This window comes from Eschscholzia californica, unplaced genomic scaffold, assembly GCF_041429995.1.
Source record: "Eschscholzia californica isolate CP2 unplaced genomic scaffold, dmEscCali1.0.p SCAF_3, whole genome shotgun sequence".
Taxonomy (NCBI): Eukaryota; Viridiplantae; Streptophyta; class Magnoliopsida; order Ranunculales; family Papaveraceae; genus Eschscholzia; species Eschscholzia californica.
In genome coordinates, this window is record NW_028238420.1 from 12,290,328 (window position 1) to 12,434,506 (window position 144,179).

General features: G+C 36.3%; 8 protein-coding genes across 32 annotated transcripts in view; 4 read left to right on the plus strand and 4 right to left on the minus strand.

Annotated features, from left to right (window-relative positions):
* The first annotated feature begins 12,352 nt into the window (after positions 1-12,352).
* On the plus strand, positions 12,353-15,968 carry LOC147548475 (uncharacterized). The gene is made up of 14 exons (XM_086666113.1): positions 12,353-12,721; positions 12,820-12,865; positions 12,945-13,078; positions 13,186-13,287; positions 13,374-13,481; positions 13,571-13,696; positions 14,027-14,080; positions 14,164-14,252; positions 14,339-14,456; positions 14,664-14,770; positions 14,864-14,933; positions 15,008-15,099; positions 15,232-15,521; positions 15,645-15,968. Exons 1-14 carry the CDS (start codon positions 12,692-12,694, stop codon positions 15,668-15,670), a joined length of 1,392 nt encoding a protein of 463 aa, XP_086522239.1. The 5' UTR covers positions 12,353-12,691; the 3' UTR covers positions 15,671-15,968.
* A 7,029-nt stretch (positions 15,969-22,997) lies between these two features.
* LOC147548476 (uncharacterized) lies at positions 22,998-31,066 on the minus strand. Of its 3 annotated transcripts, none has more exons than XM_086671710.1 (7): positions 30,652-31,066; positions 28,905-29,030; positions 28,737-28,780; positions 25,206-27,635; positions 24,458-24,562; positions 24,197-24,365; positions 22,998-23,641 (listed from the first exon to the last, which is right to left on the minus strand). In XM_086671710.1, exons 2-7 carry the CDS (start codon positions 29,016-29,018, stop codon positions 23,432-23,434), a joined length of 3,072 nt encoding a protein of 1,023 aa, XP_086527836.1. In that variant the 5' UTR covers positions 29,019-29,030; positions 30,652-31,066; the 3' UTR covers positions 22,998-23,431. The 3 variants fall into 3 exon arrangements, with proteins under 3 accessions (XP_086527836.1, XP_086527837.1, XP_086527838.1); XM_086671711.1 differs by having other exon boundaries at positions 30,634-31,032; XM_086671712.1 differs by having other exon boundaries at positions 28,905-30,285; positions 30,387-30,945.
* Positions 31,067-41,992: 10,926 nt separating this feature from the next.
* Positions 41,993-46,234, plus strand: LOC147548477 (bystin-like). Its single transcript, XM_086667746.1, has 11 exons — positions 41,993-42,296; positions 42,387-42,593; positions 42,676-42,802; positions 42,927-42,978; positions 43,077-43,404; positions 43,476-43,555; positions 43,651-43,698; positions 44,597-44,743; positions 45,360-45,432; positions 45,537-45,609; positions 45,763-46,234. Exons 1-11 carry the CDS (start codon positions 42,180-42,182, stop codon positions 45,837-45,839), a joined length of 1,329 nt encoding a protein of 442 aa, XP_086523872.1. The 5' UTR covers positions 41,993-42,179; the 3' UTR covers positions 45,840-46,234.
* Positions 46,235-53,684: 7,450 nt separating this feature from the next.
* On the plus strand, positions 53,685-60,193 carry LOC147548478 (putative metal-nicotianamine transporter YSL7). Its single transcript, XM_086668944.1, has 7 exons — positions 53,685-54,305; positions 56,018-56,181; positions 56,441-56,538; positions 56,714-56,848; positions 57,642-57,831; positions 58,360-58,904; positions 59,532-60,193. The coding sequence occupies exons 1-7, from the start codon at positions 53,843-53,845 to the stop codon at positions 60,085-60,087; spliced, it is 2,151 nt and encodes a 716-aa protein (XP_086525070.1). The 5' UTR covers positions 53,685-53,842; the 3' UTR covers positions 60,088-60,193.
* Positions 60,194-61,885: 1,692 nt separating this feature from the next.
* LOC147548479 (MAP3K epsilon protein kinase 1-like) lies at positions 61,886-84,108 on the minus strand. 4 transcript variants are annotated; one of them, XM_086668941.1, is made up of 24 exons: positions 83,748-84,108; positions 83,483-83,617; positions 82,764-82,784; positions 79,724-79,797; positions 79,526-79,616; positions 79,326-79,409; positions 78,910-79,011; positions 76,196-76,327; positions 75,703-75,774; positions 74,415-74,521; positions 72,423-72,525; positions 71,887-72,282; positions 70,280-70,609; positions 70,148-70,192; positions 69,157-69,336; positions 68,958-69,041; positions 68,689-68,780; positions 68,511-68,594; positions 67,003-67,886; positions 66,224-66,612; positions 66,013-66,147; positions 64,313-64,719; positions 63,661-63,775; positions 61,886-62,360 (listed from the first exon to the last, which is right to left on the minus strand). In XM_086668941.1, exons 1-24 carry the CDS (start codon positions 83,805-83,807, stop codon positions 62,184-62,186), a joined length of 4,299 nt encoding a protein of 1,432 aa, XP_086525067.1. In that variant the 5' UTR covers positions 83,808-84,108; the 3' UTR covers positions 61,886-62,183. The 4 variants fall into 4 exon arrangements, with proteins under 4 accessions (XP_086525067.1, XP_086525066.1, XP_086525068.1 ...); XM_086668940.1 differs by having other exon boundaries at positions 71,887-72,288; XM_086668942.1 differs by lacking the exons at positions 79,724-79,797; positions 82,764-82,784; positions 83,483-83,617; positions 83,748-84,108 and adding an exon at positions 73,669-73,958 and having other exon boundaries at positions 71,887-72,288.
* A 5,420-nt stretch (positions 84,109-89,528) lies between these two features.
* Positions 89,529-95,687, minus strand: LOC147548480 (DHHC-type zinc finger family protein). 2 transcript variants are annotated; one of them, XM_086670439.1, is made up of 5 exons: positions 95,522-95,675; positions 94,532-94,633; positions 93,306-93,531; positions 91,180-91,478; positions 89,529-90,256 (listed from the first exon to the last, which is right to left on the minus strand). In XM_086670439.1, the coding sequence occupies exons 2-5, from the start codon at positions 94,547-94,549 to the stop codon at positions 89,774-89,776; spliced, it is 1,026 nt and encodes a 341-aa protein (XP_086526565.1). In that variant the 5' UTR covers positions 94,550-94,633; positions 95,522-95,675; the 3' UTR covers positions 89,529-89,773. The 2 variants fall into 2 exon arrangements, with proteins under 2 accessions (XP_086526565.1, XP_086526564.1); XM_086670438.1 differs by lacking the exon at positions 94,532-94,633 and having other exon boundaries at positions 95,522-95,687.
* A 23,979-nt stretch (positions 95,688-119,666) lies between these two features.
* Positions 119,667-127,734, minus strand: LOC147548481 (ERAD-associated E3 ubiquitin-protein ligase component HRD3-like). Of its 18 annotated transcripts, none has more exons than XM_086668958.1 (14): positions 127,601-127,664; positions 127,269-127,332; positions 126,886-126,961; positions 126,471-126,586; positions 126,056-126,130; positions 125,843-125,918; positions 124,873-125,741; positions 124,090-124,161; positions 123,729-123,932; positions 123,382-123,597; positions 122,731-123,054; positions 122,342-122,563; positions 121,425-121,491; positions 119,667-120,226 (listed from the first exon to the last, which is right to left on the minus strand). In XM_086668958.1, exons 10-11 carry the CDS (start codon positions 123,490-123,492, stop codon positions 122,782-122,784), a joined length of 384 nt encoding a protein of 127 aa, XP_086525084.1. In that variant the 5' UTR covers positions 123,493-123,597; positions 123,729-123,932; positions 124,090-124,161; positions 124,873-125,741; positions 125,843-125,918; positions 126,056-126,130; positions 126,471-126,586; positions 126,886-126,961; positions 127,269-127,332; positions 127,601-127,664; the 3' UTR covers positions 119,667-120,226; positions 121,425-121,491; positions 122,342-122,563; positions 122,731-122,781. The 18 variants fall into 18 exon arrangements, 17 of the variants coding, with proteins under 17 accessions (XP_086525084.1, XP_086525078.1, XP_086525080.1 ...); XM_086668952.1 differs by adding an exon at positions 121,564-121,585 and having other exon boundaries at positions 124,090-125,741; positions 126,056-126,150; XM_086668954.1 differs by having other exon boundaries at positions 122,328-122,563; positions 124,090-125,741; positions 126,056-126,150; positions 126,471-126,581; positions 127,601-127,734.
* Positions 127,735-130,703: 2,969 nt separating this feature from the next.
* The window catches only part of PRP40C (pre-mRNA-processing protein 40C), a 21,867-nt gene continuing 8,391 nt past the window's right edge, over positions 130,704-144,179 (plus strand). Inside the window, exons 1-12 of one of the 2 annotated variants that reach the window (XM_086668962.1) lie at positions 130,704-130,993; positions 132,082-132,415; positions 132,522-132,671; positions 134,261-134,891; positions 134,973-135,127; positions 135,992-136,029; positions 137,114-137,192; positions 138,791-139,255; positions 140,381-140,464; positions 141,324-141,464; positions 141,588-141,694; positions 142,837-142,960. In XM_086668962.1, the coding sequence (XP_086525088.1) occupies positions 132,098-132,415; positions 132,522-132,671; positions 134,261-134,891; positions 134,973-135,127; positions 135,992-136,029; positions 137,114-137,192; positions 138,791-139,255; positions 140,381-140,464; positions 141,324-141,464; positions 141,588-141,694; positions 142,837-142,960 (2,292 nt within the window). In that variant the 5' untranslated portion in view covers positions 130,704-130,993; positions 132,082-132,097. The remainder of the gene's footprint in view (positions 130,994-132,081; positions 132,416-132,521; positions 132,672-134,260; positions 134,892-134,972; positions 135,128-135,991; positions 136,030-137,113; positions 137,193-138,790; positions 139,256-140,380; positions 140,465-141,323; positions 141,465-141,587; positions 141,695-142,836; positions 142,961-144,179) is intronic. The other variant, XR_015237554.1, reaches the window with a different exon arrangement.

The window sequence follows — 144,179 nt, forward strand, 5'->3', positions numbered from 1 at the left end:
CTCTCTTAAAAATAGGGTGTTAATGGAGGCTTCTAGGGCAAAATTTGATCTTCATCTTAGATTGTTGCAGCTGTTATTATTTTGTTACTTGTCATGGTTTCTTATCAATCTAGCTTCCATGATAGTTGGTTTAATTGATGAAGAAATACAATTAAACCATCTCTATGGTTGGTTTAATTCCATGATAGGTATGGTAGTTGGTCTTTCATACCTAGTATTCTCTATGGTTGGTTTAATACAATTAAAACATAATGATTAATCTTGATTGTCAATGGCATTGAGGTCATCTCTATGCCCGACTTATTCGAACCTGCAGCTATGGTTGGATTTTTGGATCATTTGATCGATCCCCAAAATACCAATTTTCAGACTATGTATAGATTGAATGTTGGTGGACAGTATATACCACCAACTAATGATTCTGGACTTACTCATACTTGGTACGATGATTCTCCTTACTTAGATGGAGCTGCATTTGGTGTTACTAGTGATGATTCTAATAAAGTAAACGTTGGGTTCGCAGTGGATATGCCTAAGTATGTAGCTCCTTATGATGTTTATAGTACGGCGAGATCTATGGGTCCAGATTCTAAACTCAACCAGAACTTCAACCTAACTTGGGTTTTCCATGAAGAAATACTAGGTCTTTATTTTGTATACTAGTAATTAGATCCTGAGTTCCTAATTAAGATGATTGTGTATATTTATGTTGTGATAAAATTATTACTTGGGAATGAATATTTATGTGTTTATAGAGGTGTATATTAATGTACATATTAGAAATTTAAGCATGTTTAATATTGATTTGGGATTTATTGGCTAGTTTTGTGACTTAATCATTTGAGAAGCTAGAAAAGTCATCAAGGAAGGGAATTCAGTTCAGTTAGATAGTGAAAAGGAAGAAGAGTTAGAGAAGAAGAAGGATAGTTAAGTTGAAATGCTAACCCAAGGTAGAGTAGAATGAATGAATGAGAAACATGAGTGCCTAAAGTGTTGGTCGAATGAAGAGAAAAAGTGTGTATTTATTATGTTAATCTAATTAAGAAGATAAACTGAAAAATGTATAATATTACTTATGATATTATATGAAGTATGGGTTAAAAAGAAAAAGTGCAATCATATCGAATTCATGTTATGTGTTTTCAATTTACATGTTAAATTCATGTCATGTTTGTATGTATTTTAGAAGTTGGTATTAATTTTACTACGTATACATAATGAACTTATCTTTGTTTTGTAGGGTAATTCGTAATGGAATCCGTGAGCATTTGGTTATTTCATGGTGGTAAATTAGAAAATGTGAATAACGAAATAAAGTATATTGGTGGTAAACAAGCCGGAATAGTTGTATCAGGCGGAACTACACTTAGAGAATTTCGTGAAGTTGTTAAAGAAATAGTATGTGAAGATAGCACGACAAGTTTGCCAAAATTGAGTTTTATGGTTCCGGGGACGATTCAGAGTCCTTCACCTATGGAAATTCAGGTTAAGCGTGACTTCACATTTTTCTGGACACTTGTCAAAGGTAATTTCCCGAAGTGTATTCCATTGTATGTTACTATGGAAGGTGGTTCACACTCTAAAAACGTAGAAAAGGAATACCTAATACCAGAGGAAGTTCCTCAAAGAGAACAAGTGTGCTCGATAGATTTGAACATTCCATTCACTAACTATCCGACCACCTCACCAAACAGAACAGTTACAGAAGAACCTATGATCAGAAAAAGTGTTGAGGTAGGTGGAGAAGAAGAACCCGGAGATTTTAGACATGACCATTATTCTCTCGATGAAGAAGATTATGTGGTAGATTTGAGTTCTTCGGGTGTAAAGGAAGAACTCGCAGAAGAGTTAAAACCAGACATTTGTTCTAGAGAACAAGAAGACTATTTGTTTGATTTGAGTTGTTCTGAGATTTGGGAATATTCCGATGAAGTTAATTTTGATGTAGGGGGTGGATCATCTGATGATGTTGAAGTACTTAGTGAAAATCCATTTGGTAGAAGTGGTTGCGAGCAGGAAAAAGTTAAAGGTAAGGAGCCTTTAGAAGACTTAGGTACGGAAGATGTTGATGTGCCTATAATTGTTCCTTCTTTACATGATCTACCACCACTTCCGAGTAGTTTTGAATCTATGTGTAACATTTATGAAGATGAAGACGAAGGGTCAGGTTCAGGAAAGAAAGACTTGGGTGTGAAAGTGTATGAGGTATTTAAATGCAAGAGTGCATTAAAAGATAAGATGAGTTTATGGGCTCTCAGTGAAAAATTTGAGTTTCGAGTAAAGAAATCAACAAAGAGTTTATGGTCAATAGCTTGTGCAGTTGAAGGTTGCAGGTGGAGTTTACGAGCAATTAAAATCGGCGAATCTAATTTCTTTAGGGTGTCTAAGTTTGAAGACACTCATACTTGCAGCAAGATTGGCAACCTCCACCGTGTGCATAGACAAGCTACTTCTAGAGTTATTGGAGAGTTAATAAGGCACAAGTTTGTAGGAGTGAAACGAAAACACAAACCGCATGACATAATCCAGGACATACAAAACGATATTGGTATCACTATTAGTTACGATGTTGCTTGGCGGTCAAAAGAACGTGCGATTGATTTGGTGAGGGGGTCTCCTGATGAAGCGTATGCTGTATTGAGTAACTACTCAAATGAGTTGTGTCGGAGTAATCCAGGTACCATATGCCACATTGAAAAAGGTAACTCAAATCACTTCAAATTTTATTTTATGGCACTTGGTTGTTGCATACGTGGGTTTAAGGAATGCATTCGACCAGTTATTGTGATTGATGGGACCTTTTTGAAAGCTAAGTATCTTGGTACTCTATTTGTTGCTGCTGGTCTTGATGGAAACAATAACATATACCCAATTGCATTCGGCATTGGTGATTCGGAAAATGATGAGTCTTGGCCTTGGTTTCTATCTCATATACGTCGAGTTATTGGCGATGTTAACGACTTAGTCATTGTTTCAGATCGACATAGGAGTATTTTGAAAGGAGTTCGAAATGTATTTCCTAATGCAATGCACGGTACATGCATTTACCACCTTAGTAATAATTTGAAGGCAAAGTTTAAAAAAGATGATTTCCTTTCGTTATTTTTTAGAGCAAGCAAGAGTTACAAACTTTCACAGTTTGAACGGATATTCCTTGAGTTGGATCTTGCTTTTCCAAACGTTGGTCGTTATTTGCGTGATGTTGGAGTTGAGAGATGGGCTCGTGCTTATGGGAGTAAGAGGCGGTATGATATCATGACATCAAACATAGCTGAAAGTTTTAATGGTTTGATGCGTGAAGCAAGGGAACTTCCTATCACACATGTCGTTGAATACATTAGAGCAACCATACAACAATGGTTTTTTGAACGTCGGCAACAATCTAGTACGAGGGAAACAATTCTAACCCAATGGGCAGCAGACAAGGTAACTTCACGGATGGAACAGGCAGCCCCATATTTCGTTATACCAATCAGTTCAACCGAGTTCCAGGTAAACTATGATCGTACAAGTGAAACAGTTGACATGCTTAATAAAACTTGCAGTTGTAGGGTGTTTGATCTAGAGCAACTACCATGTATACATGCTATCGCGGTTATTAAACGCGAGGACTTACACATTTACGACTATTGCAACAAATATTACTATCTTGAAACAGTGCGCAAAGCTTATGCCGAATCTGTGTTCCCCGTCACATCTCAATCGGGTTGGTCATGTCCAGACCTTCGTGATGATTCATTTATTAGACCTCCAACTACCAGACGTCGAGGAGGTAGACCAAAGATAGCAAGAAGAGAATCGCGCGGGGAGTCTTTACCAAGACAAAAGAAGACATGCAGTCGATGTCATCAATTGGGACATAATCGGAAGACTTGCCGTTCGAATGAAGCAGTTCCATCTTTTTGTCAGACCCTTCCTCTTTGATGCAATTGTAAAAACAAAATATCTTTGCTTATTAAGTTTTTTACTACCTTAGTTGTGTATTTGTAGGTGTATAACACGAGTTATTTGAACAAAAGTATGCAGGTTCAACACTTAAAGGAACTTTGGTTAAATATTTTGGAGTGATTGTAGTACAATTTTGATGTATGCCACGATGAATGAATATGTATTTTTGATTTGCAATTATTATATAATTTGACTAGTTAAAATTTGTATACGAAAAGAGTCCACGAGAAAACGTGAATCACAGACTGAGTCTAGACTCCTGCAGTCTGAGTCTAGACTCCTGCAGTCTGAGTCTAGACTCCTGCAGTCTGAGTCTAGACTCCTGCAGTCTGAGTCTAGACTCCTGCAGTCTGAGTCTAGACTCCTGCAATCGTCTTGTCATCATTGTTATCGTCTAAGTTACTTACAACCATGGAAAAACATTAATTTACGCCTTGGAATACCCACATACATATCAGTATTCAAAAGTGCAACAAGTAAAAATCACATACACACAACGAGAATTCAAAGATTATTTTTCTTCATCGACACAACAATTTTTGTCACAGTAGTTGTGATCTCTAAATCTTTTTTCTCAGCAATTTGAGCTAAATTTTCAAACATATTCTCCAGCTGGGCAATTTCGTCGTCCTTCAATTTCCCGTTAATTGAGATATTTTCATTAGTCTCAATTGTTCGTGATGTCTCGCCCTCATCCCACTTAAAATATTTGCAACGTGACGAGCAATTGAAAAAATACCTACCATGATTTTCATTGTTTTTGTTGACCCTTAACCATTGCATTACACCCTCTCCACACCTCGGACACATTTTTCTTGTAGGGCATTCAACTAATTTATGCCCAGCATCTCGACAACTGAAGCAAATGCCGTCGTTAAATCCTCCCATGACTAAGTAGAAGAAGATGATAAAGAAGTAGAATAAGAAGATTGATAGACTAGTAGTAATAACAACTTTGTAATAGATGCTATCACCCATTATTATAGTCAATTGGAAACTGAGATTTATGGATTCTCCAAGCTGCCATGTGAGTAAATAGTTGTTTGATTGACGTGTAAAAAGTTGATTGATTGAAAGGCTTTAGTTGTCTTATTACTTTAACATTTAGTGTATGAATCAGTCTAGACTCGTTCAGATGCAGTCTAGACTGAGTCATATAATAGATTTTTTTCAAAATCTCCATAATTTTTATTCCTGAGATTCATTTTAGAGTTCTATATATGTTGTAATTTCATTACCCAATTCCACACTTCATCTACTTAAGTACACACTAAAACAATTTAAGGAACCTAACAATTCAAATCCATAATGAATACAGGTAATAACAACTTAAACGATTCTACCGTGTTGAATAGACGAAGATTCCAATTACGACAAATGGCTCGAAGATTGCAAGAAGAAGAAGAATTTTTTCGGAATGGTAACGGACGAAGAAATAGATTGACGGTGTTAGATTTAGAGATTCGAACCAGGATTCAGCTACATGAGCAATGCATTAATTTAGGAGTTAGGGTTCCAATTTTCCGTGAAGCTGTCCATCTTCGAGACAACGCTAGAGACTATAACCGGGCTTTACTATATGTAAGAGAAGACAATGATCGAATGAGACTAAGGCTACTTCGTCATAGTCATTTGCGTAATGGTTTAGATGTCGAGCATTTGTGTTCTTCGTACTCGATGCGCAACGAGACAGACAATTATTCGGATTATGTTCGAACTATGTTGGGAACCAATATGGATATTTATACCGTTGGTTCCGACAATGAAGACGATCCTAATCTCATCGAAAATTCGTCTGATAGTGATGCTTTCTAAACCCCTATGTACTAGTTAAATAATTGTTTCTCTGTTTGGAAAAGTGTTTGGTTCATTAGTACGATTAGTAGTAATAGCGATAGGCATATGTGCCAATATGTATCTTTGCTTATGTGATCAAATGAACTTTTATTTTCAATCTACTCCAGACAAAACGTTGTGAATAAATTGTACGTATATAAAATGCAACATCAAAACGGAATAAATTCCTACAAGAACACTAAGCAACATCCTTGCCCTTGCATATCTCATCGCACGTGCATTCCCATGAAGCTAATCCCGACGGACAACTGTGTAGATTATGGCCGAACTCATAACATAAACAACATATTTCATCCTACATATCATAACATGTGAAAAATTAGTAATCTTGTAAGAATATAAATTCATGAATGAAATTAAACCAACTTACTGTTGTTTCTTTCAGCGTCGCATCACATAACCATTCGAAAGTCTTACACTCATTATTTCCGCATAATAGAAAGTAACCCTTTCCTCTAACGTCAGGAGTAAACATTAATAACATGAATCCGTTGCAACCGTATTGACATACAGAATAGTTCCATCGACAATCGGTCAATAAATGTCCTTCCATTTTACAAGCTGGACATATATCTACACTTGAATTAGCCATGAAATAATTGTTGAGTAGTTGTGTTATTAGTTCATACTATTATAGAAATAAGTTCCATTCACACCACACATATTTATATAGGTATATTCTTAACTTTTTAAATAACAAATCGGGTTTTGTTTTTATGTACTGCCACAATATATTTTAGTGTTTTCTATAAAAAGTTTTTCATTATAAAAGGGGTACAGGACTACTTTAATTTTACAAACCTTTTATATTTCTATCAAGCTTTACTTTGTCTCAAATTGTACAAAGTATGAGTAGTTCAAGTTCGATGGAGGTTTGCCAACTATGCGAAGAAACCACACACACTGCAACAAAATGCCCATGGATGTATTCAAGGTGTTCTGTTAGTACATGTATCGGCATTCAAAAGTTACATGTACTCGAAGGGCATCCGTGTCCTGGAAGAAGATATTTAGCATGTCAATTTAGTTGGTGTGAAACATTCAAGTGGCTTGATCATGCCATACACGAGTCAAAAACAACGAGTGTTAAACAAATCATTCCAAAGACTTGTTACTACTGCGACGAGGATAACCACGACATAAAAGATTGTCCATGGGATGGTTATCCATGCACAAAGCCTAACTGCGGAGGTTGGATGCGTGTTCACTCATCAGAGGATCGTGGTAGTCGTGGTCGGAAATTCGTTAGGTGTTTCAAATGCAACCAATTCGAATGGACCGAAGATGCATTGGCAAAACATGATGCTATCATGAAGAAACGCGGAATTCTCAAAGACACCAAAAAATAGGTTTGAGTACAACTTTTAGGTTTCATAAAAGTTATATTTTCTTTAAAAAAAAAATATAACAATTGTACACAAAAAAAATTAAATGATTTAGATTGTGAGAAGAAAATATATTCTCTTCTATATATACCACAACAACTCCCTCTTTGTTGACACAAGATAGTTACCACAAAATCTTAGACTAGTTACCATGTCCATTACTACTCATTGTCAAATATGTAAGAGTTTAGACCATTCCGTTAACGAATGTGGTTGGAACTTTTGCTATTGTGAAATGGGTTGTTTCAGTTATATGTCGTTGATGTATGCTACTGATGCTAATAATAATGGGATAGGTTATTTCCTTCTCTGTAAGAACAAGAATTGCAATAGGTTTGAGTGGGTTTCTGACGCTAGAGAACGTTACAGAGTAGTAAGTATATTTCTGTGTTTTGTTACCAGTTACTAGTTTAGTTTACAACATTCTAAAATGTGCATTTCGATTATCTTTTGAATCACACAGGAAGCTCAACATAAACCATGTCCTGCTTGGGACGGTGATTCACACGACAGTACAATATGTCCAGCTGTATTGAATGCAGACCCAACCTCACATGTTCGACAACTATTTTAGTGCATTATGAAGTTTGCAATTAGTATTACAATAATACTATTCAAGCGCTTTAAGAGTTCTGTTAGTAAGTAATGTAATAGTTATGAAGTATAATAAATGTAATTCGGTTTGTTTTAACGTAATAGGCAACATCGATACAAAGTGGACATGTCTAAACGTAGTCTCCATTAGTCTAGACAGAGTCTAGACAGAGTCTAGACAGAGTCTAGACAGAGTCTAGACAGAGTCCAGACTTAAACGATTCATGAAATATTTGAATGCAGGAAGAAAAACTAATTGGAATATATGATTCATAACATATAAAAGACAAGAACCGAAATACAGACTTTTCCACAACCAAAGACTTGTCCACAAAAAGCACAAGAAACGAAATTCAAACAAAAAGGCCAACTGTCTAGTAATAGACTTTTTTAGTCATCGATAGCATATTTGCCAAAATCAAAGATAAATATCAACAATATGTGATGAAGCTGACAAGGAGACAAAAGACCTCTCTATTCATGAGAGAAGGGAATCTTCTAGCGAAAACCCCCATCGAACGAATATGGCAGAAAACATATGCCAAAGGGTACGCGAAGTCCGATCAGTTGTAGTTACTCTTTGGTGTAGCAGAATTACACTTGCCTGACCGGGATATTGTGAGTAGACTGGAACCGCCAAATTGGTTGCTTCCCTCTCTGCACTAGAGCAACCTCTTCCCCTTTCTTTACCATCCCATGCTCCTGAACAAAAGACACCACATGTTTCAGACACACAAAATAATGAAATACTTCAACCTAAGAGATTTCACATTATATATGCAGAGAGAGAGAGAGAGATGCTACAAACTCTAATACTTCAAATTAAACTTCAACGATTTAAACATAAAAAACCAACTTGACCTTTGTTTGGATCGACTCAAGCACTCCAAAATGTAGCTCATCCACGTATCATTCAGGTGGATCGGCCAATCCCAACTCTTAGGACTTAGAGCTATAAGTAGAATAGGTGAAACTCAAAAAGATCCAGCAGGTCCGAAGCAAGGGAATTTATAGAGACAAAGTTATCGAGTTTCTCTTCTGTTTATCCCACAGCAGATTTATTAGTTCAATACTAGGAGTCGTAGTCCACTACACAACTCGGTCAACAGGGGAACTTGCTTAGATCTCAAGAAGGTCATGTAGAGGATTAGTGCACCAAATTAGGGCTCAAACTCCTTCACTCCTGAAACTACACATATAAGCAACACAAACTATACAACATTCATCAAGGAGCTCGGGATTCGACAAAAAAATTTAACCAACATCGAGCAGTGAGTTACGACAAAAAGAGATGCATGATTATCATGGTTATGTACCTAGTTTTAGTAATTCATTTTTTTCATGATAATGTACCTAGTTTCAGTAATATATGAAGTAATATGCTAACACACTAAGATTCCAACTCGTACCTTATCTGAGACTGTGGTAATTAAACAACTTTAAGCATAGGTTGCGTCGATATTCGGTTATATCATTCAATGACCAATCAGCTAATGGTTCTCCAGATGTTAGACAATCGAGTATCTTGAGTAAATAAAGTCCGCAGTCATCCCTGTGGTACAAATATGACAGTCCTAATTAGTAATAATACAGTTGTTAAGTGGCCTAATATAAGTTATAATAATATCAATTTGTGAGATAAACATTACGAGTTTTTTTGTTGCGGGACAAATTCAGCGTGTTCGACTGTCCATGGATTCTTCTTCACGGTTTTCTTTTCTTCTTCGTTGACCTCCAACATTTTCATTAAAAATGGCAACATAGACTTTAAAAAACTCATACCCCTGGTCTCCCGTCGTCCCTCTCCACGATTTGAGTCGTACATTAAGATCTTTCTTTCTTTAAGGTGAACAACACCTAGGACCCAATGATTACCTTTACAATTAACCAGGAAATATATTTGGTTCAGCATCTTCCATGATTTGCTTCCTAGTGGAAGTTCTCCATTCAAATATTTCTCTCTCAATGATACCTCGTCAAGATCTTCCTCCATGTCTTCTACAACCGTGTCTTCTTCATCTACTTTCTCATATTTCAACCCCATAATTTCAGAGAAGTCAACAACTGAAAACTTCAATTCCTTCTTACCCACGAAAAACTTCATCGAACCATCATCCATATCCGATGATTTAGTTTCACGCAGCAACATGTTATGCACAAGTACATAACAAAACTTCAGGTCATTTACATGTAAAAGATGTCCAAAACAACTTTCTTTGAACATTTGCATTTGTCTATCATTTGTCAAGTTATCTTTAACATATATCATATCCTCGATCCTTGAGATGCACGTCACTTTCGCACGAGGTGCTTCTTTAGTCTTTAACGGTAGGTTACGTGTCATCCTGCATAACAAATAAGAAATCATATTGTCAACCTCCAATTTTAGTACTAAATATAACTTACCCAAACAAAATTTAAACAAACACCATTTTACAATCACATATTGATGTGCATTCAAACACAATAGATTCCTATGAAGAAACATGTCTAAGTGAACAATATAATAAACATGTGAAGAAGCATATATAACACAATTTCATAATTCAGCAATCTCAATGGGAGTTATCCACACTTTTCTTAAGAACAACTATGAACATTATACACACTTTGCTTAAGATCAGACCATATAGCTTTATGTATTTATATGAGTTACTTAAGATAATACAATAACAACAATATATAATGAATGTTTGTATCCAGCTATCCAGATAAAGACGAGTCTGATTTGAAGAATGCAAGACAAACATACAACACCCAAGTCTCTTTCAGAATACCTCCCTTTTCTAAACCGAGTAAACCCCATAGCTAACAAGTGATTTTCAGTCTATTTCAGATCTATATGGAGATAAATTAATCCTTAGCCTATGATATTATGCACTTGCCCGAAATAGTCAATCAAGCACCCCAACTAAGAAAACAGGCAAACTATATCAACCCAAAGGGAGGTATAGTTTAAGAAATAAATAATCAGACCTATTTATACAGTGACAGGACGGACAGTATTTAGTGTAGAAACATACAAGAAATACAAGATAAACCTTGCATTTCAGCCGTCTCTAACTCTCTTTTTCTTTTTCATAATTCTGTTAATTAAAGTCAATGACAATGCAGAGTTTAGGCTAGTATCTACACTCTCTGTATGAAGTTAAAACTATTACGAAGGAAGTTTAGTTAGAGAACCTAATTTAGTTCTTGGGTAAATGTGTGAAATAGCGATACATTCAAACACCATAGTCGGACTCATAACCCTAACTAAAGAATCCCATCACAGTGATTTGTATATCCTCTAAGTCTAAACTATACTGATTCATGTGTTTATGGCTCGGACGTCTCATATTTCCCACTTCACTAAGACAATATCAGTTTACCTAACAAACACAATAACACCAAACATGAAAATTTCAGTTGAAAGGTAATGGAATCATACCCTTGTTTGTATAAATAAATGATGAATAACTATGCCAAAACATGAACAAGTGACCAATTTGTGGGCACATTAAAAGGCAAAATAGATATCAAACACTTGCCACGAAATCCTCAGAAATTTTCCTAGTTGTTCATTTCACTTTTCTTGAACTCCGTTCCTCAAAATTGCCAGCAAATAACATTTCTTTGTAAGCCAAAGGCAAAAGCAATCAAATTCATAGTGTTTATATGCATAATATACTTATGAGCTGAAGTATTCAAGTTCTCACAGACATTTCATCAAGCACAATGAGTGCACATTATCTAATCTTCTACCCTTATGATCTAAACCCTAACTGAATTACCTAAATGTGAAAGAACGAGTAGTTCAGATCAAAATAAAGGTTTTTCACATCAAAATCGACGGGAGAAAAAACCCTAAGTCCCCCATGTAATCATCAGAACGAGTGATACATACAAACAATTCAAATTTTGCCCTAGAAACCTCCATTAACACCCACAAACAACTTCTTCTATAGTAGAAAGCTTCACCCACAAACAACTTCTTCTATAGTAGAAAACTTCTTCAAAAAAAATCTAGGGTTTTAGGAAATAAAATTTGGGGGTTAGGGTTCCTATTTTTAAGAGAGATAGAGGAATACCTGAATGAAAGAGAGTGATCGATTGAGAGTGTTGCGTCAGAGAGAGAGTTCGATTCAAAGATATTGGCCGAGAATGAGAAAGATGAGAGAGCCTTGCCCCTTTACTTTTCCGGTCGACTAGAGAGAGAGAGAGAGAGTAAACTCTGATTTTTACAAAGATGAGAGATTGCCCGAGAATGAGAAAGATGAGAGAGAGAGAGAGTGATCGATTGAGAGAAAAAGATGAGAGATTGCCCGAGAATAATCGAACCAGAAGGAGAAAGATGATAGAGCCTTATCCCTTCACTTTTCCGTCGACTTGAGAGAGAGAGAGTAAACTCAGATTTTGGGGGAAATTAGATAGTCTAGATTATCTAGACAATCTTTTATATTGAGGGGCAAATACGGAAGAAACAGGCTAAAATAAGGTCATTTGACCAATACTTCAAAATGAGGGTCATTTTAACAAATTTGACCCAGTCAAAGGTCATTTGACCTAATTTCCCAAAGAGAAATAACAAACGTCAAAAGATGTCACTCCTCCCAGTTTGCCCTAAATGGGATTTTTTAAGGTCCATTAGATCCTTTGTGACGGCAAGAAGCGAAACTAAAGCGAAGTTGGCGCCGTTTCATAACATCACAACTAGTCCACACTACAGAGTACTAACTACCTCACCAAAAATATCTTCAACCCTAAAATCCCCTTTCTCACACATATAAAACTGAACTCGCAAAACACTTTCTAACTCTCTCTTTCTTAAACCCTAAAACTCTAGGGTTTTTGCAGCTCCCACCTTCTCCTTCATTTTCCTCTCTTTTTACCGTCTCATCTTCTCTATTCATCAACTAATCCGTAAGATGGGTGGTAAAGGCGGCAAGAAATCAGCTGTAAGTTCATCTCTTCACCATCTTCTTCTTCTTTGATTGTTCTCAGTTTTATGATACCTGTTTTCAGATTTTTGATGATATAATCTTTGTTGATGTAGGTTGCTGTTGTTTCACCTGCTCCTGCTTCTAAATCAGCAAAGAAAGGTATATTCATGTTCTGTTTGTTCCATTTGTTGATTATTTATCTTTTTTAGGGTTTTGATTAACATCTTTTCATATATAGGTAACAAGAGGGATCCTCAGGAAGTAACCGAGAAGAAGTTGAATGTGAAAAAGCAGAAGCTTGATGAAAAGATAGTTGCAGCTAAGAAGAAGAAGGAAGAAAGCAGTTCCGAAGATGATTCATCTTCTGATGAGGTAAGACTAACTTTTCCAGAGATTTGAATGGTTATTAATTAATGGGTTATGATTTGTTTGAACAAAAGATTGTCTTTTTTTAGAACCTGTATGTGTATTCAATGTAGGAACCCGCTGTTCCGGTAAAGAAACCAGCAGTAGCTCCAGCAAAGAAAGCAAAGGCAGAATCAGAGAGTTCCGATGAAGCATCCGAGAGCGATTCTGAAGAGGTGAGCTTTAGGTTTATAATAATCTATATTTTGTGATTTTTTTTCAATTTTTAGATGTATTATAGTAACATATTGTGTATATGTAGGATGCTAAACCTAAGGCTAAGGCACCAGCAACAAATGGTGCTGTAGCTAAGAAGAAAGAGGAGTCGAGTGATGGGTCTGATTCTGATGAAAGCTCCGAAGAGGAAGAAGTGAGTATTTATGTTTCTTTCATGGTCTACTTTATTAATATGTTAAGTGAGTTGTGCTAATTTTCTCAAATTATTGTTATACTATATAGGAGAAACCTGCTGCCAAAAACGTAAAGGCTGCTGCCAAAGCTGCTGAAAAGGAAAGCGGCAGTGAGGAGGAAGATGACTCCGATGACAGTTCTGATGATGAACCTTCAAAAACACCAGCAAAGAAGGTGAGGTTAACAGAAACCTATGAAGCTTGTGTATCTAACCTAAAAATCCAGTTATCTTTCCATAATGGAGTTAATTTTGGTAGTTGTTGAAATTGGTTTTGCAACTCAATGCTAATCAGCCTAATCTCATTATCATTTCCTCCCAATCTGCCCATCATTCAAAAGATGGTAGTAGTACTGGGAAAGAAGATTCTGGTAAGGAGAAAGCTGCCAAGACTCAGAAAGGAGTGATATGTAACCATGCCTGAAATATAGTTGAACCATTATTTCAGTGCCATCCGTAGTGTTATTGTTATCTGTTTTACTAATATAGATTGTTAAAATTTGCAGTCTGAAGAAGATTCTGATGAAGAAATGGAAGAGGCAAAATCTGAGAAGAAAGAGGTAATGGGTCTTGCAACGCATGTATATTCTACTTGTCATATGAATTTCACAGAACTATTACTCATATGTCAAATATTGTTCAGCCAAAAACTCCTGTTACTCCTCAAACTACTGGAGGATCCAAGACACTATTTGCCGGCAACCTATCATTTTCGATTGATGAACCTGATGTGTAAGTTATACTTCATAATTTGGGCATTTTTCTTAGGTGTTAGTGTTAATTCCTTGTATGACATGTATGATTCTTTGGTGCTATAGGATGGAATTCTTTAAAGAAGCTGGTGAAGTTGTAGCTGTTCGTTTCTCATCAGATGAGGATGGGAGGTTCAGGGGATTTGGCCACGTGGAGTTCGCTACAGTAGAAGATGCGAAAAAGGTAAATCAACCATTTTTTTCTCTATATATCTTCTTAAGTTTATAAGTTTGTTAACCCATTTGTCAGTATGTGATTAAGACCATAAGAATCACCCAACTGTTCTATATGCTCGACTATGCTAACAAAATAAGTATGGCATTGTTATTAATAGTTAAGATGAGTACTATTCTTTTATCTCCCTTGTGCTCATCATGTTCCGTCTTTCAGGCAATGGAATTGAATGGAGGCGATTTATTAGGCCGGCCTGTGAAGCTTGACTTCGCCCGTGAAAGAGGTGAAAGACCTGAAAGAGCTGCATTTACTCCACAAAGCGGGTAAGGGAAGCTGTTTTTAGTCAATATTCTCTGAGAACTGTTCTTTCTTACTAAGAGGCTAATTGACTTAACTAAATTACTAAAATGATGCAGCAACCAAAAAAGTGGCCAAGGACAGACCATTTACGTCCGAGGTTTTGACAAATCTGGTGAACTGGACCAGGTGAGACGAGTTGCTCTGATTTGCCTTAATGTTTGTTGAATGCGCGAAGTTCTAATTCTCTGTTTAAACTACAGATTCAAAGCTCTCTTGAAGAGCACTTCTCTTCTTGTGGAGAGATTGCAAGGGTGTCTGTGCCGAAGGATTTTGACACCGGTGCTGCCAAGGGGTCAGTTTAGTTCTTTCTTATGGTTTTTCAGCTTCTGGTGCTACATGTTTAGTACCATTACTGAACTCTTAAAACCTAGTGCTACATTTTGCTGCTGTACTGATAACATGTATCTTTGAAATTGGCTCACAGAATTGCTTACATTGAGTTCTCGGATAGCAAAAGTATGTCGAAGGCCCTGGAGCTAAATGGATCTGAATTTGGTGACTCTTCATTGACTATTGAAGAAGCAAGGCCCCGTGATGGTGGTGGCAGAGGAGGAGGAGGTCGAAGTGGAGGAAGAAGTGGTGGTGGCCGCTTTGGAAGTGGTGGTGGTGGCAGAGGAGGACGTGGAGGTGGTGGCCGCTTTGGAAGTGGTGGCGGTGGCAGAGGAGGACGTGGTGGTGGTAGAGGAGGTCGTGGTGGTGGTGGTTCTTTCGGAGGTTAGTTGCTAATATCTAGTATTCTTAGATCTTGTATTCTCTTATAGACATCTTCTGATATTTTAGATATAATACTTGTATACTAATCCAAAGCAAACCTAATTATGCAAATATGAATTGCAGGAAAGAGGACAAGATTTGATGATTAGAGAGTGCAAACAGTGGAGTTGGAAGGTGTTTTTTACATCTGTTGGTTACAACACATCTTTTTTGTTTGAATTTTCTTTATATTAAAAGTCTAGTACTAAGTTTTGTAGCGGAATTTATGGGTGACGGTTTTGAACTTATTTATGCGGTAGAACAAGTAGTATTCAATGTTATTTAGTTTTACTTAGGATGGAACTTACTTGTACCAGTAAGAAGATCACTTGAAATATCAATGTGATATGTAATCTATTTTAAGCACAAGTTGTTTTCATATAAGATTCAGACATTCTCTTTCTATTATCAACCTTCTATTACTGCTCTCTAGTTCTGTATGTTCTAGGGTTTTTATTGTCCTATTGTTGATGGTACTGATAGTAGAAGGTGAATTGATGATGTTTTTTATGCCAATGGGAATGGTGTAGTTCTTTGTAATACACTAGATGTTTGATCAGAGCATCGAATGTCGTTTACTGGTTAGAGGAGAGCTACAAGAATAGGCCTTGTAAGGGAAGAGGGAGAGCACAGATTTTTTTCGCCGTCATTAAGTTTGCCCTTGTTGACTGTCCCAGTTCTGATGAAACTAGTAGCTAGTCAGTTATTAACATGAACATTTTATAAAGCACAAGGGTATGAATTGAGGGAAGGTCATACAAAACACATCCTTAATTCCAAAACCCAAGCCGGTTTGTGTGAGGGAAATTTTATATACCATTTTTATCTGCCACTTACATTTGGATTGACTGTTTCAAATTGTTTTAGTAGAGTTAAACAGGAGATTTGCTGTTTGGACTCATTCTCGTATAATTGATCTAGCTAATTTGTCATAAATAAAAGAATAAATAACCTTGTATTGAAAATGAAAGGAGAAATCATTTCTAACTGTTGCAAGATAAATGGCATACCTTGAACAGAGATTTCACTGTTCTCTGAACAAAGATTTCACTGTTCTCAGAATTGATCCTACTCTAACATCCACTTCCGCTTTTGGATTTACTTCTTTCTATACAGTAACCCATTGAGTCCAGATTAGAAATCGAAAAGGGGATCTCACGTCAACCCTATCACTGGGCTTCCCAGCATCAACAAATTTGTCATGCATAGGTGAGCTGACTTTGTGCAGCTTACTGATGATATCGTCCATCGAAGGTTATGCAATCTATTCATCGAAGACTAATAATCATTTAGAGAGAAAGAGATGATGCTTGATCATCATTCAAGATATAAACAAACAAGTCACTTTGAACTATAAGAACCAGTCAAACTTTAATAAAATGGATTTCTCTTAATGGATTTCGCTTATAACTTGATCTCAAAAGGGAAGACGAAGGTTGGGGAGTCCAAACTCCAAACTGCAATATTGATTATTTAAGGGTAAAGTGAGTATTTTTGTAAGTATAACTTTAGAGACGGAATATTTCTGGGTGATTCCGTCAAAAGGAAGTCCAAAATGCAACACTGAAAAGAGGGAGTCCAAACAGCAAGTCAATTATATGAAAAGGGGTCCAAACAGCAAATCTCCCGAATTAAATTTCACTTGCTACTAGTTAGCTGTATACATATTAGCTAGATAACAGTCATATATTAGCTGTCTGATTGTTTCCTACTTATATAGATACCTAAGATATGTTTCCTAAGAGAGATAATCCTAGCTGTATATATATATGTGTATATTGCTTGATAATGAATATAAGATGAAATGCAGAAATATTCTTTACATGGTATCAGAGCATTGAGTTTTTCTTCTGTTTTTTTCTTTCATTTTTTTTTTCAGAACATCAAGTTGATTTTTCAGAGCATTAGGGTTTACAAATATTTCATCAAGTAATTTCAGAGTAAGGGTCTTCTTTCAGAACATTAGAGTATACATTGCTGCTACTGGTTGTTTTTCACTGCTGCCCTATCGTTGATATTTCATTTGCTGCCTTGTTGAGGTTTTGTTCGTATCATTCTTCTTTCATTCCCTATTTTGTTGGTTTCCCTCTCACTTTATTTAACTGGTATGGATAAGTGCTCTACTGTAACGGACGTAGTGCCGGTGCTTTCTAAAATCACAGACCACAAGCTAAATGGATCCAACTATATGGATTGGAGTAAAACTGTTCGTCTTTATCTCCGTAGTATAGACAAAGATAATCATTTGATTGATGATCCTCCAAGAGAGGATTCGATGGAGAAAGGGAGTTCAGGACAAACATGGCTCCGAGAGGATGCTCGTTTGTTCCTTCAAATTCGGAATTTCATTGATAGTGAGGTAATTGGCCTAATCAATCATTGTGAATTTGTTAAAGAACTTATGAACTATTTGGAGTTTCTGTACTCCGGCAAAGGGAATCTCTCCCGTACATATGAGGTATGTAAAGCCTTTTACCGTGCAGAGAAGCAAGATCAGTCCCTTACAAACTATTTTATGGCATTCAAGAAGACATACGAGGAACTTAACGTGTTGTTGCCTTTTAGCACTGATGTGAAGGTTCAACAAAGACAACGTGAGAAGATGGCTATCATGAGTTTTCTTGCTGGTCTCTCTTCTGATTTTGAGTCAGCTAAGTCACATATTCTTTCTGGTTCTGAGATGACATCTTTACAGGATGTTTTTAGTCGTGTTCTTCGCACGGAAAGTACTCCACCTGCTCCGCTCAGTGGAGCTTTGGTAAGTACAAACAGTAACTATGCACCTGTGAGATCAAATAATTATAATGAAACCAAAGGAGGAAGCTCACAAGGATCTGGAAACATCGTTTGCAACTATTGTCGCAAACCAGGTCATACTAAATTTGAATGTCGAAAGCTTCAGTACAAAAATCAGCAAAAACAGGTGGCTAACGTTGCATTCACCAATGATAACTCTGACAAATCTATTCTTGTCTCAAGCGATGAATTTGCCAGGTTCATGGAATATCAAGAGTCACTTAAGTCTTCATCTCCTTCCGTCACTGCTATTGCTGATTCAGGTAAACCCAACACGTGTCTTCTTTCTTCATCCTCCAAATGGGTCATTGATTCTGGTGCCACAGATCATATGACAGGTAATTCTAAACTCTTTTCTACTTTTCAACTACAAGCTTCCGCTTCAACGGTTACTTTAGCTGATGGGTCATTATCTTGTGTTCGTGGGTCTGGCACCATCAATCCTACCCCTTTGCTTCCCTTATCGTCTGTCTTACATCTACCACATTTATCCTTTAATTTCCTATCAGTCAGTCAACTTACTCGTAAACTCAATTGTTTTATCTCATTTTATCCTGATCATTGTTTGTTTCAGGATCTTATGACGAAGAAGATTATTGGTAAAGGACATGAATCTGGCGGTCTCTACATTCTCGGTACATCGCTACCAAAATCTGTTGCTTGCTCAAGTATAACTTCTCCGTTTGAGGCTCATTGTCGGTTGGGTCATCCTTCTCTTCCTTTACTCAAGAAACTTTTTCCGCAATACAGTAAGGTGTCTTCATTAGATTGTGAGTCGTGTCAGTTTGCAAAACATCATCGTCTTAGTTCGTATCCTAGAGTCAATAAACGAGTAACAACTCCGTTTGAGTTAGTTCATTCTGATATTTGGGGTCCTTCTCCTATTTTGTCAAAACCTGGATTTCGTTATTTTGTTACCTTTGTGGATGATTATTCCCGTGTAACTTGGTTATATTTAATGAAAAATCGTTCAGAATTATTTTCTGTGTTTTGTGCATTTTGTGCTGAAATTAAAAATCAATTTAATGTTTCCCTTCGTACTTTGCGGAGTGATAATGCAAAAGAATATACATCAACTTTGTTTAACACTTACATGGTTCAAAATGGAATTCTTCATGAAACTTCTTGTGTTGATACTCCATCCCAGAATGGCGTAGCAGAGCGTAAAAATAGACATCTTCTAAAAACTGCTCGAGCTCTTCTATTTCAAAAGAACGTTCCTAAACCATTTTGGGCTGATGCTGTTTCTGCGGCATGTTTTCTTATCAATCGCATACCATCTTCTGTTCTTAATGGTGAGATCCCTTATAAGACTCTTTTCCCTGATAAACCATTGTTTCCTGTTGATCCACGCATATTTGGCAGCACTTGTTATGTTAGGGATGTTCGTCCATCCGTCACTAAATTAGACCCAAAATCATTAAAGTGTGTCTTTCTTGGTTATTCCCGTCTTCAGAAAGGTTATCGTTGTTATTGTCCTAGCCTTAACAAGTATCTTGTTTCAATTGATGTTACATTTAAGGAAGACACACCTTACTTCCCGTCTTCACCTACTCCCATTCGTCAGGAGGAGGATGATGATTTGTTAGTCTATTCCATTAAGTCCTCTACATCTGTTCAAGAAAAATTGCGAGCTAAGCCTCCTATTATACATGTTTACTCCAGACGAAAACCTTCTGATTTATGTCCAGCACCTGCTCCTTCGTCAACAGATCCCGTTGTAAGTGATGATCTCCCTATAGCCCTGCGTAAAGGTAAACGCCAATGTACCTATCCTATTTCTTCTTTTGTTTCATATAATAATTTGTCATCTTCCTCGTGTTCTTTCATTGCCTCCCTTGATTCTATTACCGTTCCTAAAACTGTTAAAGAAGCCATATCTCATCCTGGTTGGCATAATGCAATGATGGAGGAAATGACTGCTTTAAATGACAATGGTACTTGGGACTTGGTAGATTTACCATTAGGGAAACGACCTATCGGTTGCAAATGGGTCTTCGCGATCAAGGTCAATCCTGATGGGTCAATTGCACGATTAAAAGCTCGTCTTGTGGCAAAGGGTTATGCCCAAACCTATGGAGTGGACTACTCAGAAACCTTCTCTCCTGTTGAGAAATTGAGATATGTTCGTTTGTTTATTTCGATGGCAGCTACGTATAATTGGTCTTTGCATCAACTGGATATCAAGAATGCATTCCTTCATGGCGATCTTCAAGAGGAAGTGTATATGGAGCAACCACCTGGTTTTGTTGCTCAGGGGGAGTATGGACGAGTTTGTCGTCTTTGAAAATCTCTTTACGGTTTGAAACAGAGTCCTCGTGCGTGGTTTGGAAAATTTAGTTCTGATGTTGAGACTTTTGGTTTAAAGAAATGCATGTCTCATCATTCGGTATTTTATAAACAATCTAAAGTTGGTATCATTTTGTTAGTTGTATGTGTTGATGACATTGTTATAACCGGAAGTGATATAATAGGAATATCATCTCTCAAGTCTTTTCTTCATACACAGTTTCACCCGAAGGACTTGGGGATGCTAAAATATTTCTTGGGTGTTGAAGTTACAAGGAGTAAAAAATGTATATTTCTATCTCAAAGAAAATATGTCCTTGACTTATCAACAGAGACAGGAAAATTAGGAGCAAAACCTAGTTGCACTCCAATGACTCCGACTGTGCACCTGACGAGAGATGGAGAACCGTTCGAAGATCCCGAGAGATATCGAAGGTTGGTTGGAAAGCTGAATTATCTTACAGTAACTCGTCCAGATATTGCATATTCAGTCAGTATTGTTAGTCAGTTTATATCATCTCCAACAATTCATCATTGGGCAGCACTAGAACAAATTCTATGTTACTTGAAAGGGGCTCCCGGATGTGGAATCGTGTATGCAAATCATGGGCACTCTCATATTGAATGTTTTACAGATGCTGATTGGGCAGGTTCTAAAATAGATAGGAGATCAACTTCAGGTTATTGTATTTTTGTTGGAGGAAACTTGGTCGCATGGAAGAGCAAGAAGCAAAATGTTGTGTCACGATCTAATGCAGAATCGGAGTATAGGGCTATGGCACAATCAGTTTGTGAGATAATGTGGATATATCAGCTTCTGACTGAAGTAGGTCTTAAAATTTCTGTACCAGCAAAATTATGGTGTGACAATCAAGCTGCTCTTCATATTTCCTCTAATCCGGTGTTTCATGAGCGAACTAAACACATTGAAGTGGACTGTCATTTTGTGCGTGAGAAAATTGAACAAGGCTTGATTTCTACAGGATATGTAAACACTGGAGAACAACTAGGCGATATCTTTACGAAAGCCTTAAACGGAGTTCGAGTCGATTATCTTTGTAACAAGTTGGGCATGATTAATATATATGCTCCAACTTGAGGGGGAGTGTTAGCTGTATACATATTAGCTAGATAACAGTCATATATTAGCTGTCTGATTGTTTCCTACTTATATAGATACCTAAGATATATTCCTAGATATGTTTCCTAAGAGAGATAATCCTAGTTGTATATATATGTGTGTATATTGCTTGATAATGAATATAAGATGAAATGCAGAAATATTCTTTACACTACTAAATCAATACTGGTTAAACTGGTTAAAATATCTTAAGATCTTCCACCACTCCTAAAATTTAAGGATTTTTCCATTAACTGCCATTACTTGAAGTTCTTTTATGTCGGTGAAAACATTCTGAATCAAACAATAATCTCCCAATAACATTAAATTTAAATTATTAAAGTTTTTTTTTATAATCACTCACTAAAAATGCCTAGAAACATCCCATAAATTTTCGTTTTAAAATTTTCTCTAAGGAAAATGTGGTTGTTATTGAAAACCAAAAAAGTAAATCACAAAGATGACGTATTAGAGGTACCAATCCAACAGTACAGGTCGAAACGAAGCTACCGATGCTTATGTTACATTCCACTTTTTTCGACAGTGCGATTACAACACCTATTTCAATTTACCAACGGAAAACTTGTCAAAATTCTCTTCAAACGAGGATCTCTGTTGTCTGTCGGCGAAACTTGTCAAAATTCTTTTCAAATGATGCTCTCTGTTTTATCTGTCGGTAAGACTCCATTAACTTCTTATGTTGCACGTCAAATATCAAAATTCTCTCAAATGCTGCTGATGAGGAGAGTTTAATAGATGAAAATGAACTTGAGAACGAGAGAGAAGAAACCGAAAACAAGAAGAAAAGAGAGGGAAAGATTGGGTAGGAGAAGCTTTTGGGGGAGAATAGAGACTTGGGCCAAGGTAACTTTTTTTTTTTGAGAAACAAGGAAAGAAAACCGAACTAGCTAAAACAAGTAGAAACCTCCTCCAGGAGCGCCTTTTTTGGGCCAAGGTAACTTGATCTAACTAATCTCAACAGAAAGATAGTTTCTATTGAAGTATTTTTTTTCCTACGGTATCAAATCTTATCCCTTGCTATTTTTCTTTTTTTCATCTGCTGGCTGAGTAGCAACCATTGTACCAAGTTAATCTGCTGGTTCTGTAGAACCCATTGGACCAAGTTAAGAGGGATCGGTGGTTAGGGTTCGGAGAAGTCAAGTTTCCCTTCTATTTTCCTTAAACAGAAGAACCGACTACGAGAACTATATTCTTAATGACAACACAAGTAATTACATGTAAAACATAAATGCTTCCGAATTATGCTGATCAAAGTCATAAATATATAATCGACAGACACTAAGGGTGCCAAATTAAAACTGCAGCACCCCCATCAAGAAAACCAAATGTAGTTAATAACTACAAATTCTACCAAATGCCTTTTATATTCACACAACAAAAAGTAAGGTTTCCAACACCCCGATAATATTATTAAATTATACTTGAGGATTGAGATAATTCTAAAACCAATCGGATCTGGGTCGAGATCCTATTGTTCCTGCTCTCTATAAGGCTACTAGATGCTCTGGTTGGGTGGTAATGTTACTAACTAGTTTGACTATAAATCTCCATGAAATTGGAGTAAAAAAGGGTGTTCTGGGCAGAACCAATTGGAGCTAAATTGGTTTGAGTAAATGCAGAAGAAACTTAAAAAGCTGCCTGGAACTTACAACCTTTTTCGGGCGAGAAAGAATTCATAATCATTTTGCAGGTTTCTCTCTTTTGCTTTTCCATTAAAAACCACTGCTCTTGCCATCACAGAAGCTGTGTTTTCGAGTGATTTCAGGCGGTCTTTCAGGATTTCCGCACGGTTGTACTTCAAGGTTTCTTCTTTAAGTGTATCCGGAGAAGGCTTTAATTGGAACCAGCACTCCGCCTGCAAATATTAAATCAACCACGTTAGAGTTAGACATTTGAAGTTGTTAATGAGAGAAAAAAAAATCAATTATGGTTCCTAAGTGTCATATCTGTTAAATTATAGTGTAACAAAAGCACAAAACTGTAATACTAGAAGACCTCAAAAACGTCCAAGGCGCATCTGGTAATCATAGATTTCTCCAGTTAAGTGATGACATATACGGGTGTTTCAATAACAAAGCAGAAGTTTTGACTCTTTTGACCTAATTATAACATGGGTGAATGAAAGGTCACCATCTTATCGGTGGGTACTCTATTAGATGGGATCGTAAGTTCGTGATCCTCCTCTAGGATGGTAGTTCAGCCACTTCTGAACTAAATCAATACAACTGAGCGATACAACCTAGGCTATGTGAGCTGTAATACGATATAGCTCTATATAGTTGATTATTATCACAAAGAACGACTTGTTTCCAATGAGGATTGAGCATTAGAAGGAACTAGGGCATTTTAGGTGTACTTTAAACAGTTCAAAATAAAAAGCGCCATCGACCAAGATAAATCACTGATATACCTCTGCATTATAGCTCTGGAGGCCAACTACTGGAGACACTATATCTCCACCTGGAGAAGCAGATAAGGCTTGTCTAACCGTGAAATGGCCAAGTGAGTGATATGTTAGGAAGGCTGCTCGAAGGTTACCTTCTGGTATCCTATAAATAGGATACCATGCAACGGAGTACCTGAAACAAAACAAACAGAAAGATGTTTCTTAGCAAGTGTGTTATAACATTTATTGCAGATATAAACACACAGTTTGATCTATTTAACTTACCATGATCCTGGGTGAAGATCCCGTAGGTTCATGGATTCTAGCAGCTTTGGATTTCCATATGTCTTGCAATTATGAAACCCGTTACCTTGAGCTAGTTCCTTTATCCTGATATTATTTAGAAGCCCATCCAGATACAATTAATTAAATATGAAGAGAATATGACCTTAAACATGACTAAGAAAATTAATTAAACAAACTCATGAGCATGTAGAAGATTTTGCGGTTCCAAAGTTTTTGTGAAATCGGATAATAAGAACTGAGTATTTCAATATGATTCTCCAATTGATTAATCATGACCAAACATCTTACTATTGGCAGAGAGCAATCAATCATCAAATATCAAACAAGAAGTCATCTAAATTGATAATATGTTGATTGAGCAAGAGCCGAGTCTCAATGCACGCGAGGTCTACTCAAGGGGACATTTGGTACATGCAGCAGTGTCTGAGTCTCTCATCCAGAGCCAGAGGTCCTCGATAATAATGTTAGTAACAAGCTATCTGACTTAACAACGTATATGGAAACGTCTCTATACGCACATGAACAATCATTGGTTTCTACTTTCTATGAAATGTCTTTGAGTTGCTATTCGTTATAATGTTGAAGTTCGTATCTAGCCAACTAGTCATAGTCCTGAACTCCTGATTACATGCTTCATTCTATAGGTTACTGATGTACCTTACACCATTACCTACATTTGAGATTGGTCAGAGAAAACAAATAATAACAGAAGGTGAATTCAACTTACTTGTCAAACAAAGGCGGTCTTTGGAAGGGCTGTTCAAATTCAAAATATTCAAAAAGGAGATCGGGATCATCAATCGGGGCTGTCCTAAGTGAGAAATCTTCTTCTCCAAATGCTGTTGTTTTACTTCTAGGCTGAGGATTTCCAAACAACTGAATCGCCGACAAGTAGGGAACGTAATAGGCAGAGACACATTCAACACCACTTCTGCTTGCCATCAGTTGATCCTCGACCTTAACTTTCAACCCACAGGTCCCAATTTCGTCATACCATATCCAAAAATTTGTGAGAGTAATATCTGGTATCTCATTTCTGGCCAGAGGAGAATCAATGAAGTGACTCCTCAAGCAAGATCTGCCATCTTGAATATTGCCACCAAGAGCAGGAGAGGAAGAATAAAGAAGCGTCTCAAACTGTGCAAGAGGACTCCCAGTAGCCTGCTCGACGCTTCTTGAGACCATATCCGTTCTGTAAGATTCAGTTACAGCTTCTTTTATCTTGTTTAAACTAATCTGAAATTCAGAGCTGTTTCCACACTTGCCAGTCACTCTCTGCTCCCTCGTGCACGTGTAACAACTCAAATTGGCCACCTGGGTCTCATCTCTTGGAGGTGAACTGTTTAGATTTGCAGAGTCCAACCCAAGATCGGTCACGACATCATATTTTAACGGAATATAACTGGGAGAGTTGGGATTCAACGGCTTTTTATCAATGTCCTTCAGACGTATCCCTTTAGAAACTGATCCATCAAGATCATGCCTTTCATGTATAGGTGGATTTAGAACTGTAGACTTCAATCCAATGTTTTCCACTAAGGCATCTTTTAATTGAAACAGACTGTGAGATTTGGCACCCGATTGGTCTTTGTCAATCTCTTTTAGAGCCAATTCTTTAGAAGCTGGAAAGTCAAAAAATGATGACGATAAATTTGACTTGCTCGTGTCTATTTCACTAGAAACATCTTTCCTCGCAACAGGTATCCACTTCTGCAAGACAGATCCAGAACTACGGTCTTGATTTACATATCCTACAGCAGAATCTTCCATATCTAGTTTGGTAGTTTCACCACAGCTTGGAGTTGGTTCGGGAGGACAGCAAATAATCATGCTAGTTTGACTTACCCCAGTGGATATTCCAGTTTGGTTATTCAACCGCGTCGATTCCAGGGTCACTTCCACCATTGTCTTTGCAGCTCTAGCTAAGGTTTCTTTATTGTGAAGGGTTCCATTTCTCAATTGATTGTTATACTCTTGTTTTCTTCTTCCTGTACTTTGTTGTGTTTTCCTATTTTCAGGAACATTAAGTTTTGGCCTGCCGTCATACTTTGTCTTTACTAAATCATTTGAAGCTAAAACATCTGAAACCCTTTTAGAAAATGGAGCTTCTACGGAAGCAGAACTAAGTTCCGATCTCATGGGAGCAGCAGTAGAATCAGAAATACACCCACCTCCGTCATTATTCTGGACCTTCTGCCGGACGGAAAAATTGTTCTCCTCTCCAGTATAAGAGCGAACTTTTCCACCTCTACTGAACCTGTCCAGACCATATGTACTAGACAAATTTCTATCTTGTCTACCCACTTCACTAGGTAGAGTTGAACCAAAGTCGTGGTCGCTGTTATTTTCCAAATGTATCAAGGTAGAGAAGCAGTTATTTCCAGGACCATCCAATAAAAAGTCATAATTAGTGAACTCGGATGTATCCGAGAGAGAACTTACATAGTCTTCTTTGAAAAACGATTGTGCTTCAACATCATCACTTGCACTCGTACTATAAATACTGTTCCATTCATCAGAAATAGAATCTGTAACTGGAGTATTATGCGCATCTGAGAAGGCTTCAGAAGAAATTTCATTATTTGAACTGATATTTTCCACTTTCTCGTTAAAACTTGACAGTACATGCTCTTTGGTTTCACTCCCATTTGTAGAACTAACAATAGAATCATCTGAACTAAATTCATCACTTACCGATGTTACTCTCTCTGATGCGACCCCCTCACCGTATGATATGACCGTCTTTGGCGTCGTGGGATCTTTAGCACTAAAACCTCCATGGACTCCTCCACAGGAAACTTCCAACTGAAAAGGCTTAGCATTCGATGAAGATTTCTTGTTTTTGTTTTTCTTCTTCTTCTTCTTTTTGTTCTTCTTTTTCTTATTTCGTTTAACAAGCTCACTACTTTTATGCATATTCCTTCCTTGATCATCTGAGCTAGTATAAGGAACCAAACTAGAGGAATTGCTTGAGGTAGAAGAATTCCCCTGATCCGTCTGTAAATTAGCTAGGAAAGAAATAGCTGCTGCCCCATGCGTACTATCGGTACCTTCAGAATCCGTTTTTCTCTCGGAGGAACCTTGCGGCAGAAGAATAGGAACTAAATGTACCAATCGAGTGCCATTTTCAAGTGTAAGAACGGTGAATATAACAAACCTGAAAAATGAATAAGAGCAGCGAAAAGCTGAAGTCATTTAAATTGCTCACTGGAAGAAAATGGAAGGAAAAGATGATATGAAAGCAGTCAAAGCACTGAAAGAAATCAGAAACCATCAAAACTAATATTTTCAGTAGCCACCCCAAGAACAGGCATGACTGAAATTTACTAGCTAAAACTAAACAACGTCCTAACACATCATGTGAATCAGAATTTTCCACGTAAGGAGCTCAAGGCTGCAAAATTGGAACTACGATATACTTTTAGTTAGAACTACGATATACTCAAGCAACCAAACCTACAATTAGTTAGAACTACGATATATTCACTCTTTGCACCCTTAAAATATTTATTGTGGGCGTTACTGACGGGTAGAGTCACACCACTGCAACCATGTAAATGTGTGCGAATGTGGTATCTCTTCTCTCTCATATACACACAAAAGCACATATAAACAGATAAACGCAGACACAGTTACAAACACAATAAAAATGTTACATTCAGAGGATCATCTCTCTCACAAGAAAAAACACTCCTCTGATGCAATTCTTCTTCTCACATGAAGATTCCATGCCAGCTGTGGAGGTCATGTAACCATTGGGTTGACAAGAAAAAGATTTGTGATTCTCATCAATAATTATCTGAGAGCTAAAAATGCGTATGTAACATGACTCTTTCGACCCAAAACAAGACAACTGACATTGCGGTGGTTATATATATAGTAGATATGGTTCAAGACATTGCACAAATGGGAGACCCCTGCATGGGTCACACCATGTGTGATTATTAACACAACTTGGATGATGCGGAAAAGATCCTACTTGATGAAAGGGCCCATATTCCCTGCTAATCACCAAGCAATTTGTTACCTACAAAAACTATACATGTCAACACATCTCAATACTGCTTTTGAGCAGACCATATCTTGAGGACCAAATGACCAATATGACCTCACGGAGGTGGATTTGGGTATAATATATTTGCGATTGAGTAGTTTATGACTTTCAGAAACATTGAACTTTCAACTTGTAGAAACAGATTAAAAGTATGAAACAGAGGAAGACTAAAAGACACAACTCAAGTCAACTAAGATATGCTACCTCTGCTCCGAACTCATCCATAAGAGGGAATTTACATGATGGTCCTGCAGGAAGAAAAGGCACCCATCATTAACAAATGTCAGAGTCTATGATTCACAAAACAATTAAACCTAACAGAAAAGGTTAAAAATTAATGAGGTATATTGCTATAAACAGATGTATTACTACCTCGGCAGAATCTCTCCGGTTTCGCTGTTCTAAAGCATTCCTTGCCCTAAAACGACTTCTGCCATTTAGTATCCTCTGGATATTGTTGTTAGATTGCCGAAGGTTACCCGGCATTTTTTATTGTGCCTGTCCAGATCAGCATATTAGAAAAGAAGAATTTGCACAGCATATAAAAGGTTATTACAGAAAGCAAAATAAACTTTTAATTTTCGAATGCATACACACTACTGACTTTGTCATCATCTTCTAATAAGGATGAAAAAAATCCAGAAAGGATTTTATTAGTCATTACACAATATTAAGGTCATTTAATTGTGAAATTAATTTCCTTGAGTCACCAATGTAAGTTTTTTCGGCACGAAAGTAGGTTGATTATGTTTCTTAACCCAAATTAACCATAGGTTATACAAAGAGGAAACATGTGAATGTCATATAATTGACTTCAGTAGAGCAATAGACGTTATTTGGAAGTGACAACCATGCATCAGAAAACGAAACACACACAGAATTCTGGCGAATCAAGTCTTACCCATTTCTATCTCTATACTGTTCGCTTTGGATCCATATGTTCCGGAAAATTTCAGAAAATATGATGTGTCATAGTGTCTATGTTACTGCAGTTACCAAAATATTTGATACACTAATATCTAAACCTTAGGCAATATGGGCTACAAGCTTCATATATGTACTGTACTTTCCAATGTTCTAGTATAGGTCAACATCCTCAACTCTATAGTCTCTATACACAAACACATGAGCTCATTTCTAAGTCATGAACTTCAACATTCAGCTGTATAAGCAATAGCTTGTACATTATTGTATCTATCATACATCTAGTGATTTAACACATAAAAATAGTAAAATACTCCATCTCGCTCCCCTATTCAAAATCTTGAAGATACACTACTGGAAAAACCCAACAATTCAAAATTATTTCCTCTTCTTTTCAATCCATTCCGTGCATTTCTTATGATCATTACCTCTATATACTATTTCTTATGTATCATTTACTTCTTCCCTCCTATGTAGCTTATGATTTAACCTTTTGTTTATCAGTCAAGTCATTAAATCCCTGCTTTGCCCTCCTTCTCTGTCAGATGATTGGGTGCTTCCGAAGCCAAACAAATATAGAAGAAAAGCAAGGGACAATCAACATGCAGACTTATAATGCCAAGAATTTCATTTTACATAAGTTGAGCAAATTAACTTTCATACGAGTCAAAATTTCAGAAAGTCAATTACTCCATTTTTTTAAGTCACATCGAAATCATGCTCGAAGTTAAACTTGATAGCCAAGAAACATCATTGGAATCTTCTGAGTTCAGAGAAATATGAACAGGAAAGTTCTATAAACTACTCCATAAGATCCCAAAAAGAACCCCTTTTTTTTTTTTTTTTTACACAGTTCCAATAAAATCGAACTCAAGAATATCAAATTAAGGTATTCTACTTAATTTAAGTAAAAAAGCCTAAAACATCTGCCTCTCAATTCAAAGAAATCAAAATTATTAAGTTGATTTAATAAATATGAATTCCTCTCCAAGTCAAAATGTATATTAACTAAAATTGAGTACAAAAATTAGTACCAGTAAAAATTGAAAAAAATAATAATAATAATATTTGATTCAATTAAACCGATAGTACTTTACTGAAAATTCTCATCAAATGAAATGAATGTCTAATAAACCCTTCGGCAAAAAAAAAAAAAAAAGAGAAACAAATTGAATACCGGAAATAAAAGAAAAACCTTGATTGTTAGATAGCTCCGTTGATCGAATACTCCTAATCGTCTTGATTTCTCCCTCCGATCAATAATCCCGGTATTTCAAAAGTCTAGAGAGAGAGAGACAAACTAAAAAGAAAAAGGTCTAGAGAGAGAGAGAAAGAGAGAGATGAGAATCGTTTGTTTGTTGTTGTTGGGAAAAGAAGAGAGAGAGACGGGTGAGTGGTCTGAAATCGGGAGTGTTAAAACGTTTCTCTCTCTCTCTCTCTCTCTAGTTTGATGAAAACAAGAAGCCAAAACGGAAGAAACCCCCACAATATTATACCCACACGGCCATACCACAAAGACAGAGAGAGGAGATAAGGGTAGTTTCGTCATTAACGAAAGTATCCTACCAACCTTCCCGATTTACACTTCCACCACGTGGGTTATGCGTGACTTGGATTTAATCGTGACCGTTCATTTTATGTAGTAGAATTTTCTGTAGAAATTAGTTGCGGTTTTGGTTTTTTAACACATATAATATTTTTTTGTTGTTGAAATTAATATGACCCCCTATTAACATCATATTTTTCCATTCACCTAACACTCTAAGGTAAGCAGTGACGATGAATACACGAGGGGAGGGGTTTTTGTTTGTGGTGTGACCAAAACCAACGTTTCCAAATTGCTTGTTTGTTTGTTTGTGGTGTCACTCGGATACTACTTTTGTTTTAGTGTTATTTTATTTACTTTCTTTTTTTTACGGAGTTTCAAAATATTTGTCTGCTATTCTCGTATAATTCCTTTAGTTATTAATATGATAACGTTTCTATAATTACTTTATATATTTAATATAATAAAAGTTTTATTTATTCCGACATTTCTACTACTACTGTTATTTTCAAGTAATACTATATATTGTTTCAACAAAAAAAAAAAGTAATACTATATATTAAGTATGGATAGTTTGATAATATAATTTTAAATGTAAACAGTAAATAAATTATCTTTAAGGGTCCGTTTGATTGGCTTGTAAAGTGGGTAAGAAAATCGATTTTCTTTACCGTTTGATAGAGCCTAAATAGTGTGAAAATGGATTTCTTGTCAGAAAAAAACGTTGGCAAATAGGCTAAAAAATTTTCCTATCAAAAACATGAGAAAAGACTTTTCTTACTCAATCCATTTCACGCTCTCTCTCCTCCCGTAAAAAACAGCTCAATCTATATCCCGTTATATATTTTCTACTCCCGCCTAAATTACTTGTTCTTCCTAAATCTTCAGATTTTTCCAAGAATTTGAGTCTCCCTTATCACTTTCTCTCCCTCTCAATCCATAAACTTAATCCATAAACCAAGGATTCAAGAGAAGGAAGATAAAATCAAGTAAGCTATACCCATCTTTAAACCTTTTCTCTAGGTTTTCTTGACATAAATAATCAAAATTGATTCAGCAGTACACCCATTTTGATCAATTTGTTGGTACTTTTCTGAGATTTTGATTTGTTATGATCGTATAAACTCCTGAAGTTAGTAATTATTTAACCTAATTTGTGATCTGTTATGCTAGTTTTTGTCAGATTTACTTCATGAATTCATAAGAAATTTGTGGTTTTGGTTGCTTATCAGGTGTTTGTTAGATTTACTCGATTATTAGATATTTGTTAAATTTGTAAGAGTTGTTGAATTTACTCAATGAATCTCTGGACCAAAATTTGCAGGATCATGCGTCCTTAAAGTGCTTATGAGATGTTTGTTAAATTTACTCAATGAATTTCTATACCAAATTTTTAGATTAAAGAGTTGTTGTAGGTATTTTTTATCTATAGCCAAATCTGCGTAGTAATTATAAATTTGTGTCTGATTGACCTCATGTAGCCTACATTATATGGAACTCAACCATATAATCTTTTTTCTCCATGTATGATAGTTGTGATCGACGAATATGGACCAAACAAGCCATCAACCCTTGGTGGACAACGGAAAAGGGATACAACAAGTGCGATGGACTAATGAAATGGATAGGCTCATGATTGATGTTCTAACTGAGCAACTTGCCCGTGGGAACAAAGGAAACAATGGATGGAAATCAGTTGCATAGCTAGCAGTGCGTGTTAAGATAAAAGAGTCAGTCGACATGAACATTACAGTAGGTAATATACGAAGCCGACTTAAGACATGGTGAGCACATCATTTAGCTGTAAAAGTATTGATCGATCTTAGCGGATTCGGAATTTGTCCAGTAACTCATACACTAAAAGTCGACGATTCCGTGTGGTCTGACTATCTCAAGGTATGTTTCATATATAATCTGAATTAAATAACTTTGTTGCTTGATACCTAGTATGACGTCATCTAAGTGTACAACAAGGCTGACCAATCCATAATATATTGTCAAAGAAATATGTTTGAAATATACATAGATGTTGATGTTATATTTTTTTTATAGGAAGATATTATATATTAGAACTTAGAAAAACATACTAAGTATATTTATGAGAAATCTGGCAAAAATATCCTCAACATAAGAGACCATTCTGTCTGACTCACTCAGATTCTCCTACTTTCCAAGTTCAAGTCGGGGAAAACAGAAAAAGAAACATAAGAGACAATGCTGAAAAAGAATCATTGATGATCGAATTGACAACTTTTAAGACCATTTCTAAACATATAGCTCAAAGGTATAAGAAGCCTGGCCCCCAAGAATTATTGACGTCTCTACGCAAGCTTTCACATATCAATGCTATCTTACGTGTGAAACTAGTTGAAGCTCTTGGGCAAAATGACACAATGACAAAAATATTTTTCACGATGGACGAGGTAGAACAACTTGAATGGTGTAAGATACGTTTTGGGTCGTAATACTTTCTGAGTATTTAGGAGTACCCATGTATGAGATGCTTTTTGTGCCAGTTTGTGGTGGAAATACAAAATATATTTTGTAGCTTTTTGTGCATAGGCATATGGTCAAATACGTGTTGTTAAAGTATCAAATATTAAGCGCTTATGTAGCTTCTTGTGCACAGGACAATGTCATATGATAGGTGTGCTATTTTGATAACATTAACTTAAAAAACTACTTGAATATGAATATAAGTATTTGATCTAAATTCTATTTTTTGTTATAAGCAGTTCTAATGTGCAAAACTTGTTTAAGATCGTCGTTTATGTGGGATTAATCATCCTAATTCGCTTGGGACTGTGCTTGAGTCCGATTGGATTTCTTCATATGTAGTTGAAAGAATCTTTCATTGGACTCAGTCTACCACATACATTCACAAAAACAATGAGTTATTGAGGTAGTCTACTAATAATTAAGTGATAGTCAGAAGTCAATAACAATTAATTAGAGCAATTTCTTTTGGAACCGATCATACATCTATGTAAGCTAGTTCAACAAAAAAAAAAGATCATACATCTAAGTGTTGGAATCACACCAAACAAAAGATTTTTGGTTCAATTTAAGCTGGTGGTGAGTGAGAAGTAAAGTTAAGAAAATGTGTTCAAATTTCTTACTCCTACCAAACGCTCAAATTTGCATTTCTCGAGAAAATTTTGAAGTCATACCAAACGCTTAAATTTGATCCTAGAGTAAGAAACCCATTTTCTCTTTAGTGAGTAAGAGATCGGTTTTCTTACCCAAATATTTTCACGCCAATCAAACGGACCCTAAGCCAATTTCACAAAAAGGTCAAACAAAAATTGGAGGTACCCACTAACATTTTTGATGCTGAATAGTTTTTAGAGAACTGGAATATGCTATTAGATACCGGGCATGTGTAAGTTGGTAGGAGGATGTGTAAAGAGTTAGTGGGGTTGTTGTGTTAAGAAGTGTAGGTGGGTAAAGGAGAGACAATTTGGTGATTAGTATCATTTATCAATGGGGATTGGGAAAGGGGAATGAGTTGGGAATTATGCTAAAATGCTCCCATCTTTTTTTTGCAAAAATGTCTCTTTTCAATTTTATTCAAATTTTTGTTTCCCAATTTACCCTCCCATATATAACATATATAGAATTTCTAGATATCTCAAATTTATCCCCAAATTAGAGAGCTTAATCGAGTGTTTCATCTCCCTCTCTTGAATCTGAATCCAAGCTCGATTTCACTCAACCTAACGTCCAAATTTGTCGCTCGAATCAATATATCACTCGAAGTAAGTCCGTTGATCTCATTTTCATCTCTTCAAGATACCTCACGTTCGATCCATAAGCTTGAGAAACTTCCACTCTCTCTCTAGCCCGAAATCTATAAAGACTCATCTCCATCAATTTGAAACAGGTATTTCATCTCTAAATCTACACAATGTATATGTTTAAGTTTGATTTTGTGTTGTGTCAATGGATTGAAGACTAGGGTTTGATTATTTTACCAAAATCTAAGGTTTATACTATAAAAAAATTTAGGGCTTTTGATTGTGTGTTTTATTATGTGTTTGATTGTGTGTTTGATTGATGGGCCTAAAAGGTTACCCTAAATAGGTCACCACCCGCAAGTATACGGGCGTCAAGTAATAGTTCCGGTAAGACCGGTTCGTTCCTCAGAGACTAAGTGAAACCTATTCTAAGACTTGGAAGTATCACGGTTTTTCTTTTTAAAATTGAGTTTTGTGGTTTTGGTGATAAAATAATAAAGAACAAATTAATAAAACAAATTATGATACAACGAACTTAAATGGGGGAGAGGACCTAGGATTTTAGAAATTCACCATATATCTCACTTTCAAACACACAAAGTTAACTGACTAACTCTCTCTTTTTGTAACTCAGAATTTTGGATAATGAACTATCCTGATTCCGGGAGATGTTTTCGATAAAATCGGTTTTTTAACTCATGAAATTGTAATTGTCTTATTTAAAAAATAAATTTCTAAACTACTATCTATCAATCAATAAGTATGTACCGTCAAAGGACTTAACCTAAGCACGATACATCAAACCTAATAGATAGTGAAAAGATAATCGACTTGACAAATTAAAACAATTTAAACATTAAATCACATTAAAAGAATTAACCAAATAATTTGTGTTTCTAAAAGCTCGAATATGGTTTCATCATCAACCCTAGATTAAGAGTCTTAGCTAATCATGATCGAAGATTAAAATCAATATGAAGTATAAGAGAAAATGGAAGGAAAACAGAACTTTTCTCACTGATTTTCCCACGGTAGCCAAACGCTCCTCTGGAGAAAATTATTTTCCAGCGTCAATGGAAAATTATTTTCCAAGTAGCAACTACGAACCAAACGCGGTCTTCTTCTCCAACTAAATTCTCCTCTTTCTACTGTTTCTCTTTTCTTTTTCTTTTCTTTTCTCACCAAATGAACAAATAACAATTGATTCACTGTTTTTTTAATACTAATGAGATAACAGATAGAATGAATATAAACCAATCTTGATGTTGATAATAAGCAAAATAAATTTCTCAAAACTCTCTGATTTCTCTCTTTCTCTCACTACAAACCATGCACTCTTTCTGTTTCTCTTTCACTCTTTACAAATACCCTCTTCTCTCTCTCACAAAGATAAAAAGATAAATGAAGAACAAGTTGAAGAATGATGATGACTCTGTTTTGTTCTAATGCTCTGTTTTTCTCTATCCTCTCTATAAAATACTCTTGAAGCTCTTGAGGAGTAGAAGAAGAACAAACTCGAATTTCCCTTCCCACTGAACTCCCCAAAGAGAAGATAATCCTGGTTATGCCTTTTCTCTGAATTTATAGAGAGGAAAAATCCAGTCGAGCAGCTCCTCCATTTTCTCTGATCTCATTCTCCAGAATACCCACGAAATCCTCATCAATCTCTCTCAAATCATCCAGTTGTGATTTACTCTCTGTCCTTCAAATCTCTTTCTCTATTGTGAGAATATCTTCAATCTTCTTCCTGACTTCTAAATATCTAATTACCTTCTTGAGGAAAATAAAATCTCCAGCCAAAGTATGTTCAATCTCTCTGAGAATCGAATCAAAGATAATCAGTCTTTCTTGGTTTGATCTCTTTCTTTCTCTAGAATATATTTTCTATTTCAGTCTCAAGAGAAATCTTTCCATCAATTAAATCTTCTTTCTAAAATCATCTTGATCTCCAGCTATCTTACTCTGTCTGAGAATCAATGAGACGAAATCTTTTCTTCTTTAATCAATTTTTCTTTAATCAATCGGATGAAATCTCTAACTTTTCTCTGTTTCTCTCTGTACCTTATAAGAAGAAAATAGGTTGAGATGAGAAATAAATGGAAAGAATAAAAACCTTCCCAACAATCTGATCCCATCACGTGTTAGTTAAAGGCAGCATGAAATGATTATGTGTAGTGTAGGCAGCCCACTTAACGTGCATCACAATGAAGGACCGTGGGATTAAAGGGACACGGGATTTGGATGCTAGGTGGCAAACGGGGAACACCGAAGTTTGGGCGCGCGAAAGTATTGGATCATTCTTCAGCCCTATCCCGAATCTGTCCAAGATGTACTGAATATTTCAGATTGACGTTCTAGATTCGTGCCACGTGTTCCGAAAGGTTTTATTTTGACCGAAATTTCGACTTGCGATATATTTAGCACCCGGACTCCGATTTGCCTTCCGTTTTCGCCGTTGGGTTCGTCTTGGACTCTACTTTCCATCGAACCATCAATATTAGCCAAAATTACCAGAATACACAAATGACCAAAATGCCCCGAATGTGTCTTTTGCCAACTTTTATCAATTTTTCGCACTGAACTCCGTAAAGGCACCTGAGAAAGGAAATCAAACAAATCATCAGAGTAACCGCTCGAACTAGACTAACTAACCCGAGTTAAGAGATTCAGATGGGACATTTTTATGTCTCATCATTGATATTGAATGAAAGCATGAATGATATTTGATTTTGGTTTGCATTAGGGTTTTCAACTAAGGATATGATTAAAATCGGTTGTACCAGTTCGAATCGATCAAAACAAACTCGACATGAGGCAACTGATTTCAACTCCAGTAGTTACTGTTGTTAGTTCGGTTGTGTCGCGTTGATATGTGTTGAATAAGCTCGACACTTATCGATCGATAATAACAGTCAAATCTTCATGGTAATTGTCAATCAATCAAATCTCGAAAATATGACTTCATTTATTTTTCAATAGTTCCAAAGTAGACTTTTCATCCCTCTCTTCTCGATTCCCTACCTTTTTCTCCTATAAATGTTGTTTTCATGTCTTCTTCATCATCATCTTGTTCATCATCAATGGTTTCTTCATCGTCTTCTTTTTCGTCATTCGTTGGTTCGAACAAGCCGAACCCAGTTGATAAGCTGGTACTAGGAGGATCTTCTTTCGTGAAATGTCAAGTATGCGAGGAAAGAGGACATTCTTCTCCTGCTTGTCCATGGATTTATAGTCCGTGCAAAGTTGAGAGATGTACTGGCCTCATGATTTTGTCTTCTGCCACCAAGGATGGTGAAACAAGGAAGTACCTTGCTTGTCAGTTTCCCAAGTGTTTTGGTTTTCAGTGGTTCGATGAAGCAAATGGTGGGTTGCAAGACCCTACTGGTACAAGTAAAGGGAAGAAGGTTGAAGAACCAACTGAAGGGAGGAAAGCTTTTTATGAATTTATTCGTAAATATGGCAAAAAATATTAATGTTGTGTTTTGAGATGAAAATTCTATATAAAAAGTTGTGGTTTGGATAATTTTTTGTGTTAAGATTATTTTATTAATGTTGTGTCATGCTTTCTATTATCATTATTTTTTATCGTGTGTTAAAATATTGTGTACTAAAAATATTGATTAACTCGTGTCGATGTGCTTTGCATTATTTCGACATAACACAATCGATTTTAACTCCAAAAGATTACCCAATGTACTGGTGAACAAATCGATTGACTCGTGTCGGTGTGTTATGCATTATTTCGACATAACACAATCAATTTTAACTCCAGTAGGTTACCCAGGGTACTGGAGTTAGAATCGATTGACTCGTGTCGATTTTCTTTACATTATTTCGACATACATAAATCGATTTTAACTCCAGTAGGCTACCCAAGGTAGGGAGTTAGAATCGACTGACCCATGTCGGAGTTACTTAGTTTTTTTTTGTTCATCCTTGTCGATTGTTTTTGTTAAATTTCGACATTGCCTTGCCTTTCCACACATGTTTGAAGCATTTATGTTTATGTTGTAGGATGACAAACGAGCCACAACTTGAAACCACCATGGATCGCAAAGTAGGTATTACATGTTTGTCTATGATTGAAGTGATTTTATTTATAAAAAGGAAATTGAACGAGAGGCAGCAAGGTATGTTTCAGAAGACATGTTTTGGTCATTTTCTTCAAGTGACCGACCTAACATGGTGTGGTGTGACTGTCCACAACATCTTGCTGCGGGAGTGTTATCCGCAATCATTCGCGAACGACGGGGAGTCAATGACATTTTACGTTGGTGGTAAAGAGTTGAATTTTTCTATAACGGAATTCGCCATCATTTCAGGGCTTAACAACTTCCAGCGTCTCCAGAACGGAGAGTTGGCACCCGAGATTAGGGCTGGGAAAAAAATCCGTTGACCCTGAACCGTCTGGTGTCCGCCCGAGTCCGGAGACACCCGAGACCGCCCAAAACCCGATGGAGCCATACCCGGACTGCCCGATTAGAGTTGTCGGTCCAGTCTCGATTTTGAAGCTCTGACCGACTGTCATATTACCAAGCCCGGACCGGCCGGACCGATTTTCCTATCAACCGTTCGATTAAGAGATTAGTCACATTATCAACCCTTAGATTAAGGGTTTTTATATTTGGTATAAATAGATTTCTATTGAAGACACCCTCATTAACCTAGATCCTTCTCTCTCATCTCTCAAAATCATCTACTGGATTCCTCTATCTCTCGTCTCAACTCTCAATTCTCATGGACTCCTCTCTCTGTCTCAACTCTCTCTCTATCGTCTCAACTCTCATGGACTCCTCTCTGTCTCATCTCGTCTCTGGCAAAAGAAGGAACCTAGATCTTCTTTTGCCATGGTTTGATCCAGAAAACCCTAATTTATCTAGTCTAAGAAAGCATCAACCCATGTAGAGAAATCCTTCGTTTACGAGGTGGAGATACAGTTGACCTGTATTAACCTCATAGGAGTCGAACTGAACGATGGCCATAACAGCTTCTGCAACAAACCCTAATATTTCTAGGTAGAGTTAATTGAAACTCATATAAACCCATGTCCGCCTAAAAAAGTCTTGGAAGAACGAATACATAACAAAGAAGAATAATAACAAATAGATGATGAAGATATCTATTATTTTTCTTAAGATTTATTTCATGTTGTTTCTTCTTAAATTTGTTTCATGTTGTTTTCATTCTTAAGTCTGTTTCATCTAATTTTAGCCCAATTTTGTCTTGATTATGCCCTAATTTTGTCCCCAACTTTGCCCTAATTTTTTACCCAATTTTGCCCTAAAACTATTAGTAATTTGGGTTTACCCGAATCTGATCGGCCGATACCCGGATACCCGAAGAAAAAATCGGGCTTTGGGCAGGGGACTTTAAGATTTTGACGGGACCAGATTTGCAATCGGGCATAGTGTGTTTGGGCGCGGACCGCCCGAGCCCGATTGATAGTGTACCGCGGAGTAAGCCTGACCGGACCGATCCCCAACCCTACCCGAGATGGAAAATGAGATTTCTTTGCGCGATGTATACTTTACAGAAGATAAAAAAATCACCAAGGATATGTTGGAAAAGTGTATTGGTACATGCGAAAATGATCTTCATAAGATCAAACTTTGCTTACTTCTATGTTTAGAGTTCTTTTTGTTGGGGGAAGGACAAGACGAAGTCATTTCTTGACCCGGATCATTTAGACATGGTGGAAGACCTGAGTGTTTTCAACAAGTATGCGTGGGGGTGCTAAAGTATTCAAGAGAACTATATACAACCTTCAGAAATGTATAGGTCGCGGTATAAAAAACAAAAAAAAAGGTAGTCAGTTGACATACCATCTCAATGGTTTTCCATTTGCATTCCAAGTATTCTGATATTTCCCATTTAAGTTTAATACATATATTTTGTGATTTACCTTACATGTACTATGCATGATTGTTTTCTTTTTGTTATATTTAATTGGAGGTATGGGTATATGAATGCGTCTCTTCTATTGCGATGGAATATGCCGAAAGAAAATCTACTGTCTTGTACCCTCGTATTTTACGATGGAAGAGTAAAAGAAAAATTGAGTATGAAAAGATGCGCGAAAAATTTGTTGCAACTAATGTAAGTTTGTAACAATATAATTTCATTAATTAATGTGTTATATTGTTTCATCTGAATTTCCAGATGAAGGGTTATGGCGAAGGGGCAACTTAGAGAGTTTTTTGAAGAGAAAGGCAAAGAGTTGGACGGAGAGTGAAAGAAGAGAGAAAAAGTTGAGGTGAGAAGAGATAGAAGATAAAAGAATTTCGGCAAGGATCGTTGGCTTTAGGTCCTTGTTTAAGTGGACTTTTCGAAGTCACTTTCTAAAAAAATCCACAACTTAGACATCTTAACAAAAACTATTTACTTTAGTGAATCTATGTTGTACTGAAAGGAGTAAAAAACTATCAAAACCATGTAATGTGTTGGATTATGAATGAAATTCTGGTTTATCTTGAAAAAAAACAAAAAAAAAAACAGGACTTGACCCTTGTTTAATCTGGACCGTTCAAAAGAATGATCCAGATTAGGGGTGGGAATTGGGCGGGTACGGACGTCCATGGGCACTTGAAGCATCGGGGCGGGCTGATTGGGCACAAAACTTCAATGGTTATTAGGGTAAGCGGGTTAATCGAGCGGACAATTTTGAAATTCACCTTGCCCATTACCCGCCCAAGCCCATTAAGAAGCTCGGGTGATTCGAGTATGGGCGGCGGGTAGCGGGTAATCTCATGACTTGAAAAAAAATCACTTTTTCCTCTTCTTTTATAAAATCTCCAAACACCTTTCCTGGTTCTAAAAACACAATGTGAGATTAAAATTAGACGTTATTTGTGTTGTTCCTTTTAGGAATTTAATCTTAAAAACTAATGAAGAATTCTCATGAGATATAATATAAACTTATCTCACTCTTTGTTTTCTCAAAGTCAAAGTCTACTTCAGTATTCTACTAAGAATTCTCTTGGGCCATTGCAAACTAATGCATTAGGTTCGTGTGCTTGCCCTTAAACATATTGTTTACCATCTCAACTAAGCCTAGCAACATGGACTGTTGGGCTTCATCAACCCATAAAATTGATTTAATTTAGTTGGTTATCATTGCGTGAGGTTAAGTGGGTGCGGGCATGGGCGGGTGCATGTGTAGAGGTTTGAACCCGTGCCCTCCCAGCAAAATTTGTCGGGTTGTGCCCGAGACGGGCGCGGGCATCCATGGTCCTCATTGACCTCGGGTGCCCGTGGGCGGGTTCAGGCTCATGGGCAAAATTCCCAACCTCCCCTTGATTTCGTCTAGAAGACAGTAAATCGTTTCTTGTCTTCCCCTCCCAGGCTAAAAGTCTAAAACCCTAGCAGCTGATTTTTTTTGGAAGAAAACCCCTTGAAAACTTCAAGCAAGCCAGTTTCAGTTGTCACTTTGAAGCTTCATCAATGGCGAAGAGAAACAGAGCCCAGCAGCAACAGCAGCGACAACCTTTCCTTACAGATGAACCCGCCGTATCAAAAAAACGTTCCCGAGCTCCTAAACAACATCAGGATGAAGAGAAGGTACTCTCTATCTCCCTCTCTCTCTAAAAAATCAACTCTCTTTCTCTCTCTAAAATCAGACACCCTTCATTAGATTGTTTGTTCCATCAGCTTATCTCAACAGGTATGAGCTCAAAAATATTGAAAGAAGCTTTACTTCAACAAAAAGAAATACAAGATGAATCCAAAAAGGAGGATCCTTTTTCTACAATCATTGAAGACCCAAATGTCATTTCTGATGACAGTGATGATAATGAAGACCTAGATGGAGCTGATGTTTACTCAGAAACTCAAAGCCAATACAATGAATGTGATGTGGTTAGTTTCTTTTCTAGTTATATTTTTTGATGGTTTTTTTTTTTTCTGGTTTTAGGGCTTGAATTTTCTTTTCCAATTGTAGGAGAAAGTGGATGAGGAAGAATTAAGAATATTGGAGTCTTTCATGTCAAAAGATGCTGGTCCTCAACGCACTTTGGCTGATGTAATTATAAGTAAAATCAGAGAGAAAGATGAACAAGTTTCTACAGGTATAAAAGTTTGCCCTTTTCTTTATTACTTAATTTTAGGTTTCTTCATATTGTATTAGATTTTGAACTTGTATGCTTGAAAATTTTATCAAGTACTTATCTTTTTGATTGATCACTGGTGTAGAAGCGAGACCCGAACCCAAATTGGACAATGCCATCATTGAGTTATATAAAGGGTACTTGACCAACTTCTCTTTCATGATCATCATTTTTTGTAATAGAGATTATTAGATATCTTGTTGGTCTTTACTAACTCGTATAATGTAATTCTCAGGGTTGGAAAATATTTTAGTAAATACACTACTGGTAAAATTCCGAAACCGTTCAAACACATACCGGCAATGCAGCTTTGGGAGGATGTGCTTTATTTGACTGAACCCGAGAAATGGTCTGCCAATGCAATGTACCAAGCAACAAGAATTTTTGCGTCGAATTTGGGTACTAAAAAGGCACAGAGATTCTTCAACCTAGTCTTGCTTCCTCGGGTTAGAGACGACATCCGAAAGAATAAGAAGCTCCATTTTGCTCTCTTTCAGTCTTTGAAGAAGTCTCTTTATAAACCAGCAGCCTTCAATAAAGGAATTTTATTCCCGCTTTGTGAGGTATGAAGCCTTTAATATCCTTGAATTTCCAATTTATTGTTCCAAGCTAAGAATTTGTTATTGGTTCACAGTCAGGGACTTGCAATCTCAGAGAAGCTGTCATTGTAGGAAGCGTTATTCAGAAAGTCTCTATTCCAACACTTCATTCAAGGTAACGTAACTACCCGTTATTAAAATTGATGTGTCGAAGCTCAAACTAAAATTGCATCATTAGTTGTCTCACATAAATTTATGATGGTCATGTAGTGTTGCACTTTTAAAGCTCGCAGAGATGGAGTACTGCGGCACGACAAGGTAATCTCAACAAAAATCAATCTATTAAGTTTTATCTGTGCAAGATTCTTTTTTATATATGAACTATGACAGTGAATTGCTATGTGTCCTGTATGTACATGGGATTAGCAAATCCTCCCCGAGTAATTTGTGGATCTGATCAGATCATTAAACCAGGATTCGGGTAGACTGAGCGGATCTCATGCCACTCCACGAGTCAAGGAATATCCACTTAAGAAAGACACAGCGGTTTTTCACTCGTTCTTGTTGATGAGAATGAAAGATAAGGAACAGCTGCTATAAAGCAGCAACACAGAAGTTTGTTTTACAATAGTTGCTGTAAATGCAGCAATTTACTGCTGCTGTACAACAGCTAATAATTTTTAGAGCTACTTTCCACCTATTGTTTGTATATGATGTATACTTAAATATGTCTATAAAATATAAAGTATTCCCCTCGAAATCGGAATTGTTTCGTACACTCTCCTGAGTCGATCCCTGACCCAACCACTCAATTGTACTCAGTAATCCCACATATTTATACGAGCTCATAAAGAAAACTATTCTACCAACTTTAGTTTGAGCTTTTAAATATCTAACCCCCTGAACATAGGATTATTAAGAAAACACACCCTGAACATAGGATTATTAAAAAAACACACCCTGAACATAGGGAATTACTTTTTTATGACCTGGCCCATCAATTGGACTTCAGTCGTTACTCGTATCCTAAATTTTTTGTATTCTACCAGTTCTATATTTATAATTGGAACCTTATCAGAGAGCAGAAGTTATTAATTTGTTATTTTTGATTTACTCCATTATCTTTTCACTATGGAGTTTATTTAATCTAGTTAAATGATTCTAATACTATTTACTATGAGCTTCTTTGACATTCTTTAGCTGTTGAATCCTGCAGTTACTTCATAAAGCTTCTTCTTGACAAGAAGTATGCGCTTCCATACCGTGTTATTGATGCTGTTGTTGCTCACTTTATGAGATTTCATGATGATACAAGGGTCATGCCTGTAATATGGCACCAGTCACTTCTTTCATTCGTACAGAGGTTTGGATTTCACTTTTTTCATTACCATGAATTGAATTTAGATGTATTTCCATTGGCAATGCTATTACTGATAACATGTGAACGGCGAGGTGTATCTCATTTTTCTTTCGATCATTAAGAATGCCTACGTGCTCCTCATTTTCCTATGGGTGTAAAGGATAACCTTTTCCAACTCAAACCTGAACATTGTTCTTTAATTTCATCTGGTTATAAAGTTGGTATATGGTCATTCTCATTGCATGAATAATGAATTATACACATCTCCTATATCCTGAAGATATTTCTTAGTGTTTGAGCAAAAAAAAACTTAGAACAAAAACTGAAATGCAATTAGAATGACCATATAGCTTAGATGAATTAGCCAAGTTTCGTTAGTGGTGGCTGCTCAGACGTTGACTCTGGGGTTTTTTACATTCATGCCATCTTTAACACATTTCTTGTAGCATTATTACTTCTTTCGTATTTGTTTTCTCACTTTTCTTGTCATTTCAAAATGATGATTAACACGACGTGCATGACATTCTTGCATTTAGTTCGTTCTTGTGGTTGTGTATTAGCTTATCATTGTTCTTCTATTTATGGTTGCAATAATTTTCAATAAACGATTTCCATACAGGTATAAAAATGAACTAACGAGAGAACAAAAGGATAATCTGGAGTATCTAATTCAGTACCAGAAGCATTATATGGTAAAAACAACAATCCCTTGAGAATCACTACAACAATTTTTATAGTTTGTTAATATGACAGTATGACTTTATGCTGATATGAGATGCATCTTCCGTTACTTCAGGTTTCCCCTGAAATCAAGAGGGAACTAAAGAATAGCCGTAATCGTGGTGAAAAAGAAGATCCTATGACTATCTGTATCCTTTGTTTTAATAAAGTATAGCTTTAATTTCATAGTACTTTTGTTAGTATATTTGATTTATGCACGATATTGATTATCTGCTATTGCATCTTATTATATGCTACTGGAACATCATTCTCTTGTTTTTCTTAACGTTTTTTCTTATCAGCTCATACTTCTGTAGTTAATAAACCGATTGAAGAAGACAGATTTGATTTTCCAGATGTTCCCATGGAAGAGGATTGATGAAAATATCAACTGCTTTTGGTATATCTTACATAGCAAATCTGAATGTATTCGTTCAATGACAATGCTAGTGGTTGAAATCAATACTTCTGAAGGTCTGAGTCTTCAATGGTCTATCGATTTCTCATCTGTTGTTGCTGAAATTCTTCTTCTTACATAAATTAATGTTTTCCAGTTGAATTTTATGAAACTAGGTCAGAAGAACTTCTCAGTTCCTCTATGCCTGAGATGTTAAGTAGTATCTTTAGTTTTTTTGCTGGTTAAGAATTGAAAGGGATTCTAGAAAGAGTTGAATTTATTTATTTTTTGTTATCAGATTTCGAAACATCAATGTTTTTGAATACTTATTAAGTCTCTCGGAAAGCAAAAGGATATTGGGATTTGGTTTTGGTTAATGGTTGGTTATTCGGCTATTGTGCTGTATCGGTCAGAATAACCTAATGCTTCTTCTTAGGATATTTTCATCTCATATTGACTAGACTGTCATTAATTTTCTTAAAAATATCAGAGATTGATAAAAAATCAACCAGACTAATTTGATTTCTGTTTTTTTACGTTGCTACCAACCGTCTTATTTCTGTCAACGGATCATCGGATATTAGTTAGGTGCACAAAATCCACTTTGAGCCCACGTCTTCTTCCCTAGCTCGTTCCCACTTGCCACTGTAAAGATTGAGTAACTACATGGGTCTTTATCTGCTTATAATGCTGCATAAAAGGTAGAGCCATGACCGATGACCACTTTACTAGAGCCAAGGTATAATGGAGTAGTGATGAGAATAATGACCAGAGGTAGCGATGGGCGTAATTCTGAAGCGCCACTATCAGCATACTGTGATGGCCATCGATTGGATTAGTGATGGTAAACAAACTTGGCAGCAGCCGCAGCATCAACTACAGTAGTCTTGGTAGTGTGAGCATCAAGATTTGGCGATAACTGAGTGTCAAGGATGAACTCGGTCATTCCTTATTGGTGAGGTAGACCGTCAGCAACGAGGAGATCCATCGCTGTCTCAGTAGCGACGATGTTGTGAGTCCCGATCGAAGAGGGCAGCTTTGCTCGTGATGGTCGTTTGGGTAAGGGAAAGCAATGATCCGTCGTGTGGTTGGATTGCTTTTACCACTGACAAATTCAAAACTCACCAGAAGGTCGCGAAGAACGCCGATGATTACGAGAAGCAGACTGAGAGTTGCTGTATTCTTTAGTGGACACGTAAGCTCTATCACAAATAGGAGACACTCTATTACACCTTCCTGAGCCTTAAACAAGGAAGAATATGGCGAAACATCGGCAATGGTGGTTAGGAGAAAATGGAGCCTGCCAAAGTTTGATCGCTAGGACAGTAGGACCAAGTCCATCAAGTTGTTTTCCTATGGTAGCTAGAGTTTCAAGCAAAACCCTATATTCACGAGCCTAATCGGCAATGGAAGAGTTACCTCGTCAAATAGTCTGAATCTGCTCCTCTAATTGAAGCGAGCGAGTAATACATGGACTCGCATAAGTCTGACTCAATTATGCCCAAACCTCTGACACATGAGTGAAACCCATAATCTCTGTCATAGCTTCTTTAGGGAGAGAGAGTTGTAAAGGACAGGGAACAGTAAACGATCTGTTGCCAACCATGACTCATAGATTGTATTGATAGCCAAAGAGCTGTTGGTTGTTAGAAGCATTGGTTCACGTGGAGTGACGGAACAACCAACATGATGCATAAGTCGTCGACTTTCGATCAATGCCAAGACTTCCGGCTTCCAAAGAAGAAAGTTGTCCAAAGCAGTGGTAGAGGCGTAGAGCTAAGTTGAGGGAAGGAGGTCATGGTTGGCATTGGAGAAGAAAAAGTAACTCTAGAAATCGAAGAGCCAATTGGAGAACCTGATACCCAGATATAAAGGTTCGGTGTGTAGTAACCGAGAAGAAAAAAACCACAGCAAGAACAAAACACAATATAGCCGAAAAAGAAGACAAGAATAGGTAATCAGAACAAAACAGTCGTGGTTGGGGATAAAAAAACTCAATGAGTTTACGGCTCGGGATACCATAAACAAATTTCGTTTTGCTTGAGGAAAACTTATAGTACCTCCTTTGTATCTGAAGAGTTCACATTACTGTAAATACAAGAAAATAGAAAGAATATGTACCCAAATCAGTCGAAAATATATACACAACTAAGTAGAGCTAAACAATCACAAAGGACGGAAGGGGAGCCAATTGAGAACCGGTGACCGGTCATGCATATGCACGGTTGACCGGGTCAACTGTTCAACCCGCATGTGCAACACACGGAAATATGCAAGGATCAAGTCAACTGTATATTAAACTGGTCGTATAATTTTTACCCAACGCATAGATGTTGATCCAATAATTCTCACTATGGCAGAACATTTTGACGAAAGTATTTTGTTAATAAATTCTCAGAGCTCGTTAGCCACAAATCTACAATCGCCCGTCAGTAACCAAGAATATTCAAGAAAATTTGCAGAAGCGCCTGCTTAATATAATGTAGCATTATACATCTCTGAGAACCTCGGACAACTGAAAGCGACACTTCTCGCTACCACATCCCCACGAGGCACGTACCAAGTTACAAATGTAACGGGATCAAATTCTGAATCAATCTCTACGACTCCGAAAAAAACTACTCTCTAAGCCTCCGCATTCCGTCGACTTAGATAGTGGGGGACAAATTGTATGGGCCAAATCACGTCACCAGGGCCCCCCTTGAAATCCATGACTGATGGGCTTACGCGGTGACCATGCCCATGAATTACTGACCAGTGAGACCGGCCCGTTTATCTTCAGGCATCCCGAAGTAACGTTAAAGTACGGAAGTACATCCAACTATGAATAAAAAGGGTTCGTCCTCACTCCCTCAGCATACCAAAATAAGGAAGTACATCCAGCTCTGGATAGAAGAGGGTTGCCCTCTCCTCCTCAGCTGACCTCTCTTTGTATATCCGTTGGGAAGGCGTTACTGTCATTCAAAATGACAATATCCCCAATATATCCGTTGGATGGCAGTTATGATATCCCCGTTCGTGGTAATAACTCTGTGCGTTACCATACTCAAGGCAACAGCGCACCACCAGGTGACGGTTGACCAAAACGGACAGTTGACCAGAAAACTCCATATGAGGGTCAGCTGGTAATCGACTAAATGATGGAACGACAGATAACAACACCCGACATCCAAATTTACTCGCAATCAGTTAATCACTTATTTCCTCTCTCACATCAATCATCCAAACCTTTGGCAGGCAATCAACGACTGCTAATACCATCGTCTCTTCCCCTGTTCAAGGAAGACAGGTGGTCATTCTCTCTCCTGACGATCACTTGCTTAAGAAAGACGAGTGATCCTTCTCTCTCCTAAACGACCACCTGCTCAAGTAATACGGGTGATCTTTCTCTGTTCTAACGACCTGACAACCAAGGAAGGACGACCAGACGACCGTTCATTTCTCTTTCCACACGACTAAGGGGTGCAAGTACTTTATTTCACTCGACGACCAGAGAACTAGACAGACATACACTTGGTTGTATCACCTTTTCTCCCAACGACCGACTCGCTCAAGCAACATATCTAACTCCATAGCTCAAACTCTGGTTTACAGTTCCTATTTACTCTTTGCCAAGTTTATTGACTTGACCGTCGGAGCCCCCTTAGGCCGCCACCATCCCGTTGTCCCTTAAGATCTCATGGTCACGTGTGTTGTTGTCTCTTTTGTCACAGGTTAAGTCCAAAGACGTCGTCGGTGCCCGCAAAATTATTAACAGATGGAGGTTCGAATTCCGGTCAACGACCCGGTCCAGCTGACTTCTTGACCCGCGATTTCTTACCCTCACAGTTATTCAATCAAGATTTTCAGGTTAAAGAGAAACAAATTTTACATATTACTAGGAAATTGGTATCTAAGGTTTCAAATCTCGTCCTCACCTGACTTTCTGATGTAGAAATTTGGGGAAAAATAGTTGACTCAATCGTTACCTAAATCGTGTAATCCAAATCCCAAATCGTTGATTGAAGATTGTTGCCTCTTGTTTGAAGATTGTTGCTGTTTGAAGATTGGGGTTCTATTTCGTTTTTTAAAAACCTATATATGATGGGGTTAAAGAGAGAAAGAGGGAGTCGTTGTTGGTTAGAGAGTGAGAAAAGGTTATATAATGATATTATGAAAAGAATGAGTTTTTTTTAATTTTCTCTAACCAATAAGGTTATATTCGTCGTTTCCTTATATTTGATATTTACAAAAAAATCCCAGGGAGCTGAAGCCTATAAAAAGTTGATGAATCTTTTTTAACCAAAGCTCTAATTTTTCAGGGAGTTTTGGTTAAATTTCCCTAAATCTGAAGATAATTGTAGTGAGGACGAATTCAACCGAAATTTTCATTTCAGGAGTAAAATTGTACTTTCATGAAATAATTTTTTTTTTAAAATATTGTTTAAGAATGGGATATTTGATTTCTTATTACCCCCAAATTATGAGCTTTTAAATTGAGGGCCCTTGATAATAGGTGTTTGTGTTTGTAATACACAATATTTGGCTCTTTATTGTTGACAACCCTAAATTGGTCTTCTATGTATATCCATAAATTACACTATTCATAATGAATTAATGGTCAGAGATTCCTTGTTTGCGTCTTCCCCACAAACTTTCTAATTTTGTGTGAAAGCATTTTGAGGCCAAGCTTTATTCCTTGTGAACCCATCCAACCCTACCACCTTGAATTAATGAATTTGTCCATGAAAAACGTTCAAACAGAATTATCATACAGTCAACTCCTTCAGATTCATTGGCTTGATTGTCCCTATAATTATAATTGTAGTAGAAGATATGGTTTCCTTGAAAACAAATTTATGACTCTTTTTATACTATATGCTTATAACTAAAAAGATATGGAGTATTAGTTATATCTAACGATCTTTTTATCGAGTTACTGCCTCGATGTCGAGAAAAGAAATGTAAATATCGCGGTATATGATTATTACCTAGCTAGTTAGTATTCAGGCTCGAATAGGACATAATATTCAGACAAACAAATTTAAATATCTATCCAATATTTGATTAAGAGAACACAACATATAGGGGTGTGGTTTTACTATTCTCATTTCTAATGGGATTGTCAATTGAATAGTGTGAAGACATTAAATGTATACCTATCTTCTTGACAAAATCAAACAGTATACTTAGTAAAATACAATAACAATGAATCACATTACCAAATTTTGAATATTTATTTTACATATCAAGAAGTTTCAATTGTCATAGGTATAATTTTTTCTTTCCAAATATGATGATTGTAACACAAATTGAATTATCTCTTTTAACAATCACCTAAATTTAGCCGTAAATTAAATTATTTCTAGATAAAAGTTTTAAACACAACAAATTTCATACTTAAATTGAAAAGATTCTTCTGATATGTACCTTTTAAGTCATAAATTTGTTTTCAATTTTACCATGTTAGGGTTCAACTCCTTCTTTTATTGGTACGATATTCAAATATATCCAAGTCAAAATTAGAAAGAGTTTAAGTGGATATAAAATCAAACTTTATTTTCAAAAAGTAGAAAAAAAATATTTGAAATCTTAGATAAATGATAATCCAATTTTCCATTATTTGAAATCCTCAAATTAAAGGAAATTCTTTTACCACATGGTAAGAAATTTGAACCTAGATCAATCACTTGAGCGGTCGTCGGGCATTAAGCGTGCACCGTAGTTCGCTCTCCGGCTTCACCTCTTTAGCGAATATAGGTTTTTGTGACTAACTCCCTTCCTTCTTGTCTGTCTCCGGACGGAATTGACAGAGCCCCACCAACACAGGGAATTGATGCGTTGTTTGAGTTTTTTGTCTAATTGTTTCGGTTTGGATCATCTAAGTCAAATGAACCAAAACTAACACAAGTAGATCATCAAGACAAATTAGACACCACAAGTTAGACAAATCTAAAATGTGACTCGAGTGAATTGGATCCCGAGTCAGGTTTTAGACTTGATATTGGTGTTTTTTTATCTAAACTTGAAATTTGGAATATATACTTTGTGTAATCTACTTGTAGTGTGAGTATTTGTTCAAGTTTACATCTCTAACAAATTAAAAAAAAAGTTCTCAAATTTATATTTATATTTATATTTTATATTGAAAATACATGAATTGAATATAAAGATTTGTTTCAAGATTTTAAGCTAAAATGTAAGAATAAGTAAAATTACACAAAATTATTTTTATATTTCAGATAAAACTCACATATGTAAAGAAAACAAACACCACACAGAAAATGGTTAACCCCTCACATGTGAAGGAGAGCCCAACTAAGAGTGACTTCCAAAGATAACCCAAATAAGGAATTAATCTCATTTAAACTAAAAAAAAATGATTGAAGATAAGAAAAGACAAACAAATAAAAAGGAAAACATAAGAAACCACGACAAACAACCATAGTGGATACGGTTAATCCCAATTTGGCTCTCAATTTTCGACTAATTAAAAATTGTGACCTCTATATTCTTCCAATATTTCATCCCTCTAAGTCATGATTTGGTTAGTCAAACTAATGTTTTCTTTGTACTTTTACCATTGCGTTCAAATTGTTTCTCTCTATGTCCTCTCTTTCCTCTCGTTAGAAAAGATGGTCGGCAGAAGGAAAATCGACCATCTCCCAAATCTGAACCTTCTTCTTTCTTTCTCCTTCACTACCACTACCACTTGCCACTAGGGGTGGGAATTCTACCCGAAAGCCCAATACCCGTCACGTTTACCCGTGTCCGACAATGTCCATGGACGCCCGCGCCCGAAGATGGGTACTACCCGCCCATCCCGATGATTTTTCATGGGCGGGCTCGGGTGAAAAGCTCTGCCCGCCACCCCGCCCATACCCGAGCCCGATATGGTCACCCGACGGGTGTCTATAGATGCCAATCATTTTGAGTGTCGATTATACTTCACTTTAAAGCCCAAGGTAGATTTAGGGTTTCTCCCAAGATATATAAACTACACATTGAAGCAACCCTAATAGTTTACCACATTGAATCTGAAAAATTCGATAGCATAGAGAGAGAAAAAAGCATCTAAGCTGTCTCTGTAGCCGTTTCTCTCTTATTTACTAGACCTTATGCCAACCTTCTTCTCTATTAAATAAGTTATTGGGATCATCTTCCATCTCTATGTAGTGGTCAAATTTTAAGATTATTTCGATGTGAAGGAATAACAAAGAAGAACTAATGGAACATACAAAGACAAGCAAAAAAGTGGAAGACAACCAAGTCTCATGTTTGCATATATAGATCTATATCAGTTGTTGATTTCTTATGTTACGGAATCTGAGTATTTCTTTCATTCTCGATTTATAAATTTTGTAAAGATTTAGTATCAATTTGTTTAGAGAAGCTTATTTGAAATATCAAATTTCTAGAGTTTCTTGATCTGGTAGAAAAATATCAGATAAAGAAACCCGATGGTCGATTTGCCCGAAGCCCGACTTGCCCGATGCTTTAGTGGGCTTGGACGGGCTTTGATCATATGAGATTTCATAAAAGCCTGCCCGAATCCGCCCGAGAACCCGAGTGGGCAGAGGAAAAACTTACCCGACCCGCCCGAGCCCGACTCAGAATTACCCGTGGGTGCCCATACCCGCCCGATTCCCACCCCTACTTGCCACTCACTCTGTTTGTCATGTTGGTTCTTTTTACTCATCTTTCACCCTACGCTTTCCCTCTCTCTAGAAGCCCCATATAGATAGATATCTCTATCTAGAAACCCCAAATATGTAACTACAAAGAAATCTTAATTGTGGGTCCAAATTAGAATGTTAGCACAAGTTGGGGACCAAATTGGAATTAAACAGTACGCGGTGTACCAAATAATGAGAGACCAATCAAATCAGAATATTCATTCATTCACTCTTCACACTCTGAATCCAAAATTCCTTTAAATACCCCACTTAGAGAGAGAGAGAGGATGAGAAATTCATTTCCTTGTCTATTGGAGTAAAAAGAAAAAAATGGAGAGGCATGCCGGAAGAAACAGAGATGATAACGGCGGTGTAATCTCCGATGAAACAAACGGAGGTACACTAGAAATTGAAACCGATAAAGAATTGACAAACAGAAATCATCATCATCATCATCATCAAACAAGAAGAAACGGAGAAGAAGAAGTTGAATCGATTGAAAGAATATTTGATAGTAAAGAAGTTCCATCATGGAGAGATCAATTAACAATAAGAGCATTTGTAGTTAGTTTGATTCTTGGAGTTTTATTTAGTTTCATTGTTATGAAATTAAATCTAACTACTGGAATTATACCTTCATTGAATGTTTCTGCTGGATTATTAGGGTTTTTCTTTGTTAAAACTTGGTCTAAGTTTCTTGAAAGATCTGGAATGTTAAAACAACCTTTTACTAGACAAGAAAATACTGTTATTCAGACTTGCGTTGTTGCTTCTTCTGGAATCGCATTCAGTGGTATAATCTCTCTCAACTTTTTCACTTCAATTTCTTCCATCTTTATCACTGTCGTTGATTTCGCTTAATTTTTTCCTCGAGATTCGTGTTTCCCGTCGATGATTTTTTGTTATACCGGCGTTACTCAGTCGCCGGGGAAGCGAATCTTTCGTTCTTCTTGACCACTGATTCTTCGTCTTTGATATATTTTTTAAATGGACGATTATACCCTTACTTGAGTTTATAATGACCAATTGGTGAAGTAGTAAAACGTGTGTTCCAAAACATTTTCTTATAGAAAAATCCCTCTATTTTTAAATCTTTAATTAGTTTTATAGCTTTTCTTTATGGGCATGAAGATCTCAGTTGAAATCAGACCAAGGTGATTTGACAGGAAATTTTCGGCTAATCCACGAAAATATATTTCTATGGAACTATCTTATCAGCGTTCATGAGTGAAAATCATAGATCTGCCGAGTCTAATTTTTTTCCTATGTACACGAAATCTCACCCAAACTTTGATTTCTCTATCGAATTCTAAAATTTGATAGAATTGTCTCTGCCCTACTGGCACGGGTTATACACACGGGCAGCTGATATAAGGGGTGATCCAGCTCATAGTGATATAATAAGGTGGATAAGTTTACAATTAGGTTTTAGTGGGACCTAAAGTTTAAAAGTCAAACATTTGGGTCTACCCAAACACCCAAGTTAGCAGGATCTTGTTGACTAATGAGTTAGTAATAGTCAAGCTTCACTGTATAGGATAGTTATGATTTCTAAGTTTTCAGTTTACACCTTCATATCCAAAAAAACCCACATGTCCCAGAGAAGTCAAATTTTCGAAAATCATCTGCCGTGCTTGTCTTTTGTTACTCAAACTCATCACAAAATTTAATAATGTGGGACTGTCCAAACTTTGGACAGTGACATACTATTCGGCGTCGCGGCTTCTAAAGTCTTTCACATTAAATGGGTTGCCAACAAAGTTTACACTTTACAATGACTAAAAAGATAGAACTTATAAATTACAGAGCAATGTACAATTTTTATGTTTCACTGTCACAATTGTTTGAAAATCCATGAATCACAAATTTCCATCTTTTGTACAGTATGAAAAAGTGGACACTGAATACTTGATGAGTGCCACATCACTATGTCATTGACATATATGTAAGTATAGCACTTTAGGAGGTCCACATGATAAGAAAAACTATGGTCGACCAGCTCTTGTACTAAATATATATTGAGTAGCTAAGTATGATTTTGGTGAGTTGTAGGAATTCGAAATAAAAACACTGACATGAGGATACCTACATATCTCTGCTTCGGGTCTGAACTGGGTCCTGTATACTTTCATGTATCTCTTCGATGTTTAAGTAACTGTTGAACTTTGTCGCTGTACAATTATAAAGGAAAAGCAGCTGTGACTATGTTTTGTTGCTAAAATAGCTGTTGTTGAAAAACTATCAAAAATGGGGAAATGCACTCCACTTCAAATATACCAATTAATCAGTTATAAAGGTTGCATAGCAAAATACAGCTTCTTGTGCACAAAAATACTGTTACTTTTCATTATTAGCTGCTTTTGGATGTTTTCCTTGACCATTACTTCATAGTTGATAGGAAAGTGGATGTCAAAGAGCTTACAACTTAATACTTAACCTACTAGTTATTCGCAAACTCCATTTACTTGCATATGTGGGGAACTTTAATTTTCAATTGGTGAACAGGAGGTTTTGGGAGTTACCTTTTTGGAATGAGTGATGCGGTTGCAAGTCAAACAAATGACGTAAACAGTGCAAATAATGTTAAGAATCCTTCACTGGGATGGATGATTGGGTTTCTCTTTGTTGTTAGCTTCCTTGGTCTCTTCTCCGTGGTACCTCTTAGAAAGGTGAGACGTCAATCTATTCATAAGTGAACTGTTAAGTTTGTAGCGCTCCCAATAAAGTTTCCGGGGCTTCCAACACAGAATCAATTTGGGCATCCTGTAGTTTCCCTCAGTACTTACTACTGATAAGCTTGGTTCCTGATAGGAATATTCTCGAGTCTGGGACATTAGCACTTATATGTTGGATTTTATTTTGTTGGTTTTCTTTCTTTAATTCTGAGTTGTATAGTTCTGTAAGCTTGATTGATGTTTGGTCATACAGATAATGGTGATAGACTATAAGCTTACATACCCAAGTGGTACTGCCACAGCACACCTTATCAATAGCTTTCACACTCCTCAGGGAGCCAAGTTAGCCAAGTAAGATTTCTCCTTTTGCCACATTCTTGTCTAAGTAGTTTTATTATGAAACCCTGTTAGTGTTTAACACAGAAATCTGTGGTCATGTGTATGTTATACTTAAGAACTACTTTGGTTTGTAGGAGTTATGAACTTCCTGTCGTTCTCACTGTATCTTGTTATCATGTTGTTCTAGGAAGCAAGTGAAAGCATTGGGCAAGTTCTTTTCATTCAGTTTCTTGTGGGGTTTTTTCCAATGGTTCTTTACTGCTGCAGATGGTTGCGGTTTCGTAAGCTTTCCTACTTTGGGCCTTGAAGCCTTTGAAAACAGGTGGTGTAAACCTCCCATTATATGCAACAAAATAGACAGTGAATACAATGTACAGAATATGACTCCAATTTCGTTAACTTGTGTCTAATATGGGTGACCAGTCGGTGCTTGACCTTCTGGATAACAGATTTGCTTCACTCTCTAAGCAATGGTTAGCACAATGTCGTCCACGGTGGAATACTCACCACTTATTGAACTCTTTGACATCCTGAAAGGGGTGCAGCTTGAAGTATAAATAAAATGGTGGATCAAAAATACATCATATGACTATGGATTAGAATTATAGTTGTTTATTGATCATGACTTCATTGGAGTATAGGATAAATTTGTGCCAACTTTAGTGAGTATGATGTGAAATTCATATGCTCATCTTAGGGTGTTTAGGCTAGCATCATTTGTGTATATGTAAGTTATGTAACAAATGCTGGTTATATACTACAAAACTGTAGGAATACTAAAGGACCTAATAAACTAAGATGAAAGAAATATATCTGTATAGCTGTATTGTCCCCATGCTAGGCCTTTTCCAACCATCTTATCTTATACAGCTTACACATGTCGAATTTGGGCACCGAAATCTATGTTACACAATTCGCAAGTACTTTTATCTTCCTCTTTTACTTCAAAGGACATAATACCATCAAGTCGATTTTATCATCTATACTCTTACTTCTGAAACATCTAAAGAAGCACTTCACAATATTACAGCCCTTAGCACTACAATAGTTTTAAAAGCCAAACTAGCTACTTCTAGTTATGATCTTCGATTCTGATTATTGCACTCTCAAAACAGGTTTTACTTTGATTTCTCGGCTACTTATGTTGGTGTTGGAATGATATGCCCATACATCATTAATATTTCTTTGCTCGTTGGAGGAATTCTGTCATGGGGTATTATGTGGCCGTTAATCGGTACAAAGAAGGGAGACTGGTATTCTGCAACACTCAAAGACTCCAGTCTCAATGGCCTCCAAGGATACAGAGTAAATATTTATGATCTTTCTTATCTTGTTGTTGAATGTTGGCACATGTTTCTTTAGACGATACTTTTTGTGATGTTTATGAGCACAAGCACAACAGATTTTTTACATTGTTTCGTAAAACTTGATGTTAAGATATTGTTCATTTGAATGTGAGACATAAAGTAGTACCCAGTTAATGACTTAATGTTTACTTATACCATTGATTACAGCAAAACTTATCGAGAAGGTAGTTTTTAAATTCTTATGAATACAAGCTCATGCTAAATTGCTGAATTATGGAATTCCATAATCTAGATGTAACTCACTGTAGCGAGACCAAAGTTTAACTACGCATGAGAGTGAAATTGTGGAATCAATCTTTATAGTTTGTCGCATTTAATTAAAAGCTGCTCAATAAAAGATTACTAAATTTACCACCTTTTACCGTGTTTCATTGCTCAATTCCTTCAATTTCATTTTCCACCAGGCAAGTAATTCCTCTTTTGTTATTCCTAACTTGTTAAAGCTTACTTATGGCTTAAATTACAGGTCTTCATTGCCATAGCCATGATCCTTGGTGATGGTCTTTACAACTTCTTAAAAGTTCTCAACAAAACACTAGTTGGCTTATTTCACCAACTTCGTAACAAAGAAACCGTACTTCCTGTAGCTGGCCGTGCTTTTGAAACCACAAAAACTCAATCTTATGACGATGAGCGAAGGACTGAACTCTTCCTCAAAGACCAAATACCTTCATGGCTGGCCGTCACTGGATACATAACCATTGCTGTTGTCTCGATAATTACCCTTCCTTACATCTTTCACCAGCTCAAGTGGTACCATGTCACAGTTCTCTATATCTTTGCACCAGTTCTTGCCTTTTGCAATGCATATGGAGCTGGTCTTACCGACTGGTCACTAGCATCTACATATGGAAAACTGGCTATCTTTACCATTGGTGCATGGGCTGGGTCTTCTCATGGTGGGGTCCTTGCGGGCTTAGCAGCGTGTGGTGTAATGATGAACATAGTTTCCACGGCATCGGATCTCATGCAGGATTTCAAGACTGGCTACATGACATTAGCTTCACCAAGGTACCCCTAAACCTTAACTTCTTAAATAAATAAAATACATTGCAACATATAACAATTATGTATGTTTATATTTATAATCCAGATATAACCAATGAAGCGGAGAGTAATCTGCTACTTTAATTGTTTCCTCTAATGTTACTTAAATTTCTCTTCACCCTTCTACTCACTGTTGATTCTGCAGTCCAGTAATCCGAAATTAACTGGTTAAGATTTTAAGTTAAAATCGATGGAAATTCTAAAATAAGTGTAGTTATTGTTCATATATATCTTTGAAAGTGTACATCGTCTAGAAAAATGCACAAGTCGAACACCAAGGAAATAACTTTTGTGAAATTGCTACGCCCCTAGTTGTACAGCATATAGTAGTGTACCATTACTAGTACTAGTACCAAGTAGCGCAGGGATCAACTTCCCAGGTAACATCGGTCTTCTCTATCTTTGTACATCGTAAACCCTAAGTTTTCCTAGCACTAGACAAGGTCAAGACATTCTGTAGTTCCTGAACTTCCCAAGTCACGTAATTCTATAAAACAACTTCTGGAATCATACTTCATAGTATTTCTAAATTATATTATTTGACAAATTGCTTATGATTGTAGTTCAATAATGGATTCATTATTTTTACAGGTCTATGTTTGTTAGTCAAATTATTGGAACTGCAATGGGCTGTGTGATTTCTCCATCTGTATTTTGGATCTTCTACAAAGCTTTCCCTGATCTCGGCAAACCCGGGAGCCAATACCCAGCCCCGAATGCTACTGTCTTCCGTAACATGTCGATATTAGGAGTAGAAGGCTTCTCAAGCTTACCCAAGAACTGCTTAACATTATGTTACGTGTTCTTCGCTGCTGCCATTCTCATAAACGGATTTAGAGACTTGGCAGGAAAGAAATGGACAAAATTTATACCGTTACCGATGGCAATGGCAATACCATTCTATTTAGGATCGTATTTTGTGATTGATATGTGTGTTGGGAGTTTGATATTGTTTGTGTGGGAGAAGAGAAACAAAGCTAATGCCGATGCACTTGGACCAGCAGTTGCTTCTGGTTTGATATGTGGAGATGGTATATGGACTTTACCTAGTTCTATACTTGCTCTAGCAGGAGTTAAACCACCTATCTGTATGAAGTTTCTTTCCAGAGGAGTTAATAGTAAAGTAGATGCTTTCTTAGGAAATTAGGTCATGAACAAGTAATGGATCAAATCATATACAGAATTGTTTTATGTTGAAAATGATGTTCATATGTTCAAGTTTGTTTTTGAATTAAAGATAAGTTTGTGACTGTATTCTGGCTGCTGTAACTGTGCATAGCAAATTTGCTTTAGTTGTTTTTTTTGTTGAACATGTTTTAGTTGTTTTTTTTTTTTGAAAGGGCATGTTTTAATTGGGCCGTGGGTTTAGGGAATAAAGAATAATCTCCGAAAAATAAAATCTCTAGGGAATCTATATTTTTTTTGTGCATTCTCAGGGGAATATTAGTTTTAAACCCCAAAAAATAACTTGATCAAATATTGCTCCCTCATCTTCATCTTCTCTATCCCTTCACCATTACAACTTCCCACCATTGTCATTCCGACCACCATTACCACCTCTCTCTTTCTCTAATGTGTCTTCGTCAAACTAAATCAACAAACCAGGTGAAAAATGGAAACCAAAGACCTCCCCCATTTATAAGAAATCAACCCTGAATCAAGATGCCACCCTAATTCACGACAAACCCTAATTCAAGACAAACCCTAATTCACGATAAACCCTATTTCACAATCTGTATAAGTGATTTCTCTTGGATGCCGCCAGTGAATCTTCATCAGCAACATTGGTAGCCAACGATGGAGTTTTGATTTCTTCTGGTCTCGCCCTCATTAAAGCTTATGTTAATACTCCACCAACCATGGTCCCTGGTCCGATACCTCAATGGTATATGTTGATGTGGGTTGTTAGTGGTGTCAATGGAAGATTTATCCTATCTAAAATTGTCCTCATTGCTGAAGGTTTCTGGATGATTCCAAAGGCTTCCATTAATGGACCTTCATTACAACCACAGTTATGGGCATTTCGTGTGACTCCATTACTGACTTCATTACACCCCAAATCTGGTAAAATAAAGAAAGAGGATTAGGGGGGAGAAGATGAAGATTTGAGGGCAATGCTTGATCAAGTCAATTGTTGGATCAACAGAAAAATTTTGTCCTCTAAATTAATATTTATTAATTAATTTATTATTCTCCGGAGATTATTCTTTATTCCCCGAAGCCGTAACCTTTAGTTGTTGATGTGTTATATATGAGAAGTAGAATATCATTTCTACTGTTAAAACACCAATGTAAAGCCTCAACCCCTAGATGATGAGGTTGTTTTTCTTGGATTTCTACCATTAAAACACCAATGTAAAGCCCCGAAAACCTAGATGATGAGATCGAGGATGACATTAATCTTAGAGAGATCCAAATGGTAAAGCTTGAAATGATGGCATCCTTTGTGGGGCTAATTGTGGAGTCAAGATGAACTTGTATCGGTCTCGACTTGACTCCGAGCAATGTAACACTTGACTTGGTTATAGTAAATGGACCAATTCAAATGTTATTGGTGCGAGACATACAAGTACACACAAGTTTATCCAGACAACTTTCTTTATTCTTACACTGTTAACACAAAGAAAAACCTAACTTCACAAATGAGGAATGCCTAGAGTCTTACTCAGAGATTGACCCAAGAAGTGATGCAACATCCTAACCACTAACTGCCATCGGCTGCTTAATTCTCAATAGCTTAGAACCAAAGATACACATTGTACCACCAATGCATAAATAAGACACTGAGCCAAACTCTACTTCACTGCATGCACAAATAGGTTTTTCATCCGACACATTGGGGATTGAAAGTAAGCTACCTGGAGTGATCAATCATCACACCCCTGGCTCATTTTAACAGTTTTCAACCCATTAATGGTTTTAACTGCATGATTTGCGCTAAAATATGTAAAACAAGAACTCTAAATTACACACCTTTCATAGAGAACAATATCCAGCCACAAACAGTTTATACATTATACACAACTCAATCAAACTAAAAATGAAAAGAAGAATTACAAAAGAGAGAATTATGCTTTCGAACACAGACAAACCATCATGCTTGACATGGAAAAACTAAATTAGACACAACAGAGACAAATGAAAACTGAAAAAGGGACAAAAAGAAGAGATAAAACAACTACATTACCTCCTAAGACATCAAATATACAAGAACAGAGAACCAGAGATACGGGTCACATGATTTTACAGAACGGTGTTGATATGAAGTGCTTTAAGCAATGCAGTAGCCATTTGTTTCACTAAAACTTGACCTCCATAGCTCTGTCCATCTCTGCGTTCTTCGATGAGATTCTGTAACTTCTGAGGCAAATCGTTCTCCACAATAAGTTGCTTTGGTCGTGGGTGGTGTTCGTACACAGCCTGTAATATGGAATTCGAGTTACGTAGTTATTTCAAGTCTAAACTGTATAACTTTTACGAATATTCATGTCTTCTGTTTATGTAATGGTGGTGTTTATTAAGTGATATACTGCTACAACATGTAGCAATTTAATAGTGTTAGACTATATGAACTTGATAATATAGGATGTCAAAATGCAAAGCAATTTAACAATTCTAAACATTGTTAAAATACAAAAACAATTTTTTGCCGAAGTGGTTTATATGTCTGAAGTTATAAAAGGAGACCCGCCACAGCATAATTAGTCCGCGAATATTAGCAAAAAGTCATGGAACATTCCAAGCAGACCTTGCTTTTCATCAGGACGATCCACACCAATACAATCAACTCTACGTAGTAGTGTTTTTTTAAGCTAATTAAGGTATGTGTTCACAGAATGTAAGTAATTGCCGAAGGGACAATTTTCCTGGGCTAAGAGAGTTAAATCCTTAAGTTCAGCTTCATATTTTGACACTAATCAATTGGGAGGCTTGGGTATCTTGAGATATCCCAAGTCCTACCCCTCCCCCTTTACATTCTTTTTCTCAATATATTCATTCAAATTACTCAAAAAAAAAGAAATGCAAGTAATTGCCCATAATCAGGACGCGCTAATATTATCTACTACTGAACAGTTTTTGATAGATAGCATGGTATAGGTGAGGACATTTGAGGTTTTAGTGTTGGTTTTGGGGTCTTAAGCATTGGCAACTGACTAGTGCCTACTACTGGGCTTTAATAAAGTTATATTTTTTAATTTGAACTGTTGGTTGGAATTGTGGGATTAGGATAGTATCCAAGGTTTGCTGATTGTGGGATCTTGAATCTCTCAAGACATCTCAATTTTGATGGTTTAGGCTTTAAGATGTCCCCTTTTTAGACTTGAACTTGTAGTCTTTATAGAAGAATATTGTTACAAATTTGAAGTGAAGTGAAAGTGAAATGATTTACAGATTACATCAATAAGTGAACAAAAGCTCAAACATGGACTGGTGAAGATGTAGAAGACGAATCAGACGCAAATAATAGAGATCCCTTAAGGTAGAAGCTTTGGAAGGAGAGAGTCGGTAGACCCTGGGGGGCTGACTTTAGACAATCAAGATTTACTTTAATGGACGACGTTGATTAAGTAACTGGGTCAAGATTTAAGAGAGAGGCTTCATGCAGCAAAAAGAGATAATTAAGGCTTATTGCAATGAATCAATGATATCTATTGAAAGTGATGTGGCATGTTGAAAAATTGTGTGGTACACAGAAGCAGAAGAAACCCCAGTAATATACCTTTATCAGTCTGAGCAGATTGAGACGAGCTATAGCATCTTGATGATCCAGTCTTGCTATAAGCAGTGGTGTCAAACCATTGACAGCTAGCGTTGTGTTAATCCGTGATGATTTTCTGCATGAATAGATTAAAGCATCAATAATATCAATCATACGTATATGGAAATTATGTTGAAGAAGAATATATCAGTTTCCTTATCAAGGCAGGAGAGTAACGTCAGGTAATAAGCAAAAATATTTGCGAGTAATGTCAAAGCACCAGTTTTTCTAATAAAAATAGTGTAGAAGTTATTCCTGTGCGGAGCAAGTAAGGACTTGCGCACTTGTTAGATCAATTAGTTTGCCTTACTTCTTAATAATCATTTCACTACATAAATAAAGCTTATTGAGCTTAATTAGGAATCTCCAATGACATGCTCGAAGAATTGTTGATGGTATAAATATAATCACCCGTTCAAATGAACTACGGCTCAGATAATCTGCCAATTGGCAGATTGAATTGGCAGATTGATCGCTATAAAACTGTTGATAAATCATATTTGCTGTTAGCTCAGAGAAAATGTTCCAGCATTAACAAACAAATAAGACGTGTCACAGATATATGGATTATAAGGCGAAAAGAAGAGAAGAAAAAGAGTGAGGCGAGTATTACGTGACAATTTTCAAGAATGGTTCCAGTATGTTCACAAATTGTTGTTCTGGACAGCCTTGGAAGAACTTCACCAATTTTTGAACTGCTTCTTTCTTGAGTAATGCTTGTTCTACTTTTCTGTTATCATTGTCATGAGCCAAACATACAGCAAGAGAATCTAATGCCGTTACTGCCCAAAGTTCATCATCCAGTAAGCTCAAATACACATCCAGTCCACCATGGGCCCTTAGTTGCTCCCTAGAATTACGGGATGCGTGAGCCATGTCACACAGCAGAGGCAATGCATATTGTTTCAATGGCGAATTTGACATGATGAAGTGCATCAAATGTGGAATAATTCCATTTTCAGCAGCTTGTTCCTGTCTCCTTTTGTTTATCTTACAGAGATTGAACAGTGCATTGAGAACCTTCAAAAATGAAATTAGTTAGAAACAATCAGACCCCATATATAACTAACAGTTAACAACCCACTAAAAAGCCGGGTAATAATACAAATGCACGAGATAAACAATTGTTTCATACAAACCCCGTCTCGACGTTAATATAGCAGTTAGATCTATCATGTATAGAGTAAACCTTTGTAACTTGAATATGGCAAGTCGGAAAACCCTAAAGAATTCTAATAACTGATGCAACAATTCGTGTTATAAGTTTTTTCTTGACTTAAATACTGTTGCTTCATCTATTTTTATTATCAGGCATTCTTAAATTATAAACAAACAATTCTCAAGGATCTGAATATAATTTTGTGCAACTGCAGACACAAGTTACATACAATTTCTTACATTACAATATGACACCTATTGAAGTGGATACGACTGTCTATATCCAGGAAGTAACCGTGTATATCAAGTAACAGAATCATATCCATCATGGCAGAAGATATTAAAAGGGAATATCCCTGATACATAAGAATAAACTAAATGGCAGAATAAGTTAAAAGTCGTTCACATAAGGTATAATGACTTTGTTAAAACTTAAATTTAAATACTTAAGATTAACATAATATAGACCCAAGTAATTAAATTTCAGTTGCGGTGGAAATATCGGTAGGCATGTGAATTGAAATATTCAGGCATGTGAATTGAAATATTCGGTCATATCGGCCAAAATATTTCGAAATATGATTCATTCGATAGCATTTTTAAGAGAAAGTACTTAAATTTCGGTTTTGGTGGAAATTTCGGTAGGCATGAAAAATGGAAATAGTTCGGCCATTTTGGCAGAAATAATTTGAAATTTAATTCCTTGTGTAGACCTAACATGATAACTATGAATGAGTACGTGACGTAAACAATTTATGCCATTTTGGCCAGAAATAAATCCATTATTTGTTACTTGTAAGAGGACAACACCTAAAACATCAGAAATATAAATGTGGTAGTATTTCTCATACGATGCTCATATAATGAGTCTTCTTTGCTTAACGCAGTTGTTTAATCATATTATGTTGAGCTTCACGAACTAAGCCCTAACAGTTGTGGATGCACTAGTGATGAAGTCCAGGAAACTATAATCACCAAAAGAAAATTTGATGGATACGATAACATTTTTAGAATAGAAAGAATCAAACAAGTCAAAACTCAGGAGTAGATACACAGTTACAAACAGCTTATCAATTGCCCAACATACTCCAACTACAATAAAATTGCAAATGTCGATTCATTAGCATCATTAGCACTTGTAAGTAGAGGACTCACTTCAGTATGTATTTGAGATATAAGAGGCCCTTCCTTAAGTTCGAGATTCGGGATTAAGTATTTAATTGCATCTGCTCGTTGTAGATTCTCTAAACAGTTTGGGTCGGTTGACAAATGATTGATGCACATCAAAAGCTATAAACAGAATAGTTAGAATAATCAAAAGATAAAGAGCTTACACCAACATAAATAAGTTGGGATTTATGTCAACCTTTAAAAGAATAGGTGCTTCCACCCTATTGAACATCTGAAAAAGTCGACTAAGCAAACTCTGGGTACACATATATGATTTTACAGTTGTGTCTGCCCGTGCAAACTCAAGCAAAAGATCTGCCACCTTTTCAAGATATTCCGTTGCCACATCAGCATTCAATGATGATACCATATGGGAAAGTAACCCAGATGATGTCGTGCTTCCTGGTCTGGCATTTAGAACACCAGACCCAGATAGCACACCTGATGCTGTCTGAGACACAATACCAGATGTTGAAGCCGCTCCTTCATTGGATGAGGGCGGTCCAGGTTTCTTAGCTGCAGCTTTGTGAGAGACTCTTGGAGTAGATTCCGCATATCCGCTTTCTCTTCCAAGCCCAGAAACCTCTATAGGATAAGAAAAGTAGGTATTTACATTTTATTTAACTGTCATAAACATATTAGATGAGTCTCAGCCTGGTCATAAAAAATGAAAAGCATCTACAGAATGTTAATAGATGTATAATGTGCAGAAAAGAAGTATCAATCGACCACATCTTCCCACATTGTCCCATTGTAGAGAACATATGGAATTATTTTCTCTCTACCTTAAAGGTGAACTGGTGCAAGCAAGGAACTTTCGGAGAGGCGTTAAGAATATACATTAAAGGTTGACATCAGGTATAGAGCTTCAATAGCATTTTAGTTACTTAGAGAAGCTATTAAGTAGAAGCCAGTACCCAACTTTTAATATAATTAAGCAGTTAGAATATTATAAAGAAAGCCAAAACCACTTACCCGCAAACTCTGCCATCAAAAAATCTAGTTCTCCATTCGTTTTCCTCTCGGTGGATGCATGTAGTAGAGGTAGTATACTCTCATGCCTCTCCAATGCAGATAGGTTGCGCACATACTCAAGCTGACCAGAGAAATGCCGAGAAGGAGGTTCCTTATCCAACAAGCTAAGAAGAGGCCGAACGTGCTCTGCCTGAGAAACTGGTGTATTTGAGAATCCATTAGACGCGAGTTCCATATGTTTTAGAGGCTTGTCAGTAGATGTACGATTCGCGGTGTTACTGCCTCGTAGTTGTCTAAGACCTTCAATTTCTGCCCTAGAAAGATCAGACTTCCTTAAGTTCATGTGTTCCCAGTCTTTAGAAGTAGTCACAGCTTCCTTAGACAAGGCATTTTCAAGATTTTCAACTTCATGCATTTTTGAAGCTCCTAAAGCGTCCAATGCAGCATTACTAGACCGTGCCTTCTCATGATCTCCAGGGGAGTACCTATAATCTGATTGGTTGACATCTGACCTTCGGGAGTGGGAAACTGAAGGGCGAGAAGGTTCCAATATTCCAACCGACAAAGGATGGTCAAGAATTCCATGCCTAACCTTGTTTACATCAGTTTGGTCAGAGCCGGTCTCACCCTGTAGCAAAATAGGGTGACCATAATAATCAAGGGGTCCAGATCGTGGACGTGGGGCAGAAAGATCTCCTAGAACAGATCCAGCCACATTACATATTGAGGCCAGCCGAGTTGCCTCATTCAAGCTGTGAAGGGTGTTTATAAGCCTAATGAGAATTCCATTCTTTGCAGCTATGCGACAGAAATCATTTCTGGGTGTTGAGCGCTGAAGCATAAATACCTGCCACATTCCATCTATAGCAAGATGAACCATTTCCCTGGAGATAAACAAACGTACCAATCACTACGTTTGAAGCAATAAGGAAGATAAAGAAATAAAGGAACGTCAATTTGATAGATATCCCTTTCACTATATATAAAGAGAGAAATATAATTTTAAGGCATAAGTAGACTTGACTAACTGAGCTATACATGTTCAACTAAACATTAACCCAACCCCAGGAGTTCGACTTAGGAGATTTTTAAGATATGAAAATGACCTGGTCGAACACTCCAGATCATTAGGTAATGCATACACAAGACTAGAATGCAGAAGAGTTTACTCATAGATGTCATGCCCTTCCAACTACGCCATATCTGAAGGTAAGGGATACAAATCACTTGGTCTAACACACGTATGCATATACAAGAAGGCAATGCGGAAAGAAGAGTCCAAGAATGGAGACCATGCTCTTTCAACCTGAAAGCTAGGAGATATCTCCACATTCAATGTGTCCTTTTCTTTTCTTTTTTATCCTTCACTGGGAATATTTTAAGCAGTAATATTGCCAGGCAGTTTATGAGACATTCAACAGCTGAGTCAAAATGCAGAGCATAGTGCCAAAAGAAATTTTTTAAAACATAGGCGATCACACATTTGCACATTGTTGTTCAGTTCAAACCTGTATTTCGCATAATCAGCCTCAAGAAACCCCACCAGAACAGGTATTCCACGACAAGCAACAAACATTTGCAGTGTCAAGGAGCTGGACATAGAAGCTAGGATAAGTAACACAGGGCTCAAAATCTTATACATGATTGAAGATCTAAATGAGTGAAAAATCTATGATAACTGTAAACCTGGACTGACAAAGTTGTTGCAAGAAATAAGCTGCTTGCATTCGAACTTCTCGTGGACGATCAGGCACGGCAAAGCTCATCAGGACAGGTATCTGTATTCATTAAGTAACAGTGCTAGCGGTTAAGTTTTTAAAACCAAATATCACTTTGCTAGAGTCTATCTGTCCTACATGCCGATTTTTACGGCACCAAAACATAACGATGAAGTTCCAAGTTGCAAAGTGTGAGCCTCCTCACCTAAGCACACTATTAAATGAGAAGGAACTTACCAAGCCAACTAGGCAAGCATTTTCTTGTATGTCAGTATTGTCCTTTATTATCTCATTTATGATTTGAAGCACAGAGCATATTACCTGCAATTGTCGAAGATAATCACATAAACGAATCTGACACTTCAAACTGCATTAGTCGGAACAAAAGTATTTTGAAACGTAAAAGCAGATAAATAACTCAAAATAGCATACATACACGATTTTTAGGAACTTCAAGAAGTTCCATCAGAGGAAGAAGACCATACTGAGTAACATAAACAATTTTCTGCTCCGGTCGTTCGTGGAAGAAGCCAATAAGTTTCTGACAAGTGGAGACAATTACATCCTCTGGTTCGTCTGGCCTCAATGACCCCACTAATCTGTTAAACTCAACAGCCTATGAAAGTAAAAGAACAAACACAAATGTAAAATTCATGTACCTACCGATATCCGTTTGCTTGTCGGGTTTTCAGCTATTTAGTAACTATACATAGGATCCAACAAATGACTAGTCATTAAATAGTGGCCAGGAAGAAAAAGTAACTCAGTTTTTTTTTTGAATAAAAAAAAGTAACTCAGTTTCCTTGGACGTAGAACTACTTGTCTTATACTTCATTCTTTGTTGTAGCTATCCTTCTATTCTTTTTTGTCCTTTTATTTCTTCAAATTCTAATGCATAAGCCTTAAACTAGTTAAGATTTAGCTTTATGTTTTTCAGAAGAAAAAAGAAGTATAAAGCTTTTTTAAGAAAATTTTACAATTAATGTCCTCTAATAATAATGATTCCACCAAATCATTTACTAGCTACTTCGTTGTAACAAATTGTAAAGCTAAACACTGTGCTTTCGCAGTCTTTTCTTCTCACTTTCTAAAAAAAAATCTTTTTCCCACGCAATTTGTTAGTTAAAATAACTTTCATCATTATGTTCCAAACTAGTTCTTTATCTAATTACTGATACTCCTTCCAAAACCACATCCCTCGATTAAGGATTTGATTGCAACAACTTATAAGATCACTAGGTTTGGGAGCTAATATGAACTTCTTTGCAGTGGCTACTGGGGAAGAAGCGGCACTTAAGTTAATTGCTCTAAGGAGAAACGAGACCAAAGTTATCGAGCTTAACTCGTAATTAGTTGATATTGAACTAGGAAAGAAAAAACAATATCACGTAGCTTAATTCATAATGGCAGTAAAGGAAAACAAGCACCTGTAAGGGGAAAAGGTTTCCTCCAGGAAATGTTTCGTCAATTCCCTGTTAGCCCATAAACAAAACACATAACTATCTCAGGAGTTAGTATGAATGAGCAATCAAAACCACATAACAATACCAAAGGCATACCAATTTATTGATGTCGGTTACATCCTTCCTCAAAACACCCATAAACAGGCGTAACAAGTCCCCGCCATTTGTCTGCCCAGTTTCGTTCTCCACTCTTTTTTGAGCAATCGTAGCCTTCAGCTTCGTAGCCAGATCACTTTTTCCTGTTTCTTTGTTATCTGCGTTGCTTTTGCTCATAAGCAACGGGGAAGCAGATGATGACGCTTCAGCTGGTTGTGCTTCGTGATTCCTATCTAGTGGATGAAACAAGTCATCCAAAGAAGCATCTCCCGGTGTGTCACTAAATCTACTAAGCTCGTGTCTTCCAGAAACAACTGATGCCACGGCAGCCTTCAAATGAGATATTGACACGCTCATTTGGATTAGAAATCGGTTAAAAATAAAATTCATAAATATACGAGTCATGAAGGATTTTACCCGAGTTCTTTCGAGCGTTTCATATCTTCTAAATTTTTATTTTATGATTAGAAAATTACATGAGTAGCACTCGCAGAGTTTAAACACACAGATTAATATGGCCTTCCATTATGAAACATTGGTAGATCGCGGAAGTAAATTTCAAAATGATTCGATTGAAATGACCTTGCAGTTTCCATGGCCATCAAAACTAAATTGAACATACAATATCCTTTTGCGATTATTTTGATGGAAAACACTCTTCATTTCGGCATGAATAGTTGCTTTACTCCGAATATATAAATAAAATAGCATATGAAAATGTGACTATTTTGTTTGAAATCAACGATTCGGCTAACGTATTGAGAAATGGAAAATAGCTTTTATTGAGTCGATTTTAAATCTTTTATAGGGGTCAAGAAAATATTAGGTTTTTTAGGCCCCAGAACAACTGACCTATAATATTTCCTGTAGCACCATAAAACCCTCTTACTTTCTTATACGAGTGTATAACAAAATGCCATTAGTATCCAAGAAGCATCTCAGCTGCCAAGCGGACCGATACTAGACCAACTCACCCTTGGGTTACACCATAATACGGAATTCGCCAAACTAGACCAACTCACCCTTACATTAGGATGACCAGATATATACATCTAGAGTACAAAATTATGTGGCGAAATAGTTGAATGAACCCCTAGTTAGATCAAACTAGACCATATTTCGAAACTAATATGACATTAGAAATGACACTGGACATGATCAAGTTATCAATGTATATTGGACGCATTCAGATCACAACAGAAATTACGATATAGATGGATCTAAACCATGCAGTTTTGTCGCTTGCAACACTCTATAGTTTACTGTTATTTGACCAAGTTTTATTGTAAATATGAACAGGTTTCAATTCCCCCTAATTGTGTATATATTCATACACACGCACACACACCAAAAGGAGCTGTTAAAAACCTTAAATTTCTTTTCTATAGAAACAAAGAATAAGGAAGCTAGAACATCTGAGGTATGTGAAACCGCATACACCAAATATCTTCAAGTGTCAGCACGTCTAAGCACAATAAAAGAAATGTGACCCTAAACAAAAAGTGATCATCATTTCATAGAAAATGAATGGATAGAAGTACGTCACTAACCTAATGCTGGATATATGGTGTTAAGGGAGTTACACAACTAAAAGATAACTGTCTTACCTTTGCAAAACTAATTTCCTCAGACTGTGGATTAGAGGTGGATACGTTATTCTCACTACGGGTAGAACTTCTTCTTCCTTCACGTTCTTCGTCTATAACATTTGTCCTTCTTGACTCACTGGAGTATAACTTTCCTTTTGCAACTCTTTCTTCTATACCATTCATACCTGAACCTGCTAGACTACCAACGGAAACTTCAGCAGATAACAACCTATCAGAACTAGTTCCTGCTGACAACTGCACATGGAAAGCTAGGGTGGGATCTTGATCTGTAAGTGTATCATCATTCGAATTCTCTGCATCTTCCTGGACAACATGATCCTTTGAATCTTGGTCTTTGTCTAAATTTTCCACATTAACAGTTTCTGACGATAATAATCTGTTGCTTCTGTCTGCCTGAAGCTTGAAAGACCAAGGAAGATTAATAAAATTTGTAAGTTTTGTGCGGAAGGCTAGATAAGAGAAGAAGTGTAATAGATGTACGGCAATTGAAAAGGAACTCAAAAATATTGAATCCTACTAGATTAGGTTCTCACAGGTTCAAATTCAGAAGCATCTCTTGGTATTTTCTCAGTAGAAGGGCTCTCAACCATACCGTGATCACTTTCAGTAGCCATAGAAGCTTCCTCATCTATATTTCTGCAATAAGCACAAAGTTCAGACTAATTTATTCCAATTTTCAAAAAAAAAATATCATTACATAAGTCATAGACTGCATCGACTGAAACCGAACGAGAAAACGTTAATAAAAGCATAGGAAAAACGTAACACCACCTAGTGAAAAGAAACTGTACTGATAAGAGACAATTAGAGAAAAACAAAAATATGGACCAACATGTGGATGTAGCTAAAAATGTTTCACAAAGGAGCATTAGGCCGTTAGTATATCCTAAGGGGGGAAAGTTTTTTTTTTTTTTTTTTTTTGAAAACTTGATTGAATAGAAAGAAAAGAAACTATACAGAGGAAAGAAAGAAAGAGGGTTGCTCGGGTTATGTTTAAATTACATAACCCATGCCTCCCAGTTCCTAACTACATCCAAAAAAGTAGAAAATTTATAATTAGTGGAACCACTAATCCAGTAGTGAATCGTTCCCTTAACATTTTCCTCATCTATCAAGGAAAACGAGTTTGATTCCTTGAAAATTTTATCGTTCCGGTCCTTCCAAAGGTTCCACACTATTGCGACCGGCACTAGATCCCAGATCTCCTTTTTGGTTCGCGGTTTCCTGATGCCATCCCACTGCTCGAACATGGTTACAATGGTGTTTGGCCTGCACCATTAAGTTTTAAGTGATTGCGTGAAGTAATCCCATAAATTCGAGGCCACCCTACAATTTAGAAAAAGGTGATCTGCCGATTCTTCTTCTGTCTTGCATAGAATACATCTATTAGCCATCTGAATTCCTCGGTGTTTTAGCGCTTCCACCGTAGGCACTCTATCAATTAGGATAGACCAGACTAAGAACAGAACTCGTGGCGGAGTATGCTTACGATGCAGGATACTTACTAGGGATTTCCTGAGGATCCGGTCATTTGGGATTATCCTCTCATAGCATTCTTTAACGCATAGAGGTTTATCGCTCCCATCCTTCCATACTCTCTTGTCTTTCTCATTGTTCAGACAAGCATCCTTTACAAAGTCGCACAACAACACATATTGATCAAACTCCCAATCATTGAGGTTTCTCCTAGTGCAAATATTCCATTCCTTCCTATCCTTATCGAACACAGAGGACACCGACGCTTTCTGGTCTAAGGCAATATCAAAGATAAGAGGTAACCTGTGTCTCAAGCTCTCTTGACCCAGCCATACTTCTTGCCAAAATAAGATTGAATCCCCGTTCCCAGGCTCCCACTTTGTTATACGATAGAACTTTGTAGATAGACATTGGATTCCTTTCCATACTCCACATCCATAGGACGAGTTCCTCACCTTTTCCTCCCATTCTCGCAGGTTTACATAATGGAAATCAGGAATTAACAGGTCTTCGAGCAGGTAATATCGAAGTACAATATGCATCAACTTGTATTGCTCTCACTGTATATAGTACCAACATGTGGATGCACCATCCTACCAAAAGCATAGCCTTGGGTGAGAAATTGAGCTTCATCCCATATCTAACCAAATGCTTCACTAAATTAAGATTGGCAGAGAGAAGTGAGAAGGGAATCCACATTACATAGAGAAATAATATTAACTAACTTATTTGAAGGATGCACTCTGAAATCAAGTATGACATCAAAGAGAACATGGTTACGCCTACATGTATACTCTCCTTGTAGCAGTTCAAAAGAAAGATGAAAAATTTGAAACTTCAAATAGTTTAATCTAATAACACAAGAAAACTACAAACTTTAACCTATTTACTTGTCTAAAATCTTAAATTAAGCATTGAAGCTGTGACAGGATTGGTTGCGAAGGGTTGCAAAAAGGCCATCCCCATGATTATGTTCACGTTTAATCACATCCGTATATCCAATATATACAAATCATTTGATAAAAAGCTAAAAGTTAGTGCATACATACCTCACTTTTCCGCTATTCTGTCGAAGGGAGGATTGCAAAGCTCGCCTCGAGTTTTGTATCCAAGGATGAAGAAGTAATGTTTTCGCATCTGGTCTCTGCCTAGAGTCCTGAAATACACTACCTATGTCAGAGACCAATCTTTTGGATAAAGTATAACGCATGGATACAAATCAAGCACTTTTTTTTGGGTGATGGTGTATTCCTCATACGGCCATCCTCGACAAAAATCAGCAGTCAAATAATTTTGAATGACATCATCGAGCTAAATGAAGTAATGGATGCTGAACATAAACTTCACTGGAAATTGAAATCAGTGGGAGGCACAATGAGTACTAATACGTGGAAATGTCTAAGTAGTCAAGAATAAAAGAATCATTGCCTGCTTTATTGTTTTGGTAGTTAATTATAGTTCTTTTTTCGCTTCACTGCAATGATAAGTTAAAGATGGAAATACTTGAATCTAGGCTAGATAGAAAGCTACTCAAAAGTCTATTCATGCCTTCGATCAATGGGAAGATGAACTTCCACAGTCAATAATCTTAGATCAAATCCATACCGAGACCCCATTAAAGTCATTGTAAATTCATTATCTTTGTCAATGTTCTTTCATAGATGTTGTTTATAATTGGGAGGCATGGATATCGTGAGGATGCCACTCTCCCCTTTCTCTTTGTATAGTTTCTCTTTCGTTTAATATTAATTCAAAGTGTCAAAAAAAAAAATATTATCTTGGTCAATGTTGGTAATTTTATTAAGCATCGGCTTATTGCTTTGTTGGGTTCACAAGTGAATTATGCCTTTCAGCAACATTAGCTATTTGTTTCGGGGAAAGAAAAATTAGTCAACATTTAATGGAAGTGACATAAGCCACCACCAGAGAGGAGGATAAGATGATTCTGATTTAAGAGCATCTCCAATGCAACAATCCATCTTAGAAATTCTGAGTGCCACATAGGATATTTGGACTTTTTGTTAAAACTCTCTCCAATGCAAAACTCAATTTGGCTCTCTAAAATGGTGTGGTAACAATTAAATAGAGATATATGAAGAGCACACTCTATTTCTGGAGTGTCTTTTTGAGACACTAATTGTCCTACTCGACAATATTTGAATTTAAACCAATAGAAAAAATATTTTAAAGATTTGCATTGAAGACGCAAAAGAATTAAAGGATCTTTATTTTGCCAGTTGGAAATGAAAATCTCAATTGAGACTTGAGATATAGAACTAATAGAAAAAAAAAATTGAAGTTTTGCACTGGAGATGCTCTAAATAGTTACTTCTTTACCTTCTTAAAGCAATGACGCAGGAAATCTTGAATATCGGGGGATAAACGATCTGATATTGGAGGATGTTCATCCTGGAAAAAAAGATGAAATTCAGTAACATGTTTTCTATCTGAAATCTCATATTTGTACTGCTTAAAGAAACAGAACTGAAAAGAAAGAAATATATGCACGAAGAACCTTGCCATGGGAAGGGGATACTCCAAAGTAAAAGAGATGGTTAACCTATAGGACGCAATGTCATACGAGGACAGAAGATTAAAGCCAAAAACCAAATTACTGACTATTATTAAGAAACTCCTACTACTTCTGTAACTTGGCTAGGCTCAGGATAGTTCCTGATGACCTGGCCAATAGATGTCATGTGTCAGGCCAAAGCAACAATGTAGGCAGTAGACAATAAACACAACAAAAGGCTAGAAACAATTTTGCAACATTAGTCAGAAAATCATGTTAAGAAATTTATATTTGTTGAAAACATTAGGCAATTCATACCTGAACGATCCTAAAAAGTGCTGGCATAGGTTGAAGATCATAATACGGGGGAACACATGTTAGAAGCTCAATCACTGTGCAGCCAACACTCCAAACGTCTGATGCCGCACAAACCCCTGACATTTCAATCACCTACACCAAGACAAAGCAGTTTATTTATACAGCTTACCATGTAATGCGGTTAAGAACTGAAAGCCGACTCAAAGAGGACATTACTAATAGAGCGTTCTTTTTTTGTTCGTAGCGAATTGTGGGGTTCCAGGGTTTGAAATATTTTACATCTTACCATGTGAGACGGAACTCGTTCTTTTTTTTGAGCAATTTGATTAAATGGGGGATGGATCGCGATCCCCTCTAAAAGGTAAACCCTGAAAAGACCCACTAAGACTACATCTTTTTTTCAATATTTTGATTGAATTAGAAACGGGAGAAAAAGAATGTGCAATCCCTAAGGGCTTTCAAGAGAATTGAAGCAATTACAAGCAAAAACAAAAGATTCCTAATATTTCACTACGTCGTAAAAGTTCTGTCTTGCCCAAGCAGTACTTTCTACTCCAGTGAAAGATGAAGCACTTGGACGAGAAAAGAATTTGATTACTAGAGTTACTCCTATCCGAAAATATGGTTTCATTTCTCGCTTTCCACGTAGCCCAAATTTACAGTGAAATCTAGAAAAGGAAGGTTCCTAGACCAGTTCAGTTGCCTGCTACAGTGGAAAAGGTATGCCTGAATCTTAATGGTTTCCTTGTTACCGCAAATTCTATCTCGAATGACAATACTGTTTCTATGTTTCCATATCCCCCAAACAATGGCATGAGGGATTATCTTCCACAGCTCTGTCCCCGTGTTTGGAAGTTTCAGGTTTTTCCACTGAGAGATGCCGCAATCAAAGGACGTGCATCGCCCACCTCAAGCTGAAGGATTATACAAAATAGTCACGAACTTCTTCAGCTGCCTGAAAACGTAGGAGTAAGTATTGGGTGTCCTCTTTTTGATGCTTGCATTGAGAGCACCAATTTGGACCTGTTATTCCTCGCTAGTCCCATTGTGGGCTATTTTTCTTTAACCGCTGCTCAGATAGTGAAAAAAACTCTTGCGGGGATAAGTTTATACCGAATATCTTTAGTTTTAGGATCATGGCTCGTCTGTGGCCCAATAATGCGTGCATCAATAGGATCTTGGTCATTGACCCACCACCTAGGTTTATCAAGGCCTGTATTGATGTTCACCCTCTCGAGGGTATTCATGAGAGTAGCACACCCCTCCACTTCCCAATCATTAAGACCTCTTCTCGAGTGAAAACGTACCAGAAAAGTGCGCTTTCCATTGCCACATCCCTCTTAGTTAGCCTTTTCCAGATCTCATATTGATTCATAATTCATAACTCCCCAGCAAACCGAGCAACCGTAAGGATCTGTAGTGGTATTAGCTCACCTCTCCTGAAGACCATATTTCCAGATCCATTTAATACAAAGTGACTGGTGTGTGCTTTCAAGTTTCCTACCTCCTTTCCTTATTTCTCTTTCATCATCTTTGAAACAAGGAAGGAAATTTCGGTTTCGGTGGAAATTTCGGTCGGCCCAACAGTGGAAAAGTTTCGTGGAAATATTTCGGTCAGTGTGGAAATTTTACAAATCTACAGGTAAATGTAATGCCTCATTTGTAATTGTAGGGGTAAATATTAGGGCTAATTTGTAACCACACAGTAATACCAGGGGTAAACATGAGAAAAAAAAAAAAAAAAAAAAAAAACGAAATCTTAACAGAAATTTTGCAGATCCAAAAAAATCGAGTCTCGATCAGCCTAGAGCAACAACCACGTGCTACAACAGGCACTCAATGACCTGGCAAATGATTGGTAGTTTAAGGGGGTATATTTAATAAAACTGTTATCTTGGGGAGGAGGATAAATTGAATAATAAAAATTCAGATAGTTGTTTTTTTTTTTTCTTTGAAAATATTAAATAGACTTATAAGTCAAAATATTAAATAGACTTATAAGTCAAAACTCAAAACATAGAAAACATCAAACTTTTGTACATCGTGATACAACCAATTCCCACCAAATGACCAAAAGACATTAGGATTTAACTCATGCTTGGCAGTTTCATCTCTTCCTCTTGCCAACACTCTTTCTCTCTCTAGGTTTCAATTTGATCTTCAAAATTTTGTCAAATCTTCTTAGGGTTTCAATGGCGAAGATGAAAAATAGTGAAATCAACAAGAAATCTTGACGAAATTTTGAAGAAAATAACCAGAAAATTTGAAGTAAACACTGAGAACTAGAAATTTCGATTACTGAACAGCTTTTTGTTGACATTTCAAAGAAATGTCAGTCGAAATATGGCACGAAATACCTGTAACTGTAAGTCTGTAAGTAGATTATCGTACACCTATTTTGAAAAACCCAACGATTTCGGCCATTTCGGCCGTCGAAATATTTCGACATTTCATTCCTTGTTCTGAAGTTCAAATCGTAATTTCGGAAGATAAGTTGGTTTGTTCGTATACCAAATTCATGGATGAGGGGTACTGTAAGGATAAATATATCTAGTAACCATGCCTGAATAACTTCTTTTCAGATAATTATACTTAATAACTAGCATTACCAGGTGTGTATCAAATTCCAGTGCAACTCATTCAGAATATTTTTCTTGAAAACAACCCAGTCAGAATATGACAAAAATTAGTACGTTTAAGTCTTCAGGGACTACCTCAGGGGCCATCCAGTATGGTGTTCCGACAACAGAGTGTGTATTGAGATCTGCCTCCGTCAATTTCGTTGCAACCCCAAAATCAGCAAGTTTTACAAGACCCTGAAAGTATAAAATAATGAATCTGTGTTATATTTCATTTATTTGGATTCTTTTCTATCAGGGTTTAGGAAAATAAAGCATAGTACTATGTACTTGATCTCGGTCTCGGACGAGACAACATGTGTAGTTAATCATAAGTAATATGTACCTCTAGTTATTAAACCTATTAGTTATTGAATACTTATGAAGTATGAACTTCGTTACTTTATCTAATGATGAAAGTACCCCAACCGCATAGATATATCAAAGACTCAACTGAAAGAGAGGGATAACATTTCACTAAGTCAGAGTCAGTGTCAGAAATCGAAGTATACCTCTTTGGTTATCAATATATTTGCACCCTTGATATCCCGATGAATTACTCCTTGTTCATGCAAATAAACCAAGCCTTCCAACACCTACTCAACAAGTAACAGTATTTCCATTCAAAGTTTCAAAAAAAAAATAGCAGATAGGGTTATAGGATGTTAGGAACACTGTAATACTGCATTGAGCTTGTACAACATATGCAAACCTGCGCAATGTAGAAAGCCACCAATGATTCAGGAAATGGTCCAAACTTGTTTGGCTTGATAATGTTTGCAAGTGAGCCATTTTCCACATACCTATATGAACACAATCGCCATATAATTATACATTAAATTCAAACATAAGTGCTACCATGTCTTTAGTGGCCTTCCGAATTTTTTTTGAAAAAGTGATGTATACTCACTCCAGAATAATGTGCAGGTGGGACTTTGTCTTCAAGGATCCAAGATACTTCACAATATTTTTGTGATTCAAATTCTGTAGAAAATTATTATAATGTGAGACAGTGACAGACATGAATGTTAAAACACTAATTTTGCATTTATTATTTATAGTAGTTATAAGAGAAATAAAATGTCAAGAAGTACACCACCATCTATATAATAAAACGGAAGGAAAAACGTTGATTTGGACAAACATCTTTTTTTAATAAAGGATATTGTCTAGAAGCCCTTCCCAAAATTTAAAATATAGTCCTTGGAAATAAAATAACTGTGTTCTTATTAGAAATAAAATATCTAATTTAAGAAAAAAGGAAACAAAGATACTGTAAGGGTTAAAAAAAGAAATTGAAATCTCCCTCTCTCTCTCTTTCAATAAAATAACTAATTTAAGAAAAAAATGAAATAAAAAAAAAAAGAAACAATAACTAGATTACAAAAAAGTTAGGGAATCCACAATATAATATAACAATAATAAATATGAAAAGGCGTCAAATTTGATTGATACAACTGTTCGCACCTTAGGGCACGGGATATACCCTAGTAGATCAATAAATGTGGAGTCCATTGAGGTCAAAATTGAGTATTTGTAATGACGTAAACTTACGCATTCCAGTTTTCTTGGGTTTTGGTTTCGACTAGAACCATTTGATGCACAACGCTCTAATGTTAGTACACTAATTCTTTGACTTGTTAAAAAAAACATTTCTTTACTTCTCATGGTTGGTCTTGCATCATAATATGAATCCATCATATTACATTCACCATCCATTCAGTAGTCTTTTTGTTGGAACTGTTGGAACAACCAAGCAGAATCCTTTCTTTTTACAGAAGGAGAAAGTCTGCAGGTGAATCTAAGATTCTAATGCAAAGAAAAAATTTGCAGCTAACTGATTGAGCAATTCTCAGTGTAAAAATCCTTGAGATGAATAGAAGTTTGATACTAATGTGTATCTTACTTACTAAACAAGCCATTCCTAAATATTTCTACTGGTTAATCAATAGAGGATAACTTGTTCCTCGTAATAGGAACTTGAATTCCGTATTTATTTCTTTTTTTTTAAATTTGATGTATTTGACAAGCAAGCCTTAATCAAGGGACTACATGTAAGAGATACTGAAAATGATGGGAGTGACAACAAGGCTGAACGAGGAATAAGAAGATTCACAGAAAATTTAGTGGCGCTACTAGATTCTCGAGTAAGATAAAGTCAATGCAAAAGCAACTGAGTAAAGAGCACGGAGAAGAACTTCTTTATTCAGGGTAAGATCCTGGTGAATTGCTAATACATATGCAAACAGACAACAAAAAGTAAAGGTATGATCATGGTGATTTGCTACAACTTCAAGGAAAAAGCTAAAACAAACTTAAAATGACTTGAACAACTTCAGATAGACCAGAAATAAGCTTCAAGCCTTCAACCAAACTTAAGGTAAACTTCAATTACTTCAACAAACTTTAAAAAGAATAGCAACTCAATACTAAAACTTCTTAATAGGATAAAAAATAAGGATATGATTTTGCCAGTAATGTGGATGTAGAAGATGTCGAAGGAACTATCTACTCTTGGATAAAAAAAAATATAGATGCCTTGTGGCAGCGCCTAGGCTCCGATGACACGCTAGTCCCCATGTGGCCGCTCGACTAGGGTCAACAGTTATAGTCGTTTTAGAAAAGCGAGTAACTCGGCGCCCGGAGCCGACTAGAGCCGACTCGGCTAGGCCCCGAGTTACTCCGTTCATGGTCCATGTAGGTTTCTTTTTCTTTTAAAAACGAGATTTTCCTAGATCTAGGTTTTAAGGATTTTCCCTTCACTCCTTCAACAAGAACTAGCTCCAATCCTCCATTGCAAGTAAAGTTTCTCTCTCTATCATTATTTTTTCTTCTCTTTCTCTCTCTAACTCTCTGCGTAAGTTCAACCTTGTTTATTATCTCTCTTTCTCTATACTCTGATTGTTTCAACATCTTATTCTTACTTCTTTCTCTAAGTAAGTTCTAACTTGATATAATTAGTTGATTTATTTTATAGTTTTGAATTTCTAATGTACAAAACATGTTTATAATTGATATAATTTGAGTTTATGGACTGATTTTACTCTCTAACTTCTATAATCAGTTGTTTTTCTTTACAGTTTTGTATTTCTAATGTATAAAACACGTTTATGCTTGGTATTAAATAAGTTTATGGACTGATTTTCTCTCTAATTTCTATAATTAGTTGATTTTCTTTATAATTTTGTATTTCTAATGTATAAACCATGTTTATAATTGTAACAATTTATATATATAATATAATAATATATGTAACTATATTATATATATATATATTAAGTTTAACCGATGAAATCCGACTGGTCCCGTTGTCATCCCGCCTAGTAGCTAGGCCCGGGTCGACCGACTAGTCCCAACTTTCGACTTTTCAAACATAGCTTTAGGCAGATATCTTATGTAGACGTATTTATAAATTGGGAGGGGTGGATATCGTGAGGATTCCACTAACCTAACCCTCTATCTCTTGTAAATATTTTCTTTTCAATATATTCATTCAAAGTTTCAAAAAAAAAACTTCTTACTAGGTAACTACATCAAGTAAACTTCAAGACAAAAAAAAAAACTAGTAAAATGTGCTACATAGGAAGCTGACTTTATGAAGAGAAAATATGACTAAATTAATAAGATATGACCTCCCAAAAACTCTCTTAACAACAACTATAAAAACTAGGTACAAAAAAGTTGAAACTAGTTCTCCTCTACTATAAAATGTAAACCTAGTTGCAAAAGGAAACTTTCTAATTGTTACCTAATAGCTAAAAGCAACTGGTAAAAATGAAGTAAGATAAATGTAAAACTAAAGTAAATGAACACTTCACAGGTAGATTCGTGGCCTTTGACTCAGTCTAATAATATTTTACAACTTCCAAAAAGAAATTTGAAAATAGAAAGGAGAAATATATTGAAATTAGCACAAGCATTGCAATTAAAATGGTAAAGGGAGATTAAACCTTTAGTAGATCAATCTCTTGCTGAGGTAGATGAATCCGCCAAAAGGAGAGCATTACAAAACACAAGTAATAATGGTTAGCCACACTTTATATATCAAAACAGAACCAGTTTTCTTTAAATGTATTGTCCTGGAAAACATTTACGGAAAAGATGGAGCTCAAATTAAGCATAATTTAGTGTAAATTTGCCGAAAAGAAATAAATTTAGACTTTTTTTTAACCAAGCTAACTTAAATGCCTACCTAAACGTTCAATTATTGAAGTCCTATTACAGAATCAACTAGCATGATAAGTTAAGAAACTTAGGTAAAATCTGCTCAACGTGGCAGAGTGCTTTCTCATGTTTGGCACAAGGAAACCTTCATATGATTTACATCAATGCACTTCGTGACTCTCTTATGCTAACATATATAAGTTCAACAAAAATGAAGAAAAAAACAAAAGCAATTCCAAAATCTACAAATAGTTCATTGAACTAGTTAGGTCATTTGTAACGGATGCATAATAATGAAAGTTTCTTATTTTTCATGATTTTGGCTTAAATTATACTTGGGGAGTAGCAATTTAGTGGTAGAACTTGATTTCTCTTAAGAATGACTCTCATTGACTTGAACTAGTTTCTAGTAAGTTGTGGAATCATACACTATGATCAAAATAGAAACCTAAAACTTAATAAACAGAGTTTAAATTACTAAATTTTGAAGAAAAAAAAAACAAACCATGATAATGTTAAGATCCTCTTGGGCTATATTTTCCAAAGAAACTTGCTTAATCGCAACAAAATCCCCATTTTCTAAGTCCAATCCCTTGTAAACTCGACCATATGCTCCTTTCCCGATCTCATCTCCAAGCATCTACAACACCATAACCCCAAATTAAACAAGCTCAATTTCATTATTCAACAATCAAACGATATATATAAAGAAAACCCTAAATGGAAAGTAAACAAAGAAAATACAGAGAGAGGAAAGAGATTGAAGTTACATATTTGTTGTCGAGAGTCTTGGATTTGTGAAAATGCGGAGTAGGTGCTTGACGAGACATTTTCCCTTTTTACAAGGGAGATGATTTGAAACCCTAGAAAATTTTTCCCATTGAAGATGATCAGAGAGTTATGACGGGAAAAAGTGGAGACTCAACCGGAAAAGTATAGCTGTAAATTAAACAAACTGAGCTTCTTCTAGGTTTAGTAGTGTCCAAAATAACTAGTACTAATATAGATCCGTTAATAATTTTACATTTTGATATAATTAGTGTACTAGCTAGGAAACTTTTCAATTTAATTCCCGAATGAGTGGAAACCAGGCGGACGACAGTTTGATGGGAAATTCTGCTAACCCACGTTACTAATGGGTGAAATAACGTACCATATAAAATTTTTTTTTTTTTGGCCATGTAATGAGCCAACAACCGGTGGCCTAGTTGGTAACTACATCTACTCCGCAATAAGAAAGTCACAGATACGATTCCGTGGAAGTGCAGATCCAGATATATTGAAAAGATGTTAAAGATTCCGATAGAAATTGTGCAGATCTCTCACTTGCAGAAATTCAAGAATGAGGTATTGGCAGAGATTTAGGGATAAGATATTGCAGATCCCTCACTGCAACCATGACATAGATAGAGCAGCTCTAGAGGACGGTACGAGGACAGACGTCCAATATTGGACAACCGAGACTGGTACAAGAAAACCAAACTAGAGTATAAAGAATATACACCCTTAAATGTCAGGAGAGAAGAAATTATGGAAGTCCCGATTAAGCGGAACGCAATACCTTATCCACCACCATCACTATTCCACCCCCTCCATACTTCCACCACCACCAAGATACCTCCATCACTACCATTCACGTTCTTTATCCACCACCATACCTCCACCACCACCGTTTTTTTTTATCACACCTCCGCCACCATCCAGGACTGACCGTGAGAGGCTTGCTTCGGGCCTTCAGAGCCAAAGGGCCTCACAAGAAGAAAAATAGAAAGAACGAAAGGACTCCGGTGTTGATTATTTTTTTAAAAATTTACCAAAATTAACAAGTAGTCTTTTCTTTTTTTTGAAAAATTAACAAGCAGTCTACTATAGTAGGAGAGGAAAATTATAACGCCCAAAATTCGGGTCAAAATATCAAATGAAGCCCAACACGGAATAATAATGCAAAAAAAAATCCAAAATTTGAAATTACAAAACATTTATGAAAATTTTTGAACAAAACACAGTTTGCTCTCAACAATTTTGTAAATGTATGAACAAATTTGCTTTTGTTGCACACATAATTAAGAACATAATTATATATGTTGTTACAGTTTCAAAAGTGTTGTAACAGTTTCAAAAGTGTTGCCAACAATTTAAAAATTGGGTTTTTTACATTATTATTCCCGAGTGGGTTTTTTTTCGTATTTAGGCCCAAATCTTGGGCTTTTCTTACAAAGTTTTCGTACCTTAATTGGTGAAAGCATGTTAGAGGAACCAAACAACTCAAGTTCAATATCATATGCATTTTTTTGGCCAGCGCTTTGAGGAAAGCTAAATAGTTTCCGGGGTGTGAAATTTTAAAGGGAATATGCAAAATTTTGAAAAGTTTCCGGAGAAACATATTTTATGGGGAATATGGTTCAAAATAAACAACCCTCCACCTTACCTCTCTCTCTCTCTCTACCTCATCTCTCTCTCTTCTCCGACTAGGTCGCCGACCGGAAAAATTTTCGGCTGGCGACCATGAAAAAAAATTCACTCACTCTCTCTCTCTAGAAACTCCTGCGAAGGGGTTTCCCTTCCCCGGAGTTCCGGTCTGTTGAAGAACAGACCGGAAATGGGTTGTTCTTCAACAGGCCAGATCAGTCTGTTGAAGAACAGACCGGAACTCCGGCGAAGAGAAAACCCCTTCGCTGGAGTTTCTAGAGAGAGAGAGAGTGAGTGAAATTATTTTTTTTTCATGGTCGCCGGCCGGCCTGCGACCTAGTCGGAGAAGAAAGAGAGGTGAGGTGGAGAGAGAGAAGATGAGGTGGAGAAAGAGAGAGAGGTGAGGTGGAGAGAGAGTGAGGTAAGGTGGAGGGTTTTTCATTTTTATTTTTATTTCCCTCTAATAACTTACAAAATAAAATTGTCAAATAAAATTGACCAAGTCTTCACACCCCGGAAACTATTTTGCTAGCGCTGCCCATTTTTTTCCTTCTTAAGTTTTCCATTTGTTTTAATTACTTAACATTTCTACCACCACCACACTTACTAAATCTTCACATTGTACCCCCACTATCACGACCACGATTACTAAACCTCTACCATTGTATCTCCACTACCGCCACGATCACCACCACCATTACTAAGCTTCAACACCACTACTAAACCTTCAACACCACCACAACCACTATCAAGTCAAACCACACCATATATGCACATAAAAAAATTTAAACTAAAATTTCTTTGGACTCCTTTTTCAAAGAATTGTTTTGTAAAAAAAATCGGTTAAGAAAAGAAAAATGAACAAGCTACTAACTCGCCGAGTTTCAAACTTGCTAAACCACTTGATCAGGAGATCGACTAAGGAGAGTATGAAGTCTTTCCCGCACTCGGATCGAGTTCAGAGTAATTCAATTAGATCGTTCAATTCTGACTGCCATATATCATTTATGAACACAAGTTTCATCTTTAAATCTCACAATATGTGGAAGGAAAATGTTGAAAATTCATATATACAAAATTTTCTTGTGAAACGCGTGCAAGTCAGACTTTTGGAACTCGCTTAGGGCCCCTAAAATCTCAGGACCAACCCTGTCACCATCATCACCATACCTAAACCACCATCATCCCTATACCTCCATCACTATCACCACCCCCATCACCATCACCATCACTTGTTACACAAAAGTAATGGAAATCATAAATAAATTCAATTAAATCCAAACATCTCTATGAGTAAAAGAAAACAAATATAAAGAAGTAACTTCGATTATCAAACCAATTTTTTGACTTTTTTACAATAAGTAACACTTTTGCCAAATATACTTTCCAGAAGTTTTTTTATTTTTTTAAAGTAAAAGTATTTCTACTACAAGCAAGAGTATTAACATTTTTGGTTGCCAAACGACACCTAAATTCTTTCTTGCTATCGTAGAAGTCTAAACCATCGAAAAAATCTTTAATGTGTCCAGAAAATCCCAAGTAGCAAGAAATGTTGTGTCCTTGAAATGGAGTTGTTTGGGTCATGTACAGGGCACATTCCTTAAGAGTATATTTCATCACTCAAGAATAATATCCGGATGGAACCAAATTTTTATGGTGTCTACCCTCCAAGATTTCGGAAATGCAGTTCTCTAGTGAACAACTTAAGATATCCCTTAACAATTGCAATAAAAAGGAAAAAGAGAAAATAAATGATATTTTGTTTTTTCAGCCTTTAACTTTGGTTCGGATGCGTAGACTATTTATAAAGTTCGGAATTCAGAGAAATCTATATAATAAAACAGAAGGGAAAATGATGACCGGGACATATGCCTTCCTAATAAAGGATATTGTCCAGAAACCCTTCTGAAATTTAAAATATAGTTTTTCTTAGAAATAAAAAACATATTTAAAAAAAAAATAGGGTTTTTTAGCATATGACCCCCATTTATTTAGTTATATTAGGACTACACCCCTAAAAACATATCCGTTTAGGCGTTAACCCTCAAAGCCCATTTTCCCGTCAAATAATCATTATGTGAGGGGTGTGCGAGTCACATACTCGATCTCGGACCAAAATACCCCCATCCTAATTCCATGGTTAGAAACATTTTTAGTGTATGACCACCATTTAAATAGCTATATTAGGAGTACACCCCCGACCAAAATACCACTTGGAGCTTCACAACCACCTATTTCTCAAGTATCAGTACGGGTGGGAATCGGGCACAAACGTTCGGTCTCGGGCACTCGAAGTGCCGGGTCGGGCCGGTCGGGCTCTCAAATTAAGTGTACACCAACAAACATCGGGTTCACCGGATCGGGCTTATCACAAGATAGTTGTGCACACTGTCCACCCATAAACACAAGCTTATTCGGGCTTCGCAGGCATCGGGTCAATCGGGCGTCGGGGTCCAAATCCTCCATTCTCATCGAAATCTCACCACCACCATCCATGGAAATCTGATTCTTCACTGAACCAATACTCATTAACACAAAATTATATCAAAATAAATCAACACAAAACCAACACAAAATCTAACAATGATAAAGAGATGATGAACACTTGGAGAAGATTAAGATAACTTGCACAAGATTGAAAGTAGAAACTCAGAAAGTGGGGAGCTAAGGAGGTAGAGTAGTAGAGAAATGAGAAGATGGGTTGAAAGAGTCTTCTCTGATTGATATTAAGGGTACTTACAGAAGATTTAGAATCTTCTAGGCATTTAGGGTTTTATCCAACGGCTGGGATATAAGATTGAAGAAGCATATTATCACAGTCGTTGGATTAATACCTAGATCAGGCGTTGTGTCGGGCGGGTTAATCGGCTTCCTAATGTACGGGATTTTCGGGTCGGGTGACGGGTGGGGATCGTACCCGTACCCCGCATATGAGGGCCCGATTGTCGGGTCGGGCTTACCCGACCCGGGTCTCCGCCTCCATGGTTTATTCCGGTCTGGGTTTGATTGTGCGGGCCTGACCTCGGGCTCTCGGGTCGTTTTTTCATCCCTAAGAATTTGTAGTTGTGAAGCCTAATAAGTTAAATACCGTTTAGGTGGGTATGAAGCTCCAAGTGGTATTTTGGTCGGGGGTGTAGTCCTAATATAGCTATTTAAATGGTGGTCATACACTAAAAATGTTTCTAACCGTGGAATTAGGACGGAGGGATTTTGGTCAGAGATCGAACATGTGACTCCAAGCCCCTCACATAACGGCTATTTGACGGAAAAATGGGCTTTGGGGGTCAACGCATGAACGAAAATGTTTTTAGAGGTGTAGTCCTAATATAGCTAAATAAATGGGGTCATATACTAAAAAAACCCTAACGTGTCCTTAGAATAATAACTAATTTTAGAAAAAAAGAAATAAAAGATATTATAAAGGTTAAAAAAAAGAAATTAAAATCTCTATCAATAAACTAATAACTAATTTAAGAAAAGGAAAAAAAATAACAAAAAATTATGATATCCAGAATGTAACAATAATAAATATGGAAAGTCGGGCGACATGTTTGGAGAGAGCGCCTACAGTGATACTATGGGGCGACTCTAGAAACACTGAGTTAAAATTTCGTCATATTTGATTAATACAACTGTCCGTGCCCTGGAACACGAGATATACCCTAGTTATATGAAATTTATACCCTAGTTATATGAAATTAAAGTCTTTAACTGCATTAGAAAACTCAGCATGCAAGAGTAGACTTCTGTGTATTCAACAAAAAAAAAATGGAAAAAAGACTTCCACCCAGTTTCGTTGCCTGTCTGTCAATACACTCAATACTACTATCGCCTTCACCTAAGGAAGAGACACTACCAGAAGCAGCTCTCAACCCTTGACCTCTCTGATTAGGGAAACTCTAATCCTTCTCTTACATTTTACTTTAAGCTGCTTCTTTTCGGCTTTTTCAGTATCTGTTTTTGGCGTAGGCTTGCGTATGGTTCCTCTATGGAGTCAAATTTTCTTTCTTTGTCTTACCTCATTTATTGGTTCATCCATTATAATGTTTATGGGTGTATGATTTTTGTTTCTATCATGTCTATGGAAGTATTATTATCTTGGAACTATCGGGTAGTAGGAAATCGTATCACTAGGAGCCATCTTTCTTTTCAAATTCAGACTTGTTTTTACACTGAAAACATATACAAAGACTTGTCTCAAGATCTTAAAATAAAACAATAAAGACAACAAAGAGTATACACAAAATTACTTTGGAGTTAAGAGAAAACAAAAATAGACAGCACCCTTGCCATTCAAATCCTGTGGTCTTTATATTGCTATAACTGAGCTACTATGGTACAACACAATCAAAATACAATTAAACAACCTCTCTACTTGAAGCTGTTTTCACTTCTTGTGACTTTTGTTGGTATTAGTAAAACGCGGTAAGATTCGTGAAACAGGGTATTGCCAACCGAAAAACCTAAAAATATTCTGCCATCCTCTTTCTCCAACTTCATTATCTGTCTGTGAACTTATGTGACTTAAGTACGTCTTCCCATTGTAAATGAAGCTGAGTTGCTGCCACAGAAGTACACTTAACCCAATTTGTACGGAAAACCCGGCGATAAACAGATAAATAAGAATAAACCCTCTTGTAGACAAAAGAACAGTTGAATTCAAGAAAGCAGTGACTATCTCTTTCAAAAGTCTAATTGCAGAATCACTGTTCAAGACACGCATTCGGGAAAGAGAGGCGACATTTACAGGTGGCCAAATATGATAGCCAGCGTAAAAAGACATGATGGAGATGTACATTGTACTGAATACTGCAGAGAATAGAAAGGCGATGAAAGATCGATGATTTGCAGCGCCAACACAGTTACCAATCTGCAAGAAGAACATTCAATCGACAAAAAAAACATTAGTTCTGCATGATATCAAAATTACAATAGAGTAATGACATATAGACCAGGGCGGAACCACTAGTAGCATTGGTTAGCCTAATACTTTTTTTTTTTTTTTGAATATTGACTATAATGGTCATTGATACATCGATACGATGTGATAAGCATGATAATTGCCGAATTACTACTGGCCTAAAGCCCGACGAAATTTAATGGCCTAAAGCCCGACAGTTAAATGGCCTAAAGCCCCACGAGTTAAATGGCCTAAAACCTACAGAAACTACTTTATTTATTAATAGTTGGAATGGCCCAAAATGTACAATTTTTTTTGCGCTGGTATTATTAATAGTTGCCAAAAGTGTGAGGAGAGGTTAGTCAGGCACACGAAGTGAGTTCTGTGGATCACACTGCCTTTATCCTTTTCCTTTCATCTCCGCAATTGTAATCCACAGAATTTTGTCTTTCTAACTTCTAAGGTTTTGTGCCTAACACCATATTCTCCACAATTTTCAACGCAAAAAGAAAAAGAGACATGCCAATATTATTTTAGGTTTGGGTGCCCTGTGTAAACCTCAAACCCGTGCAAACCCAGCGCGATAGGTGGGCGTATTTGTGCGTACCCTAGTCAAGCAAACCTCCCCCGCCTACCTTACATGAGAGTTGAAAAACAAAATGGACCTTTTTTGGCAAAAGAAAATTTCGCTTGGAGAGTTTTGACCAACTTTCCCAATCACATAGAAATATATGGTTAACTATGAAACAGGGCCTACTGTTTAAAGGACTTGCTAGACCTTGGGATTTTTAGACCGCTACAGCAAGACGATATTTAACTTATTTATCCGCACTCCATTTTGTTGTTTTTCTTTAAGGTTATCATCGTACAAAGGAAAGGTCAATAAAGCTTACAAATGGGCAGTGATGATCCATGTCCAGTATGCAGGTCCCACATGAACGGCAATGGTGGCTTCTCGGTGACTTTGGTTTCGAGCAATATGAACAGTAAGTGTAGTTATCAAGGCCACCCTTCCCCACAACAGGGTAGCTACCCCAGGGTATGATTGGGGGTGAACCAGCAGATCGACAAGCTGCAAGGCTGAAACTAGAAAGAGTACTTACAGACAAGATCATTGTTATAGTACAATGAAAAACCCCACAAAAATCGTTGACAGAAAAAATCACAGGGTAAACTGCCCACACACCAGCACCTGCAAATAAGTCAGAAGGGAGCATATGTCAGTAATCTTTCCAATAAGTAGGTCAGTAATTTAGACCCAGCGTAAGCCACTTCCTGCTTGTCTATCTTCAATCTCAAAACAGCAGTGAAGAGACTCTAAAACGTTCAAATGCAGTAACAGTAGTAAATAAAGACAACCATTGGATATTGATGAAGTTGTAATAACCATACAAATTGCGCGGAGTTCACCAGCTATAAACTCTTTGATAATTTGATAATGCGACTGTAAAGATCATCGTGCTTTGGGCTAGAAAGACTTCGTCACATTTCCATAGGGTCCAGTTTTTTTTGGAACTTTTGAATGAATATGTCAGAAAAGAAAAGAACGTACAAAATATGAGGGTTAGGCTTAGATTATCTCGTGATATCCAAGCCTCCCAATTGGTTACAGTGTCCAAATATGAGAATCCTTTTATCAAATCGAATCTTTTCGCCCAAAGGAATATCCGAATATTGTTCTTTTAATGTCTTCTATATCTAAATTGCTAGAAAGATTCATTTCCTTGAAAATCTTGTTGTTTCTATCTTGTTGTTCCATAAGGTCCAGTTAACATTATTTCATTGCCGATTAGTGTTCTTATTTTATAAAGAGTCACTTTTTATGGGAGAATGGCCTTCCCGGTAATAATCTTACTTCCCATACAAATAATATAATCAAACAAAAGCTTACATGAAAGAAATCAGGAAATGGTCCAAATACCTTAAGCATTTAACCTATATACCCTTCAAATATGTGAGCATTGCCCTTGCTGCTTTATAACTTCTTTTATGTTTTCCAACAACATGGTTCACATACCTCTATATGGTTTTATTGTTCCCTTCTGAACTAAAAGTTACCACTTCAAATTCTGTCGAGGTATGTTTCTGGATATTTTCTTCCTATATCTCTTTACATTGGAATCCTTAGTTTTGCATTACCAACTTTGTATCTTCACACAGCTCGATTGGCCTTTTTCTAGGCTAGAGTTCTCTAAACTTGGGCTTCTGTGTGATAACTGATAAGCAACAACTTTTGTAAGTTCAGTTTTCTTCAAGAAGAGAAGAAACCAACATCTCTAAAAACCTATTTCCCCGAGAAGAACTCTCTATGTATCCCTTTTCCCATTCTTCAAAACGACATGATTTTCCTCCCTCTATTTCTCTCCCTAAAAACTCATCTTAACCCCATATTGTGATATTGCAGCAAAATCATCCACTAATAAAGAAGAGACAAGTAATTTATTTGCCTATTCTAGCCACAACCAAGAAACAAGTGAAAAGAAGGTTAAATGTTATCCGAGCATCTCTTTTTCAGAGCCTGTGTCATTCTAAGAATCTCTCCATTATGACTTTTTCCTTCCCAATATGCAATCAGCTAGAGCCTAATATAGATTTTTTGGTTTGACCTGATAGACCCATTTTTCGAGAATGAGTTATAACATGTAACTGTATGACTTAAAATAATTATTATGAGGTAAACATCACAAATAAATTCAAGGCAATTGTAGTTCTATATTACAAAGCCTCACTTTAGCATGCAACGGAGGAATTTTTAGAGATTCCATCCCTGCCTTCAAGGTAGCGGAGGAAGATGTCTTGGGTGTTCTTTTCCATTGGAGTAGTCCCTCGGATGGACCAGGTCTTTCTCGTATTTTGATTTTGTGTCGAATTGGGGGGAAATCTTAAGTATGTAATTGTTTCAGCTCCCCCTTTTCTTTCCCCTCGTATAGTTCCTTGTATTCTTTTTCCCCATATTAATTCAAAATTTTCAAAAAAAAAAAAAGTTCAAAGAAGAAACAATTTGGTTTGAACTACTTACATATCACAAACATCATGAAAAGGAGGAGGATAGAAACAAAGAGTCGGTCTCGTAAGTGCCTCCACCTCATGTAATTGTTATTGTGTTTCGGTGGCTTTTGGTTTGTTATAGCCCCACACCAGCCACATTTGAAAATAGGAGTATATGAAGGAAGAAGAAGTCGCAATCCACAACCCCAGCATGTTGTCTCGTGATCCTCGGATATGGATGTTATGGAATGCTCCTCCTATATGTAAGCAAATAATAAATTAATAATCAGAAAAAAAAATTGTGAGATAATGTTGACATGTTAAAAAGTTACAAGAATGTATAAAGAGCGGAATTAATATAAAACCTTTAAAGAATAGAAGCAAAAAAAAAAAAGATGAAGTTTTGGCATGATTAGAACAAGTGCAAAAACTTAACAAGAGGAAATGCAGCAGACATTGCATATGCAGACATGCTAAATGAACAAAAATGCCTTTAGCTCTACATCATTGAGACTTCTTAGTTGCTAGTTCTGGCTATATTTAAGCAGAAATTATTGTTCATGTCTACCAACTTCTGACACAAACTGAGCTGGATTCCCTTCTGATAGAATATACACCACATGAGAATTTGCTCCAAAAAAAAGCAGGCCATGATGTTTAGATCTAGAGTTGAATAACTAGCGAAGTCGGGTTTGTCTATTTTGATGCAAAAGGAAATTGGGGACAACCCCATGGACATGATATGTGAGAACTAGATCATTACCTACATAGCTCCAAGTAGGTCTTCAACTAGAGAATAGATAATTTATATTCGATGGCCTTACAGAAAGGGAAGGTTTTTCTCCTTCACTCGTTTTCAGATCACTTTTCACGTCATTGACATCTCAAACACATGCAAGATTTATACGATACATCTGTCCCATTTTACATAAACTGAAAGTAAGGTGTTAACCCTGGACGTCGATAACATCTTTACCCTTATTAAAGAATACAATGAATTGGAATATCACTCAATAATCTTGAAATCATCCTTCAAGAGACCATCAAATGCTTGTCCCCTTGGGACTGATCTTTTTGTCTCAATAAAGCCATGTTATAGAAAGGATTAGAAACTAGATGATCATGGAAGGATCATTGATGTCATAATGGATGTTCGAGGTGAGTAGTGGTGTAAGATTAAAAAGTCCTGAAATGAAGTAGCATAGAAGATTCCAAGTTTTAAATAAATATAGATTAAGTGCTTCAAGGTAACGTAACTCTTTGAAACGGTTTCATCTCTTTTCGTCTTTCTTACTTCCACATCTTCAAAAATGTAATAAAAGTAACCTTTTCAGCGACTTCGCCCCTTATTCGGTAATACTGTAACGAAAGGAAATACGAGTTTATCACTAGGTATGTGACCAAATATGATCGTCTAGTTCATTATCTAAGAAGGAATATCATGGCTTCTATTGCAAATGCAATCGAATAATATATGCTTTAAGAATGCTATTGAATTTAAACGAAAAACTATACCAAACCTAAGGTGGGCCGTGGGCATAAAGTATCTCACAGTAGCTAATCAAGGCAAATCCCAAAATATTGGAACACTCTTATCTCGAAAAAATTGTTGGCGTATACATAAATTAAGATAAAACTTACGGAAATAACATAGAAATCAAACTCCAATAGATAATCAACTGATCACCAACAATTGTCAATATCTAAATCTTCAATAGACCAATCCATGTTAGTAGTTCAACAAGCTACAAAATTAGATTGTTTGATAGTAACAAGCAATCATTCTCATTAATCCAGTTTCAGTTTTATCTATCCAGAGTTAAGTAAACAAGGATTACTGAATTAGGAAGATAGAAAGAAATCAAAGTTAGTTTATAAGTGTGAAGTGATTGGATAAACCCATATTGAAATTACAAAGTTGAAGCTAATTGAAGATCAACTAATTGCCCTAACCAAAAAAATAATGGTCAATACACATTTCTAGATGGGAAATTTGTTATCTCAAGTTGCACAAAATTAAAGGCTTCTTCTTTTTATCTTTATGTATTCTGACCTATTGATAACCTAGAAGAATACCCAAATAAAATATCAAAAAGCAAGAAACTGAATATTTCTGTCTCTATCTCTCTCCTGATACTTGAGACCGGCAGAACAAGAACCGATAAGTGAAGAAACAAAGAAAAAATGAAGGGTCTGTATAGAACAACAAGTACAGAAAAGGAAATAGAGAGAGAAAGAGAGAGAGACCTTTATTGTGTCATCCATCTCTCTGCTTGTTTGAACTGAAGAGAGAGAGAGAGATGAGATAAATACCTCTCCCTCGTAAGTCGTAATGTTTGTGACCAGCGCAGCAAAAGATACCTAAATAAAAGAGAAAGAGAAGAAGACTCTTTTAACACAATTTTTGGTCGGTGCTATTTACAGAGCTACTAAGAGCTATTTGTAGATCTACGTTTTATTATTTACAAAGGTCAGCGTTTTGGGGAAAACTAAATAGTTTCCGAGTGTGAAATTTTAAAGGGAATATGTAAATTTTTAAAAAATTTCTGGGGAAATTTTCCACCTCACTTCTCTTTCTTCTCCGACAATTTCAGGCCGGCGACCTTGAAAAAAAAATCACTATCTCTCTCTCTAGAAAGTTTCAAGATTTTTTTCTCTCTCTCAAGATTTGTTCTAGAGAGAAAGAGAAGAAAAAAAAATGTTCTTTAGAGAGAGATAGAGGAGGGAGAAAAAATATTTAATTATTTTTTTTTTTTAAGTTTGAAGGTTGCCGGCCGGAAAATTGGTCAGGCGGTGACTTTTGCCGGAGAAGACGATGAGGTGGCGAGAAGATGAGGTGGCAGAGAGAGGTGATGAGATGGATGAGAGAGAACTGATGACTAGTTAACGGTGAGGTGGTGAGAGAGAGGTGAGGTGGGAGAGAGAGAGGTGAGGTGGAGAGAGAGTGAGGTGAGGTGGAGGTTTTTATTTCCTCATAACAACTTACAAAATAAAATTGTCAAACAAAATTGACCAATTTTTGACAAAGTCTTCACACCCCGGAAACTATTTAGCTTTCCCCAAAACGCTCGCCTTTACAAATCATCTGATTTTATCACAACTTATTACTCTCTCCGTCCCATATCACAACTTATTACTCCCTCCATGCCAAAATGATTGAACTAATTTATATTTTTTTTTTACCTAATTTCTATTTTGGGTTGTCCCATTTTAGTGTCCTATTTCTAAAAATAATAAAAAAAAAAAGAACTTTTCGTTCTTTCCAGTAGTACTCATTACTATAAATTCAATGATAACTTTATTTGAAGGTAAGCTTGCTCAAGCTTTATCCCTCTAACAATTTTAACACTAGAACAAAATCAAACACACTGAGAAGCAAGGTAATAATGTTCCAAATAAAAGATCCCGAGTTGTTGCTGCCTAAACCGAGTTTTCTTATTCCTAGTCATTTTAGCAACAGAGTCTTCTTATTCCTAGTCAAGTCCGGTCAGACTTAATGAAGTCCTGGGAAGATTAAAGATCCCGAGTTGCTGCTGCCTAAACCGAGTTGGTCCAAGATGATTCCCGAGTCGTCCCGCACGTTGGAGTTTCAACCCTTGATTACCTTCCTGACTGATGCAATGGAGCTTAAACTTGAATTATTCTTCTGCTCGAGCTGCTTCTCTCCTTCCCGTCCCGAGTAGCTGCTCTTTTTGCTGTGTCGCCCTAGCTCCGGTCGGTCTGGTATGTTGGTCGACCAAGCTTAAAAACTCTCGAACCAACCCCCCCCCCCCCCCCCCCACACACACACACACATTTCGCAAAACCCTAGTACTTGATGAAGAAGATCCCTCATCTCCAAATCAGACTTTTCTACTAAAGAATAAGAACCCCAGATCAATCTTGACTCTGTCATCTCAATTAGACTATTTAACTTAGACTCGTAGGTGCTCATAAACTTTCTCTTTGTTCTTCTTCTTTCGGCCTCTTAGGTTTTGAACTTGGGGTTTGGTTTTCAATTTAGAACCCAAGGGGGTATCTTTATCATATGTCTCTACATATCTAACTTTCAGAAAAGACCAAATTGTCCCTCGGCTTCTGTCTTTCATAACTTTCATGTCTGAACTCCGATTCGACTTCGTCTTCGCCGTCGAACTCAACATAGACTGCACTTATCATTTGGCCTCTGATTTTTCACTAAAAGGACCAAAATACCCCTAGTTCTCTTTCCTTCCGGTCTCTTCACATGAGATGAAATGTGATAAATGCTTCATTTTATTCTGAATCAAGCTCCTGACTCCAAAAAAACTACCTAAAAAGAAAAACACATAAATTATGAGATATAAAACCCGAAACAGATTAACTCATTGAATTAAGTGATTTAAATGGTGATATTTTCACGCCACATTAGTTGTATATATTGGACTTCCCGACTGGTTTGGTGATTGGGATCCCTCTGCATGATATGGCTCTTTATTGTTTCACTTATGTGTTTGAAAAGATAAATAATGTATTAAAAATCTCGATCTCAGTCGAGGGTGAACGGGCGAGTTTTGAGTCGTCTGATTGTTGGTGTCTTACAAGAAAAGATATTTCTGATTTTGATAAAATAATAATTTTTGCAAAACCACACGAAATAGTTGCATGTTAGGGTACCAATGAGAATATGCATTTCGTCCTGACACGAATATTAGAGGGACAACTGGACTATTTGAATTCAGTGAAGGTAAAACATATCTAGTTAAGTTAGGTATATAATTACTTATCACAATGTTAGTTGGTCAATGACTGTCGGGTTGTTTAATGGAAGAATGACTTCCCTACTTAGAGGTAAGACACTTTCTCGAGAGAATGTTAGTACCTTGCTTAGTGTTGTTATGTGACGATACTAGACACGGTACTATAGAGTTCTTCGGATAAGTCTCTGTTGATTGAGAGCAAACCATGGGTTGGCAGTTAAGTCTACTATTGTATGTTAGAGTAGGATTGATACATTTATATTTATGTTGGTTCATGTTTTACTTGCGACAAAGTTTTTATTGTGATTTTATTTTAGGACTTCTCGATCTACTAATCTAACTCATGTCAATGAGTTACTGACCCCCCTACCAGTTCTTAGTGTGCAGATACTTCTTTAATAGTTTGGTTGTCATTGTGAGACAGTTGAGGCTCTTGGTTTGCAGAGCGCGTGGGGTGGCTTCACAGACTAACAGTTGTCTTATTTGGCTTCCTCTCTTTTCTTCTCATTATATTTAAAGTTATACGTGTCACAGAAATACAAACATCTAGGTTATCACATAGTTTTTGCACAGAGGGGTGGATTTGTGCAGGATGAGCTAGCAAGTTTTGGTGGTTCAAGTTTGAACTAGAGTTGGTTAGTTGATTTACGTTTCTTTTTAGCTTCCGTTGTGCATGCAAATCTATGGTTTGCATGACAGATTTCGTAGGTTTGCGTGGTTCAATTTGCAGAAGAAACTCTACCGGGTTTTAATCTCGTCTGTGAATTGTCGAGACGTGTGCGTGCCAATTTACGGGGCACAAGGCGCCACAAGCTATATTCCTCTCGTCAATAAAATGTAGGCACATGCAAGGTTTTAAAAAATAGGCGTTTCGTACGACTCGAGGCGCTCGCCTCGAGGCGTCAATTTTTCTAGGTCAAGAAGAAACAACTGATTTTAAGTTAAAAGGTGGAGATCGTAATTATGAAAACAACCATCCAAAATTCGAAAATTCGAATATGGTTTCTATTTTCACAAAATCACGACTCTCTCTACTTAATCGTCTTCTTCTTCTGCAAATTAAAGGTCGGTGTTTTTCTCTTTAAAACTGAGTCTGCCTTCTTATTCTACTATTTTGTCGTTTTAGCTTCTTTCTCTCTCTAAAACTCGGAGTCTGACTTCTTCTACTATTTTTACTATTGCTAGTTTGTTCCTTTCTCTAAAACTTAAAGTCTTACTTCTTTCACTATTTTTATTGTTGCACCTACACATGTCGATTCTCTCTCTACTTTTTAATTGTTTGCTTCCTGTTCTTTTATTTTTCCTGTAACATTAAAAATAACTGTGTCTATCTCTAGCCGTGGTTATAATTAATACTTAATACACCAACTCAGTTGTTCATTACTTTATACTTTATACACCAGCCGTTTGCTTCATGTTCTTATATTTTTCCTCCCATATTAAAAGTAAAGGTTATTTCTCAAATAGCCCCTAACTTTGTGATCAGTTTCCTGTATAGCCCCCTATTTTATCAAAAATACCCAGATGACCCCCTTTTTCCAGTTATCGTTAAATGTCTGTTACTTTCTCTCCTCCATCTCACCTCCTCTCTCTGCCAACTCATCTATCACGCAACATCATCGTCTTCACCGGCGAAGGTCGCCGGCTGGCCAAATTTCCGGTTGGCGACCTTCAAACTTAATTTTTTTTCTCTCTCCTCTCTCTCTACAAAAAAATAGTTGGACACCCTATGTAGTCTATTGTATCGACTAAATGCTTGAGAAGATATATAAGTTACCTCAACTTTTAAATGCTTATCGAAAAGCAAAACAAGTGTAACTTATATACAGTCATGGTTGCATGTTTGCTTTAATGAGGAAAATCTTGAAGAAATAGTTGATTCGGTCTGCTCAAACACGATTTGCTGCGACAAATCTCACTCTGCAAGTATGTTGCAAAGTAAATCGCGTTTAGAAGAGATATTTAGTTTTAGTAAGTTGAACGATTGTTCGTGGGCAAAAAAAAGAGGAAGGAAAAGCTGTCAACAAAATATTATTGAGAAACCATAATTTCTGGCCAAGTTTAATATGTTCAATGAAGGGTACAAAACATTTAGTTAGTGTGTGTTGAGATTGGTTGATATAGAAAAAAATGTCAGCTATTAGTTTTATATATGGAGCTATGGATAAGATCAAAGAAGATATTGCAAGAAATTTTGACAATGATTTATCGAAATACAATGAAATATGGGATATTATTGATGATAAATGGGATTACCAAATGCAACATATGTGACGCCCCGTGTTCTGAATCACGGTTTGCCAGGCAGTTTATAAAAGAAACTAGGTCTAAGTCTCGCTTAAACGGAGTTTCTAAAATAAACCAAAGCCAAACACTTATCTCTGATAACAAACCAATAAAAATGAAGCAACAGAAATCTAAAAAGAAATCATGTTTTCTGAAAACGAACTAAAAGTCAAACGGTCAAGACTAAATTTGGGCAGAGTCTCCTCTGTAAATTGAGACAATCAAACCTGAAAAACCTGTCAAACATTTATATATATATATATATATATACTCACATAAACTTCATATAACACACATCGAAGTCCAAACTCCAAACATCTCACACGTAACTAAATACTACAGTGATACATATATAAGGTTCGTTCTGTGATAATATACATAACTTGAAAATATCAAAAGCTGATCGATCTTACATCAGAAATTGCTCACAGGCAGTATGAGATCGATCTAAGTATATAGTACCTGAACAAAAACAAAAGAAGGAGTGAGATAACTCGAAAGTCAGCTCAGTAGGATACCCAGACATCCTACCCGCACCACACACATCAACATTTTATTACATCAATAGTTTATATATGTTACATATATACAGAGATATCAATATGCACATCAAGCAAGGCGATATAGCAAGATAATTCTTCTAGCTTACCAAGATCACGACTGAATACGCCCTCAGTCGGGGTCACCTACTATTCGGCTAGGAAGAACCGTTCGGCCTTTGTTAGTATGTAGGCAGGCGGCGCCTTATCGAACGTTTGACTACTGCAGTGTACACATGGATCCACGTAATACCCCGGTAAGAGCTTCCGTAACTCTCCCTTCATCATCATCGCCCATCGGGCTGGCTTGTGATCTCAATACGCATCGAATAGTAAATCTCACCCAAACAATGATACGCTTAGAATATGTCATGACTTACCTAGACGACTATAAGAGCATCGTCGTGTAGCAGAGCCATATACCCACGGCGATACAATTATCTCATCTTGAGGCGCCTCCTATCTCCGGCCAGATCTGGCGCTTCCTCGCAAGGTAACTCATTGACCATTCGAAGAATACCCAAACATATGCATGAACCTATAATAGTATTAAATGATCTGATAGGCTCCCAAAGCTACAAGAACAGAGCCCTCCTAAAGGTCCCATCAACCCAAAGGAGAAGAGCGTTCTCATGTCTCAAGGTAGGGTAAACCCTGTTTAAAGCCAAGCTTTTACTAGTGTCCACTTTCAGGGAATTAGTATTTTCTTATTAAGAAAACTCGGGTAAACACCCTCTCTTATTTCGGTGAAAACATTGTAAGTATCAATCACAACAGAATTCAAACCACACACACCAGTGGTTTAGCAGAATAAATAAACAAGCATGGCATTGGATCAGTCCCCTAATCACTCCAAGGGTCGGAATACCCCAACTCCCATCCTCTCCGGACCCCATTCCGGGTAAACTAGAATGGTCGTTACCAAACGGCTGGCCACGAACCGAGTGTAACCCTTGACATAATTCATGGCTAATCCATAACATAAAATAAACAAGGGGACCAACCAATGCCCGTGGTAAAACAACCATTACACGTAACACAGATCAAGCGATTCCGCCTCCATGTTATACACGCAGCTCAAGCGATTCCGCCACCACGTGTTTACAATTCACACAAAACGATCACACAGATCAAGCGATTCCGCCTCCATGTGATTATTTTTTCAGAAAAACCAATTTGTTTTGAAAAGAGATACATCCATAACATAGAGTACACCACATACATACATATCATACCATATCATGTCATAAATTGAACTAGAGAACTATAAACAGAAGAAAATGACTAACTATATATATAATGGTGAAACGGGGAATACCCGTGCTCCAAGTAAGATTCATAGGATCCTACCTCAAATATAATACACCTCAGGTTCAGTACTATCCTCCACCTGAGACTCGGATTCTTCGAAGACCTCTTCTACGTAGTATTCACTTCCTGTTGCAAGTAAGAAGAAACAAGATGGTCAATTGACAATTAGAAAATTGTCCGAGGAGATCCTGCAATCTCATAAGATGCTCAGATGCATGAGAATGAACTTATGAACGATATAAGATTCAGTATATAGCTCCACCGAATACTTAACTCGCGTCCTAAACAACTGGACAAGTCCATATAATCTTAACCGTAATTTCGAAGCCATCATATCATATAGACCTTGACCATATGAATTTTCTTAGCCAAATCCTTTATATAACAGTGAACCCGACATATAATAGATACCCATTATATACCAAACTATTCCAAAATTGTTCGTTATACAGAAATCGACTATTAGAAGTAATTCGGTAGCACCTCGTCTGCATATGGGTACCCCAATTAAGTCCAAAAGATTCTAAACGAGTCCCAAATCATAAAATCATTGAAAGAACTTAATAATTAACTATTCCAATAGCTCCAATATATGAACCCACTAAAAATTATACCCAACTATATAGCTTCTGATATTACCATCCAATATCTCTCAAATTGGGACGAAACTAAAAAAATTGAACCGCTAGAAACGTAGATGAAGTTGAATAGAGTTACCTGGAAGAAACAGCACAATTTTTCGACTACCGACGACAAACTAATTGGACCCGGAAAATCGAGGTTTTATAAAATCCTAAGTGGCTTTCACCCGAACTGTTAATATTGTTGCTGGTGGAATTGAAATTGAAATAGAAAGTGGGTGGCTGGAGTAATACGTGGGCAGTGGGTTGGTTTATAAAGAATTCAAATGCATGAAGTTGCCACTTGTCAACAATTAAAGTGGCCAACAAAATGACTTTGCTTTAAGTCCCTCAATTCCTATGTCCCTTGCAGATAAGTCCCACTAAATTTACAACTCACTATTCCAACCACAATTAATCATTTTATGACCCCCAATTTAACTTCTTATTTTCTCTTTCCTCCCACAACTAACCATGAAAAAATAATTAATTCTTCTCGGCGCTCTAATTCGTCTGATTTTCCAATTCAAAAAATCTGGGTGTTACACTTTCACCCCCCTAAAATGAATTTCGTCCTTGAAATTATAAGTAGAGAAGGAAATCAAGTAAAATACATACCTCTTTCTCGAACAACTGTGGGTACTGAACTCTCATGTCTGCTTCCGTCTCCCATGTAGATTCTTCTACGTTATTGTGTCGCCATAGAACTCGAACCAAAGGTATAACCTTATTCCGAAGAATTTTATCCTTTCGATCCTCTATCCGAACTGGGTGGATTTCATAAGTGGCATCTTCGTCTAAAATCAAATTCTCCCATCTGATGATTTGATCCGGCTCTGGCTCGCACTTTCGTAATTGCGATACGTGAAACACATTGTGCATTCTCTCCAAATGTGGGGGCAAAGCTAACCTGTAGGCTACTTGACCAATGCGCTCTAAAATAGAGAAGGGACCAACATATCTTGGTGCTAGCTTTCCTCGTAGTCCGAACCTTCGAATCCCCTTCCTTGGTGACTCTCTCACATAGACATGATCGTCCACCTCAAAAGTCAGTAGTCTTCGTCGATGATCAGCATAACTCTTCTGTCTACTCTGTGCTCGTAAAATCCTTTCCCTGATCAATTTCACTTTCTCAGTAGTCTCCTCCACCATTTCTGGCCCAAGCAAAGATCTTACTCCAACATCTGACCAACAGACTGGTGATCGGCATGGTCTACCATATAAGGCTTCAAAAGGTGCCATTCCGATGCTAGACTGTGTGCTATTATTGTAAGCAAACTCTACTAGATGTAAATATCTTTGCCATGGTCCTCCAAAATCTAGAACACAGGCACGAAGCATATCTTCCAAAATCTGAATAGTCCGCTCCGACTGACCATCTGTCTGGGGATGATATGCTGTACTCAAATTCAATTTTGTACCAAGAGCTCTCTGTAAACTATCCCACCATCTAGAAGTAAATCTCGGGTCCCTGTCTGAGGTAATCGACACTGGAACTCCATGAAGTCTTACAATCTGTTCAGAATACAACCAACCGAGCTTCTCTGGTGTATATTTCATACTGATAGGTACAAAATGGGCTGATTTGGTTAGTCTATCAACTATCACCCATACAACATCAAATCCTTCCTTGCTCCGTGGTAAATCAGTTACGAAGTCCATCGTGATATGCTCCCATTTCCATTCTGGTATCTGAAGTGGTTGTAACTCTCCAGCCTGTTTCTGATGTTCTGCCTTAATTTGCTGACAAGTGTTACACCTGCTTACATATACAGCAATATCCTTCTTCATACCCGGCCACCAGAAATTTCTTCGTAAATCTCGATACATTTTTGTTCCTCCTGGATGCACCGTATACTTTGACTTATGTGCCTCAGCTAAAATATTATCCCTTAATACTGAATCTGCAGGAATCCAAAGCCGTCTCTGAAATTGCAACGCTCCATCCTCAGTCAAATGCCAATCGGGTTGATCTCCTCTGTCTGCAATAACTTTCAGTTTTGCGTATTCACAGTCCTTATGTTGAGCATCTATTATTAAAGGATGAAGACGAGGATAAACCCTAATATGTGAAACCATAATTTTTGATGGAACATCAGTTGCTTCCAGTCTCACATCCAACTCAAAGTCAGAAACAAAATGCAACATAGAAAATAGTTGAGTGATCGAGTTAACCGAATTATCTTCTCGTTTTCTACTCAAAGCATCTGCTATTAGCCTTTCCAGGATGATAATGCATATCAAAGTCGTAGTCCTTCAAATACTCCATCCACCTTCTCTGTCTCATATTCAACTCTTTTTGTGAAAATAGATATTTGAGACTTTTATGATCAGTATACAACTCAAATCTTTCCCCATAAAGATAATGTCGCCATATTTTCAGAGCAAATACAACTGCTGCTAACTCCAAATCATGAACCAGATAGTTACGTTCATGTATCTTCAACTGCCTCGAACCATATGCTACTACACGACCATCCTGCATCAAAACACAACCTAGTCCACTATAAGAAGAATCAGTATATAACACATATCCTTGCCCTGGAGTAGGTAAGACCAAAATAGGTGCAGTGGTAAGTTTCATTTTCAGTTCATCAAATGCTTTCTGACACTCTGGAGTCCAAACAAAAGGAACGTCTTTCTGAGTCAGCTTTGTTAAGGGTGAAGCAACCTTCGAGAATCCTTCCACAAACCTCCTATAGTATCCGGCTAAGCCGAGGAAACTCCTAACATCAAATACTGTCTTCGGTTCAGTCCATTTCATCACCGCCTCAATCTTAGTTGGATCTACTGAAATACCTGTCTGAGACACTACATGACCAAGAAATTGCACTTCTTTATTCCAAAACTCACATTTCGATAACTTACCATATAATTTCTGATCTCGAAGTATTTGAAGTGTGACCCTCAAATGTCCTTCATGTTCTTCTTTGGTTTTGGAGTAGATTAATATATCGTCGATGAAGACCACCACAAACTTATCAAGATAATCTCTGAAAATTCCATTCATCAATGACATAAACGCTGCTGGAGCATTGGTCAAACCAAATGACATAACTAAGAACTCGTAATGCCCATACCTCGTTCTGAAAGCTGTCTTGGGAATATCTTCCTCTTTAATCCTTAGTTGATGATAACCAGACCGTAAATCGATTTTGGAAAACCATTGAGCTCCACTCAGTTGATCAAATAAATCATCGATTCTAGGCAATGGATATTTGTTCTTGATAGTCACTTGATTTAACCTTCTATAGTCAATACATAGCCTGAGAGTACCATCTTTCTTCTTCACGAACAAAACTGGAGCTCCCCACGGTGACACACTCGGTCGAATGAATCCCTTTTCCAACATATCTTCTATTTGTTTCTTAAGTTCCTTCAGTTCTGTTGGCGCCATCCTGTATGGTGCAGCTGAAATAGGAGATGTACCTGGTAATAATTCAATGGTAAAATCTATCTCCCTCACTGGAGGTAACCCTGGTAATTCTTCTGGAAACACATCCGCAAATTCAGATATAACCATATGTGTAATTGATGTAGCCTCTTTATCTACCTCTACAACCTGAACTTGATTAGCTACCATCAACCGTTTTTGCAGAGTAGTCTCTATCCCATATTCTCCCAATCTATGTCGGATGCCTCTAAATCTCACTATAGGGGACCCTGGTTGTCTGAAAGTAACTATCTTCGCATAACAGTCTATGTTGGCATGGTTATACTCCAACCAGTTCATACCCAAAATCAGATCGAAATCATGCATGTTGAACACAATCAAATCAATGACCATCTCAACTCCCTCTATACGAACAACTTGATCTCGACACATCACTAACGGAATATGGTACACCTGACCTGGGGTCTCCATGAGTAAAGTGCGACTCATCCTCTCCACTGGCAAATCTAACTCTTGCACTAAACCCTCTCTCACAAGACAATGAGATGAACCTGAATCTATTAATGCATGAGCCCAAAAATTACAGAAAAGAATGTTACCTTCTACAACATTGGGTGCAGCATTGACTTCCTCGGTGGTAATGTTATAAGCACGAGCTCGCATCGGTTCAACCTGACGTTGCCCTTTAGAAGGACAATTACGAGATACATGACCCTGTACACCACACTCCCAACAATGGATCACTGGAGCTGGCCTCGGTGGTGGCGGTGCTGGTAAATGTTGTTGTTGTCGATATTGTTGTTGTTGTTGTTGTTGTTGGGGTTGGGGTCTTGGTGCAAACGAACTAGTCTGAGGTCTGATATTACCCTGGGGTCTCATAGTTATTTGTTGTCCTGAAGACCTGCCTGCAGATGGTTGACCTTTGAAAAACCGTTTCACCATAAATCTTGACCTCTTTTCCTGGTCCTGTCTTGGCCCCGATATATCACCACTAGCTCTGTATGAACTATCTCGTTTCCTCTGCACAATAAGTAACCCTCTCTCTATATTCTGGGCATCTGTCACAACTCGCGAGTATGAAGATGTATCTCCTGTCAACATCTTCTCGTAAATCGTTGGGATCAACCCATCCATAAACCTCTGAATCCTATCCTGCTCATTCTGAATGAGTCCTCGAGCGAAGCGAGATAAACTGGTAAACTGGGTTTCATACTCATCAACTGTCATCTGACCCTGTTGTAGATTTTTGAACTCTTCAAACTTTGATGCTCTAAATGCTGGAGTATAATACTTCCTCAAGAAGGCTTCTTTGAACTGCTCCCATGTTGGCGGACCTGTCATTTTAGTTCTTTCTGTTACCCACCAATCCCAAGCACCACCTGAAAGTTTGAAGGCGGCTAACTGTGCTTTATACATCTCATCGCAGTCCATCATCGCTATATATTTGTCCAAATCTACAATCCACCGTTCAGCAATCGCTGGATCAGATGCTCCATCAAACCCTCCAATATATGAACCCACTAAAAATTATACCCAACTATATAGCTTCTGATATTACCATCCAATATCTCTCAAATTGGGACGAAACTAAAAAAATTGAACCGCTAGAAACGTAGATGAAGTTGAATAGAGTTACCTGGAAGAAACGGCACAATTTTTCGACTACCGACGACAAACTAATTGGACCCGGAAAATCGAGGTTTTATAAAATCCTAAGTGGCTTTCACCCGAACTGTTAATATTGTTGCTGGTGGAATTGAAATTGAAATAGAAAGTGGGTGGCTGGAGTAATACGTGGGCAGTGGGTTGGTTTATAAAGAATTCAAATGCATGAAGTTGCCACTTGTCAACAATTAAAGTGGCCAACAAAATGACTTTGCTTTAAGTCCCTCAATTCCTATGTCCCTTGCAGATAAGTCCCACTAAATTTACAACTCACTATTCCAACCACAATTAATCATTTTATGACCTCCAATTTAACTTCTTATTTTCTCTTTCCTCCCACAACTAACCATGAAAAAATAATTAATTCTTCTCGGCGCTCTAATTCGTCTGATTTTCCAATTCAAAAAATCTGGGTGTTACAACATAATTTGCATGACGCGACATATTTCCTAAACCCTAAGTTTCGATATGAGTCCAATTTCTCGAGTGATAGGAAAGTCAAGAGTGGAGTTTACAATTATATGGATAAACTTATTCTAAATGAACACGAGAGAAACAGAGCTGATGAGGGCCTTCACAAATATGAAGGCAACAAAGAACTATTTGGTCGCCTGGAGGCAGAGGCAACTAGGAATAAGTGGAACACCTGGTAATATGAGATATATTATTCATACTTATAATTATCACTACCTAAGTGATAACTATTTGTACTAACACTAAACGGTTGTTCTTTTTGTAGCACGTTGGTGGGCATCTCATGACAGTTATAACATGCACTATAGAAATATGTCATTAGAGTGTTAAGTTTGACTAGTACATCATCTGCGTGTGAAAGAAATTGGTCAACCTTTAATCAGGTAATTTATGTTTATGTTACACGCAAGATGTCCCATTACTAGATGTTAACAACAGACTATTAACGTGTGAGTTTATGTACTTTTAGATTTATACAAAAAAAATGAATGTATTGAGTACAATGAAGCTCAATGTTTTAGTTTTCTTCATGTACAACAAGAAGTTAAGGGTCAAACAACTAACAAACAAGATAAGACAAGAAAAAAATGTTGAGGATACTGTAGTTGTTGATGAAATTGAAATGACAATGAATGGCTTGTTGGATCACATGTTAGCGCGAGGAGACAATGAAATTAATACTGATTGAGAGAAAAATCTTCATGAATTAGGTATCAACGCTCTTCGAAGGAAGGTTGCGAAATCCGATGATGAAATGCCATAACTAGTAAGGAAAAAAAGGAAAACTACTACATGTAGAGGAGGTAAACGAAAGGAAAAAATACAGGTAATCAACAACTTTTCAATGGTATTGTAAATATTATTACGAAGCAATTATTGTTATTAGAAGCAAACTTATATGTTCATTTAATATTTTATCTTCAAAAAAAGGAAAAGAAAACGACTCGTGCAGTTGTTAGATGACGAAGATGATTGGGAAGATCTTCAGTCAGATGAAAAAGATGTACAAGTTGTTATATCTATATAACAAAACAGGACGGTCTATAGCTGGCTAGGACAAAATAAATGAGGTTGACTGCGACAGAGTAAATGTGGTTATAATCTACCCTAGAATTAATCTAGACCCTTGAATGAGTTCATTATAGACCTTCTTTTTGAATAGTGGAGTATCTATTTTTGGCTTTAAGATTTCCCTTACCAATCCACTTAAACCTACTCATTTTCTTTGAATTTCGACTAATATTCAATGGTCGGGTCGACCCTTTTTACTTGACCTACACTTACGGATATCAATTACCATTCCATTAACAACAGATAACCCTCAGAAATCCTGAAATCAACGACTAAACTTTCTGTAATTGATAAATGCTAGGTAGAAGAAATACCTGAAATTTCTCTCTCTATCCCTGTCTACCTCGCTCTAAGTTGATCCCAAACGGTGTAAGTTTTGTTTCTCTTGCATTTGTAGGGCACCGAAATTTCCCGGCAACAATTTCGGTTCCAGTTTCGATTGTGGTTTCTGGATTACGATAAACTTCAATCGTTTGTTGTCATTCTCATCTATATTCAAGTATATCTACTTTATTTCTTCATTTGAAATTAAGATTTATGATAAGTTTTCTTATAGGTTTTCATTTAATTCAATCTCATATCAGATTCAGAAGAGTCTGAAGACTCACAGTTTAATGGAGAAATTTGGAACTCGATAACGATCCATTTTCTAGTGTGATTTTTCGCTTTAGTCAATAACAAATGACAGTTCAGTGTTTTTTTGTAAGATTAAGTCTAGGGTTTAATCGATTTTTCTTTGACTGAATATTTGTTGACTTGATTTTGTATTAATTTTTTAATTAGGGTAGTTCGTGATTTCAGTAAGTTTGATTTTATTTGATTTACGTTGTTCAATTGTGTGATACAAGTAGATTGAAATGTTCTAACTATGTTTCCACGGTATTATGTTGGTTAAACTTCTCCTTCTTCTTCATGAAAAGATTCACCATTTGATATAAGAAGATTGATATGTTACCAACCCCAACTCAACCTACCATGTGATCCATGTACTCTTACATTACTCTATGAGATAAAGTTAAAATCTACGTTTACTGGATTGGGACATTTATGAAGATTAAAGTACATTTACAGATAAAACGTACATAAATATTTTAAGACATTAAGAATAATTGTCATACTTGTTCATTTTTTTTTTAAGTATTGATGGCTTTAGTTTACCTTTTAATGAGATGATTGGGTGTACATGTTCTTTACCTAGTAATATTCGAACATTATTTATTGGAAAATGACGCACTCTTGTTTCTGTAGCCAGAGTTTGCCCCACGCACGATAAAGCATATCAAACAATATGGAGTCACACGTACAAGCAAGTTTTACTTTCTTAATATATGTAATAGATAGTAACTATATATAATGATCTAAAAAGAAAAAATAATTGAGCAACTCAAATGAAAATAAAATTACACTCCTACTAGCCTCATTCATCTAATAAGAAAATGACTAACCATGTAAAATTCTTAACACCATACATAAAGAGCTCCATAGATAAATCAATGCATATATTCAACGAGTTGTCGACGACAAAATTAAACTAAAATTATACGTCTTTCATATGACTCTTTTCTTTATTTAATTAATCTCTGTTATATTTTATTTTTGAAAAAACGACTAAAATTGACCAAGGTACGCGAAAGAATTACTTGCATTTATAAATACATTAGTGTAGAATTAATAAGAATAAAGATTAACATTGAATGAGGCATCGACATGAACTTTTATTAAAGACAACCACAATTCTTTTTTGTTGCAATGACAACTATAATTCTTGAAATTGAAGGAAAAACTGATGGGTGATTCTTACTTTGGAAAATAGAAATTATGAAGACTGATTGTCATATTTGTTGATTCTTTTTATATTAGTGGCTTTAATTTACTTTTTAGGTGAGATGCTTGTGTGTACACGTTTTTTAGCTTTATTTTGTTTCTTTTTTTGTTGTTGAAAACACATGTTCTCTATCTAGTAATAGAATTTTAGTCATTGAAATATGACCCACTATTTGTTCAATGTCGTTCTCCCATACATTCATATTTTAAGTAATGCAAAGTAAAAATGTTATATAGACCTGCATACCAATTTATTCAAAAAAACCAAACAAGTTAATGTGCCCCATTTATTCAATGATACCAAACAAAAACATGTGCAAGTGGGCATCAAACCACAAAAATGTACGCAGCTAGAGTTTCCAAAAATATATATAGTTAGTAGTTCCTTTCAAAGTACTTGATAGAATTTAGGTATCTATTTTTTGTATATTCGATTGATTACATAAATGTTATGAAAATTAGTCGTTAAGAAATAAATAAATTAAATTACCAATTATTCTAGTGGATATGACACATAATCTCTACTTAAATTAAATCACCTTCTCAAGATTACCTCCAATCTTAACTATTATAAAAATTATCATCAAATGTTTGATAATCCCGACTGAGTCCTACAAAACTCTAATCAAATGACGAGATTACTAAAATCCTAGATATATGATAACAATGCAAAGTAAACATCCCTAAAATGGAAATGACTTCTCAAATAAGGATTCTATTCTCTTAAAGAAAGAGATCTATTCACATTGATTTAAGATGAATTGACTTTGAAACGGTTGAGGTGAAGTTATTCTTCTTAAATTTGGAACTGTCTTAAATAGTTCCTATCATTCGTCAGAGTTTTGGAATAGGGAAATGAGAACACTACCGCCCAAACGTGCAGCCTGGATGACCATGTCAGAGAAGACAAGGGGCAAAATATTGTCAAATTACCATTTTGCCCCTTGGTTTTTCTGACACGGTCAGTCAGGCGATACTTTTGGACGGTAACCCTATTAGCTTTGTTTTCAATATATGTAAACATGTAATTAAAATAAAAGTAGATGGTAGTGCAAGTTCTAATTGATACATTTGAAGGTTTTAAAGTAGTTAAACAAAATAAGAACGCCAACATTGTGTGACAGAAAATGATTCTTTTGTTTCAAAGGAAAAAAAAATACTCAGTTGGAAAAGTAAAGCCAGCTATAGGCAACTCTCACAAACGCAAATATACGAATACTAGCAATACATTAGACCTGCAAACATTCTAATTACATAATGAGTTCCGTCGTGCTAAAGGCACATATGTGCTAGCGAACAACAGGGTAACCATCCACAACAACCTCAGATCCAGTAGGGCAAACAACAAAAGGACAATGACCATCATAATCCAAATTCATCAATTTACTCAAAATTCCACGAATAATTTGACTTTTCTACCATTTTTACCAACAAAAACAAATTAAAAAGATAAGTGCATATACAATATGTACTTTTCTTGTCAAGTTTATACCTTTTCCTTAATTAACTATTGTAACAAAATATTAAATAAAAAAAATTCTACGTGCATTCCAGGTGGTAATTAAATGTAACTTCACCACAAGATGACATCTTTAGTGAGGTATTTTAGATGACCCTCACTGAATGTTGTATCAGGATATAATATAGTGTTCTGCCATCAATGTTTATGCAATGAAAATATAAATGATGGTTGATTACGTATAAATTCTGTTTGTATAATTAGTTATCTGTTAGGACCGAATCTTGTATTAATTTCGACGGTTGTCCCGTTATTCACTATCAAGTATACTGTAACATTTTCAACAAAAAAATATATGGTAATTACAAAGATTTGGAGGTTTAAAAATTTTATTTTGTGAAACACTAACTCAATAATTCATAGAATAGAAGTGAGCAAGTCACATGGTATACAAAGACAAAAGAAACCCATCAACCTGTGTGTTCTTTCATTGTCATGCTTTTCAGTTTAGATTTTATTTGATTTTTTTTGTGTAAATGTTGTACATAACATCTTTTCTATTGCATACCTAGAAAGCTTCACAAGACACCACAATTTTCATGTGATGATTTCCTCATATTGTTATGTTACCCAAGATTCATTTTACTTCTTCAAGCCTAAATTAATGCTGGAATTTTGGAAATAAATTTAAGTTAGGCACATGTGATTGCTCTAAAATTCAAGAGGAAGAGTTGAGGTTTGTCGTTTATTGTTCATTATAGTGTATGACTCTGAGTTAGTTAATTTATATGAATAAACAAAAGTCAGAGTGAGATGAGTGGTGCGTCGCAAAGGCGTGAGTGAGGGGTTGTGAGTGTGCAATCGCACCACACCCCCATCTCCATAGGGGTTTTTCTCAAAATGTATGAACAAAGAACTACTTATAACGTGAATGCCACTTTCAAACATATGTTCACGTTAGCTCAGCTAGCTTGTTAGCTTTCACTGTACAGGGCATGGGTCCGAATCTTCTAGACAACCTTTTTTTTTTGTTTTATGAGGCTATGAAGACCTGATTTGGACTATAATGTTTGGGTTCCACCATGACTCTGGATGACATCTCCTTGTTATTTTATAGTAAAATTAAAGATGTTTATTCAAATGATTTAGATGCCGACGCCAAAAATAAAATAACAAAATAAAATATCTTAGGTTTCAGTTTTTCTTCTTTCTTTATCTTCACCTCTCCTCCACCAACACAACTTTTGGCAACCGTCGCCATTTTCGACCAGGGATCACCACTGCCACTTCTTTCTCTCTATTTCACATCTTTATCCATAGCCCAAAAACTAAGTTCTGCTTTTCTATTTTAAATCAGATCTAAGTTGGAACTATTCATTTGCGAAATAAAGTTTCAGGTGATCCAAATATTAGGTTTTGTTTATTACAAACTTTACTTCAAACCTCTGAGATTACGGGTCCATTTATTTAATTATAATTTTAGTTTATGTGCTCTAACTATAAACATGATCAAATTAGATTGAATATTTACTAAAAACGTCGAAGACTTTTTTTCTAAAGAAAAAAAACAAGCTAACTACTTTTTTGTATATGATATTTTTTAATCTCTTATAAAAAATAATTAGTTAGGCAGATATAATTTTATTTTGTAGATATTTTTTTTAGAATTCGACTACGATCTACGTTAGTCGTTACAAGACATTGATACATCATGAAAGATGTGAAAAGCACGATAACCGCCTAACTCAAACCATAATTGAAAGAGGCCTAAAGCCCAACAACATGAAAGATGCTTAAAGCCCGACAAATTATTACATTATTTACTTAATATATATCCTAAGTTACATGGGGTAAATCTTGATAGCAAACTGCTTCCACTGTTACTCGATCCCACGACCTCATGAACATAACGATAATATTTACTCTTTAAAAATTGTTTTGTAGATCTTTTATTTAAACGCTCATTGTCTTGTATGTCTAGAGAGAGTTTGAAATATGTTAAAACATGTCTTATCAATTATATAACAGATTTTTTTAACTATATCTTTCGAAATTATATAAGATGGTCGTACTAGTAAGGTAGGTGTCATCTTGTTGTACACTAGAAAGTGTATAAAATACAACTAAAAATACTTAATGGCCGGTTGTCCATGTTAGTTGTTTAATGTTTTGTTGTAGTAAATATTTTGCAGATAATAATGGAAGACACACTAAGGTGTTAAATCTACCAAAAATCTACTTGATGAAGGCAATGTATCACCAAAAAGTCAAGGGAATTAAATTACTCATCATAAACAAATGAAGATTATCACAAATGGTAGCGATTTAGTTTAAACAATATAGTTGTAGCAACTTTACAACTAATTTGGTGGGAAAAACAAGATATGGTGAAGATTAATCAACTTGGTAGAAAACAATGTAGTAGTAAAAGTAATTTTACTAGTAAAAAACATATATCCTTAGATAAAGGAAATAAGTCAAGTAGTATTTAATTTAAACACTATTAAGATGTAAAAGAATTAAATGAGATTTACTACTTGTTGTTGGAAAATGGCTATAAATAGCCACTTCCATCTCATTTGTAAGACACACAAGTTTGGAAGAAAATATCATATATCGTAGTTCTTTCCAAATTTCTTTATCTACTTTCTAGTTTGTTGTAAGATGAATCAAATTAATGAAGTACTCTACAATTTAATGGAAGGTTAAGTTTCATACTTGAGGTTGTGGGGTGACAACATTATGGAGGAATAGTTTTCATACTCTTGGAATCATATTGTTAAGTAAGTAAAGATTTTGTTATTATTGTTTTGTCTTTACATGTTGTGGTTTCAAAAGTTTCATGTAAGAAAAGTTGTTTTATGGTGCATCATACCAACTTTCCATACAACATTTGGAAATACATTCATCTAAATCTTTTACTTCACAAATCCTCTTTTAAACTAAATTTAACTCACATCTCTTTTAGTGAATTTCCGCCTGTCAAAGTAATTAAAATAAAAGTTGATTGACACTCTTTTTAGCCGTCAAAGTGTGCGGTGGAGCAACCTTATTTTGATGTATCTTATGAGCCGTGTGGTACAAAAATTGCTAAGGTATTATTTCTTTGAAACTAGAAATTTTAGTTACTTATGGTTTGTTCAAAATAAGAAAACTAGACCGTTTTAACTTGTTTATGAAAATGCAATTTGAAATACCAGGAGATAGAAATTTATTCCATGCCATGATGAATAACCCCATACCTTCAAGTCACACATCATAATTATAAATTATTGAAAGATAAATCCCTCTTTAGAATTTGTTGATTAAAAGTAAGTTAAAAAAAAAACATTTCAAAAAAATTCCTTTGGACTCAAGTTAGCTTGCGATCTTTAGTACTTCAACACCCCCTTCTTTACACACTCCTTTAAGGCATATGGAAGACTTTCTCCCTGGACTACAAAGCCATATTGACAAGGAAAAAAGATTGACTTCGGCCATTTAAAGGACTACTAACCTATTAACTTACTAACTACTAACTTACTAACTTACTAACATCTACGAGTGGAGTATAAAAATTACCCACGTCGTATTAATTTTTCTTTGGTGTACTTTTGTATTTCTTTATCTATATCTATTATAAATGGTCGGTTACACCGCCTAAATAATATTACGAGTGGAGTATGATTAATACCCATAACGTACTTAATTGTTTTATAGTATAGATTTTCTCCCTTTATATATATACTAGATATAACCCGTGCCTCCGGCACGGACACTCGCCCTGAGCATTTTAAACGTCACAACGCACCGTTCGTTAAGCATGATAAGTTTTGTGTGTGTGTGTGTTCAACTAAATAATTAAGAAGTTGAATCTCTGAAATTATGTAATTAATCAAATCATGAAATATTTATTGAATTAGTTGGGTAGAAAACCAACCAATTATGTTACTTTTAACAATAAAACTATCGTTATGTGATCGAAAAATATTTTCTTTATAGACAAAGCCATCAAGAACTTCTCAAGAAGTTAAAGATGTAAGAATTCTACAATTCCGCATCAGTTAGACAATTCTCGTATTATGAGGTTAAACTAAACAGCATAATTTATTTTGTAACAGAAATCCCAGTTGGTGATTTATATTAGAAAAATACGATTTCCAACATATCAACCAAGAAGATGAATTGATCTTACATATAAAACTATAACCATCGACCATGCTATGAACCTAATGTGCATTTCCTATGTCAAAAAAGCAGCGCCAATGTTAACTTTTTTGTATTGATTAACAAAGCCTAGGAATACAAAAAAAAATATTCCAAAATACACCGCCGCTAAAAATAGTGTACCCAAGAGCTATAACCCTTGCGTATCGGATACTCACGTGATATTTTTTTTTTTTTTTTTGATGAAGTAAACTATCATTAAAGCAAAATAGAGTTTACATAAGCGGAGGAACAAAAACAGGTAAGACATTCCACATTTTTCTTTTCCTATAGTTTCTACCCCATTTAGCGAGCGCGTCTGCCTGGATATTTCCCTCTGTAGAAGAGAAAGAGAATTTGTGTGATTCTAGATGGTGTAGAAATGGGATTGAAGTAAATGTTTTTTTCTTCAATCCGACCTTGCAAAGAGAAAAATAGTACATAATAAAATCTAGAGTAGTTTTCGACTGAATATAATCCCACGGTTATGTAAGAGAAACATATTATGGTAGCCTTAGCACAACAAAAGAGAAAAAAAAACGTTTGCAAGTTGTAGCGCAGATGAAAGAAAAAGACAATAAGCCTGAACAAAAAATTTAATAGCATAGTAAACTTTAAAAGGAATATAATTGAGACTCAAAACAGTAAATCAAAGCATGAATAACCCACTTAGACACAAATTTTAGTATTAAGAACACAAATTACTATTAATCAAGCCTAATTTAAAAGCGGATCACAAACAAACAATTCTTGAAATTTGCTAGTTATGATCAGACTAAAGCATGAAGAGAACACAAACTACTGTTAGTCAAGCCTAAACCCCTAATAACCCAAACAGAAATCATTTCGTACGATACAACAATAATTTTGCCAGTTAGGTAGTAAAATACTTATACTTAAATGTATCTCTATCTTATTTGACGCAAGTAGTTAGAATCTCAATTGATTACTTACATGCAGTAATTTTACTGTACAAAATTACACTTAAGAAAAATAATAATCATAAAAAACGTATTTCAAAGATAGATACCTCAGTTGATTTTTCCTAACTGACCACTTCGGAATACTGATTAATGGCTCCATTCCCGACTACAAATAATAACATAAAAGAGATTAGATTATTAGTTTGGGCACAGTTTAAGAATATATACGTTCAACATAAATTGCAGCAAAGGAGAAGGGGAAATCATAAATCAAAATACCAAAGAGAAAAAGTATTCAAGCAATCAGTGATGGAATCCGAATAGGTAAAGTTTTCCATTTCAAATCAATGAGTTGGTTTATCAGTTACCTCCTATAAAATGAATTTCATCTAAGAATATGATTGAAATATCGGAGAAGGAAAACAAACAACCTAGAAAAACATAATCAACCCCAAAGGTGATGGTTGTCCATTTGAGATTCTTGGAGAACCTGCAATCCAGATCAATTAACAACCATAACATCTTATCTTAGACTAACTGTATATTCTTAACATCTATTCCAAACTTAGAAGCAAGAGAAAAACCAAAGATCTTCTCGGCTGGAATTGTTACAAACTTAGAGTTTACACATAAAGTTCATGCCGGAAACACCAATATAGTTCTTATTGATGTGTTTCCATCTTACAAGAGCATCAAATATGATACACATTTCTTGCTTTTCATCTTTTATCAAGTCAAAGTTCACATTCTATAAAGTCTCTCTAAGAAAGGAGATTTACTTCTACAGGAAAAATAAATCCCACTGAAAAATGATCAACACACTATTTAATTTAATTCATCTCAGCATCAAATAAATCATTTTACCTCTTTAGAAAGAGATTTAGGTATCCGGAAACACATTGGCAAAAAGAAAAAGAACTGAATAAAAGAGGGCTAGATATATCTGTAAGAAACTCGATTTGTAGAGAAACATCACAAAACTGTTCCGTCTAAGAAGGATAACGAAGTAAATATTTAAGTAAAATGTGAGAAAAAAATTAAATGAAGACAGGGTAAAGCCCTAGCTTGTGATTTCGGCCACATAAACCAAATGGGAGTTTTGGAGCATATTTCAATGAAGATGAAGATGGAGGGATAGAGGCGTTAAGGATATGGGTATGGTAAGTGAAAAATTGAATAAAATTAAAGATGAAGATGGAGGGATAGAGGCGTTAAGGAGTTCGGGGCAAGAAGATGAAGATGCATTTAGAGTTTACACATAAAGTTCGGCGTTAAGGCGTTGTGCTTTATTTTGGGGCGCTAGTAGCACTGCCCATTGAGGAATTTAATGAATTGAGGGATTTTTTTTTGTTGAGAGTATTGAGGGAAATTAAGAACAATGGGAATTTTGCATTAAAAGCACTTAATGACCAATAGAGTTACGTACCGATAATGGAAGGCCATGATTTATCATGACATAAATGAAAGGCTAAGATTTATCATGGGTTTGTCCCAGTATGCACTCTTCAACCTGTTTTATTATATAGACTAGATATAGCCCGTGCCTTCGGCACGGTGCAATCCATTTTCAAGATATAATAAAATACGACAAAATCAAATATATCGTAAAACATCTAATGAAAAATCAAGGATGATAGACTGGTCGCAAGGTCTATAAATAAGAAAACATATTGGAGAAATTTGAGAAAGGAGAACATAATGGAGAAATTAAAGAAACATGTGGTGTTAAAAGGGTTTAAATTGTTTTGGAAGTGGAGGGATGTAATAAATGTTTACGTTCTATCTGATTATAATGTAATTTATATGATCTTATTTTCGTGTAGATGCCACACCAATTTACATAAAAAGATAAAATTAAGATTGCAAAGAAAATGAATAGACTGGAAAGGTGTTGTTCTTAAGGTATAAGCAAACGGACAACCATTTACATGGTTAACATATAAAACTATCGCCGTCTATTCATCATCATTTTTTATGCATATATCAACAGGACTAAAAGTGCCAGAACCCATCAACAGTACAAGGATTTACAAAACACACTGGTTTACCAAGGCTAAACAAAACTCCCAAAACAGAAAAGCATAAGCTATAACTCAACCCCATATTTAATGAGTTCCAACAATATTAGCAACTCCAGTGTAGGTATAAGACAACAAAAGCATAATTGCATACGTCTTTTGTTAACTCCTCTTCTGATAACCTGTACTGCATACATCATTTGTTAACTCCTATTCTGATAACCCCTACCCTATCTTTATCTATTATCCTCTGTCGCTCCACATTGAAATTAGATGGTAGCAGCCCCCTCTTTTCCTCTAGCTGGTATTCTTTCCTTGAACACCTCAAACACAAATGTCTTCAAGGGAAAACAAAGGGCAAAACTCACACGACTCTCTCCGCCTACTCGTACGTGTCCATCACAACTTTGACTACACGTATACCACCCATCATCCATTGAACATCAACCGTCCAGAACAATCAACCTAAAGACAAGAATAAAAAGGTAAAGAGAATGACAAAGGCTATACTTATTTCGGATCATAAACGACATACTCATTATACTCTAAAGGTGTCTTTGTGCTGATAGGTGACAACTCGGGCATCAAGCTCTTTAAAGTCACCCTTCGATGTGAAGTGTTCGGATTCGTCCATTTTATTTCTCCCTGGACCTTTTGTTTTTATTTCATTTTCTTCCAACAACTTCGTATCATGTTCTTTCAAAGATCAACCGATATTGACGAAGTTGTAAATGTTGAATTAGAACATCAAAGAATAAAAGTCAGAATAAAGTAATACCGAGGCACTTATATTTTCACTCGCAAGGCATGAAATAAGTAACAATCCCTATATTTTCCGTCACTAATAACAAAACTCGTTTATTGTCGCGTTGGTATAGATATTCATGAAAAATAACATGGGAGACTGGTTATTAAATATCCTTAATCACACTAAACGTAAATATTTATACTATATGTAGCAAAATAAGATCGAAGAAAAGTTTATATAATAATCAAACTTAATTAAGAAGTCCGACAATCATCAAGGTGTTATGCGTTCATTGTAGTTGTCTAATTTGTTCCAAGAATTAAATACTTCCTCAAAATACAAACCCATGATATATGGTAGTATAGAAAATGCATAAGAAAGCTGTCATGCTTTAGTTAATGTTCTTTAACCATTGCCTAACCAGTATTTCTCTGGAGATCTCTAGTTCATTAACCAATAGATCTTGCATAGAAATTACTACCAAGAACTTTTTCAGAAAGTGGGTTATTAGTTTTTCATCAATGGGATGAAATCTAAAAGTATGTAATGATAAACCCATTTGATCATTTCCAAAAACCTTTTCCATTTATACAACTTGGAAACATTTTCCAGCACCTCTTAATTTGGATACAAAGCAATTTCTTGGACAATTCAAAAGTTGTTTGATATAAATCAACCCCAACACAACCTGATACAATAGTATTCCAAGATGCTTCATTTCTCACAGACAATTGATCGAACAAGTATGTGACAACTTCTACTTAACAAATTTATATTGATTAAATCCAAAAAAAAATGGGACAATAAAAGATTGGGATGCAAAACTACATTAACACAAATTAGACAAACATATAATGAGATGAAAAACTACAAATCTGAAATCGAACTAAGTTGATGGAGGAAAAAAACTCATACCTGGAAACAAGGAGATGAAGATGAAATCTATTATGAAAAAGAAAGGGTGGAAAGTTCAGGAAAGTACCTGCAAATGAGTATTGCATAATCAAACACACAAACCAAACAAATGGAATAATCAAATAGAGCTTGAACCTACTTGTCTCACCAGAATCTAGTTCCTGCACAAAATTCCCGTATGTTAGCCACAAATAGGAATGTTCATAAAGTTGCGATCTCGCACAAATACAAAAGTAGAAAAAATTGAACAGATAGTAATCAACGAACAGAAGAAGATTAATACGGAGAATAAAATTGAAGATATAAATTAATGAGGGGAAAGAGCGTTAGGGTTCTTTTTTGAGAGAAGAAGAAATGCAAAGGAGCTAAAGCTGAGATTGTTCATATAACCTATTAATGAGATGGAGATATAGTAATGAGGAAATTATAACGATTTCATTGAATGAAGAGTGGGATGAATGCGTTGTTGGAGGATAGGTGAAGAGATAGAGGTTTAAGAAACTATTACAATTCCAAATACAAGTGGTCTGATTGCCTAGTCAGCTTATCCTAGTCAACTTCAAATAAGTGAGTTGTCCCAGTCAGCTTGTCCTAGTCACAACCTTTCTGTTTTGTTATATAGACTAGGCATAACCCCCGCCCTACGGGCGGGGGAATGCCCTTTATGCAACGCGAAGGAATTACCATACAAACAATCTAAAAACATTTTTTGGACTATATGTGTGTTTAGGGGTAGTTTTTGGACCATAAACCCATAAATTATTTAGCGTAATTTCATTAATGATTATTGAATCAAGTAAGGACCTAAATAAAAACAAACCATTACGTTGACCAACAATTAGATTTGCGAGAAAATCATAAACACAAAGCAATAGTAGAAAAGTTGATCACAAATACTCTTACTTAGATAAACTCACCAAGAAGCTATTCTTTTAGTTTTTCCCTACTTACAAGCTCATAAGAGCCAATGCAACAAGCAATTTTGCTGCTGGATCGTTCTCTAAGGCTTGATCATAATATCGTTTGGCAAGATGAAGATCTAGCGGAAGCCCTTGACCATGCTCATGCATGTATTCAGGGTTGAACATGGCTTGGGCGTTGGATTCTGACTTAGCATGCTCATAATCCCTCTTTGTACCCTGTAAAATATAAGAGATAACAACAATGATTTTAAAAGAGGGCATAGAAAACTCACAAATCTTTCACCCAACGCTGGTCATAACATCACAATAACAATTCAAGAAGTAGAGTGTAATCAATCATATATACCATAAGATTTAGAAGTGGAGTTCAAGTACGAACATACCCGGCCATAGCAATATGCATCCCCAATGAGTAAAGCAGCATGTTCATTACCCTACACTGAAGCTTTCCACCATAATGAATGTGCACATCGATGTCTTTCAGCATCTGTGCAAAGTCCAGTCTCTCCCATACAAATACTGCACTCCTCATACTTGTCAAGAATCCATGCAGCATTACTCTGTGCAACTTCGTGCCCTAGTTCTGCCATTCTTGAGTACAGTAAAAATGCTCTTCCCAAGTCACCTTTCAAGTACGACTCTAAAGCCCATCTTGACAAGGAACCCCAAGGCCCTCTCTCAGCAACTAATTTGTACAGTGCGGTAGCCTGAAAGAATGGAGAATTAAAGACTAAGTTCAGAAGAACGTTACTGCTTGAGTGCATGTCCAAGGGTAAAAAGAACTGCAAATGAAAAAATATACATTATACATGCTAATTACCAAATGTAATATTTGAGACTTCCTAAACAACACAAAAAAAATCACAAAAAACAAATCAGAATAGGTTCTCAAGACGGAGGAGATGGCTCGAATATACTGTAACTTAATGTGAAAGCAGAAAAAATATAAAGACCTTGATTAAGTATTCAGTTCTTATAGAGTTATAACCTTTAAGAAAGAACTTTCAGAAGAAATATAAGCCAAGTAAACTTACCATCGAACGGTTCTTCTTAAGCCCTATGCATGTTTGGAACATTTTTGGCAATTGTAAAATTGCCTTGGTTTGACAAGCATTAGCTGCTGTAATGAAATACTTGCATGCCATCTTCACATCCTTTTTCACACCAATCCCTTTGAGGTATAAGACCCCCAGATTATAATGACCACCAGCCTCATCATTATAAACCGCCTTGTCGAAGTAATCTTTCGCCTGTTACAGAAAGATTTTGCTACAAATAAGATGAAGAATTTCCATTTTAACGATCAGTTGTCAGAGAAACCAACAATGGAACAAGTAATCTGCAGAAAATGAATTAAATGTAAAGTTCCTAAATTAGTTACCTTCAACGATGATTTCTGTGGTCATAGAATTGCGGAGTTTTTTCTGTGGTCATAGAATTAAGGAGTTTCGGGTAAAAGTAGTAGATCATCCTTATGCATTGAGTGACCCATCTGAAGCACCCAACCGAAAGCTTTATCTGCCTCGGGGTCCATCATTGCCAAAGAAACATTCATCCATGTGGGAACGATCTTTCTAAGAGATTCCTACACCCATTCGACATAAGAACACAAACAGGACACTCGCGTATACAACTCATAAAGGAGTAATCAGGTTGAAAATATGAACCTTCCCAACAATGACAGGAGAATTTCCTATTGGGTCAAATTGTCTAACTCAAAGTGAGAAAGAAAAATTTCTTACTCTTCTTTAATTAATGTCTGCCTTTTGAAACCATTGAACAAACGCCCAATGTTTGTTAAGGACTATGTAACCCTGAAATTAGAAAACGAGACACGCGAATGATGAATGGCAAGAGAAGCAATAAAATCCCATGCTTAAGGATAACATCCCCCTATACGATTCCAATTCATCAAATATATCCTGCAAACCACATCCTACTAAAACTCAATTGTAAAGTCTAGTCATCTTCTAGTCAAACTGATCTTATAAGGTTCTGTCATGGTGGAAGCGAAGTACAAAGAAATCATACCCTCAGTTCAGTTATTGTCTATATTGGGTACTTTAAGGTTCCGTTGAAATTCGGTGAACAACCTCTACAGACATTTTCTTTCTGAGAAGTTTTACTTCACATTTCTTGATTTAAGGTAGTTTCATAGAAGTCATAAAGTTGAATGTCATAATCCAAAATAAACAAAGACTATCATCTAAAAACTCAAATCCAACATAGGTGATAAATGGATTGGAAAAACCAGCTTATATAAATCATTAAAGTTTCATAGTTTCATAAACAATGACCACAGTTTCAACAATAATCTCCACAAAACAAATTGAGAAGAATACCCTAACCCTAAATCAGTTCAGATCCCACCTATAATTGTTTGCCGGTAAAGTTATATCTGAAATGAATTCATAATCAACAACTAACCAAAAAAACTCACAACCCAAGATGCATAATCTCTGTTAAAATGACAATGAAAGAAAAATTAAACTGAGGAAAACTAAAAAACCACCAATTTCGATTACCTGATCCATTCCTGAAGGTAAGGGTTGGCCAACAAAAGTGGGAATCTCATCCATATAGTTATTTTCTAAACTCCAACAGCTTGAAGATGTTAAAATGACAATGAAAGAAAAATTAAACTGAGGAAAACTAAAAAAACACCCATTTCGATTACCTGATCCATTCCCGAAGGTAAGGGTTGGGTAGCAAAAGTAGGGATCTCATCCATATAGTTATCAGATTTTCCATCGTGCAAAATCCTTGTGAACCCACCCATCTCAAAATTAGGTCCATTTTGAAAAATGTATTTGATAAAATTCACAGATAGAACAGAACTGAGATCTCATGAGTTTTCTTTAAAACCCTGACCTTTTGTTTGAGAAAGTCACTTCCCCATTGATCTTCTTCTCTATCCTTTTTAATTGAACTCTTCCTCTACCCATAATCTTCCTATTACTTTTTAGAGTAGTTCAGGACGTTGAAACAATTTGAAAAGTGGAGGAATTTTTAATCAACTTCATAGTAGAGTAATTAAACTAATGTCCTAATCAGATAAATAATATCCTAGTCACATTATTTTTTTGTCCTAGTTAGATTTTATGTCATTATTATGTCCTAGTCAGATTAATAAGACCTTGAAATAATCACTTGAAAATGAGAACCAAATCAAATAAAATTACTTACCTAGTTTCTCTATACTCCAACAGCTTGAAGATGTATAAAAGTTACCTATATGCAGTAGCTGGAGATGGTTGGCATAGACGGAGGTGCGTTCTCACTCTTCTGTTTAAAATTTCTTCAACCTGCTCTTTCTCTCTCTCTCTCGGGTTGGCAAAGAGACTCAAGAGGATGCTGTGTAAGGCTGACACCATGTCTTCTCAATGTTAGTTTCCTATTTTCAATATTTCCCAAAGAATGTATGTGAGAGAAGGGTTGGAACTTTTGGGTGGTAATTTTACATCCCAATTTGAAGAGAATAAATGTGAAATATACCTGATGAATCCAATGATACTTAAATTTATTAAAGGTGGAGCACATGATGAGAATTGGTGCTTAGGTACATAACCACCTACAGTGGAAAAAAAAACAAAAAACTTATAAGAGAAGATTAAAAGGTTTCCCAGACAGAAGAAGCTAGCTAAGATTATGAAACACAAAGAGTCAGAGCAAGAAACAAAAAGAAGCAAACAATAAAAGAACACGAACCAAGAAAACTATGAAGAAGACGAAGCTCTAGATTTCATCAGCTAAGAAGAAGACGCCTTTCTTCCATGATTAGAACTGTTAGCGACCATCATCATCTTTTGAGACGTACCATATATATAAACATGTAAATAGAGATGGATATAAATTTTATATGCAACCCAAAATTGTAATTTTTGAACTACAATTATAACACTTAAAAATCAATCAAAACTAACATATTTCAATTTTATGAATTGCTTGATGCAAAGAACTTCATCCTTCTTTTGATAAACTTCTTATAAGAAGACAAAACAATTACAGAAGCGAAAAACAAATTAAAAAGGGAATAACAAAACAATAGACTTCAAACCTCTTTGAAACATTTTCTCAAACAGTTAGTGTGTAGATAAAGTTTAGTGATCAAAATCCAACTAACCTGCAGATTTTCAATACCTTGAGACAATCCTTTGATATTTCAAATGCTCAATATTCCCTATCTGTGTAACCAAATATTCAAAATCTCCCACAAAGGACAGCTATATATTCCCTATACTGGAAACAATGAAATCAGTTCTATACTGCAAACAATGAAATCAGTTCTATACTGCAAACAATGAAATCAAATAAACACAGAAAACTAAACAAATAGTTTGAAATCCAAATTGATTAATCAAAAACTCTCTAATAGGAACTACAAATAGTTTGGATTTAACTCGCTCATTTGACTTTCTCAACATTAGCCGCATACTATGATTTAACTAACATAGAGTACTCTTCCACCTTACTTCACTATTTTCCAATATTTAACATTCAATATAGGACCAGACAGACGAAATGACCGAGTTTCTTACCTCATTTCAGATATAGACTATAGAACAAAAGGGGGGGAATAGAATTGCCCTCAAACCCATCTTTCCTTCTCTTATTCTGTTATCCAAGTAGAAAATAAATTAGGTTCGAAAATAAGGCAGATGTATTTTATCATGTTTTGCTAATGATTTGTGTAGGGACTTTATTTCACCAATAGATCTACCTATTTGTTTAATCAATATCGAATTATCGATAACGGCTAAATCTACGGTCATTAAAAGTTAGTACAGAACTGAAACTCAGATCCAATAGAAGATATTTTTCATAAATCGGTAATCATCGTATCAAACTTTTCAAATTTAAGAAACTCAAACCCAAAATCATAATTTAGTAATAATTATTCATAATAGGATCAACTTTTCACCTTCCATTGATTGTGAACCCTGAACCATTTCTGAATCCAGAATTAATATCTCATCGTCTTCTTACTATAGAGATAATCATAAAAGAAAGTTTAGATTCAGTAAAAAAGAAACCCTGTAATAGATTTTCCATATTAGTAATCATAACTACTTATGATATCAAAAACTAAAACCCTAAAACAATCAAATTATAGATAAAAAGACTGAACAAAAAAGAAAAATAAACTTTTGTAGGTTGAAATTTGAAAGTGAAGATAGAGAAAGAGACGGGATTTGAGATTATACCTAGACCAGAAACAACAATTTGACATTGAAAAATGGTGAGATATCTTACCTTCAATGTTGGCAAAGACACGAGAGAGAAGGGAGAGAGGGAGAGAGAACGACCTGAAGAAGATGAGAAGAATAAAGTCGTGATGAGAGGTAAAAGGAAAATGGAAGGTTTGAGAGCGGAACGGACATTAAAGCATGGACCGTCGGATTGATCCAATATGTAATATAGATGGCTGGATTTGTTTTTGTCTTAGTCAGACTGCCAAGTCATATTGATTCACATTAAATTTGTCCTAGTCATATAGATTTACATTAAATATGTCCTAGTCACAAGGATCTTATTTGTATAATAGATATTATATATAATAGTAAGTATCCTAATATAAGTATATATATATAGTTGTAATTGGACTAACAAAACACTTTCACTTTCTCATCATCTAGACCACGGCTCCCTTGGGTTCGATATACCCGGATTTGCCTTTGAATATATTACAATTAAACACAGTGCACTTGCGGGGAAAATAAGTGTACTTCTCTCAATTTCACAATCAACATCATTGCACATTTTTAGTACGAAAGAAGTGCACAACACATCTCACTAATTATATATAGGAAAGTTTTACAGGGGCCTCCCGTAAGGTTATAGGCGCCTCCTTCCTTCACAAATTCCCTCTCAAATTTGGCTTGAGGGACGCGCCTATAACACTTATAGGGGCGCTTTTAAAACTACCCTTATATTTATATGTTGCAGTATTAAAGGGGAAAAAAGAAAGCATCAAAAGATTCAATGTTAAATGGTAGGACTCTAGGAATAAGACATGTCCTCACTAATTCAATGTTAGAAGTAAAAGGAAGGCATCAGGTGGCAAGTACGACTGTGGTTGCTTTTCTTCTTTTTATATTTTTATGTGATGATAAAAATGCTATAGGCAACAAAAATTGCATAACAAAAAATATGAGAATGTACGAACACTACTAATATATGGTCCCATGTTATGACGCAATGTATTCTATTTCAGATAAGGTATGTTTTTTCTTTGTCATAATAGAATAAATTCTAAAAAACTTCTGGTTGATGATAATGAACTTAAGGTACATGTGAATATGTGATGTGTACATTTAGATGAAAATTTATCAACAAAGTAGTTTTATTGCCCCAACCACATTCACTTAGTGAATGGTGAAATTATGAATTTATGCAGATCCTAAACTTTCTCATTACCGATTTCAAGATCAAGAGTGACATGAAAAATTTAAAAGAGACGAATCTGAATACATAATTTGAACACCAATATCTTATAATCAGAATGTATAATTTGACTAAGAAAAGTTTGTTGGTTTCTATCTAAAATAAAGATTTTGCTGGAAGCTGCCATTGTTGAAATTTAAGAAACTCTAGATAAAAAAGTAAAATATTTGTAGGATGAATATATTGTCATAACTAAATGGGATCCTTAACTAAGTTATATTTTTTTGGAGCTATTTGGCTAGATCTTAACGATATTCATTGACAATTTAAATATGATAAAAAAATTAATCACTAAAGACAAATATTAGTTGTGTCTATAGGTATGTCCTAAGACTACTCGATCTTGATCATATTACTTAATATCTTCAAACTGGGAGAACTCAACGTCTTCTAGTGTGATGACAATGAAAGTGGTGATGAAATAGATGATAACCACTTGGTTGATGAGAAAGATTTATTAATATATTGCATTGGTTTTTTAGAAGATATTTAGAATTTGTGGTTTTGCTTTTCACTGTTATTTGTGAAGTGTCCGACAACATTTCAAACTTTATACCATGGTAGTAAAGTAGAAAAACTTTTTATTATATGTTTTTACATAGTTAATGTCATTGTCTTTAACAATTTCACTTTTTGTATTTTACGCCTCGAGATGCACCTCGAGGCACTGCCTCGCCTAGTGGGAGCAAACTGTCTTGAGGCATAAAAACGTATTTTAAAGCCTTGGGCACAAGTACAATCATAGAAAGCTCGCTACTTAATGTAGGCGTGTCGAGTACTCTTTATAAATGTTGTGCTTGATATTATGTTAGTGTCTCGGGCATTGGTGTTTGTCTTTCGAAAATGGGTATTTACAGAAATAAATAAATGGTTGATAATTTTATTTTGTTAGGAAACAAAGTGGTTTTCGTAAGTTTAGATAGACCGTGTGGGCCGAAGGAATAAGGGGGTCTCAGTATATGGGACATCGAAATGTTTAATGTGGCTTTAAACCTAAGGCATATACGAGATACAAAAATACACTTTGGGATCAGTTGATAATGACTAATCTCAATAGGGCAAGGAGTTTTAGAGGATGAAGGTACCAGATAAATGCTCCTAGTGTCGGATACGTATACTTTGAAACAAAAGTGTTGGAAATGAAGTGGTACATCACCTGTTAGGAAATTGGAAAAACAGACATTTTTGGAGGAATGAATGAAATCAACTCGGTAATCTTCGTAAACACTTCAAAGATAACAACTGATTTTATACAAGATTTCAACTCGATACAAAGGTCTCAGACTATCTCGTAAATGACTAATGGATAAACCGAACACACTTCACAAACTTTATGGATGAAGTTTTTAATAGTTTACACCACAACTTTGAGTGCCGACCCAAATCTTTGGGAGACCTCACACAGAGTTAAAAATTGGGACCTTAAAAAAAGAGAATAGTGCTCGAACGACTGGCCTCTTACACATGATCTCAACTCTTAACCACTATGTACCTACTTAAACCATGTTACGTACAAATCTGTTTAGAATATAATTACTATTTCGAAAGGAAGATACAAAATCCAAAAAAGATACTGTTGATTATGTTGGCCCCAAAGTGGTCGCTTTGCCTGCTTACGACCCATGCCATCCCCCGAAGATTGAAAAAAGACCAGGTGGTACGGAGAATCTTAAAAAGATGATTAATTTTGGTTGTGGGGTTTACAAGGGGCGAAGTTACTGAGCACAAATGATGAACTTTCTTATTACAATAGATGACTATTTGGTGGGCATCTAAAACAAATTTCTTTTTTGTTTTTTTTGCCAAATATACAACTCTATACCACTAAAAGCACTCAAAATACCACTAACAACTATGTAAATACCACATGTCAATCCTATTGAAAGTTAAAGATGATCAAAAATTTTAATTTACAAAAGATAAGGAGCCAAGCGGGAGGTTTGTCATAAATTGGGGGCCATTTAAGAATTAAACCAAAAAGTTACGTTACGTCCATCGTGTAACGTGTTTGATAGGGTAACGTATCGGGTTAGAAAAGAAAGAAAATAACGTTTCATAACTCGAAAGCTCTTCTTATGTTCGCTTCCTCGCTTATTCACCATTTTAAGGAGCTCTTGTTGAAGGAACTCTCACCTCTGCTACAAAACTAAACTCTTAAACCGATACTCCATTTATTGTATACTCTCATCTTCACAAACACAGGTCAATCTCTCTTTGTCTCTCTCTCTCTCTCTACTTTATTAGGGTTTCTTCTTGTTCGATGTTCTAGTTACTATCTACCTGTTTTACGATTTAGTTCTGCTACAAACCACATGGTTTCATATGGTTATAGTGATTGAGAAAAAATCAAAGCAAAATGTAGGAACTAGATACTATGGGTTTATCACAAGAGTATAGTAATTGGGCTACCCTGTGTATTAGGGTTTTAGATTGTACTCTTGTTTTTAACCTAATTATTTGAATGTGTACTCTGCCTGTGAAATTCGTTTTAATGGAAAATGGTGAATTTGTTAGAGTTGGTTATTCTTGCTGTGATTATTTTTTTGTTCTTTTCTTGTATTTAGAATTGCTTTAACTTTTAAATATGTGTTCAAGGGGCAATTAAGTTTTTTATAAACAAAATTTAATCTTTTATAAAATGATCAAGTGATGCATAGGTGTGCTTTAAGTGACCAAAGTGGTAGGTTTGCGCTTTGTTTGCTTAAGAGCAATTGAATAAGCACGATTTAAATCTCATCATTTCGCGTCCTCGCTTCGCTTGAGGATTTACATAGTCGATTTTGTGCTTTATGGAAAAGTTCATATTTTGAAAATGATTTTACTCGTAATTTCCAGTTTTAGGTTTAGGGTTTTCCCTTTTACCTAAAAGGTAGAGTGCGGGCGAGATTTAGAGAGGAAGGTTACATGCTTTGTAACTTTTGCGATTAGTATTTTCCACTCATTTTGTTGTTAATGATTTCTTTAATTATTTGATTCACTGAAGTAAATGCTGATTGCGATGAACATAGTGACATAACCACCAGTTAATTGAAGCCTAGTTGAGGTGACTTCCCTGCCTAAAGAGGTAAAAATTAATTTTCTGGAAGAGACTATTTTCAAGAACCACCTGTTAATTGAAGCCTAGTTGAGGTGACTTCCCTTGAGTTACCTAGTGCTTTAGATAAAATACCCCTCAAGGCCCATTTTTGAATTTTATTACCTTCCAATTTGAATGGCCTATTTCTTGTTTAAATAAAGTTTGAACTGCATGATAGTCTTAGTCAATATTCTTCTCGTATTGTTTGTTGTAGATATAAGAGCTAGGTAATGTCGTCCCCTGCGTTATCAGAAGATGCGCAGTCGGAAATTCTAGGGGCAGCTCAACAGTCCCAGGGTTTGGGACCAGTCATTAGTGGTTCATCTTCTTCTCTTGCGAGTCCAACTGCTTCTGCTCCTGTTCCAAGTGGGAGCTTGTCCGCACCAAATGGTTCAACTGCTACTGCAGGTGACGAGAAGCGGGAATCTCCCCAAGCAAAATTTGTTGCAGCACCGGACTCTGTTGTTGCCTCACCTTCGTTCTCTTACGGCGTGATTTCATATGCTAACACTGCACATGGAAGCTCGCAGCAACCTTCATCTACTGATGTGAGTTACCAGCTTTATACATTTATGTGTTAATATCTTATTTGTGAAGAGTCTAAAGATTATACATGACACTCTTTTCGTGACTTTTGTCACATTTGTACTACAGGTCCTTAAGTCAACTGTACCAGTATCTATTGGTGCACCTCAGCATCCAGCCCCTAGTCAAGTTTCAACTTCTGGACCATCATTCTCATACAACATCACGGCACATAATGTTGCTGGCTCCTCTTGTGGCCTCCAGCTTGAACATAACATGGTAAGGGTCATATTTAAGTAATTAAATGTATGTTGAAAGTTTTCAAACCTACTTGTTAAATGTACCTCTTTGACGTGTGCCTTTCCTTCTCCCACCTTTAAGCTCATATGGCTATCCATCAAATCTATTGAACGATATAACATTTCAATAATAAGTAAAGAAAATGATCCAAAGTGTCTTGCTAATGTTTTTGATTAATTATTAAGATGATCATCAGATTAATATCTAGCATATATCTTCCAAGTATGCACAACTGCACACCATTGGGGTGGTCTTCATACTCTTTGAGCTACTGCCTTTCAATGTCATATTAATGTAACTAAACTAATCTGAGTATCCTCACTGCCAAAATAGATTTATGGGTATAGTACACTCTCTTATCACAGTTTTAGGTTAACTTGATCATATCTGCAAGTCTAGAATCACTTGTTAGGGTACTCACTATGTTAAGTATCCATTCATAGAGTGAACTAAGTTACACGCTCTGTTTCTGGTCTGTTGTGAGTAAGGATACTGTTATTTGACGTGAGCCTTGTTCTAATATTGTTGGGTTTATTCCTAATGCAGCTGCTTAGTTTTCGATCACTGTTTAGATCAGTTTTAGCTTCATATACTCTTTGTTGTCTGAGGCACTAGGCTATCTGATCGGCCGTTTAGTTCTTCATCACTGTTTAGATCACTTTTAGCTTCATATTCTCTACCCCAATGAAATCGAAATGCGAAAAACAAATGGGCCACTCAATGTTTCTACCCCAATTAAATAGTAAACCTAGGACATCTTCCAATGCATACTTTATTATTTACAAGGAAAAAAAATAATTGAAACAAAAAAAGAATTATAAGTTTGCAATAGAGACAACAAAGTGGGCCTAGCAAAGGCAAGGCGAGCAAAGTGATGATTTAAGCTCTCTTAAGCGCTCAAAGCCCAATCTGGGAATATACAAAAGAATTGGTGGATTCACAAGGGAAGATGTTACTTCATGATATCCTCCCAATTAGCAATGAAATCGAAATGCGAAAAACAAATGGGCCACTCAATGTTTCTACCCCAATTAAATAGTAAACCTAGGACATCTTCCAATGCATACTTTATTATTTACAAGGAAAAAAAATAATTGAAACAAAAAAAGAATTATAAGTTTGCAATAGAGACAACAAAGTGGGCCTAGCAAAGGCAAGGCGAGCAAAGTGATGATTTAAGCTCTATTAAGCGCTCAAAGCGCAATCTGTGGATATATTAATAAAGCAAAGTACTCCCCTTCTCAACTTGCCGCTTAAGATTAAGTGCGGCTTTGACAACATAGGATATGCTTCACACCTGACTTTTCTGATTTAGTTATTCTCTGGTTGGATTACGTTATTGTACAATACGAGTATATGAGTGTTCTGATTACTTTCGTGAATGTATAAATGAAATGGTAGTTGTAACTTGAATCATCTGCTTCTTGTTTTGTACGGTGTTTTATTAGGTTGTGTTTTACAATGAAATGCTCATGAACTTTTGAAAATCTAATTGATGACTGCACTACCTGCTAAGTTACACAGTTTTTTCATCCTCCTTATACACGATTAACTTTGAGTGATTGCAGAATGCCTCAGTTGCTGCTTCTCAAGAAGCTCGAGCTACCACATCTGCGTCATCTAGTTCTCCTTCTATACCGTTGAGTGTCCATCCTTCAAGTTCTTCAACACCCACAACTCCTAATTTTTACCCAACACCTAGTTGGATGCCACCTGCTCCAACATTCCCTGGTCACTCTGCAATGCCCGGCAACCCTAGAATGTCTGCCCCTCCTGGAATACCTCCATCTGCATCACCCTCTATTCTGTCTGCAGCTATAGATTCTTCACCTGCTCCACATTTCAGACCAAGCGTTCCATATGCTGGTCCTTATCCATCAAATTCGGCTGTTCAACAACAACTGTATCCTTCATTTCCATCTCAAAATGCTCTGGCTCCAATGCCTCAGGGACTATGGTTGCAGCCCCCACAATTTGGTGGCTTGCAGAGGCCTCCCTTTTTATCATACCCTGCGGTTCTCCCTGGACCTTTTCCCTTACCTGTTCGCGGTGTAGGTTTCTCCTCTGTAACCTTGCCTGATTCACAACAACATGGTGCAGGTCTTCCTCGACCACCTGGAGGAACCCCTTTGCCTTCTGTTGGACCTGGGCAGCTGATAAACAGCTCAGAGATGCAGCAAGATTTACCTCCAGGAATTGGTATGGTTCGGATTACAAGAGCCACATTATTTGATCACGATGGGTTTATGGTTATTGACTAATTTTCCTTGAGATCTGCAGACCATAAAAAGGAAGCTAATGGAGACGGAAGCAATGCTGCTACTATAGGTGCAGATGCTTGGACAGCGCACAAGACTGACACAGGAACAACGTACTACTACAATGCTGTCACAGGAGTATCCACATATGAGAGACCTTCGAGTTTTAAGGGGGAGGTAGTTGCAATCACGATTTATTATCTTAACTGTTGGTGGCAATATTGTATAATGATGAAGTTTAGTATCCTTGTTCATGCTATAAAATGTTTTTTTTAAAAACTATTAGATATCTCATAATATTGAATTTCGAGCATTTTTTCTCCAAGGTGCAATAATCCTCTAAGTTTTGACTTAGCTGTTCTATTTCAACTTCAAACATCTGATTACTCTAACCCTTGGTTTTTTCAAAACTACACAGTTTTTTTTTTTGTTAAATTTGAATCTGAGATCTGAAATAAATAATGTGTAATTTACTTGTGTAGTTTGAGTTGCATGTGTTTACTTCTCTAATCAATATAGACCTTCAAACAAGTTTTCTTCTCGAATTCAGACTTGTTTGAAAGCTGAAAACATATTTTTTTTTTGTAAGTTTGAATGAATATTTTAAAGAGGAAAAATATGTACAAAAATGATAGTCTGCAAAGAGGGGCTTGTTACATCATCCAAGTCTCCCAATTAACTACCATGTGTAAGCTGAAAATATATGCATTGGATGCAAAAGACTCGGTTAAAGATCTTATGATAAAAACATGCAAACCAACTAAAATGACATGTACAATCATTTCAGATTCAGATCTACAAAAAAACAAAAGATACCTCAGTCTTCAATCACTTTTCTGTGGTTTTACTTTTCCAACCATTTCCCATCTATTTTGCTTATTCTTCTTGAAAATGTTCCATACCACTTGAGCCAGTATTGACATCTTTATCATTGTCTTTGCAGCGTAAATACTTTTTCTCTATTATGCTAAGAATTTATCATACAATTACTAGTTATTGATAACTCCTTTGGAAGTTTAACGTTGTGTTCCGCTTTTGCAGACCGGTAAGGTTACAGCTCAACCAACTCCTGTTTCATGGTAAGTTGTCTGTTCCTTTCTTATGTTCTTGACACTTCGATGTTCATGCTGTCTTATTTTAAAAGAATTTACTGATAAAGTACAGTATCTGTCTAGCTTCAATCAATTCGTCAGTCTTATATGGTAGTTAACCGGGAGGCTTGGATGATGTAACAAGTCTCCTTAGTTTTCTTAGCCTTTTTCTTTTCTGTGTATAGTTTGCCCTTCTCTTCAATATATTCATTCAAATTTAAAAAAAAAAAAAAAATCAATTCATCAGTGTTTTTCTATTTTCTGTAGTATCAGGATTCTATGTTTTGATAATTACTGGATGATATAAATGAATTGTCGGACTGCAGTATAGCAGTAAGGTACTTGGTGAAAGGAATAAAAAATAGTTAGCAGAAAGAACTCAAGATAAGATCACTAAATAAAGCCCAGAGAGATACCCCATGACAGTAGGAGTGGTTGCCTCCTCTTTGCTAGAGAGTTGGTCGTATCACACTGCTGAACTTGGATGCAGTGAATCTCCGAATTTCTTTGATGATGTTGTACTGCCAATTCAAGCAGTCAACTTTATTTGTATCTTTCCTGTTTCAGGAATATCTGCATGACTGCATTTGTCTCTGATTAGTGATTTAGAAATTTTACGCCCTGAGAAATAGCTTCTGTAAACAAGCTAGTTTTTTTTTTTTGGCTTAATGGGGTCATACGACTAATATCAGTGTTTGAATATTTTTTTGGACAACTCAATTCATGAATTCTTTTTTGGGTGTATTACCGCCTGCCCATTTATTAGTCCAGGACTCCAGATAAAATAACAATACTAAGTGAAAACCCTTTTCTTCACTTAGCATTTCTGTATTTCCGGCAATTGCGTATTTGAATGATTAGGCTATTGTTCAATAATCGCCTCATTTTTTGCCCTACCGTGAGAAGTCTTGCAGATTCTCGATGATGCCACATTGTAGCGTGATTTATGAAGTTTGAAACGGAGTTGATTATCTTTTGACACTCATTTACTACAAAATTAGCCTTTTCTTTTAACATTAAAATGTTGGAACTTGTATGTTATGCTGAATTTCTCATGTTTTGCTGTGCCCAGGGAGAAGTTGGTTGGTACAGATTGGTCATTAGTTACCACAGATGATGGAAAGAAGTACTATTACAACAATAAAACGAAGGTTTTCTCACTAACACTGTTTTATCTATTACTTTTCTGAATCTGTAATCATTTAAATTCTTTTTCTCTTCTTACCTTGTCTGGATGTCCTAAATTTTTTTGCCTTACGCTGTCATGAATTGTTGACATGCGCTTCTTTTAAAATCCTTGTCAACCCTATTATCCTTTTACAAGACACCTGGAGAATTGAACTGCATTTAGATGCAAAAGCAAGACATCTCTTCAATATTTCATTCTTGTGGTCAAAGAAACATTTAGCATACACGAGTACACTGAACTTTTTTAAATAGATGGATACAGAATCTGGACATTCTCATATTGGTGGACCTAATAACCCTTTCGGTACTAAGCATTGAAAACCCAAATCTGCACATAGTCAATTGACTAGTTGATTTGGGGAGCCAACTTAGTCGGCGCTTGGGAGCCGCCTAGCGACGGAACGGCTAGGCGCGAGCCGCGCGACTAAGTCGGTTCGCACTCAACAATTTTATTTAATTTTTCCAAAATCGACTTGTTCTTAGATCTAGGGTTTCTTACCTCTCCCTCTCAACCAAACTTCTCTCTCTACCCCTTCTTCTTTGAAACTTTGAATTATTATTAAATGGAAAATGAAAAGTACATATTGAGTAAGGTAGATATAAAACTACAAAGACCCCATCTAAGCTCTAATCTAAATGTTACATCATCAGAGCCTCCCAATTAGAAACAAAGTTAAAAAAGGTTTTATCCTTTGGCAAGCCCCGTTCCTGTTTCAATGAGACAGCAAAGCCAGGATATCCTCCACTGCAAGTACACTGTTTTGATTAGATGCTTCAAAAATTTGATAGTTTCTGTCGTTCCATATCACCCACAATGGTCCATAGCTCTCTTCTGGACGTTCTTACTTGAAGGATTGCCATTGTGTTATTGCTTGATCAATCGATCTAGGGAGGCACCACTGATTTCGTGACTTGGATGTAAAAGAGTCCCAAAAGAAACAGGCTTTGTCACAATGCAGAAAGAGGTGCATCCGTAGATCGATACGAAAATTTGACTCTTTGTTGTTCTTATGATTTGATTCTTTGTTGTTGTTGTTGTTCTTCAGATCTCTTCGCCACATTCTTTTTCCTTCAAATTTCTTACTTTTTTTGGATAATTTGAGTATATTAATGAATGAAATGTCTATAATTGCTAATATACAATTATAAATTATAATATATATATGACCCAACAAAATCCGACTAGTCGCGATGACATCCCGCCTGGTATGTAGTCCCTAGTTGACCGCCTTGGCCTTTTTCTGTTTTTTCGAGCTTAGCTTGGTGTTCTATCTCTTTGGTCACTGTTCCGGGGCTTGAGATGGACTTCAGAGTCAACACATGCCCCTGCAAAGCTGAAACATACTCTTTTTGTTGACACTAAATGAGATGCATGTGAGGTATTTCTCTTTACAACTAAATGCTAAAGGTGACTAGGAGTTTAAGATCACAACTTATAGAATTTTGTAAAGGAAGTATTGGTAACATAATCTTTTTAGTGCTATTTGTTTAGTGATGAGTGATTCCTAAAGATGAGACTGATGTCACTTTAAGAAACCTGAGCTTCCACCACTCCCTGTAGGTTAGTAGCTGGCAAATTCCCACGGAGGTGACAGAATTGAGAAAGAAGCTAGAAGAAGACCTTTTGAAGATAAACAATGTATCAATGCAAAATGCTACTGTACCTGAAAAAGGACCTGATCCTATTTATTTGAGTGCTCCTGCTGTTACTACTGGTGGCCGTGATGCTACCGGTCTTAGAACATCTGCACCTGGGACCTCATCTGCACTGGACTTGATTAAAAAGAAGCTACAGGATTCGGGCATTCCCTCTGCCTCCTCCCCTATTCAAGCTTCCCCAGGACCCACAACATCGGATACAAATGGTCCCAAAGAAGTTGACACTACAGTCAAGGGTAACCCAAGTGAGAATATTAAAGACAAACATAAGGATGCTAATGGGGACGAGAATATGTCCGACTCTTTTTCAGACTCGGAAGACGAGGAGACTGGACCAACTAAGGAGGACTGTATTATCCAGTTCAAGGTATCATTTTGCTTATTTTGTACTTGATTCCTTACACGCTAAGTTTCCTAGGAAACCTTGGTATCCTTCATGGTCTAAAAGTCTGTATGTGTCCTAATTCCTGTCTTAACGTTTTTTGAAAATTTGAATTAATATTGAAGGGGAAAGAATTTACAAGTCATCCATTACACCTCTCGAAAGAATAATAGGCAAGTTAAAATAATAAAAAAGTTTACAATGTAAAAGTGAAAGCATCCCAATTTTCCACAATATCTAAAATGTAATATGTTCAGTCCAAGTGAAGTTCCTGCTCCAATCACTGTCTAGCATTTGGAAGTATTTTTACGGTGAACTGAGTAAGGGTGGAAATGGTATTGTTCATTAGTTAAGTATTAAGTAATTGTGAGAGGAGAGAAAGGAAGTCAGTTTACCACTTACCAAAAGTACAATGCGAAACATATAAAGAAACTTTCCTGGTGAGACCTTACAAAATATGAAAGAAGTGGATGCTTTGGGTAGGCAGTAGCCGTATGGATTTTTATACAGTGAACGAGTGATCATATATATATATATTATATTTATATATATGTATATATGTATATATGTACCTCCAGTAGCATAGCAATTGGAACTTGGCCTTCGACGTCGAAAAGCAATTCATGCACTTCGCCGTTGTTGCACCTAGGCGAGCAACTAATACCAACTCCTAGCGTGCACTGTCTTACCAACTTAACAGTCAAATATGTAATCATGTACGACAAGTTACAACTTAACATAAAATCATACAGGATAACTCAATAAGACTCAACAGATTTAAAATTCATAGAACACAAATATCAAGTTCACCACAAAAATTAAATTATACATAATACTGGTTTTAGCCGAGTACTAGAAGAGAATTGAAAAAACTTAACATGACAAATCATGTCACAAATATCCTACACCCACTATAACGATGCTAGTATCAGGGTCTAAGCCACAAAATTCTTGTATTCTAATTATTGGAGTTCCATAAGTATTGCTAACAAAAGAAGTCTAATTGGACGTTGGAGTCACTTAATGGTGAACTTCATTATTGCAGGAGTAGAAATTGCTTTTGATGTGAAACGCTAAATTCTCAATGTCAATTTTTATACCTGTGTGTAGGAGATGCTTAAAGAGCGTGGAGTCTTGCCATTCTCAAAATGGGATAAGGAACTTCCAAAGATAGTTTTCGATCCGCGTTTTAAGGTTTGTTGAGTCTAAAGATTATGAATTTCTTACTGCAGCAAGATTGGGGCATTTCTACAACTGCAACTTCACTAAACAGGTGTTGTTAGTCTCTCATGTCCTTTTCTGCACTTGTGACAGGATGAGCTTGTTTCATCTGTATCTTCACCCCTTGTCATTCTCTAGTGTGGTAGTGTGCACCCATGATATCACATGCTGAAAATTATGCTAATTTATGGACGTCATGTAAGCAAGTTAACTCAATGGTGACACATACTTTTATAGGAATAGGTGCAGAAATTCAAATTTACCTTTATGGATTGATATATGTGTTCCCCTCCATACGGGCCATTCATTTTTCTCTACAAACTCATCTAGCCAAATAGTTCAAAAAGAAAAAGACTTACTCGATTCTATGTACTTTTGGGTGTTTGACTGGTACTACAACTGTGAATAAGATCCACTAAAAGGTCTTCCTGGCTGCATCATCCAGTTAAATGAAGATGAGTGACATGTACATTTAAAGAAGATGAGTGACATGTACATTTAATAGAGAACATGCGCTTGAGATGAGTCTTTGGTTGAATCTATTCTATAACCTTTAGGTAGCACCTCTGGTCTGATGTGCAATTGTGGTCTGGCATGACTGCATCTGTACTACTTTTATCTCAAGTTGCTCTTTTACTGAATACTGATTTAGTTTGGTATCTAAGTGAAAGTCAGAGCTCTGTTCAAAGTGACAATTTGGTTGCGGGATCTGCCTTTTCTGATAAATGCTGTAACTTCCAATGTCCTCTGTTCAAAGTGATAATTTTCTTCTGAAATGTATAAAATGACTATTGTTACTCTTCTTATTGGAGGGGGGTTTCCATGTTTTCAGGCTGTTCCAGGATATTCTGCACGGAAATCCTTGTTTGAACACTATGTTCGGACACGAGCTGAAGAGGAGCGCAAGGAAAAGCGGGCAGCTCAAAAGGCTGCAGTAGAGGCTTTCAAGCAGTTGCTGGAAGAAGCATCAGAGGTTACACTTTGAATCATAAATTCGACAATATGCACTCATATTTATCATAAGTTTAGTCCTTCAAGATTAATAGGTTACGAGCTTTGTACATTAGATCACTTACTGAAAGTCTGCTCCCATCAGGAAATTGATCACAAGACTGACTATCAATCTTTCAAAAAGAAATGGGGTCATGACACTCGGTTTGAAGCATTGGATCGTAAGGATCGGGAGCATTTACTGAATGAGAGGTATGGAACTGAAAACTGTGTAGGCATTTAGCCGTTATGGAGAAGTATTTTTCTCCAGGTGCAGCATGAAATCACTTAGTGTAGCACATTGGAATGAAAATAAGAGTAAACTACTATCTTATTCTAGTTGATCATATTAAGAGTTAATGACATCAAGAAGCAAGCGGTTTGTAAAGTTTAGTGGTTAATCTCGGATGAGTAAACTGAATATCCAAGGGCCTACAATTTGCTGCTCCGCTTAAATGAGAAATCCAAATCTTACTCAACTTAGAAACCAAGCAACAGTCCTGCGTAAATTATGCCTTCCGAGGACCCTACCTCAAATAGAAAATGCTGCTGTGCTTGAAATTTCTAGAAAACCAGAAAATTAAGCGAGTGAACTTAAATATCAACTACATGGACAAGAAAATCTAGCCCGATTGATTGCTTCTTGGATGGTATACTAATTAAGAGGTTCTGTTTTGGGCTATTGGGCAGTCCAAGGATGTGTGCAAATTTGTCAGTCGTCTCACACATGTACTGATATTGACTGCACTTTGACTACCATCTTGGGTACATAGTCTTGCTCTTGGGACAAAGAGTACCCTAGGTCTCGACTTTTGCTAGGAGCGAGGACCAGGACACTCTCCTAGGTAGTGTGAAACTTGTAGTACGTTCCACCCCTTCATAATCAGCGTGCCACAACTGACATACTAGTTACGTGGTAACTGTCTTAGACCAGGACATATGTTACGGAGGGATGGCTTATTGTCCGTAACTAGAAAAACCTTGTGTAGAATGTTAGACTAACACCTTCTGTGGACCTTATACTTGATGGTTGCACAGAAAGAGAGTTTCACTTTTTTCTAATTGTTCTTTGGTTATTATTATTACTCCATCTCAGGGATATGTAAATGATTTTGCTCTTTTGTTTGTCACTTTTTCAATCAACTATCAACTAAGAGAAGGAATTACAAATAGGTTAGATAGAAGGAAAGTCCCCTCATATATAAAGTGGATGGACTGGTAGAGATTTGAGTAATTTTTAATTTTCTTGCAGCATAAAGTATTTTTGATTCAATTTTTTAGTCTTACCTAATTGTTTCTAAGTTCACCTTGTCATGGCCCTTTTTCATTTCATAAGATTGAGAATTTCCTTGTAGGGTTCTTCCACTGAGAAAGGCAGCTGAAGATAGGATTCGAGCAGTAAGAGATGCTGCAACGTTTAGCTTCAAGTCCATGCTTCGAGAAAAGGGAGATATAAATACAAGTTCCCGTTGGTCTAGGGTAGGTACCTCATTCGTTGATTTTTTCTGAAAATTTGAATACATATGCTGAAAAAGAAACTATGTGGAAGTGTGACTCCCAAGACAAGAATTGCTGAAAATATAAATCCTGAACTTTGGGAGAAAAGCTTCTTTCCCTTAAGTCTTAATCAGATTTTGATTCAAAAGCTGTCATGGCATTATCCTGAGTAAGGAATGAAACTTCCCGAAATTTCACCGAAATTTCGCGAAACGTTTCCTAAAATCAGATTAGGTGCACGAAGTAACACTTACAACTATTTCCTGCATAGTTTCCACCGACATGATCGAAATTTCCACCGAAATAGTTGGAAATATCGAAATTTCCACCGACATGATGGAAATTTTGACCGACATAGTAGAAATCTAGCATAAAACCTGGAGAAACTAATACTAGAAACATATCCCTTCCTTTTTCTTTTTCATCTTCATTTCTCTTTGACCTCTCTTGATTTTATACTATGTTTTTCTTTTTTTGAATAATTTGAATTAATATTAAGAAAGAAAAAAGAAAACTACAAGGACAGGACAAAATCTAAAGCAAAAAAACTGTCCCAAAAATTACATCAAGACATCCTCCCATTTAGAGATGAAATCGAAACAGGATTTATCTCTCGCCCAAGCTAATTGCCTACTCCAATGAAATAGAATGATAAGAACATCCTCAATCTCCAGACTAGAACCGCCCTGGGGTTCTTTAAAGGTTTGGTTGTTCCTATCCATCCAAACAGCCCAAACAATAGCGAAAGGAACAAGTGCCCAAAGGTCCCTCTTGATCCGGTTAGGACACAACCCATTCCATTGCTCCAAAATCTGGTCAATAGACTTTGGACTACACCAGACGCTACCGCAAGACGAGACAAAGAAGTCCCAAAAAGGCTTGGCTTTCGGACAAAGAATGAGTAGGTGGTCCACTGTTTCGCTATCCTCCTTGCATCGGACACATCTGTTTGGCCAGGGCATTCCTCTCTTTTGTAGCTGATCGATCGTTGGAAGCTTTCCCAAGACAGCAGCCCACATCACGAAGCTAACTCTAGGAGGCACTCTAGGCGACCACAGCGTTATGAACTTGAAGGAGTAGGAGTAGGGGGCTGGACCCTTAATTCTTGTGTAGCACTGTTTGACCGAGAGGGGGTCTTTCTCATTTCTGCACCAAATCCTATAATCCTCCCCATCCTCTAGAATCCGAAACCCTTGGAGGT

Excerpts from the sequence above, each read along its gene's own strand:
- LOC147548475 (XM_086666113.1), top strand. The coding sequence starts at position 12,692 with ATGGGTGGTAAAGGCGGCAAGAAATCAGCT. Across the intron at positions 13,288-13,373 it reads CCGAGAGCGATTCTGAAGAG|GATGCTAAACCTAAGGCTAA; the intron begins GTGAGCTTTAGG and ends GTGTATATGTAG. Across the intron at positions 13,697-14,026 it reads CAAAAACACCAGCAAAGAAG|TCTGAAGAAGATTCTGATGA; the intron begins GTGAGGTTAACA and ends TAAAATTTGCAG.
- LOC147548476 (XM_086671710.1), bottom strand. The coding sequence starts at position 29,018 with ATGCCGGGTAACCTTCGGCAATCTAACAACAATATCCAGAGGATACTA. Across the intron at positions 24,563-25,205 it reads AGACCGCCTTTGTTTGACAA|GATAAAGGAACTAGCTCAAG; the intron begins GTAAGTTGAATT and ends AAATAATATCAG. Across the intron at positions 24,366-24,457 it reads GATCTTCACCCAGGATCATG|GTACTCCGTTGCATGGTATC; the intron begins GTAAGTTAAATA and ends GTTTTGTTTCAG.
- LOC147548477 (XM_086667746.1), top strand. The coding sequence starts at position 42,180 with ATGGCGAAGAGAAACAGAGCCCAGCAGCAACAGCAGCGACAACCTTTC. Across the intron at positions 42,979-43,076 it reads ATCATTGAGTTATATAAAGG|GGTTGGAAAATATTTTAGTA; the intron begins GTACTTGACCAA and ends TGTAATTCTCAG. Across the intron at positions 43,556-43,650 it reads ATTCCAACACTTCATTCAAG|TGTTGCACTTTTAAAGCTCG; the intron begins GTAACGTAACTA and ends ATGGTCATGTAG.
- LOC147548481 (XM_086668945.1), bottom strand. The coding sequence starts at position 123,492 with ATGGCATGCAAGTATTTCATTACAGCAGCTAATGCTTGTCAAACCAAG. Across the intron at positions 123,130-123,381 it reads TTAAGAAGAACCGTTCGATG|TTCTTTTTACCCTTGGACAT; the intron begins GTAAGTTTACTT and ends TTTCATTTGCAG.
- LOC147548478 (XM_086668944.1), top strand. The coding sequence starts at position 53,843 with ATGGAGAGGCATGCCGGAAGAAACAGAGATGATAACGGCGGTGTAATC. Across the intron at positions 54,306-56,017 it reads TTCTGGAATCGCATTCAGTG|GAGGTTTTGGGAGTTACCTT; the intron begins GTATAATCTCTC and ends ATTGGTGAACAG. Across the intron at positions 57,832-58,359 it reads ATGGCCTCCAAGGATACAGA|GTCTTCATTGCCATAGCCAT; the intron begins GTAAATATTTAT and ends CTTAAATTACAG.
- LOC147548480 (XM_086670438.1), bottom strand. Across the intron at positions 91,479-93,305 it reads TTTCATGATGTTTGTGATAT|GTGCTGGTGTGTGGGCAGTT; the intron begins GTAAGTAGTTCA and ends ACTTATTTGCAG. Across the intron at positions 90,257-91,179 it reads TGGATCATCACTGCCCATTT|ATTGGTAACTGTGTTGGCGC; the intron begins GTAAGCTTTATT and ends TTCTTCTTGCAG.
- LOC147548479 (XM_086668940.1), bottom strand. The coding sequence starts at position 83,807 with ATGTCTCGTCAAGCACCTACTCCGCATTTTCACAAATCCAAGACTCTC. Across the intron at positions 76,328-78,909 it reads CATACTGGATGGCCCCTGAG|GTGATTGAAATGTCAGGGGT; the intron begins GTAGTCCCTGAA and ends GTCTTGGTGTAG. Across the intron at positions 67,887-68,510 it reads GCTGATTATGCGAAATACAG|GGAAATGGTTCATCTTGCTA; the intron begins GTTTGAACTGAA and ends GTTTATCTCCAG.